Source organism: Megachile rotundata, chromosome 6 (genome assembly GCF_050947335.1).
Source record: "Megachile rotundata isolate GNS110a chromosome 6, iyMegRotu1, whole genome shotgun sequence".
Lineage (NCBI taxonomy): Eukaryota > Metazoa > Arthropoda > Insecta > Hymenoptera > Megachilidae > Megachile > Megachile rotundata.
In genome coordinates, this window is record NC_134988.1 from 18,253,354 (window position 1) to 18,388,923 (window position 135,570).

The 135,570-nt window shown below is 46.1% G+C and overlaps 1 protein-coding gene across 6 annotated transcripts; it reads left to right on the top strand.

The window, feature by feature from the left end:
• Nucleotides 1-31,691: 31,691 nt before the first annotated feature.
• Nucleotides 31,692-118,184, top strand: SoxN (SRY-box transcription factor soxNeuro). 6 transcript variants are annotated; one of them, XR_001096252.2, is made up of 4 exons: nt 31,692-33,903; nt 78,281-78,346; nt 100,892-101,018; nt 106,517-106,674. XR_001096252.2 is itself a non-coding variant. In XM_003704129.3 (3 exons), exons 1-3 carry the CDS (start codon nt 32,528-32,530, stop codon nt 116,800-116,802), a joined length of 1,512 nt encoding a protein of 503 aa, XP_003704177.3. In that variant the 5' UTR covers nt 31,692-32,527; the 3' UTR covers nt 116,803-118,184. The 6 variants fall into 6 exon arrangements, 4 of the variants coding, with proteins under 4 accessions (XP_003704177.3, XP_012142761.2, XP_012142760.2 ...); XR_013038576.1 differs by lacking the exon at nt 78,281-78,346; XM_003704129.3 differs by lacking the exons at nt 100,892-101,018; nt 106,517-106,674 and adding an exon at nt 116,733-118,184.
• The last annotated feature ends 17,386 nt before the right edge of the window (nt 118,185-135,570 follow it).

The window sequence follows — 135,570 nt, forward strand, 5'->3', positions numbered from 1 at the left end:
AGCTCGCCACCGTGAATGTAGGGCTCAAGATAGCTGCGGACTCGAGGATATTTTTTTTCTCCGCGACTAAATGGGTCGGCTGTCTTGAGTTCGCGGATTCATCTTGCGGATTCCTTTCAGGATGCAAGCGCGGCCTATTCAGTGGGACGGGTCGAGATGAGGGGATATGTTGGTTGCGGCATTTAAAATCTCCGAGCGCGACCGAGGAGAGGGATCTTTCGGATCAATTGGTTGAAAAGCGTTGCTTGATCTTTTTCTTGTCGATTCTGAATTCTGCATTATCATATTCATCGGTTCGTTCCTTGGCTTCCTCGTTGCACCGCGAATCGCGGTTAACGCCAGTCGAAATTTTCATCTTCTCCTCGAAGCACCGGGTCTTTCTTTCCGTTGTTTCGAAGTCGCTTTTCTTACGACGATCTTTAACTTCGTTCATAGCCGTTCGTGGCTCAAGGAAGAAGACGGATCGTGAATGGAGACGAAGTTAATTAATCGTAGTCGCATCACGGAAGGTGAGCATACATCTTCGTTCTTATAATTACAGAACAGACGACAGTCGGGGTATTTTATGGCCTGTTTTCTTGATACCGGAGCGCGGCCACGCTCGAGCGAGTTTTCTTGATAGTACGATGAAAAGGGCACGGAATCGCGGGATTCGAAACGTACGATCTTTCCCATTGAAATCGTAGCGCCCCTTTCCACCGCAAGCTTCCGGCAAATTATTATTTTAATTCCACGAAATGTTCACCGCCGTCCCTTTCCCTGACGCGATGTAACTGCCAATCGCGATTCAGCGTCGGTGTTCGAGCCGAATCAGAGGAGCGGTGCTTTCTTCATTCAGCCACGATCTTCTGTTGGTTGCCCGGGTCGGTATCAGCGTCTGGAAAGAGGCAAAGATCGAGACCCGACGGTGGTACGAGCGAGACGCGACGAATCGAGGGTGACCAACAGGCGGAAAGGGGGCAGGGAAATGAAAGGGAAAGAATCGAAAAGACAAGAGAGAAACCGAGCGGGGTCAGTCGGAGAAAGAAGAACGAAGAGGTAAAGAGGGAAAAAGAGGGACGACGGCCGAGAGCGAACCATTCAAAGTTCCCAGGAGGCAACAAAGGGCCAGCAACGAGCTGATCAAATTATCCAATTCATTTGGATTGGCGAGCGAGCGAGCGAATAAGTGCTCGCCGTTACCAAGAGCTCCACTTCACCGCTCTCGAGCATCGTCCGCCTAGCTATGAGACGATACCGTCCAAATTTATGCACGTTCCATACACCACCCTCTTCGCGAGCTATCCCCGGATACCTCCAAGACCGGCAACCGGTGAAAAAACATCTCGGTACACGCCAGCCTTTTCTTGCCTTTGTTTGGAAAAATGAGCTTCTTCCTGGTGAATGGTATTGAACGTTCGTTTGCGCCGCAAGATAAGCGGAACTGCTTTTCTATGGTACACGAGGAAAGTTGTTTGGCGCGGTTCTTCGATGAATCGACCAACTTTTATTTGGTCTGCTGCTTTTTTTTTAACGGCAAAGAAAAGGTGTATGTACATCGTCAAGATACGGTGATAAATATGTTTAATGCAGTCCGGATTCGCTTCGAGTCGGTTGTCAGTGTTTTCTCCGCTGCACGCAAGAGGTAGACGGTTTTATTTTATGGTCATAAATGTGGGAGTTTTTGAATCCGCGAGGAAGTACACGCTGGTGTTCCGGATTATCTTTACCGGTAAAGAAAAGATTCACATGCAGCTGCAAGATAGGCCGATAAATATATTCAGTGCAGCTCAGACTTATTTCGAGTCAGACGACGATATTTTCCACGATATACGCAAGATTTGGACAGTTTCATTCATATTTTTGACGAAGTCGAATCCAATGCTCGCTAGCGAAACGCTTCTGTTATTAAGATCGCGTGTATACGTTTCATATTGCCATGAAAACCAGCTAAGCTTAGGTAATGAATACGTTTGAGAATCTTGGCCAGAATATTAACATCTCGTTCGAAGCAATTTGTCCGTGTAATTGATCAAAGGTATAATTAAAATTATATCTTGATCAATGTCTCTGCTCGAAGATGACTAATCATCCTCCTCATAATACCTGACGCAGGTTTAAGCCGTCTCGATTAAAACAAAACGAAGGAGTATAAACGATCGCGGAGATGCACGAATTCGAAGGTCTACCGAGAGAACGTTAAACGACAATCTCGACGTCAAACGTCGACGATCAGGAAGCCGGGAGAAGACCGCCCCCGACTCCCGTCCCAGGCTCTCCTTCTCGTCATATTTAATAACCCACGCGCACACACGTTCACGAAGGTCCACGTACGGGCATTAAACTCGGCCGAGTGCGGAGGTTCGTTACGTACAATGCACCGCTGATTGACCAACCAGATCCGCCCTGAAGTGGCGCACGGTTGCCGTCGCAATATCGGATCACACCGTTGCCCCAATTGTCACCGCCGCTATCTTTCCTCCCCTTTTCGTATTTTCGCCACCCGATTCCTTCGCAGCCGTCGATTTGTCGATTCGTCGATTCGTTCGTGGTATCGTCGCGACGACGAGGAACTCTTCCTTCCCTACGAGTACTTATGGCAGGTAAACTCGAAATTTCTCATTGAAAATAATTAATGCGATGCAATTAACGAACGTGCTCCTTTCGTTGGAGTATTATGCCGACTTTCGAGGTGTTTCGCAGGTAAATAGAGGTACCCCCTAAAAATGATGGTGCTACCAAAATGTAACCCCTTCGTGCAAGATTCAATTCACCGAAATACTAATGATTTATTGTATCTGGTGGACATCGATGCTGTGTTGGGGTATCTCTAGCTGTCTCGCGAATCGACCAACGAAAAGAAGGGAGAGAAAGAACGATAAAGGGTGGGATGGGTCGGGGGATCATAAATAAACGTATACGTCACGCGGCGATAATTCGTCTTCGGTGGGTCGACACCTCGAGGGCCTCCGGGTATCCCCCTTTTAAAATTATTATCGATGCAGAGGGCGAGACCAAAATCTCGAATTCGGCGTAACGCGGAAACAAAAAGAAGCAATAAAAGGAGAGGAAGACGAGACCACTGAATCGCAAAACGCTTAATACGAACCCAACAAATCTTTACAGAAGATAATTAACATCGTAACCAGACACTGAACGAGTCGCTGAAACAAGCAACGCACTGTTAAAGCGTTTGATTCGCGCGAGACGAATCAAAAGCCGGAAAAGCAAGAGCCATTCTTGCGGGCAATCGTGGTGGTGTCGTAATCAATGTTGTGATACGACGTTAAGCAGGCATCATTTCGGTTGGCAGACCCCTGTCGTACAGGAGGAACCAGCATCGGCATGATCCAACGACGTCTCGTTCTCTCTTCCCTGATGGTGAACCGGCACGAGACGCCTAGTCCTGGGATGGGGCTAGGATCCCAGGGGTTTGGGTAACCAACTCGTGAAATTCAATTACCGAGTCCGCGGGGGTGGCCCTTGCCGAGGAACGTGCGAGAAAGGGTGGTCGCGGAGGGGTGGTGACGTCGCTCGGAGAACGGAGGGTTCCAGGAGAAAAGGGAGGAAGGATTTTGAGTGACAGTCGAGGAGAAGCTAGGCCTAACTCTCGCTTATCTAACGTCGAATCTTACAGTCTGCCTCACAACACTGTATTCTCGATATTTGGCCAAATCGTAACCGAAAATCGCAATCGGCAACGCGAGCAACTGGACCAATTATCAAATAAACGCGTAATCGTATTCAGAGAATGAAAGATCACACCAAACTCTTATTTACCGGCTTATCAAAAGATCGTTCCAACATGCGTTTTCTTTCGTCGTTCAAAATATGAATTAAGAGTTATTTAGAATACCCTGTATAATATTTTGTTGAGAAGATACATTTTTCACGAAGATGTCTTGGGTTCGTTCTTGTGAGACAGGCTGTACACTCTCCTCTGGTTGCTTCGCTGTCGCGTTTTGCCCTCCTCTTGCTTTCTAACTGAAGGAACTAACTCGAGGGGGAAGATAGCGAAATTGAAATTGTACCTACCGTCGATATACACGTCCCATTCTGCCCGACGAAATGATTTCTCCATCGAGAGGATTCGAGAAGCATTCTCGATTTCTCGTGTTTCGTCGGCTGACGGAAAATCACCAAAGCTGTCTGTCGAGGAGATCGATGATTCTTCTGGGAATATATTCGAAGAGAATAAACGATCCTGCTACTTTATCGAGCCACAATTATCAAAATGTAAAGACTGATCGAGACTATCGAATAGCGAGCTCGCGAAGAACGGGTCGCGAGGTGAGTCAGTCCGTGACTGGTCGCTAGGAATCCGTGATGCTCGTCGTCGAATCGGTTTCATCCTTGGCCGAGCAACGATCATTCCCCATGGTGGACGCACGGGACTGACAGACCGGAGGCTTCGCGTTCATTAGCCGGCTATTCAGTTCAACGGGCCAACTGGCGAGGGTGGATTCTGACTCCGGTGGCTGCTGGAATGTCCGACATGTTACTCTATCCTCGCACATAATTACACGCGCCTTCGCAGACGCGGATGCACCTCCCCTGCCGCACCACCGTTCATCTTCTGCATCGCTACCAATAAAATCATGACCTATCACGAGGAATCATCCGATTCGTTATTCGCGATCCTTCGCCCTCTTGGTAGATAAATCCTATCGAGAGTTTTCTTAAGGATTCAGTTTCCGTTTAAACGAACCTTCGTGACAATTATTACGGGTTATGCCATGATTCAAGCATTACGAACGCGTCAAAGGAACAAGACATCCAAAAGAACATCTGTATTCTAGGACCCATGGACTTTATAGCGTCGCGGCTCGACTCTCATAAACGGGCTCCCGTCGAGAGATTCTCACGTGATTTCAACGTTCCTCTTCTCGACCTTTTGCCACGGAATCGCGATTATTTCCGGGTTCCATCCGACAAAGACAAAGGGGGTTGCCCCGCGTTTTACGATCTCTTCCAACTGACGCGGTCCGTCTTTTTTACTGCGACACGCTGCATCAGAGATCCTGGGACCGCATTCTCGTCGAATTTCCTGAAGCCCGTAGCTCGTACAGAATTTACGAAATTCGCTTAGCATCGAATAGTGCGTAGACAATAGCGACGCGAGTAAGACACTCGAAAAATATTCGATTTGAAAAACTTCTAACGGCTGGGATAATCGATAAGTAGCTGCAAGACTCGGCTTAAGTTTCTCCGCGACTGGACACAATGCAGAACCTTTAAGTCTTTGGGCAAACGCACGTCCAAAGTTTTTCCATCTTCTTTTTCTTCTTGTTTTCTTTTTTATTTTGCCGGTTCGAACAGGAGGAAGAAAGATAAAGAGGGCGCGCTACTTACGAGGGTCCGATGACGAGGAAGAGGGCTGCCGCCACATTGTCTGCCGATTCCTCGAGGATGACTGGTCGTATTGAAAACCGGAATCCCGAGGAACACTAATGTGGCATAACGCGGTGGCTGTGTCTAAATTTCCGATTTTGGAACTCGTCGAACCTCCAGCTCCTGCTGTTGTTAATTAAAAATTACCGCCTCGCATTCAGCCACGAAAAAAATTCAATGTTCTTTAAGGGAGAAATTGTTTTCGCTCGTTGCACTGTCGTTGTGTGCCGTGAATCTTCTTAATTATCCAAACTACGCCGACTGAAAATACAATTTTCTCATAGTAAAGTGTACGTGACACGCTTTAGATATTGTTTATGGAACGTCGTGGTTCTTCTTACGCCAGATTTTCTAGTAGATTTTCCTCGAAACTCGTGACGAGGAAAATCGATCGGGACACTCGAGCGACCGTGATCCCGGGATGGATCCCAGGGCTGCGAATTCGAAGGACCCTCATACGTCAGCCGCAATCATTCCAATAAAAATATTTCCTCCCCCTGCTCGATCCCGAGCAAACGCGGTGGATTTCCTTCGCGAGTCTGGAGAAAAGGCAGAAAAGAAATGAGTTTCTCGATAGCGAGGAAAATATTTTTGTTGCGTTGAAGGGCGATACTTGAAATTTTTTCCGAATTCTGTGATCGTACATGCCGTCGGTGTTCTCTAGGAACGTCGTCCCCTCTTTCAACTCGACGATTAGAAAACTTGCGACAGAAGAAAGTTGCAAAAAGTATTGACTAACGTAGACCTAGACGAAAAGCGATCCAGAAGAGGCAACTTGGAGGTGTCGGTACATAAACGGGCTGCGGGAGAAGGTAGCCGTGGCATCGGGAACGCGAGCATAAAGTCTTGTTTCACGGTCCTCTAATAGAGGCACGTGACGATGCAGTATCCACGACCTCTGCGTTCACCTTCTTCGGCTTCGTTCTTCGGTCTGTTCTCGCGAGAGGAGGTTAGCTCTGGCCGTTTATCCGCGTTAGACGGACGCGTCGCGACGAATAAAAGAAAGACACGGGGCGGAGTAGCGTGCCTCTTCCTCGATAGATAATTACGATCGTGCTGTACGTCTGTTTCCAGAGGAGCCTTCTGACCGGGGCGAGGCCGCTTACACGCCCATTTGCCGAAGGGCGTGCCGGTAATTTATTTCGACGAGCAGCGGAACGACGTTTTTGCGCTGCGGAACACGACCGTTTGTCGGATAACCGTAGCGACGCGAATTGTTTTAACGAGCGCGATTACGAGATGCTCCTTTCGACAGGTTGTTGCGTAATTGGTCGACCGAGACGAATTTATTTGCATCTTTACGCGCAGCAGGATCCATAGAACAGAGTGGAAGACGAGCGAGAGATCGCGAGTCGTCGAAGATCGGAGTTACGATATAGCTCGTACGTTATCAAATTCCAGAAGGGTTATCGTCCACGAGTCGAGCACGACTTCTTCCTGTTTCCCGCTAAACATTTCTTCGGTGGACCAGTCGATGGACAACGCGCTCGAAAAAGACCCCGGGGCGAGCGAATTGGCGCGAAAACGGGAGCGCGGGAAGCGGCGCCGCGGGGTTACCGCAAAGAATTGCCGTGAGAAAGCGAATCACCTCGATACCTGCACGTGCGGCCGTATTCAAGGGCAAGGGCTTCAGGTAGCCACGCAGGAGGGTGTGTGGGTGCACCGTTCGCGGCGTCCAGGAAGGTCGGTTGTCGTAGCTGGCGGCGTGGCAGGACGTTATTGCAGCGGACGGACCCGACAGAAGGAATCCGGCCCACAAAAGATTCCGCCGTGGACCGTCCGTCGTTCCTCTCTCATTCATTCGGCCTCGACTCAATGTAGATTTTTCCCATAGGTAAGACCGATCGACGGGGGCGAGAGGATCGCGAGCAGGAAGAGCCGGAGGGGGTGGGTCCGGGTACCAGGTAAGAGGACACCCCGTGACCGGGGTGAGAGGCGAGCTGCGCGCAGCCTCCGGAAATCTCTACTTACTCCAGAACAGTGAATGGTACGCCTTCTTCTTCTCGTTCGTCCTTTCTTGAAACGGGCGACGCTCCTTCTTTCGTGCTCGTTGTTTCTCTCGCTCGTTTCTGCTCACGAAGGTGCCCTTTTGTGCGGTTATTACAGGAGGATCGAGGCAAATCGGGCTAGATCCGATCTACGCGACCTCTCTTCTCTACCCTCTACTTATCCCACCCAATCGGCCATTGCGAGCGAGTGCTCGAGGGGGCCACCGACGCTTTTTCGAGACCCCTTTCTGATCGATCGATTTCCACGGGGTCCCAGCTAGCGCCCTTTTTTGTTTCTTCGATTCTAAAGGAATTTCTCTTTGTTAACCGGGGACCAACTCGAGAGATCCTTCGAGAGATCGATCGTCTCGATAGCGCTTTCATTCCAGCTTTGTTTCGCGGTTTCAGGGAAGCCTTTGCGATACGAGCTGCTTAACATCCCCCTTTTTTTTTTAATACAGAGCAACCTCGAGCAACTGTCCGATCGAATTAAGAGAGATCGAAAATTTTCAAAAGTAATGAAATTGAATTCGTGGCGAAGTTTCCTTGTTCGACTCGAAAAGAAACACGATTACGATGTGCGGGATACGTAGAGATTTGAAAGGATCCTCTTCTCCTGTTTCCCCGATGTATATTTCGATAGAGGGTCCACCTTGATTCGTGACCGATTACGTACAGCAGAAAGGGTGAGGAAACTCCGATGGACGGATAATGACAGGGTACGCGAAGAGGGTTGCTGGAATTCTCAGTCGATGGAACTGTTTAATTTGTCCTTCGTGTCCCTTCATCGTGCTATATCAATGCCTACAACGGTGATCCTGCTACCGATAGGGGGTTCTGATTTTTCCGTGATAAGCAACCTGCTCCAGGGGATATGATTATGAAAGGAGTGGTTAAATTAGGTATAATTTCGGGCGTTGATAAGGTGTATAGAATAGGGAAGGTCGAAAATAGAGAGGTGCTTCTACGTCGGTATTTCCAAGCGAATGCTTTAGGAATCAAGAAATTTCTACGGTCCTTAAGTAATCGATTACGTATTTCGTTACATTTGGACGTATTCTTCGTAAATTTTCATGGCTGTTTGTCTCTGTCACGAAGACGAGACGAAAATCGGTTTTGAATTCGACCGTGACTTCGTCCCCGAACAACCATTCGTCATAAATTATCATACTTAAAAACCGAGCTCGTGGAAAAGGGAGACGCGAGATGTTCAACTTCTTCCGTGAAATTTGGACTCCGTATTTTCAAAGGACAGGTTGTTTTCGTCGATTTGTATCTTGATGAACATTTAATCATCGCCGACTTGGCTCGTGCTCCAACATTGCGCTTTTTGTTCTTTAGAGAAGTTCCCTAGCTTCTTGATAGTATACGACACTAACAGAAACGAGACTGCCCTCCTAATTGCTCTATTTCGAATAATTAATGGCACGTTAATTAACGCCGACAGACGCATCAACATCCTCGCGCAGGTGCGCTTTCGTTTCGAATGCTCTTTGATCCCAATTATCCACCTTCCTTCCTCTCTGTTTCTTCAGGTGTGTTTTTCTTCCGCGCAACGAGCACGATCGATCAAAAGCGGAATTTTGGAAAGTTGGTCGTTCGGTAAACGCTGAAACATCGAGGATCGAAAATAATTTTTAGATTCTAAAACTAAGAGGAGAGACGTAGATATTTCCAACGTGCGTATAGCGAGGAAAAGATAATTAGATGAGGAGAAATTAGGATAAAAATGAGCGAAGGGAAGGGGTCGAAGTAATCAAGGGGTCGAATTGGGTGGAAGTGTTTCCGGACGGAATTCCTTAGGCAATCGGATCGGGCGAGTGGCACAATCTCGAGTACTTATTCGTTTCGAAAGGAAACTTCACCTGCCATTGAACGCGTACCGATCTCCTCCTCACCTGTTGCGTATTGTTGCACTCTCGAGGCAACCCGATTTGCACGGTGAATGCACTTACGGCCGTCTCTATCGAGGGCCGTATGAAAAACGTGACACAGCCCTGTTTTTCAGAAAAAAAAGGAAGAGAACGCTCGCTCGCTTGTTCGCTCGCGCACGCGTGCGTCCTTTTCATCGCGAATTTCTATTCACTGGTCGAACTTCATAGAAACGCGCCACGATTGTTCGCCCCCTCTTGATCTTGATTCCCTGCCAGTCGAAGTCAACCTGACCGGCCGATCTTTTTATTGAAAATTCGTTCAAATAGAGGCCTCCGCCTTTCTTTTCGTACGCCAGCTTCTTTTCGAAAGGATCGTCACCCGAGGTGAATAAACGGGGGACCACTTAACAGGGTGTTTAGTCGATTAACAACACGCATTGTGCGATTAAATGGTGTTTTGATAGATCGAGGTAATTCAATCGTTCATTCATGTTTACGTGTCCATTGATAGTTTTCATTGATCTTCAGGATTCTTACAACTTCGTAACTGTACGAGTCGAGCAAACTGATTACGCCGTTTTTTTTTCGTAAAATCGCAAATTCCGCATTTTTGAAGTTTTGCACCTAGCAATGAAATATTTATCGTGTTTTCGATAAATGCAATCATTCGTTTTGCGCATATTATTGAAACGCACTTCGCGCAAACATAATGGTAATCAAAATACTCGAATAAAACAATCGAAATTACGGTATTCGTGTATTAATACGTATTGAATACCGATTAATCGAATAAAATATCTTTCTATTTAATATTCAATTGCGCGTTAAATAAGTTGGAGCTAATGATTAATCAGCGTAGGGTTGTCGTTTCGTTCGACACTTTGATTTTCGTAACAACAGAAAAACGTTTGGTGGAATCGAATGAGCAAAAGTGTCGAATGAATGTCGTTTGAAAAATTGCCGTATCGATTCCACTCGAACGAACGTAAATCGAGTTCCTCGGAGTTCACTGGTAACCGTGAAAATCGGATGACGACGAGTTTATAAACATTCGACGTCCCGTATTCTACCCTCTAATCTCGCCTAACCACCCTTCTGGGCGAACAGAACGAACCCTCTCGCGTGACAATTACCTCGCGTTTTACACTTGATTTGGCAAACAGCGAGGCAACGTGCCCTTCGATGAGTTATTGCGAAGAAACTTTTCCTTCGAAAGACTTTCTTCGCGAGGGGCGGTGTTTCTTCACCGTTGCAACCCCTGACTCGCGAACTTCAAATCCGGTGGATGCGGAATTCAGGTGGAAAGGTGCGTTACGGACCATTCGTTTCGTGGCCATCGATTTCGTAAGAACTGTTTGAACGTCTTCGGAAATATTCCGTGAGAGTAAGTTGTTCTTGAACGTCATTGGGAAAAAGCTTAACAGCGTTACGAGCTTAGAGCGCGTTTGTTCGTTAGTTCGATACCCTTATTTGACAGTCGACCTTTTCTGTAAGAACGGTCTGAATTACCGGCAAAATGTTGCCAATAGCAGAGCGAAAAAAGGAAAGGATCGACAAGAAAAGATGGCGCGACGCTGTCTGGTCCGCTCGTTCAGGTAAACGCCTGCTGAGAGTGCCAGGTGTGGACCAGGTCGGACCGAAAAATATATAAATTATCCTTCGTGAGTTCTAGGAACTCCCTGGGGTGAAAATTTACGAGCAAATTAATCGTAATATCGACGAGCCGGCGACGCGTTCTCGACTACCGCTGCTCGTGTTTCTCTATTTCGAAGTTAAGATCCAAGATAACGTCCCGATGTTGTCTCAATTAGGCTGAACGAAAGCGTAGATCGTTAACAACGCTGCCGACATGGAGGTCCTGCGCATAAATTTGCCGCCAAAAACACGTGTAAACGATCGACACGGGATCGCTCCGACAACGGCGAAACATCGATTTCAATAGCGAACTTCCGTGTAATTTGACCGCTAGAAACTCGAACAGGTAATCCAGCATCGTGTCACGCATGATCGCTCGTACAAGGGCCAATTTCTCCAGGACATTCTGACAAAGAAAATCCTTAAAAACATCGCCGAAACTCTTATTGTTGGCACAGTGGCTCGTCGCAAACTGAAATTATAGTAATTTAAAAGGAAAATCAGCAATTGCCGTCGAAATTCTCGCTGTCAAATTCGATATCTCGTAGAAAACTTGTTCAACTCTTCGACGAACACAGATCGCAATCACGATTCTTATCGAGTTTCAAACACCAACAAATAAATCGATGTTTCTACTCGACTCGTAGGGCTTTAAAATTACGAGATGTTCGGTATCCGAACGAAATCTCTTGTCTACGAAAGGGGAGGTAAGAAAAATCGAAAATCTAGACAAGGATACCGTGAAATCGGTAGCACGGCGAAGGCGTAAGAAGAGAGGCCGAGCCTTAGAAGGCATGAAATTTGGCGGTCGAGACACCTGCAAACCGATCTCTTCTCGGTTCGAACAACCCTGCGGGCCATGATTTATGCCTTCAGCAGGTGGAGAGATGGCAGGAAAGAGGAGGAGGCGATGCTGGTTGAGCAAGAGTAGGTGGAAGCGAAGGAGGAGGATCGTAACGAGAACGAACGAGAGAACGAAAGCACGCGGGTTTTTCGAAAGTACACGGCAAGCGGCCTTTGTTAACCAGGATTTTGCGATTCGCTAGGCCGACCGGCTCAATATTCCCCGGCAAGAGTCCAAGGATCCTCGAAGGATCCTCGCGACTAATAGGCTTTTCCCTCGGCCGAGTTCGTCCTTCGAGAAAATCTCCAAAGGTGTATCGAGAGAATTTCGCTCGCGGTTAGGCTAGCTTTGCGTTGATCTTTTTCGATTCTATACCGTACAGAACGAGATCCTGTAGGATAATACGGTTTACAGGGATCGTGGATCTTGTTCGCGCTGGATCCTTCCGCCTGAGGAGGGTCGCTGAAAAAATATCCCTTGCGAACATTCTTTTCGTCTCGTTGTCCTTTGTATTTGTTTGCTTCTTCCGAGGATCTCCTATCCGATTGTTTTTACACGAAAAAAATTAAACATTCTCGGTTCCTGCAACTCGGCGTTCGCTATCGATCACGATCGCATCAGTCGCCGAAACAGTATGGTTTGTCGACGATGTAATTAGCCCATTTGTTTCGTTGTTATCTGGATTACCATTTGATATTATAAAATAAACTGTCAAAAAACGGTGTATCGAACGCGTCCATGGGAATGAAATCGGATATCACGAAATCATTGCTGATCATGGAATAATCCCATCCGCGCTCTCCTATAGTTTGATAACCATTGGTTTTCCGTGGTCGCTGCGTCACCAGTTTCATTCGCGAAACTATAGAAAAACAGTGGCAAAAGAGTGATCACCTGTTGCTAGGGAATAAAATAATCGGTGGACAGTGCGTCACATGGGGAATTATTTTCGTTATATTCACGGAGAATTCCCGGTGCCCCCGAAATTTTTCGATGGACGAACGCTGCTGTTCGCTGGCGTGTACCGACGATTACATTATTATACCATGTATACGTGTATATGTATGGACGCGCGATTTTCCGAGCGCGATAAATCACCGGACAGGGTGAAAGGGTGAAGGCGCGAGAGAGGGTTGGAGGGAGAGAAGCGATGGAAAAAACGAGAGCCGTCGAAACATGGGATAAACGATCCGTTGAAAATTATACCGGCATATTCGACGGGTATCAACGCACGCTTTATTGTCCCAAAATGTCTGTGCATCGATCAAATTTCTCTGCAAACAGCCCGGTACTTCACACGAATTATATAACTTTATTCGACATTGGGTGACACCTTGATTTTCCTGACACATCGAACTTCTTCATTGTTTCGTGGCTTCATTCACGAGCCTGCGAAACCGAGGTTCCTTCTCGATCTTCCAGTTGCGTAAACAATTGTATTTCTTTTATTTCAATTTAAAAAAGAGATCGCAAAGAGGAATTGACTCTTAAATAAATGTTGAACGTTCCCTAAAATCTCGGTCAGCAAAATCTTGTTTAAATGTACGGGAAACGAAACGAAAACACCGATTAACAAGAGGGTATCCGTGCAAACGATCGAGTTCGCATCGGGAGAAGAAAGAGATTGCAGCGCGTGGGAAAAGAGGGTGTCCTGCAAGAGTTAATGAGCCTAATCCTGTCGTCCTGACGAGCCGAGATTAGAAGAGATCCTGTCCTGTAGACGAGCGGAGCATCACCGGTGTCACCTGTGTCCTGGCCGGCTGTTGGCGATGTCCTGCGGTGTGGCACACCTATTCAGGACAACCCGGGAGAGGCTGCACGGGGCTGTTTGCTACTGAACCAGAGAAACAGAGAAAGAGAGTTGCGCGAGTAAGAATAACCGCTTGGCAAACAAAGGGTCCGTCGCGATAACGAACCTGTCGACGCGGGCCTCGAACTCGTTTCGAACTCGTTTCGAACTCGTTTCCGTTCTGCATGGTGGGGGAAAAATCGTTAACTCGTTGCACTAGGGTTGCAACGTTTGCAGACGCATGCTTCGCAGATTTTCGGTCGTCGCCACGCACGCGGTACCTCTAACCGCGAAGCGTGTCTTTTCGAACGGTTTTCTCAATTATTCGCAGTACCCTCTTTTTAAAAAAGACATTTTTTTCGCTATTGCTTCATTTAGGACCAGAGAAACAATCGAGATCACGGGGTAGAAAATCGATTACTTTTTCGTTTAGAAACGAGCGAATCGCTCTTCCGCTGGATCACCCTCGAATGCGACTCGCGATCCGTAAAATCAGATTCGCTGACACGATTCGTTCGTTAGGTTATTATACTTTATCGCGTGAGATCATGGACGAAAAGATTCGCGTAGATCCTTGGATAGGCGTTAATTTTCGGCTCGAATGTCCGGTCGATTGAAAAGCTGGTCGAGATGCGAAGACTGCAGGAACTGTTTTTCTTTCACAATTATGTTCTCGTGGGGCATCTCGGATGGCACGGTCCAGAGATGTCCTTTCGAGATCACCGCTACAGGATTATGAATGAAATTCCTGCCTGCAACCGCGCCATTCATTCCGACCTCGTCCTGCGACCAGATCATCGATAACCTGCTGTATTTATCTTCTCGCATCCCGCTTCCTTCTACTGATCTGATTCTCAAACTTCGAGAGTTACCCATACCGCGTAACTCGGGTTATTCGAAGCGTCGAACAACTCGAAGAAACTTGCGTTTATTATGTTTTCCAAACTATTTTTCGTCGACAACCAGCGAACTACGAGTATCTCTTGTAAATCTTGTTTACCACCACGATAAGAAGTTTCCGATTAATCTATTCTCGATTAATCGTGATCATCGAATTCCTATCGTTTAAAATCTCGCTGAAACGCGAAAGAAACAATGACGAGTTCTAAATTTCATCGTTGCGGACACGAATAAAATTCTGGTTCATTTTATCGCGCAGCATCGCAAAATGCTATATACCAACGGTTCAAAAAGGGGAAAAATGTGAAACCAATGGGAAAATTCGAAAATATCTGAACCATAAATTCCATCGACATTCGGAGACCGCGTTTCCTGGTATCTCGATGATCAGGTACGAGTGCGGCTCCATTCATAGCATCCCACAGGCTCGTAGTTTCCACGAAAGGTCTTCCGTGGATTTCCACGCGGCGTGGAAAAGAAATCGCCGCTCTGTGAAACCGGTGAAAATATCGAATCGCCTTCGTTTCCGCGAGGCTTTGTCTCACGATCGTGGGCTGTTGCTTTTTTGCCGAAATAACGAGCGAAAGAACGGGCAATCCAAGGGTCGTCGAACCGAGCACGTAGGGTGAATCCCTCGAATTAAGAACGAAAGAATAAGAAGAACGACGCGGTGAAAGGAGGGAGGAGAAGAACAAACAAAAAAGAGTAAAAAAATGAAACGTTTTCGATGCCGGTCTCGGTGTCGAGTTACTTTATCCGTCTCCCTTTTGGTACCTAAAATTACCTGGAGTCGCAGACGATTTCTACGCTCCTGTTTCTTGACAGAGGGTAAAAAGGGGGCGAGATGGCGGATCGTGAGACAAGGGAGGACATGCGATCGGTCGACAGCGAGAAGGATGTCGCTGGAAGGGTTTCACCGTGTTCAATCGTAACTCGTTAACGCGACCATTGAACGAATGCCGCACGAAACGAAGTAGAATTCCAGCAGAAAAAAGGAAATAAACAATTTTCCGTTTCTTTGAAATCAACGATTTCCATTGTGAACCAGTTTGGGAATAAAGAAACGATGAATCTTTTCTTTTAAATCGTCCTTTCTGGTTATTCCCGCGAAGAAGAAGAAGAGGGGAAGAAAAGTAAAGAAACAGGGAGACGAGAAATCGATAAGACGAACGGAGGGTCAGGATAGATCGGGGGTCGAACGAAGACACGATCAATTGGCAATTTGTCTTTCACTTTTGACGCGACGGAATTCCTGTCCGGATTATCGAGAGTGTCGAATGAAAGGGCCCCGGCCACAGAGGCATTACCGAGACTCGAGAGGAGTCTATTGAAGGACACCGCTGTCTCGATTGCAAGTTCAACGATTCCGGTGTATCGACCGGTCCTTAATGGCAGCCCGAATGCTAAATGGATCCAAACAGCAGTTAATCGTGTGCCGGGCCTCTTATGAATCACCGTGCACCCCTCGATGTCATTGAATTCCAACTAAATGCGACGCGCGAATCAGAGAATGGCTGGTACACCGGTGCACGACCCCTTCGTCGTCTTAAAACGATCACGCGTACAAACAACGGAGAAGAATGTTTATCGTAATCGAGGTGCGAAAATTAAAGTTGAATCGTCTTGATTCATAAAAGAGAAAGCAATAAGGTTTCAAATTCAAAGTTACAGTTCGATAGGAAAGAATAATAGATTATGAAATCTATAATTCATCGAACTTGGTATATCAAAGTTAATCCTCCGTAATAGAAATTTTGTTCTCCCCTTGGATCAAGGTTCGCTTGCACTCCCATTAGACACCGTAAACGTGTCTGCAAACAGGAACGATTGAAACACTGTAGGAAACAGCGCGGGACTAAAATTATGCGATCGTGTCGGTTTCTTGTATGACTAAAATGTTCTTTCGTCGCTTTTCTGGTAACCGAAAGCCCGACAAGGGATAACGGTTTGGTATTACAGCATCCAACTAACGTGTACGCAACCTGGAAGAACGTAAGGACACCGCGTGTGCCAGGTAGTCTTGGCCACGGTTATTCAACTGTCAATCAGACCACGCAGAATCCCGATAGTCCTGGGGAACATCTGCCGTTGGAGAACGCGATACGTTGGCGGATGGGGGCGTTGCTTACCCCGTGTTATCCTCTCCTATTTTACCGTCTCTCTCTCCTTCTTTATTTCGTTCATTCTTCTGTCGCTTCCGTCTCTGTTCTCGAAGTACGTGTATCAACATGTTCACGAGTCGAGAGCTCGTACGTCGAAAAGAATTTATAAGACACAGATTGGAAGAATACATTATTTATCGGAACGCGTCGAGACGATCGCCTTTGTTCGTAGGATAAACTGACATAATCAAAGGGTCGATGTTCTGTCGGGTTACGATATGACTGAGAGCTCATTGGACTGCAGGGCGCTCGATACGCGATAACCGATAAGCCGCGAAGTGCAGCCGGTGTCAGTGGATATACGGACATCGCGATATCTCTATCTTTTCTCGCGATCAATTGCAACGTTGGTAAACGTCCTTATCGCGCTCTTGGATCCCTGCAATGTTATCGATCGTATTCAAATTTGTGCATCGTGCACCACAACGTTTCGACGTAAAATACATCTACACAGTTGTCATCTTCCCAAGGAATCTGTTACGACCCGAGACTGCTCGAAAAATTCTTGCGAACGAGAGAAGAAATAATAAAACGTCTTTCCAGCGGTACCATTAAAAAAAAAGAATATCTAGAATTCAGAGCGCGAGAACGTCGAAAGAAACTCGGACAAAACTTCGCGTCCGGCGATGCAAAATACGAATACGAGGGGGGTGGCCGGAAGGGTGGTACACGTGAGCCTTCGAGGAGGACGTTTAACGTGGATGGCCTCGGGGGTATAGTAGACGTTGCTGGGCGATAGCAATGTCACGGTGGCCACCGGAAATAGCCGGCACTATCAGCCACCCCGCCGGAAGAAGCGCCGTCACCGCAGAAAGAGTTCCAATCTTCTATTCAGCACGTTCTTCTTCGCCCGACCCCCCTCCGCCCACGACATTCTCACTCTCTCCCCCGTCCCTTCTTTCTCGCTCCTCGCTTCCCCTTCGTTCCTCGTAGGTCTCGGTGTGTCGGTCCGATACAACGTCTCGACGAAAATGGACCGGAGCCGTTTTCACCCCGAAAAGAAGAACGAAAGGGGTGGCAGAAGATGGCCGGAAGCACGAAAGAAAAGCAGATGCCCCAACAACCCCGACTTATCTACGCTACCCTCTATCCTGTCCTTTTCTCTCGCGTTTCTTCTCCTTCGTCGTCTCTTACTGTCCGCGTCTCTGCTGGTCCCACCCCTCGAATGTTTCCGTACGAGGTCATGATAGCCGAACGAGCATTATACGGGGAGTGTAACATGGCCGATCTTAAGTTATATTTAATGGTTTCTTCGAATATTCGAATTTTTTGCATTCTTAATTCGATCGATCGCGAGTAAAACCGATTCCCAACAGGATTAATTCGCCGCGCGAAGACGAGTTAAAAAGAGGGTCGTGGGCGAGGTAGCAGAAGGCACGACTTCTCTTTTTCGGTCCTTTTGGAAGAGCTACACCCCATTCCCGGTGGTAAGTAGCCGAGCTACTAGGTGGAGGCTGCGGGTGATACATCATGGGGTGTCAACGAGTGTCCCTGCCGCTGTAATCTCGCATCCATCAACCCCTCCGCAGGACGAAGGGACGTCCGTCCTTACGTCGGTTCCCTGATCGATGTCCACCGTCCTCGAAGCAACCTCGATGCCTCACCTACAACCTCTCCCATCGCCCTCACCTCTCCCCCGTGGAACTCTCTTCTGGGATCAATCGGTTTTTGTCGACCGACTCGATTTTCATTTATCTTTTCCTATCTGAAGGTTCGCATCGTCATCGTGACGCTCCGCTCTCGGGCATGTCTTCTGACCCCTTTTCCGTCTTCGTCTTTTCGTTTTCGAAATTCTTCATTCCCGGTAATTTTCGAGAAAAATTCTACCCTACGAAATTGTTTTTCGTTCGCGTAAAATTATGGGAAATTCCGAACGTAGCGAAGACTGCGAATATGGTAGCAAGTGTGATTGCCTTTCGGGCTCGACGGCAATAATAGGTGGATTCAGGGTATAGCAGGTAACTCGGTTTGACTCATAGCGCAGCAATAGGTAATTATGTCGATCGTTACGATGATTTATTGTGTAGCAAGAATCCTTTGTGAGCTCGCCAGTTAATCCTTCCCCATATTCGAGAGGTGACCATTCAATTATCCCGCTCGACCGGAATTATATTGTAGATCGGTACCGCCCTGACCGAATCCCCTTTCGATCCTCAAAGGATTTAGAGCTGACTTCGTATAATTAGATGTGAATGTTCGTATCTATTTTGACATAAACTACACCGTCGTAAAATTTGGTCAGCTAGTTTTCCAGTGAGTTGGTAAATGAGTTTATGACTGCGAACCTAGGCATTTCCTTTTGTCGACGTCAACATGTTTTCACGTGTTCACGTGGCCTGGCGAACGGTGCCAGGATTTAAAAGTACAAAATTAAACTGTTGTTGTGACGACATAACAGATTTATCGAGGCAAGCGACGTGATCCTTCTGAGACTACGGTATGATAATCGGGATTTTCTCGCAGACAGAAAGGGAAACGAGGCAAGGATAGAGAGGTTAAAGGGTCTCGCAGACGTTTTCGTCGCGTGTTCTGCTAATTACTCGTTAATCCTCGTGCGCTCGAACGTTTCTGGTCGAGCTCGTAAAGCCAGGATTATGATCGTTCCAAGAGGATTATAACAGTGTCCTTGATCCGTAAGTGCCGAGCAGCAATCGCAGGTGTCGCGTTCTTCGTCCTGTTGGATATCGTCTGTCCACGGGCGAGACACTCGCAATTTGTCGTATTTCCCTCTTTTCGCGGTATCGAATTAAAAGTTCGCTTCGTGAATTTTTACTTGTTCCTGTAACGTCGTCTATTCTTACAAGAATTGTCGCGACAGGAAAGCGAATTACGCGGTGACGATCGGCGTCCAAATGATCCGATACGGTTGAAAATCGTTTCATCGCGAACTGGTTTCGCAAACAGTGTCGAAGCGAACCAGTTCGTAACGCGATTAACGAGCGTAAGGGGTGCACTCTCGACGTTAAGTCGAGAAAAATCCGTTTTCACGATCGACCGTGGCCTGCACCCTCGAGCCCGCTTATTTAAACAATTACGCGGCAGTTAATTCGTGCACCCGTACGAAACAATGATTAAAACAGTCGACGAAGCCGAGGATTCTTCAGAGATAATTATTTTTCAACGAGCGTTAGAACGAGAATGTTCGTTTTATAATTCCGCTTCGAACGGCTCAACGGTGCTTTCTGATTCGTTGGAAAATATTAGCGAACAAGGTATTCTTTGACGGGAACGAGGTGGAAGGAGCGAAAGGGAGAGGAACAGGGTGGAACAGAGAGACGGAGGAAAAAACGAGAGAGGGGAAACACAAATTTTTCGGCGCAGCAACGGCCTCTGGCCTGGCATGGCTCACTCGGTTTCCCTATTTTATTTCCACCTCGCAACCTACTCGACGTACCACGAAATTATTAAAGTGGTGGACCGTTCAAGCATCGTACAAGTGGCGTGCACGGGCGGGCCGAGTTTTTTTCAACGTGCTCGACCAAAAAATTCGGCGCGTATTACCTAGCAAGAAGCCAGGCGCAGGCGCCATTTTCGCCCACGCCGCTTGACCCTGAATTATTCAAGAACTCGAAGACCCGACGAGGACTTCATAAAAATTGCAGACACCGTGATTGCCGTGGGTTTCACGGGCTGAAAGACAGACGGAAAGAGAGGGACGAAGAGAGAACGAAGAAGGCGAATACGAAGCGGAAGCGTGGAGAGGAAAGAGAAGGAGGGAGTTTTTCAAATTTACCCCTGGCCTCTGATGATCAACGCCATCTTCCTCTTTCAGACGTTTCCTTTTCAAGCCCATCTACTCCTTGTACGGTATGCGTGCGCGAAATAGGGCGATTAAGTATGTCGCGCGAGGGATGGCGACGCGAAACGAGCCTCTTTGTCTATAATTCAACGATAAACAGGGGCCGAGCAAACGTTCCGGAGAGGGTTCAGACGTGTTTGTTTGCGAAATTGAACGACAGAAAGCCCGATAAACACGCCATATCAATATTATAGCAATCTTTTTCTCTTTCTTCCGTTAGCGTTAACTCCATGATACACGTACGCCGGACTTCCACTGCTGGCGAAACGTATCATTTCTTTCCGACACTTCGATAACGTTCAGTATTTTCCTTTTCAAATTTCTAACGCCAAAACTTAAGCTGAATTCCCGGATGATTCTGAGCTTCGCTTCGACGCGTGTCTTTAGATGATTAGCAAGAGGAGAAAGAAAAATGTCGTTAAGTCGGAATTAAATTTCACGGCTCGATCGCTCGCGCGTAAAACTTCGAACCTTGGAAGAACGTAGCGAGTGACGTACAATCAATCAGTAGAAATCCCCTCGTGTCACGTACCCCTGAAACCCCTTTAAAATCCACCTACGGGTCGGTGGACGGTATGTAAAGGGTATGTTTAGAATCCGACAGGGGGTTTTAGAGTGGCGTTCGTCGAGCGATTCGTAACAGTCGTCGCTGTGTACTTGGCATAATGCGGAAATCGTGTTGCGTTTCCGGAAGCCACCGATCCGGGGATAAATGTTCGTTCGACGTCGACGTTACGTTTTCTTTTCCCTATGGCTCTCCTTCGAGAAGAATCCTGGATTATCGTTCGAATTTCGTATTTAAATGCTGTTAGATGTAGGAACAGTCGTTGATTTGTTTGCACAGGACACGTTTATGGGTGAAAGTTCAACGTCGAAAGGGGAACACGGAGGAGGGGGTGGTAGCCCTCGGCCGGCTCCCCCATGGGTAATAAAACAGCAATTTAATTCGTACACTTGATAAAGCTGACTGGCTGCCTAACTTTGCGAAGCTGGCGAAAGTCAAACGAACAAAAGAGCTTATTTTGCAAATCATCGCCTCGGCGTGATAAAGATTCTCGCGAAGGAGACGGGACAAAGCATACGCGATTGCTTTTCTTCTTTCAGGTAATGGTGTTATTAAATTTTATAAGCTTAATTGTCGACTCGATCAATTTCGGATTTAAACAGCAGTCGATCTATCGAAAGGCCCCTATCTTTTGTAATTATCATGTTTTTATTAACATTTTTCTCGATCCTCGATATAAGCTATTAAATCGAAATAAAATTATTCGTTGATATTCATCGTCTGCTCCCCGATCGCGGATGGTAGAAACGATTCGATGATTACCGATGATCCGGGTAGTAAATCAGCGAGCGCGTATTTCGCAAATTGAGAACCCGTGGCGACGGGTCCGGCTGGGCCGCTTTGCACAGGGGTTGGAACGAAGATGAAGGGGGTTTTTCAGGGGTGCTCGCAGGGTGGTTAGCGGTATTCATCGCGATGCAGATGGCTTCCACCCCTCACACCGGTGCGACGAAGAGAGAAACAAGCAAGAGAGAAACGAGATGGAAATAGGGGTTGAATGCTGCGTATACGTACACGCACTTTTTCCCCGCGTCTCTATAACCCCTCTCTCTCTTCCTCCCTTCTTTCTCGTCTTCTCTCTGTTTCTACCTTTCGTTCACTCTATCGACCCTCTTTCACCCCTTTTTCGCTCTCTTCTTCCCGATTTCCGTCCTTTTTCTCGCTTCCACCTCTTCGTTCCACCTTGATCTCTGTTTTTACAAAACGCGTACATACACTTATACATACAGTTAGGTCAATCGTCGGAGAGTATTCACTCTTTTACCGTTTACTCTTCACGCAGCAGCGTAAGCGTCCAACGAGCGTAATGACGCGTGCAAGCCACAGGCGGATTAGTATTTTCGCGAGAAGCAAGAACGAAGCGTGATCGAGCACGCTCTCAGAGAATCGCTGGCGGTTCTTGCTGGCGGTTTCCAACGGCTGCGAACTAATGACCACGCGTCATTTGCTGGATGAACGATCGATTCGAGTAAATTGCATATTCGGGATCATCGTGTCCGTAGAGCCATAAGTTGTTACCCGTAATCGTCGTAATCATCGGTAATTAGAAATTCGAGTGTCATCGAATGGATCGTTTCGTACCTAATTCTTTATTTTGTTCTCGGTACTAAACGTTACATGGTACTATTTGCCCTTATCGCTTTTGTTTAATAGAGAATGCAGGAGAATACAAGGTATATCATAGGATAATAACCGTGGCGGGTTTACAGGAGGGTTTCAACTTAATTTCATGCTCGCCACGAACGAATGGTCAATAAAATTGCAAAGGCCAGTATTATTCTCTGTTCATCAACAGGTCAATCCTCGATACCTGCACCCCATACGGTTCTCCGTCTCTCTCGGTTCGTTTCTATTTTCATACGGCAGCAAGTCGAACAATAATCACGAACGTGTTCGCCTTACACGCATGATTTCTCTTAGGTCACAACAGCAGCCGATCTCGAACAAACGAGACGCTCGTCTCGGATTTAATCCTCGTTTACTTGCAAGGACTTCAGCCTGCCTTCTACCTCCCCTCGATCGTCTTCGGTCTCCTGAGTATATATATTATATACATGTGTACATATCCTTCGCAAGGCTAGATAGAGCTCCCCTGTATTTACCTGTCACCTCGATGACGATTCTGACGAGGGTATCTACCCTTTGCCGTGTACCCTTCGTTCTTGACGCGATTCGAGCTGCGAGTCGTACGCCAGGAGGTCCACGGATCTTATAGGATGCTCGGTGAATCGTGGCAAACCCGTCCAAGGAACCGCGCAAGTTGCTCATTGTTGCTCGAGAGCAGCAATTTATCGCGTATTCGAAATTACGCGGTCGAGTGGCTCGATCGATATGTTCGGTAGTTATGTTACAGGTTAATTTTCATCTTCTTTTACCTCCGATGCAAACGTTGCCGATGGTTACGCGGTAAAAGCCAAACATTTTTAAGGATTTAAAGTCCACAGAGAAACAATTACGCAACCCGATACGCTGTCGACGCATAAAAGTTGGCGATGTATTAGCAAAATACCGGCACGGTACAGAAACGTTTCTACGGGTTTCCGGTTGTGACGAAAATCGTCAAACCGACGAGAGCCGGTTGATGAAAAGAAGCAAATCCGGGAGTAATTATTTATCATCGATCTCGGTCGGTGCGCTCATTAGCGGGGTTGCCGTGGCCGCGGCTCGCAAAATTATTTCCTGTCTCTTTCTCTCTTTCTCTCGCGGTCGGTGCGGCGGTGGCTCAGGAATCGTCACATTTTTCACGAAGATTAATCGAGTCGACAAACGGGTTCGAACGTTGAATAATCAATCGAGGCGAGGCGGTAGCGGCGCGCGAAATAAATCGGCCCCGGCGGCGGCACCGCGATTTGCATATCCAGGAACGTGTCGCGACGCCGTGCTGATCCCTTTGCCCCTCCTTTTAGCTGCCAGCGAACACCGTGGCACGTTCGATTGTCATGAAAATTCTCGGCTGGAAAACGTGTCTGACGCGCCAATGACGTGCCCGAACGAGGGCACGAGGCCTAGAAATGGGTTAGGCGGAGGGCTCGAGCAGACGCGAAATTGGCATAAATGAGATTGATACGACTTTAAGTTACTCGACGCTACGACAAAGAGGCGGAGAGAAACATCGAAAGAACGACCGAGGGAGAAGGAGAGGTCCTGAACACTCGAGTCACTCGTCACGCCACTTTGCACCTCGTGAAGAGACAGCAGCGAGCTGAGAAAGAGAGTTTTGGCAAGGTACGCCCATGCCGTTGACCGACGCGATGCTCACCTTCCATTGTGACACCCCGTGGAACGTGTTTTGCGGATAATGACGTTGGAACGAGAGCTCGGTTCGTTTCGCGATCGAATTTTCAATGGGGTTGGCTGCAAGTGCCTACCAACAGCCCATGCATCGACGAATCCGACGCTCGTTCTTTGCTATTTAGTCGTGAACGCCGAGATGCTGGTAGAATTCAACCCTTTGCGCTTCAAGATATTTTTTGCTGCCGATAAGTGGCAACTCGAGCCTTCTTGCTTAAAACTTGATGACGTAAAGTACATCGGTAGGGGATTAAGCTCTCGAGTTTCGCATTTGGCTGTCGCATTCTCGTTGAATCCGATGGAAACACGCGTTTCTCATCCGACGCGTTTTCCATCGGAACCCGTCGTAGAAAGTGAAAACTACGCTAAGTAGGCACGAAAGCCCCGAAGATGGCCGACAACGCGGAATCTGGTTAGGAACGGCGAGTGTAGAACAAGTAATAAAATAATTTTAACGAGCTGGCTGAATTATGTCCGTGGTACAAATAATAATATCTGGCCGGCACGCATCCCCGCAATAAATATCGAACCCGGGGGACCGCCCCCTTCGCCCTTCGTGGCCGGTTTCCATCCACCGTGCACGGAACCCTCGTCTTCACGGTCTACCTCGAAGGCTCACCTCAACTATGTGGAGCAAAACTATGGGGCCTCGGTTGTAGCGAGGGGGAGCTTGCGAAAAACGGGGCCTGACCCCAGTCAGGGACTCTCAACTTCCTGCTGGAAACGCGACAAGAACGTGGGAATCGCGTTTGAAACGTGTCGCTAACAGGAAATCGCTTCCGCTCGATGAAATCTGACAAACCTCCGGTGTCGTTGATTCAAAAATTTCACTCCTCTACGAATACACGAATCGGCTGAAGTATTGTCGAGCGTTTAAAAATTCTATCGTGCAACTTCTATTTTATTTCGGGATCTGTGTTGGGTAACGTTTCAGAAGCAGAACGAATCTTTACGAGCGATGTGCCTTCGAGAATAAATTTCAGTCCGAAGGATCGATAAGATGCGTTGAATTCATTCTTTGACCGATTAATTGATAACGCATTGTTTGCTTTATAGAAAGTTAGATAAGCACACGATACGAGAAGACGAACTATGGAATCGAGCACGTTTACGTAATCGAATCGATCGAGTAAAGATCCGTAAACACGTCTTGAACAGCCCTCAAATACAAATAGCCATTTTATTAATTTATTCTCGAAGGTTATAATCCTTCGTGAAAAAAAAAGATGAGTTACAAATTTCGATGAAATTTCGTACGTTTAAAAAATGATATAAAGACGGAAAGGATGAGAAGCAACGAAGGAGGAAATGGGAAAAAATACGTAGCCGTCCGAGAAAGATTACATCGTCAAAAGCGGAGCCGAGCGGTGCGTAGCGTCCACCGATGACAGCGCAATGAGATTCTGATTCGCGCGGACGACGCATAATCGGTCGCTCGCTGTTCGTGGTAACAGTTGCACGCGCGTCGCTTAGCAATCAGGGAGCATGATGCAGCCAGAACCAGAGGCTAACCAATCGGATTCCCGTGCAATTTATTTGTACACCTGTGCATGCGATTCTGGTTCCTGGATACCTTGCGTGTCGAGACCACCTCTCGTCGCGAGAGTTTATGCGCGACAAGCCGACGCGATGCGAGAAATCCTCGATGGCTATAATTACCCATGGACGCGGACGGTCGCGTTTAATTAGCCCGAAATCCGATACTTCTTGATTTCACAACGCGTACGAATAATAAAAATAAATTACGGGAATATCGTTGTTGCTCTAGAATTGAGTATTATTAGAGGGTTATCTTTGTTCTTCGTACCTGTTATAAATAACTTCTGCTAATGATCGGCAATAACATACTATCGTACCAACTATATTAGCTCGGAAAGTAATATTCTAAAGATTGCCGTGATCGAGGATCTCGTTCGTTCGCCGCTTCCTGTCCCCGACATATATAATAAATCATTGCTTTCTCCTCTGAACGCGATCAGTATCCAGAGTTTGGTCGAACGTGTCCTAATTATCCTGTTGGTCGATGTTTCACCGCGGTCGCGGATTAGGACGGATCGACGAAAGCGGTAAAGCACGTTCTTGATTGCACCGACCCAAAGAAAAGAAAACCTATCCACCGAACCCTGAATCGTATTCACCGAAGTTTTACGGCCCCGGTTGAATTTTTATGACGATACACAAGTTCATTTTCTAGATCAGGTAGCGTAGCTGCGAGTCAGGTAAAACTGACCCGAATTTACAACGTTTTTGCCGGAAATCGTGAGGTTGCTCGCAACCCTTGCGTCGAATTTAATCACAGTTGCTGCCGATTATGGCCCGGTATTCCCTGTAATTTCCAACGAGTCAGGTGGCGGAGTTTCGTTCGCGATACTTGGGAAAAAACGGTCGTAAAATGTTGGCCCTCGTTTCGGATCGAAATTAACGACTTTCGGAAGGGTTCGCGCGATCAACTGTGTCCGTTTGCTTTCTCTAATTTCTGCATTTCATAAACACGAAAAGAATCGAAAGATTTCGAGAGCAACGAGTATGAATTTCAACCCGAATAGCTGCTCTACCGTGGTCGAAGCGTCGAGATTATTTGGATCTCGAAGAATGGTAACAATCGAGCTTTGTAATCGGTCCTCGAAACGATAAAGACTTTGTTGGCCGCTCTTCCGGCACCGTTGCCGCCACCACCCCCTTGATTTCCACCCCATTTCTCCTCTCCCTCTACCATTCTCTTCCAGCCAGCACACAAGTCTACCATTCTTTTATTATTCCAACTCTAAGAGAAGGTTCCAATGGTATCACCTGTTGGCAATTGCACGCCCACGAATTCCTTCGCCGTTTGTTTTTCCGTTCTCTCCTCGTTCCTCTTCCAGGTGCTTCTTCTCGTTGTCGAGTTCTTTCTTTTTCCTTGCTACGATAGAAGTTCGACCGTGGTCGGCGGGGGAGGTCGACCACCTTCGCATAAACGCGGTTAATGGGACGAAGATAATGGTGAACGACAATGGCGTACACAACGCTATTGTGATGTTGTTCACCTCGCGGTTTCTCCTTCGATACGCGAAAACGATATCTTAGAATCTCGAAACTTTCGTTTCACACTATTTCCGCCTTTTACTTTTTCATCTTTCGCGCATAGTTTACCGAATATTCGTACGAAAACGTTAACGAAAGTGTTAATAAAATCGATCAACTTTCTGTCCTCGCGGAGAAACGCGGAGGACGTTAAGTTTCCATTTATTAACCGGATAAAAGTAAGCAACAATAAAAGAACATGTATGAAAACGTCGTAATCGTGAGCGCGAAATTTCCTAAGTAGTAACCGATGAAATAGAGTAAGGTGCGCGCTCGTGGCCGGTTCGATACCGAGCTACCTGCAAATCCAATTATGTACGCGTAATAACGGTACAATGACGGGCTCGTGCAAACGTAACTATTAAAAGAAGGAGAGAACTGGACAATATAAGCGAGAAAGAAAGAAAGAAAGGAGCATTCGAGTCGCGCGTATTCGATAGATACATACGTACGCGCAGGTACGTATCCGCTTAAATGTAAGCTCGGCTGGCACGGCAGCGGCACACTGTGCCATCGAGTATCACAAACATTGATTTGAATCACAAAGACCGGCCGCGGTATTCCATTGTCGGGTCTCGACTTATTGTACAGTTTCTCCTGTCTACTCTCCGCTGTCTCTCGATCCTCTTCTCCTGTCTTTTCACGTTTTTTTTTTCCTTTTTTCTATAACGACCTATCAATACACTTATTCCGCGGGATGGTTGCACGCGCCTCGCGACAGAGTGGAAACGGAAATACGCTTTAATTATATCGCAGTGACCGATCGTTGAACCACGATACTGTGAACGCGCAAAATCGTATTGTACACCGATCAACGACGACCTGACACGATATAATTTTCGTGAAATTTGCGGAGAAGCTCGATGATTGTGAACAGCTTTATTGCCGTTGATCGACAATTGTCCGCCGATCGAAATGAGATTGCCAGTGGTGGCTTTTGGGGGTGGTCGAAATGACGGATTTCGACAGCTATTGTGTCCGCCGACTTTTCTTTCGGCGACAACAGAAATTTTACGAAACGCGTGATCGTTATCGTAAAAACGGTAGACACTTTCCGCGCGAATCTTTTTCTTGTTTCAAAGGAGCGTGATACGTGAAATATCGTGAAATGACTTTTAAAGTTTCGTATAAGGAACTTTATTATAACTATTATTTCCATATATTACGCGATGAAAAAACTACGAAAGCAAAAGTGACGTCCGACGATTGTTCGAAAGGTGACAAACATTCGTTGAACCGCTAATTAGTCGTAGCTGCAAATGTCGCAGGTTCTGTGGCCCAAAGCAGCCAGGTACTTGGCACAGCTTTATTATTAGCTGGTTGTTCGAGAGCAGGTACCTTCGCACGGTACACCGAATGACAATCGATCGGCAAACAATGGCCGTAGCTTACGGTAAACGGCGGGGCCAAACGCTTAGCAATAAATGTTTGTATGTTCGTTAAGCAGGTGTCGATACTCGAGCAATTCGACACGAATCATCGTGGTTTTTTCGCGAGCGTAACTAGCCTCCATCCCGCGGTTTCCATTACGCGGACTGTCGCGACCCGTTACAATGCTTCTCTGATTACCCTTTCCTGGTTTGATTTATCGTCCTCTCAATGGGATTCACCGTCGCGAAATAGAAGTGGAAGCGTGACGAAAGCGCGAGAGATAACGAGCACGTCAGCCACGATGATTAGAAAGATCGATCGATCGATAGGCGAATTGAGTCATCCTTAAGAGGACCTTGCACTTCTCTCTTATCGATCCGATAATTTTATCGAGACGACCTTGCCCGGCTTATCGAACAACTTGTCTCCTCGAGCGTGCATAATTGCAGCTGCTTCTGAAATCGAATTTCTCGTCGCTCGACGTCGAACGCGTCGACAGAAATTCTCTCTCGATGTCTTTTGCGCATTAAAAAAATTGCAGACAAAAAGAACGGAGTAGTCGCATCGGTTTGGAGGTGTTTTCGCGAGAACGCGAAAGGCACGCAAATGATAAAGAAGAGTTTTCAGAAGAAAGGAAAATTTATGTATAGCGCGCTACTCGTTGCCGGGAGAAGAAAGGTTACCGCAATTCCGCGAAATAATTCCGTACGGAAGAGAGTCGTAGCCGAAGAAGGGTGGTTCACGAAGGGGAAGAGGAAAAAAGGAGCGACCAGCGTTCGTCGAAATTGAACGACGGCGAACGTTTCGAATGGAACTCGATACGAAAGGACGCCGTTACTTTCATTGTCGTTGACGCACGAGGCACGCCGGGGTTGCGCTACGATTATCTATGACGCATTCTTCCATTATGCGTTTCGCTCTTTCTCTGCCATTCTCCCGCGCCGATTCTCTCCCTCTCTTTCTGTCTGCACGGCGAGCCGCGGCAACAGGTCCTACGCAGGAACCCGCTTAAACGGAGTCGCATCGGCCGATGGAGGTTCTTTCAGGAATGGCTCGTGAGCCTCTTTGTGGATTTCACGAACGGGAGACCGACAGGAGAGGCCGAGAGGGAACGAGAGAACGAAGGGAGAGGTGAAAAAAAAGGAACGACAAAGAGGACGAGACAGGGAGAAAATGGGTCAAGTCGTGCGGACGTAATTGGAGATTTGAATACGACCAACAACGATACCGGCTAATGTCCTCGTATTGCCTGCAAATTAACTCGTGACTTAGCGTTCCTTTATCGAGAAACATCGCCGCTTTTCGGGGACGAAGCAGAGAGTCGTTCTCGACATTGGCCGTTCAACGACGAGCAAGGTGAAAAAAACGGCAACGTATCGATAAACGACCGCTTGCAGCAATCTTTCGATCGGTAAAAATGAAAGGTCGTGTGAAGTAACGTCGGCGACGAGGCCGCGTGGCGCGTTTCCGTGATTGCGCAAAAAGAATCGTCGATTGGAAAGAAGCCGCGATAGGAGAAAAACTCGCGATAAGATAGAAATCGTATACGCAGTTAGATCGCGCTTGCAAGAACATAGCTACCGTCGATCGAACGAACGTTTGTCCGTTGGCATTTGACCGTAAACGTTATTTAGCTCGTTTCGACGGGCCAACCGGTGGTCGGAGGAACGGAATTCAACCCCTGCGAAACGGAGTATAAAGCTCTCGATCAGGCTCGCTCGGTCGTTCCAGAACTAGGCGATTCCTGTCGCCCACGAGGATCATTCAGGCTGGAAACGTCTTACGAATCGGAACCAGTGACCCAACGAAAAGCTTGGACCGATCGTTTCAACCCCCCGATTCGCGTCGATCCAGGAAATTCGAAGGTCAGTGGACCCGCGCGCGAAAGGAGGAATCGCGCGACAGGATTCGCGCGCGTCGTCCACGGAGAAAGGCGGCGAGTGAGGGGAATCGGTCGGGGGTGGTTTAAAGGGGTGGGAAAGAAGAGACACGCGCTGTTCTCGCGCGTGGAGCACAGGAAAACGACACGAGGCGACTACGAAGGAGGGAATTCGCGGAGAAAGCTGGGTCCAGCGTTAGCGAACGCGTAAAGGGGTGGCAGAGGGTGAAAGAGCGGCGAACAGAGGAACGCGTGGACGAAATACTGGCGACCCCGAGGAACGGGCAGAGAGGCAAAGATCGCGAGAGAAGAACTCGTGGACGAGGCAGAGAGCGTAGCGGGCGTCGGTGCAAGAGCGAGATAGTCACAGTGGGAGAGGGGTGAAAGCGTCGCCGCGAGAGGTCGTCGGGGTTGTTGCGCTGACGTCACGGAGTAATGGCGCCGCCTTCGGCGTCGCGGAGAGCCGCGCTATTGGTCGAGAGAAATGATGGCAGGCTTGCGTGCCAATCGATTGCCGTTGGTAGGCTTGGGTCTGGTCGGTCGGTCCGTTGGGTATGGTTGCTGGTCGAGGGAATGGTAGGGTGGCGAACGCGTGGAGGAGGGGCGGCGAGCGTAGAGAGAGCGAAACAGAGAGAGGGGGGCAGCCGCCTCGGCAGGAAGTGAGCCCCGAGAGTGGGACCCCAAGGCGAAATCCACAAATGCTCAGACGGTTCCGTTCTTCCGTGGAGAGTGGAGGTCGCTGCTACTCGTTCTTATTCTTATTCTTCGTTGTCGTCGTCGTTGTCGCCGCTGTCCGCATCGACGACCACGAGAGAAATCACGGCGATCAAAAGTAGACACCGCGTGTTCACGCGCAACGGTACACGCGACACGCGTGCAGACCATCGGTTGGAACGAGGAGTCATCGTCGTCGTTGTTATCGTCGAGACAGTGATCGAAGACATCGTCGCCGACGTGCCGGTGTCGAAGAGCTACGCGCGTTCGCGGATCGCTCGCTCGATCGGTTAGTGTTGCCGTTTGAAGCTACGAACAGCCGGACGGTTCTGTTTTTTCCGTGTCGGAGTTTTCTCGAGCTCGAGGGAATCTTTGCATCGTCGCGATCCGATTCGTCGAGCGTATCGCGAGCCTGCAGCCAGTCACGAGCGAGCTGTCGGGCTACCAAGAGAGACGGAGCAAACAGGAGAAACAAGGAGAAACCGGGAGGACGCGCAGCGTGCCAGGGGAAGAAAGTGACAGTGCGTCAGTACTCCGGTCGGGCTCTGGCGTGAATCACGGATCGTTGTCGAAGCTGTCGCAACAGGAGAGGAGAAGAGAGAAGAAGTAGCGTGCACGAGGAGAGTACGCGGGGGGATGAAAACTGTGTTGATATGAGTAGCGTCGAGTGTACGGTGATCAGACGGAGCCACGGTGACTTTTCGTGATTATCAAACATCGAACGACGACGTTAGTGTTAACCAGAGGCTCGTCTACGAGAGACTGAATAGCGGCAGTTGGATAGTAATGCTGGAACGCGAATTCTATCGTAGACGAACGGTGCGCGGTGATCCCGTGCTCGATTGAGGAGTCTTTTATCGCGTCGGTACGCGTTCGAGTGTATCGAGTTGGTGGTAGAAAGGATTTACAACCCGGTGACTTTTCTCGTGTTCTCGACGAAAAGATAACGAACGAGAAACCGAGGAGAGAACGAACATTGGCCAGGAGTGACTGTTACGGGAATAGTGAGACAGTGACGGTGGTGTTGACGATCCGTACATGATCGAGAAAGGATCGAAAAGCGACTTCCATGTCAGACTCTTGGAGAGAAACGAGGAGACTCGTCGTCGAGTAGCGTTCACCGGTTCGTCGTGAACACGGTGTAACATCGGTGACGTCGTCACCAACGAGGCTCGACGAGGCAAGCGGTACACAGGGTGCGCGAGTTCTCGGCGATTCGTCGAATTTCTTGACGTCGAGAAGTACCAGGAAAGGGCGGCAAACTGTACGGGCACCGGGAAGAAGAGATGCTCACGATGGAGTCGGACCTGAAGGGCGGCAGCCTGCACGGTCAAATGCCACCGCACCCTCACCAGGGTGTATCGCCGATGGGCCACCATACGGGTGTCTCCCCGTACGGTAGCCTCGGCTCGATAGTGCACAGTCCGGCCTTGTCCGGAAGTCCTCCGAGTACCGGAGGTCTCGGTCTCGGTCTCCAGCATCATCATCAAACGCCTCAGCATCATTACGCCTCGATGCAGGCAGCGCAACAGCAGCAACAGCAGCAGCAACAACAACAAAGCATGCACTCGCTGGCGCAACAAGCTGGTAGCCAACAGCAACAACAACATCACCCCCATCAGCAACAACAGCAACAGGCTCAGCCGCAACAACATCATCAGGCACCCAACAACAACAACAATACCAGCAAGAACAATAACATCGACCGCGTGAAGAGGCCGATGAACGCGTTCATGGTATGGTCCCGCGGACAACGGCGCAAGATGGCGCAGGAGAACCCGAAGATGCACAATTCGGAGATCTCGAAACGGTTGGGAGCCGAGTGGAAATTGCTCAGCGAAACCGAGAAACGTCCGTTCATCGACGAGGCGAAACGACTGCGCGCCGTGCACATGAAAGAGCATCCCGATTACAAGTACAGGCCACGACGCAAGACCAAAACGTTGTTGAAGAAGGACAAGTTCCCTCTGGGTGGCGGAGTAGCAGGTGTCGGTGGAATGCTGGGCGTCGATCAACGGCAAGTCGGTGGTACCGGTGGACCGCAGCAGGCTCAATTGTCGCGCGACGTTTATCAGATGCCGAACGGTTATATGCCCAACGGCTACATGATGCACGATCCGACGGCCGCGTATCAACAACACGTCGCGTACGGCGGACACATGGGTGGCGCGGCAGCCGCGGCCGCGGCCTCAGCGGCCGCTTACCCCAGGTACGACATGGGACACCACATGGGCGGCGGTAGTCCAAGCCCCATCAACAGTTACATGAACGGTTACGGTGGTTACGGTAGCACCACCGTGCCCGGTGGTTCGCCGTCGCCTTATCACCAAGCTCAACCCGGCTCTCAGATGTCGAGTCACAGTCCCAGCGGTAGCAGCATAAAATCGGAGCCGACGAGTCCGGCGAGCGGCGGTATTCACACGCCGACGCCAACGGGAGCGTCGTCGACGGGCGGGGCCGGTAGCCAGGTGGTGAAACGAGAATATATGGGCCAACAGCAGACGCAGCAAACGCAGGGTGACCTCAGGCAGATGATCTCGATGTATCTACCACAAGGAGTCGACCAGGGAGTCGTGCAACACGGAGCCGGCGTCTACTCGCCTGGACCGTCGCCGGATCCGCTCGCGCAGCATCACTCTGCCATTCCGCCGCTCACTCATATGTAAGCCGAATTACATTTAATACCTTATTGCCTGCCTTTCGGGCGTAGAATCTTTTAAAACCTCTGCTTTGTTTTTTGCCGTTCTGCTCGATGGATAAATTCTTGCTTTTCGATCGCTCCGTATCAAACGGTTTTTGGATGTTCCGTACTCTGCATCGAGCAGGACTTCTTCCCCCCTTCGTATTCGAGAGTAGGATAAACGTTGTTTACCCGAACATTCGTTTTTTACTCGCAACGTTTATCCTTCTCCGCTTGGTGGCACGCTCGAGTTCGAGAAACTTGTCAGATGAATGTTTTTTCCAATTCACCGGCGAAGAATAATTTATTCGTACAACGATTTCGTATTCGATGCCGACTCGAGCGTGAAGCAAGCGATCGCCAGCTATTCGGTTTCGTACGACTGGCATCGCGCGACACCCGACAAAAAATAATTCATCACGCTTATCATTCGCAATTTCGTATGCCGTACACTTGCATACTAACACCATCGCGACGACATTTCCACTTCTGGACCCTAATGATCAATCCTGAATACGTAACAATTAGCACCGCTATCCGACATCCTTAGCCCCCTTTATGCCGTAGTTATGAGCTAGTGGCGAGTAACGTTGAGCAGATTGTAACCTAACGAGATAATACGAGCCACCCTTGCTCGAGCAGCCAATCGAGCGATACGCATGAGCCCCAGTTAGTAGCCGAGGAACACAGCATCCACCATCGATGCGTTCTTAGCTTGCTGAACGTCGCATTAAAGATCCTCTTTCCTTCGACCTAGCTAGAATCGTACGTAATTAACATTCGTGATTGCTGACAATAGTATACTCGAGTCTGTTTAACGAAGCAATCTTTCTAACGATAAAAGGATACATGGATTGTTCTTCTTCGTTCGCGCGTATCTCTGTCACGAATCGGTTGGAAGATCGAACGTGTCTGTTCGATACGATTAATTCGTCGAGCGTCGCGAAACGATATTTGGAAAGATTTACGGCGAAAGTCTTGCGAGGATGGTCGACCTTACAACGTGGTAGGTAAACAGAGAAACTCGTTCGACGTGGTAGGAGCTCGATACGAACCGACTGCTTGGCTTTCGTTTGTTCCTTGTACCTTTCTCTCTCTCTCTCTCTCCCTTTTTTCTCTCTCTCCCTCGCTCTCTCTCTTTTTCTCTGTGCGTTTCTCTGTCCTTTGTTCGGAACGGTTCGAAAATTTCTTCAACGGTCGTTTCTTCTTTCTCTTTTATTTTTCCTGTCTCTTCAGTTCCTCGTTTCTTTTCGATTCATCTTTTTCTTTCTCAGACTTATATACGTTTTCGATCAGCGTTTGGTCATTGCGCGATCATCTGCTTTAGGGTCCAGAATGTAGGGAATTTCGTGCGATTCGGATTTTGTGGAAAAATCATTGATTTCTCGTTTCTCGCTGGTAGGCGAATGTTGAGTTGTTATCGTGTGTCGAGTTGTTCATAGGTTGAGTCAAAAGAAAAGTCTCGTCGGCCAGATTCTTCTTTTTTTAACGCGCGTTTATCGTAAAAACGTCGCGTCGTTTTTTCGGGAACGAACCACTGGTCGATCAGCATCGAGATTCGAGTTCAGTTAGATTCGAGGATTCGAGATCTTCGTTCGAGAAATGACGATGCATCGCGCGTGCACGAACGCATTTTCGAGGAACTAGGAAAATTCGGCCATCGCGAGAAACTTTCACTTCTGACTCATCCTGTCCGATGAAAAACAAATGTCCCCTTTTTAAATGAATTTTAAACAAACGCAACGTAACCCCGATACCTAACGCAAAACCAATAACCTCGTAGGATAGCTTAGAGTGACAGAGAAGCTTGGATGGACGGCTGTACGCGTGGGACTTCCTTCAGAAAAATGACGGAGAACGAGCGAAATAATAAAAAATAGAGAATAAAGAGAGACGTGGGGTCCGAGGCGGGATCGCGAAAGGTTTCTCGCAACCTTCGGGAAGAAATTTTCGTGCAAGAAAGAGAGACGAAAAAAGAGAACCATATAAGATGAAAAATTAATCGAGAGAGAAAAGGTATAATTTCATCTTGGACGGAATCGTGAAGCAGTCGACGCCATTTTGCATGTAACGCAGCGAAGAATCCACGGAGCTCGAATCGAACTCTCAAGTATTTACGCATACGAAAAGGGAGGAAGAAGAAGAAGGCAACGAAGATGCGAAGATATACGCAGTAAATGCGTGTTTGCTTCGAGAACGATTATCGCGAAGTAATCGGCGAAGAAACACGCGTCCTCCGCGAGCGACGCGCAACAACTTCCGGCTGTTCCCCAAGCTTGCGACGAATCTCCCGCTCCCGCGGTCCCCACGTTCTTTCGCGGCCGTCGTTTCGTCGAAGAGCGTTCCTTTTTTCTTTCCTTCGACGTGATCGCGTACGATCAAATAGATGCTTGTCCGCGAGACGATCGAACGAGTACGCTGTTTTTCTCCGAACGATTAGAACATAAGAATTTTATTCGAACACGGAATAAATTCGGTTAAAGAAAAAAAAAGAAGGAGTCAGCGATTCGTCGATAAGCGTGCTCGTTTTCTCTTCGTTCGGAGAAAAAGAGTGGAGAGAGAAAAGGAGACGAAAACGCGAAACGATCAAACCTCTTACTGTGATAATAAACAAAAAAAAAAACAAACGAACGAACGATGCGCGAACGTGGCGTGTGCGAGGGAAATAAAATATTATATCCAGGGTATAGTCGAGTATAGTCGAAGGATGCGTGTGAAAGATGTTGAGCGAGAAAAGGGAGAGAAGGACGAACGGTGATCGGCGCAAAAATCGTTGACACTCGTTGCGAAGAAAGGAGAAGACGAAAAGCGACAAGCAGACTTCCCAGTTTGCGTCGTCATTTCGCGTCACTGTATATATATATATATATATACATATTTATATACCATACAATATACTCATATACAAAATATATATATGTATATATATATGTGGAATCGTTATAGAGAGGAGACAGAATGTATTATATTTTCCGTGTTTAGCAATATTTTCCTTTTTTCTCTCTCCCGTTCAGCGACGTCTCGTTCGACGTCGATCATCGATGCGTCCGACAGTTTCCTATCGCGATTTTCGTCCTTCCTAATCGAGATCGTTGCAATTAACAGAGGAATTAACGAACGAACGAATTGTACGTGTAAAGTAAACGTTGCGTGAAACGAATGCGATTTGGTTGTACGACGATCGTGAGAAAAGACGGATAAAACGGCGAAGAAAACGACGTTTCTTCTAACGCATCGTTCCCTGAGAGCAGATCCCCGTCGTAATTTGCGTAGATAAAAGAAACCCTCCCAGTATTGACCCGGGAAACTGTGTTCGTATACGAGAGTGGGAAAGGTTAAAGCGCCCAGTTCCTTCTCCTTTTGTACATATATCTATTATAACAAAAAAAATCCCAAAAACTTTGGTTCCCTCCTAGATCGCGCGAAAGATTCGCACCGCGAATTAAAATCGAACCGATGAATCGACCGATCTTTTTACGACTCTCGAGGAACTTTACGATACACGGTATATTTTTATTATTGCGTTATTACTTTTATCATTACTGCATTGACCCTGAAAATACGATTGAATATTATTATTAATATCATTAATATTATAATTATTATTATTATCATTAGTATCGAGTTCTTTTTATTATTATCTTTATCATTAATTATTATTATTCTAGTTATTACGATTATAACGTCCACCTTTCCGTTTTCACGTTCTTGTTTCCATCTTCCTTTTCAGAAATCATTCCCACAGCATTTCCCGCGTATCATCTTCGAATTTCCATCGTCGAACAATCTGTAAAGCGTGCTCGCCGTTGCGCGCGCGCGTTCGCGCTGCCATTTAAATCGAATCAAGAAATCGATCGATCGCGAGCAATTTGCGGCGACGAAAAGAACGGAGAACGATCGCTGCACGCTTCGAAACGTTAAAAAAGATTTCGTCGAATTCGAGAATTCTGAATCGAAATGTTTGGCTTGCTGTAACCGCGACAATGTCTGTGATAAGAGGTTTCGAAAATCCTCGAAAGATCGACGAAACTTATTCGAGGTTTTTTCGAAAAGCCAACGCGATTCGTTTCGAGTCAGCCTTTAAATACTCGTAACTAAGTAGTCTCGCGCTTGTGTTTCGTTGTACGGCTACGTGATTTATGAAAATTTCTCGATGACTCGCGACCAACTGCAAAATGCACGAAAGGAAAAAACGGAACAAGATAAGCGTTGTTCTCCGTTCGTTCTTTTTTCTTCGTTCCTTTTAAATATCGCTGACGAGTACAGGACGTCGTCGTCGTTCCACCAGCTATATACGAGCACGAAAAAGGGAGCGTAACGATTATACAGGCTTTGTACAAATTATCGCGATGACCCGTAATCGCGGAGTTTTCAACTCGCGAACTCTGTATGTAAATACGTTCAACCACGACGTCACATTCGTCCGTGGCACGTTCGAATACACATATACATACGCATATTAAGATCAACACTTCTCTGTGTTTTTTAATCACAACACCTTCTCTTACTCGATTTCGTCCCGAATTTTGAACACGTTCGAAGAGCCACCACGAAACGAGTCTCAGATGATCCTCGATCAGGTAATTGTGTCTTCCACGAAAGACAAAACGGTTTCACTCTTGTTTGCACCTTGCATGCACCATCTACGCGTGACTGGTTTATGAGTTTTTTTCTTTCGTTTCTACTCTATCCACTCTTGTCACCTTTCAATCATCCGTTCGACGTCGATAGGCAACGAGAGAAATCTTCCAACCGAACACGGACAGAAAATAACCGGTGAATAGTGTATCGTGTTCGTCATTAATATATTAGCAAGTTTCTCGCGCTATCCGCAGTTACGACGATCGGTTCAGGTATGCGGTGCGTTCATTACGTTTAACTTTTTTAGCGTACCGGTGACTCGCACTTTTTTTCGCTTGCTTTTCAATTTTAACACCGTCGACACAGTTTCGTTTAAATACGTAGAACAAAACTTAATACGTAATGCGTGACATCAGGCTTCGAAGCGTTAATACGATTACTTTTATAGGAGTAAAGTCAGTTTAGCCCGAAGATGCTGGCAAGTTCGTTTGAACCAGTAGTTATCGCGTATCTTAACTTGTTGCATTCAAAGTATAATTTTTTAAATAACAAAGCTCTAGGATAGTTAATGATGTAGGAACTATCGTACAAATTTTTACGTAAACGAAATTCGGTCTTTTACGCGTCGCGTTCCGTTCGCTGATCACTGCTGTAAAAACATCACAACGCGCATGATCTCGCGACGATTCTGAGCCATAATGGATATTAGTATTCACGGTCGGTAGCTAAAGGGTTAGATGAACGTGCTTGGAAGCGTCGTCGATTGGCCGTCACGAAGAAGGCGTCGATTCGCGATGAAACGGAGAACGGTAACGGGTTACTGCTTGACTTTTTTGGTATCCCTTTCCCGAGGAAACAACGAGCCGTGTTTTTATTTGGCCAACACGGCTCGTAGCTGCGCCGCGAAATGTCCCAATAAATATACACGCTCGGGCACGGACGAGTGGAGACATTAATTCGTGCCAATAAATATTCCCATCGTTCCGGCACATAAACCTGGCGTTTGTCATATACACGCAGTCATTTCGGTTAAAAGGCATTCCCTCTGCCACTGAATGCAAATGCGAGTGCTCGTTGTGCGTGCCGTAGGGTCTCTAAAGTGCTTTCAATTACGTGTTCCACCTAACGTGTCCTGGCCGTGGAGGGCCGTTTTCCTATGTTTTGCATAACCGGGATTTTCAAGTGTTTCACGCCCCACAAGGACACGACACGATTCAACCATTTTAGGATAACTTATTCTCGAACAGAGTCCTGTGTAAGTACGCGAATCAGGAGGCACCCACTGGTTAAGATTCGAGCGATACAGATAACGACGTCGAAAGTCATGACTCTCTTTACCAATGGTACAGTATCCAAAATAAGTAACGTTTAACGTACAAGGTGTTCCTAACGAGAGTTTAATCTAGACACTCGTTCTCCAACGTTTCTTTTGAATTTCGAGAAGCCTACGTTGTACCAGAGTATACCTACATTTCCACATCCTAATTTTTCGCCCAACTTTCCTGCTCCCGTAACGAGCTTTGTAGTTTTCTCTTTCCCTCTTCGACTAGTTCTCGTTTCCCTCCATTGTTTTCTCTATTCTTTTACGTGTTTAGTTTAGCGGTTTACCACGAAGTGCGTTGCTGGCAATTTCAGCACTTTCAAAACGAGGGGAAAATCCGATTACAGAGGAACACTCTTTGCACGCACTTTGGTGTTAAGTACTTAGCTTTCTTTCATCGTGTTTGCACTCTCTTGCATTATATTTTCCTTAAACGCGTGCCTTTTTTCTTTTCGTTTGCACGTTATTTTGTATGCAATTTCGTGAATGGTTAATTAACGAAACAGCTAGCGTTTTATCGAACGCCAACGGTGCATTTTCGAGCTATTAATTGGCAGCACATTGGTAACGAATGCTCGATAAGGAGAAGTTGTTTGTTACGGTAATAGGAACGAGAATCGAACAGCTGCGAGTTACGCGAGAAAATGTATCAGCTTCTCTGTTCTACGAAAATTTACCCTTCGTCTAGTGATCATCGATAAGTCGTTCAATTTAAACGAGAAAAATTCTGGGTCCTGTATCGAACATGTTACATGACTTGCGGGAGTATTTGATCGAGATCGAACGTCTTGCGAGTCGAACTCGTTGAATAAATCGTTAATGGTCCAATAGATTTTTTGTTCTTTCAATTAACAGTCTGGAATATTAATAATCAAGTTTCTCGTGAGAATATTATCCTCTCGATCTACGTGGGGCCATTTTTTAGGTCGAACGATTTCGACCAACAAAAAAGCCGTGCAAAATCGTCGATGATTGAACGAATTTCTTTCTTCTGCCTCTTACCTTCGATCGTTACGTGCGATGTTTCTCGATCGACAACCATGCGATTCGAACAAATAAATTACGAAACGAGAAACGATTTTTCGGTAACCGGTCGTTATACATTTCGCTGCGAGCAACGTAATATACAGACTGTTCGACGATGATACGAACGTCATGGTCTGATGCGCGCAGCAGCAAATTGGAAACGTAAAATTGAAAATTAATATTCTTATCCGGGACGATTAGAATGTCAATCGATGCTATTAATATATCGGAAAATCTGCATACGTAAACGATGAGGTACGAATCCAAGCTCGTGTCACTTCGATAATTGTTGTAATTATATAGCGTTTAATGAAATCTGTCAGGCTGGAATTCATTTCCCGCGACACGTAAGTTTTTTCCGCTCGAAAAAATGTTGCTTATCTCGCTCTGGTCTAAGCTCGTGCTCGCCCACGCTCGGTGTCTCGCACCTGACTCTATATTCCACGGCTGATTTACGACAGTCTCTCAGGTTCAGTCGGGGGATGTTTGGACGCATACATTAGCGAGGAATTTTCTCGGTTCGCGGCAAACGAAACGCCTCGTTGCGGCAAAGGGAATGGGGCATTGATAAAGCTGTCTCGTGAATAGAGCCGCTCTTGCTCAACCATGACCGTTTAATTAATTGCCGGCAAAGAACAGTCGGTCGCGTGATTAATCGCGACGCTTGAGAGCCCAAGGTCGTAACTCCGGCCACGTAATCTGGAAAAACTGTCTAATTGAAACATACGAACTTTGCTATCGGAATTTTAACCGACCACGATACTCTCACGTCGCGACGTTACTCTTGGTTGATTACCGAACGTCGTTGCGTTTTCTTCGACGAGAACATTTCGATCGTACCGATTTGTTACGTCGTGAATTCGAGGCGCGATCGTATCCGATTACGGAGAAGCAGTTTTCGATTAATTTAAACAAATATTGACATCGAACGAGGACCATCAATCTCGTGCCGCTTCCCTGGCACGTGGGTGATCGACGAAAAAAATTCCCTCGTGGGTTCACCGAAGGTATCGACGGTCCCGCTCTCCCTTTCTCTGTATTCTTGGCCCCGGTTAACCCCCCGAGTAAGATAATATTCACGGCCAATTACCTAAAACGTACTCCTTATGGAGCCGCGCAGGGTTATTGGCAGGCTGCCACCGTGCAATCGAGTATCCGGTGTGAAACGACCTTGTTATTAACGTTCAAGTAAGCTTCACCAACCAGGAACCCTGGCTGCCTTCGTGGAAACGATTCGTCGATGTTCGTGCAACGAGATTCGTGGGTCCAATTTCTGCGCAGGTGTCGTTGCTCGATTGCTCGAAAACATCTTCTTTCGTAAGGGAATTTTTGCATAAATATTATCACGAAGATTTTCTGCAATTTCCTTGTCAACGAATTCAAAATTTCACAAATGATTACCCCCTTTCTAAGAATTTAAAGATCCGCTGTTCACTTTTTAGTTTCGTACGATTCTGACCCCCCAAAAATCCAAGAATCTCGCGTCCTTTTCTCTTGTACCTGTTAGAACCAGCTACCTTACCGTTTACTCGTTTTTTTTCTTCGAAGCTGCTCGTGTTTATGGCACGAGCGGGACAGTTATGGCAATGGACGTCATCGAGAATTCAGAGGGACCTTCTCAACTTGTTAATTGGCACGATAACAACCTTTTCTTTCTCGTTTACAGCCGGTTTTTTAATTCGCGGAATGCTTACCGCAACGATGGTTTAACGAATTGCGGGAAATGTTCGAAAATTTTCAAGCGAATTATTCTCGTACCGAAAGAAGATCTAATCCTACTCGATCGACGTAGCCCGACGTCGTGCAAAGGGTTGAAGGACGAGAGGTGCGGAGGGTAAAAGGACGCGGGAGACGATCGTTGCAGACTGGTTCGACTAGCTGCGAGGTCAGTTTATCGCAAACAAATGGGTTACGCTTGTTCGACGCCGTATTTCACCGAAATTTATTGTTTATTATTCCGCAGGCCCAGGATGATATAGGGCCGTGTTTGCCCGGAGTAGCGTTAATGTCGTTAATAGCACCACCGGTTCGACTGCCAACCACCGGCATCGCGGCACCCGATACAGGGACAAAACCTCGGGGACGGGTTTCTCTGCCTCTCCTTCGTTTCTATGGACGATCCTTTTTTGCCTTTTTCCTCGTTCTCCGGTTTTATTTTCGGATCGTCGCGCGTTCCTGCCGAAATTAAGCGAGATCCTCCCGGTAGAAACGTAGGTGTTGCGACTGTCTCTAGAAATTACGGTGGTCTTCTGCTCATTTACGACACGAAGAGTAGTTTAGAGGGAGGTCTCAACTATATAGTTTCCCGTAGTTAATCTACTCAGGAAGGTTTCCTTTCTTCGAACAAAATCTTCTTACTCGTTTATCAAGATTCAGTCAACATCGATTAGAGGAGGAGGATAAGGGCAGTGTTTTCTCGAGTCGAAGTGTTATTCCATTATCCGTGTAATCGTTAGGGAGTGGACTTAACGAGAACGCGACAAACCGCCGCCTTCAAGGGTCAATCTAAGAAACTACCAAGGGAAAAGGGTTCGATCCGACTGTTTAGCCACAGCGAACAAGTTTGTCGCATTAAGAACGCATTAGCGTCAAGTCCATGCCGAGTTAACCGATTGGCGTGATATAGGCTGCAATGCGGGCTGACACGGGTCGTATAGCGTGCTCGAGAACGAGGAAAAGAAAGCAAAGAGGGCGTGAAAATCGGCTCCGGTCTCGAACGTCATTCCAAGTATCGTAATAATTGGATTAACGTCTAATTAGAACTCCTGCTGATCACAGTTTGCCTGTTCTTCCTTTACGATGTTACCGAAGCTTCCTCTCCTTACTTCACGAATTTCAACGAACAGTGATATTAAACAGTATTTCAAACGGAACTCGTTAGCAAGATTATTCAATTAATGTATACCTCATATGTAAGGCACACTAATCAAAATGATAAATAGATCCACCCCATTAATTTTTATCGTTCATCAAGATAAAGTATTATTTATTTCTCATTTACTCGTATCTCGAACCTTTTCGACGTATAAACGTAACTACCATAAAAGTCTTCCCAAGTGTTCACTCGGTGATGTTTGTTTTAATTACCGATCGGAGAAAATGAAAGAAAGTATAATCGGAAACCATTGTTAGAAATGTGAAATATAATTCGCGCAAAGAAATCGAACGGGAAACGAAAATACCTCGTTTGGAAAGAGTCGTGTAAATCTGACGGAAAGATCGCGGAATGGTTCGCTATCTCCCCTTTGATTCCACCGTTTCCACACCCCCGTCACAGGCCCCAGACGTGCGTTATTGCGCTAATAAAGCACTTAACAATTATTTTCCGGCCGGTGATTTTTCAGGCGACCACGGGCAGCCAGTGATAAACAGGTGTCCCGGCCGATAACCCTGTGCATCGGCCCCGAACCTGCGCGCATATATACGTAGCGACGAGTTATCGTCCCGAAACGAAAACAGTCGGCTAGCCACCCCCTGTCGGGCCACCCCCTAATGCACGATTCGCATGTGAACGCCGCGAACCGGCGACGAATCGCTGGCCAGAGATCCGTCCGGCTTAATTGAACGCGATGGCAATCGTCTGGTGGCGATTTGTCTTAATTTCGGTGGCTAGCTGGAGGACCCAACCCCCTGGGTCCTTCCTCGTGTCCTTATCGCCGTTGCTTTCTCGTCTAGGAAGCGTTCTAACGACGTCACGCGTCCCCCTTTATCGAAACTGGCCATCGTCGTCGGGGTGATCGCCGTCGAGATTGGGATTTCGGTGCCGTTGGACGCTAATTTCGACGCTGAATTACTCCGTAAGCGATATAATGACCGACTTGGCTAGCGTCTTAATTATTCTTCGCCAACTGCGAGCAACCTGCACAGCTCGCAACCGTTGTTTCGATTCGTTGGACATAGTCTTTCGGTCAGGCTATTTTTATGTAAGCATATAAATTATCATAGGAGAATCGAAATCAATTTCGCGAAATAACAACTTGAAACGTGGTTCGCGCAGGTTACACGATATTGTATGTTAATACCACTGTGGTAATAAAAATTAATCGTTCGTGTCTTTAATAATTGGAGTTTCGATACGTGTGTTATTACTCGTGCCCATTTTCACTGCGGTCGAGAATGCGTTAACGGGTGGAATTCCATAGTGAAAATGAACGTACGTTGTTAGGAGTGTCAGTGGTATCAAAGTGCAAACTTTCTGAAATCCGTACATAGCTTATTAATTCGTGCACAGTTTATCGAGTATAGTGGTTGTTCAAGATAAAAAAAGGACAACTCGTAAAGTGTAATCAACGTTTATTTTGATATAGCGAGTGTTGAAGGAAATGAAATCAGTGTTACGTTTGCACAGGTGCAAGGATTTTTCCTGGCACGGTTTTTGCGTGCGTAATTGCCATTAATCAGACACTCGGGAATCGGTACTAAGCTGATGCTTACTAATTTCCATCGAGTTGGCCGATGTAATTTAACGAGTTCCTAGCGTGTCTTAATTACGAGACCGTCTAATCATCGCGGCGGTACGCGCCGCCGCTTGGAAATTCTTGCTCGTGAAAATCGCTTGCCTCTGAATCTCATTCAACGAGATTCCACTAAATCGATGATAATTACGTCCTCCCACTTTATTCAATTTTTTTTAATATATATTTTCCGAGATCTTTTAACGTTTCTTAATCTTTCTACGTCAATCTTTTCGTAGCTCGCGATTGTTATGCTAATCAGGAGTTGACACATAATTTCAATAACAGCGTTTCTTACAACGTTGTAGCATTCCCAAATAACAACATTGGACGATAAATAAAGAAATGTTCATTTCGGAGAATCGTTAAAGACCGAAGTGGTTTCTAAAAACCTGAAAAATTTAGTAGCTCGGCTTGTCCGCGATCTGTCAGGTTCGCGAACGCTTACCAAACGCGTTCCCAGACGAGTTTGGCCAGGAAGAGCCGAGCGTTGGTACATTTGGTGGTTGCGTACGTCCATGGGTTGAACCGTGAGTGTCATCGTATTTAATTAAAATGTCACACGCGTGATAAATGTCGCGTGTGTCGCGTGAAAGAAATCGTCGTAGCCAGCCTCCTCTGTCCGTCCTTTCCAGTGTCGGTGGAGGGAGACAAAAGGTACGGGGACCTGGTGCGAGAATAATAAATGAAATTTGCTATCGTCCTGACATCTATACCGTGGCACGAAGGCGTGCGTTGAAAAAGACGCGGCCCGGAGATGGCCGAGGGGGCGGAAATTAGCGAGACGCGCATTTATCTCCGCGACTTTTCGACCGCAATTACGTAAGACCGTAATTTTTCAGTATCCTCGCTTCTACGTCGCGTACACGGACGTGTCTCGTCTTTTTACGAGGTCGATTTTTTGTTTAAATAAAAAGGAAGTGGACATTCGCGAACCTCGTCGCGGACTATCGCGTTGTCATTCTTCAAACGAGTCGGGACTTTTTCGCGAAAACCAAAATCATCTACGGAATTTCGGAGCACAGACGTATCGGAAATTTAAATATAGTGCGATGACGCGGTCCTAAGCGTGCGTCATAAACAAGCGATTATAACGTGTCGCGAGACAAGGTCGTATTTTGTTTGTACATCGCCGTGGATCGATAGATTTCGAATATCACCGCCAGTTAGTCTCCTTGCAAGAAATCTAAAGAAACGCTTTTATAACCCGACCTTTCGAATCCTCAAATTTACTTTAATTTTGAGTAAAAGCGATATTCTAATGTGAACCTCGATACCTGACATTTCACCTCGCCATCCTTTCTAACCGGTTTTCGCGGTGTACCAATTACCAACTGCAATTGCGTATATTAACGAAATCGTATCAGCAGACGCTACTCGGCTAGTAAACAGTGCATTAAATTATAGAATATAGTAAAGTTGACGAAGCTCGCGATCGTCAAAGTGTTTAATGAAGAATTTTACGAGAACCGTAGACCGTGAAAACGAGAATCGTTCGAATCGTGACCGTTACGAACGACCGTTTAACACTTCGTCATCTTTATATACAGGTAGCTATATCGTTCGGTAACACCGTTGATGTCGATGTTTTTTCGATTAAACTCCGATTCATTAATTTATAATAGCAAGATTCAACTGCGACGAAGAGGATATATTCTTTAGAAAGATAACGTCTAAACAATGAGCTTAAGAAAAATCGGTGATTCGTTATCTGTGAATGTCAGTTTATCGGTCTCGATAAGAGAAATTCTGCTGTATATTGCCCCTAAAGAGAAGTTGGTTCGCCGATTTCTCGTTCGAAGGAAAAAAAAAGAGTCGGCTCGCTAGGAAAAACATCCTCGGGAGAGGACGCATCGACGCATATTCCGAGCGTAAATGCATCGGTGCGCCTGATGCATATTTATCGTTCGCTCGAGGGATTGTTGCGCAATTTTCCATTCCCTCCTGCTAAGCGTTAGCAGGTTCACGTTGCTCGAACAGTGACTTGGCGTACGCACTCGACGAAACCGCCACATAATATAATAACGATCGCGTTTCCCTGCTATCCGTCCGAGCAAACAGAAATCGTGTCCATCGGAACCCGTGGAAATTGTACGGTTTAACGATTCGCTGACTGGGTTTACACCATCCTGTAATCGACGAACGGCCGGCGAGGTGATTATCAGGCTACGAGAGCCGCTGGAGCGACCATATAACTCGTTAGGGTTCAAGATTTATGAATATTTGTCGAGTCAGTAGAGCAACGATAATTGGCAGCTTCAGTTTCATCGCGAATCTATCGGTATCGTACGCGGCTGATTTATGACCGACTCGTTGGAATTTCTATCGATGAGCAACCACCGATACCGATCAACTATCCTCGGAGAAAGCGTAAACATCGTCGCTTAAACGATCGGGAATGCCTTTAAATTCTGTTGTGCTCGTCCGATCGTACGGAAGTCTTTAATTTCGTCTTTCATCGCTTATCTTTCATGAAAATTTATACCCCTCTCGAAAGAAGTTTCGATTATTGTTCCAACGGTTCTAGTCCATTCCGGGGTCGCTTCGCTTAACATTTTTTAATACGTGTCCATAAATTAGCGTAACAGCCTGTACGTAAAATCTTCCGATAATTCAATAATAACCTACTTTCCCAACATCGTCATTTTTTCCAAGGAATATTATCTCGGCTCTGTCTTCGTATCACGGCAGATTAAAATAAAGATGGTATATGTGTCCTTCAAAGTTGATCGAGCGTTTCGAAAATTTCTCACGTGAGTTCGTGGATAAGGAGTGCTCGAAGAAGGTGGGGAAGTAATTAAAATTCGATGATCGATAGGTGAGTCGAAAACACGAGACGATAAAAATCGGCGCGATTAAGCGAGCTCGATAACGCGATTAATTCGTGCCAGATCGAAAGAGTCTGAACCGATAACGGGATATTTTTCCCGGCTGGAATCTTCGCGTTATTTAAACGGTGTTCGAGTCGATCGCGCGAAGAGGAATGAAAGAGGAAGCTGTTACGGGCCGAGACGCGACGTTTTACAATTAGTAGAAAGTCGTAGCGGTAATTAATGAGTCGACCGGGCCAACTCGAATCTTAATTATTTATCGCTGCATCGTTGATTAATTACAGTCGGCTCGCGTTCCACGCGCGACGTGATGTATCGCCCGTGCGACGACGTCTACCGGTGACAAATTATTGCCGTTTCTTTTCTTCTGTTCAACTTGAACAGACCGGACCCGCTCGCCGGATTCGTGGACGTCCATGGAAACGTTTCAAAAGGATGACGAGACCGTGTGTGCCTTGACAGTCGGAAAGGACTCGATCATCTTAGAAGATCCTTAATCGTCCTGAACCGTTTTGGAACAGCTTTGAGGCACGAGAAATTTTGCAATTGACCTCCGTTGAATTTGGACGGGTGAATTTTTTGCCGGTTTAATGGACAAGGCTCGTTAACGCGTAATAATGCCGAGATGAAATTGGCCATCGCGCGATAGGTGTATATCTCCGATCGCGAAGGCGGTGAAAGATGTCCACGCGTCCGTCACCGGTAATTTTGATGTCGATCCAAAGCCGTACATCTTAATGGCGTATAATTCAAATAGGAAATTTTATCTTTAAATAGCACTTCGGATCGTATCGAGAAAACCTGTCACCGTTCCCTTATCGCGGTCCAAGTGTTCGCCATTTACACGCGATAACGCAACGTTGGCACAGATGTCGCATATAATTAAGACATTTTACCGGCTACGAATTATTTTAGTCGATGTCGTGACACGGAGCTAATTATTTATTCCGAACGTGGCGAAGTAATCGCGTTAACCCTTTTCGATACTCGATCCGTAAAGCGATTCATCGAGCACCGAACGAGTCAGTGAAGAAATTGTTCGACGCGTTTCATTCCATCGATTAAAAAAAATTGGGAAATCGCCCCGTTTCGAAACAACGCGAATCTCGTTTCACGCCCATCATTCTCGTTAATTATTCCATGGTTCCGATCTCCCCCTACGTTGCCTACGAACGAATCACCCTTCTCGTTTTTATGATTTTTCGGTCGATGCCAAAAAAAAAAGAAAATACTTTTCATACATTCGACACAATCGGGGTTCAGAGTGTTTGGCTGGCAGTCTAGAGGAAAAAAGAGAGGGCAGAGCCCTTCTCCGGAGAGATTTGATAAACTCGAATGACGCTCAGGCTCACCTAATTACTCGATAAATGCGTGACTGCTCGCTCCGGGTGCACAGGGTGTCACTGCTCATTACTAATTACTCATTAGAGCACGTGGTTACGAGATCCTGCTTTGCTTTTCCTTTCTTCTCTCTCTCTCTCTCTCTCTGTACCTCTTTCTCTCCCTCTCTCTCTTTTACATTGCTCTCTTTCTCCCACGAAGGTAAATTGCGAAAAGTACGCATTATCTTGCGTCGAGAGAGGGGTGACTCGCAGCTCGCGATAAATAGAAAGAAACGAAGCTACGGTTTTTCACGTGGCGCACCCAGTCGGTGACGTATAAACTCGTCGACGTGTGACGTCGACGCTCTGACTCGTTCACCGTCGCGGGGCTGTGCACGCCACTGTAATTTTTTTTTTGTAATTATTTTATGGTAATGAGGCTAATTAAAAGGTAAAATGCCTCGAGGGGCTTGCACGCTCGTAGAAAGGAGCGTGAATTGCGCGCGAATATACCATTTGTGTATTGTGAACGAATACGGCTCGCGGTTCACCTTTTGTCACCTTTCGCGAGAGACACGGGACAGGTTCGAGAAAGGGGTGCGTGAATTCAAGGCTGCTCGATTCTTCGCCCCTCCCCTTTCTCCTTCTTTCCTTTTCTTTTTTGTTCGTCGTGGATCGATCTCGATGATTTTTGTCCCCTCGAAGCTCGAAGAACGCGCGAATGGATTCATTGTCATCCTTGAACGTTTCGCGATCATCCGATCGCTTACTCCCGTATGGTCCTCCCGCTTAATTCTTTCTATGCAATCCTGTGAACACGATACGGATTAATTTTAAAAGAAACTTCTATTATTCTTGGTCTGTGACACCGTTTCTACGATCGTTGTTCCAGCGGCAATTGCACGATGGAAACGTTATCGCTCGTAACTAGTCAGTGGCATTATCAGAAGTTTCACGATAAGTTTCTTTATCGGATCCCCGTCTTTTCTGTTCCGCGTTATGTCCCGCGAATAGCGACGAGAGTATTGTACGCGTCGAACCGACGAGCTCGACCCGCGCGCGACTTGCTCATTACACGTCCCGATACTCGACGTAACGGGCACTCCTGTTCCTCTCCAACGTCACCTCACGATGGTCCTTCTTCGCATGAAAAAGTGGTAAGGACGTCCGAAATATACCATTTTATAATTGCAATCCGTCGTCGCAATTATTCCGCGTAAGAGAAGCAACCCTGTTACCGTTGCAGCGTCGCGGACGTTGAAGAATCCTCTAGAAAATGAAAGAGAAAGCGCGAGAAAAAGAGAGGGAGAGAGAGAGGGGGGGGGGAAAGAAAGAAGAAAAATACACATAAAGGGCTTGCTCGTGCTCGCAGGCGAGCGGGCGAGCGAGGACGAGCGACGAGCTACCAGCTCGCGTACTAATTACTTAAACTCGCAATTAAGTGCACCCTCGCGGCGTTGGAGAAAGGATTCGCGGGAGCGTGATTCGCACCTTCCCCCTTTTTTGCACTTCTCCGCTTCTGTCTCTCTCTATCTCTCTCGCTCTATTCTCCCTTCCGTCTCTCTCTCTCTCTCTCCCTCTCTCTCTGTCACTGTTTCTCCTATGTTATTCGCCTTTACACGTTCGCTCATACGTGCACAGGTGCGCACCAAGATTTTCTCCCCTTTTTTCCGACTTTCTTTCCGCGCTCCTCTGTGCTCGCTTCTTTTGAACGTTTACACACCAGCCAGGGTGTTAGAGTTTCATTTTTTAGGAAGCTGTTGCCGCTGCAGCTTTTGGAGCGCACCAGCCTTTGATCAATTTTATGCCAGTTGCGTTCCTTTATTACTTCGATCACGCAGTCGCGTGTCGAATTTATTAACCCTTTTCGTTTGCACTATAGTAGACGCGACTCGGTTGCCGAAGAATTCGATACTCCTGGAAAGGATAGTATTGATTGTTAGCGATATTCGTACTATACATTCTCGTCTTAAAGTTTATTGTAATCAGAGAAATTTGAACACAAGTAGATTATAGATTGTCACGATCATTCTTCGAGGATTAAATAGTAGGAACGGTGCAAGACAGAAGATACTTGACAAATCGATTCTCGAAACTGGAATTGCGAAAAGTCAGCTCGTAGGTTTCGCAATTCCGTCGAACGCGAAGCCCGTATCGCGCGATACGACAAACGAAAGCCATTTTTCTTTCGTTCCTAGCTCGCCAGCTACGAATCCGGATTCGAGTGACTCTCTGAAAGCGCATGCGTGACCACACGAAGCATTTCTTGCTTCGCGAATGTGTGCACGCGATTGTTAATGCAAATACGCAGACGCCGCTATGCATCGGATGCACATGCACACCGACCAACGATCGGTTGAGATAACGGTGTTGTTTCGCAAAGGTTCAAGTGTCGATGAATCGATACCTTGGATTACTCTTTGCTTCTCACTTTTGCGAAACACCGTTACTTTTAATATCTTCTTCTTGCAGGAAGAATGTCATGTTTCGAGTCATCGATTCTCGATCGAACGTTGAAAGAACAACTTTATTTGGTAAAACTTATTTCTTCGTCAGCCAATTTTACAATGGTCTTTTTGTGCTTTTGTTATATTACTTTATCGTGTCGGAAGAGAATTGCTTACAAAAAAGTTTAATTCTATAGGTTTTCATCATTTAGCTTATTATTTAAATCCCTAAACGAAGCTCGTGCTAAAAACCGAGTTTCAAGAACAAATCAATTGTCCCCGACAAATGCATCATGCTGTGTAATGTTCCGCCTATGAAGCGTACAGTCGACAAAGCAGAAAGGGATGAAGCGTATGTTCGCTGCTCATTATCCGGAAACAAATCACGTCGATTACTCTCTATACTAATCAGTGACATCTGAAAAAAGGGAACGCCGTCATCGCGCGATAAATATAATACATTCTACGGCGCAATCTCCCTCGAAACGATTTAATCCCGGATTCTCTTTTGCCAGCAAATGATCCGTACACGTCGCTTGTAATTGTCCCCATGAAGACATCTTGTTACCAGATTCGACCAGCGCGAGCATGGGGTTGAAACGTCGACGTTATATTAACTTCGCGTTCGGTCGTCGCTTCGTTTCGCGACTGTAGATGAAAATAAAAGGAAAGAAAAAGAAGCAAAAAGGAAAGGGAAGGAAAATCGAATGCCACGTCTGGGCCAAGCTGGCGTAAAGGCGAGTTTTCAGCGATCTCATTGTCCGCGGTGGCGGCACAAAGGGGTGCGCGACATCAAAGACGAGTCAAAGTTATCGCTGCAGGCTGTACATCCCCGATATTAGCCCTCAGCGCGGCTAATAAACCTTTCCGCTTGTTCGACACACGCGATTCTCGCGATTCTGCTAGTGTAATCGACGCCAGCTTCCAGTTGGAAAAAAGGAACTCCGCAGAATTACCGACTGGCTGATATTAACGCCGCCTTTTTCATACGAGAACTTGCCGCAGAGACGTCTGGCGGAGTTCAAAGAATTTTTATGCTCATTGCGGTTTTACGAAACGATCGATTAATTATTTCAATCGAAGCTCCGCGTTAGAAAGATCGTCGAGAGGCGAAGCTTTTTAAATACCAGTCTCTGGGTTGGTAATATTCGTGTGTGATCTTTGGTCCATGAAACATCTCGATCGTCTATTTATCGATTTAAATTACTTTCCAGTTAGAACGAGATTCCGAACTGAAGAATTCTATCGAGGGGGCTTTAACTCGTTTTTAATCGATTTCGTTAACTCTTTCGCTGTGGCAATATTTAGTCGGAAAGTACTCGCTCTGTACGGATTTGTACGGGAAATAAAATTCTTTCAATTTGTCACATGGAGTTAATAACCGCTGCTAGTATTTATCGACGACGTTCGTTCGTTTTGCTACCAAACCAGTGAATGGAAATCATCGAAACGTTAGGTACTTGGCACGAAGTTCTAATATTCGTACTCGTTTAATCCTTTACGAACTTATTAATGAGCGTTCGATATCATTTCGAAATTGGTAACGATACTTTCGTAGACATATTAAATAAGTATCGATTTTATTTGACTCTACTACACGGTATCATTATTTACGGATCGACAGTACCGACTTGTTACTCTTCCAGTCATTACGTAAAGCGACCTCTTCTTGTAAATGCAACTTTATTCAATTTGTAGATCGTACATTCTATTGTGATACTTTTTATATACGTACAGAATACGTATGGACACAGACATAGTTACCCTTAATAGCAAAAGGGGTAAAAAATAACTGATAGATCAAGATCGATCGAAGCGTGATATTCGATTTCACGGTTATCCGAAGTATCTGTCGTTTTCGTAGAACGTTTGAGCTCCGTACATCGTTACATCATCGTCTACGAATAATAATGATGATAATACGGAATCTAACGGCGCGTGGACGAGCGTACAACGAAAGAAAAGCTGCACGATCAAACGTTAATTGCTCCTCCGACCTCTCCGTGGATAATAATTCCAGGCACGAGTCGAAAAATGCCGATGACTCGACGCTTGTGGTTCGCAGACGGTCTCTCAAACTTCACGCCTCGAGCCGACGCTAATTAATCTCATTATCGGCTTAATCGTCCCGGGGATGCGTACGAATTAATAACACCAACGCCGATGAGTTGCAGTTGCGTCGATCGAACCTCGCACAATCCATGGCAAAAATTCGGCCTCGCGAAAAAATCTTCGAGATATTTCGCTCGATAGACCTGGCTCCGTTTCTTTTTTCGCGTTCGAACTACCGGTGGAACTACTATCTGGTTGATCTCATAATTTTTCGGATTACGTCCGAATGATTTATGCGAAAATTAAATAAATTCTGACCTGAGCGCCTCGAAATTCCGGAATATCGATTTTGGCCGATTGCATGGCTTGCAAAATTCCACTCCAAATTGAAGTCGAAAGAAAATTATAGATATTCGAAGGTTTTAAATAACAATGCCTGAATTAATATATGTTAGAATTATCGCAATTGTTATAACTGAAGCGTGTGATCAGTTTATCAGTTTCGTAAGGGTAATAGTTATCGACATTTCTCGGTGAAATTATTCGCAAACCTCAAAGCAATTCGACTAGATTTCTACATCCAGTTAGCTCGAAGACAGAAAAAGACATAAAGAGCGAGAGAGAGAGAAAGGAGCCACACGCCACAAATCATCCTCGAAGAAATCTAATTTACGGTCGCACACGGCTTAGGACTGGTCTAGAGGTCCGAAACGTGGGAAGTTGAAAAATGCGAATGCCCATTAAAGATACGGTGACGTCCTTCGTTGGCCGCCGATTTACAGGTTACCGGTTCCACGACCAGCCTCTGATCGCGGTAATTTACTGGTCAGCTTACCGCGATTAGCCGACTCCTTTGTCACTATTAACCCGGGGCCAGCCACCAAGTCGAACGCCTATCGACCCCCATCGACCGAGAAATCTTAAATCGGGATCCTTCGACCGCTTCTTTCTCCTGGACGAACATATTCTTGCATCGTTCTGTTTAATGATCCTCGATACACTTGCTATCGTGAACACCGGCAATATTTTCGAATAATTAAAAAAGGAAAAGAGTTTTGAGCGGCATTAACACACTATGGCCTTATCACAAGATCACATGTAAATTACCTCCAAGGTCTTGATTAATAGTCATCACGGTTGATGAAGTAAAATATTATTTCCTCCTGTCAGGCTTACGATTCAGAATTCGAAATTGGGTTCAGTAGGTTACATCTACTTAAGTATCGTAAAGAACGCTATGTCATTTGCACAGTGAAAACATTAATCATAAAGTGTTAGGCGTAGAAGCGTTGAAAATTGGCGAATACGCTCGTGGCTCTCGTATAGTTACGTCGGTGAGCGTTCGACGATGACGAAGAACGGATCGGAACCTTGGTGTCCAGATTACCCTAACGCGATGCGCCTAAACGCGAGCAATACAGGAAAGCAAAGTTACAAAAAACGCTGTTTCCTGGTTCGTGACTCGACAATTAGTAAGTAGTCCAGAAACGAGTGGAAATCTGGTTTGTCGGCTTTGGTTAGAGCGAATTAAGAGATATCGTGATCGTAGATCACGATAACGATACGACACGATAGGTGTGAGCCTGTTTCCCGTCGGATCGAAAGAAAAACGTGGGTTGTGCCTAGCGTGGATTCGCACACGCGTGGCGAGGTGACAGGTGAAAAGCAACAAGAACGAAGAAATAGTGACCATTAAATGTACGTACAAGGTATTACCGCTTTCCGCTAACGCCTATTTATCAATTTATACCGAACATTCTAAACGATCATCGTCGATGAATGGTGGCGGTAATACGTGGGTCAAGAATTCGGACTCCAATTTCTTTTCTCTATTCATTCATTATCTTTCGCTCGTTGCCGTTTCTAGGCAACAACGATCACCGCTGAATTCCGTGTCAATCAACTTGGTAAATCATTACTCGTTAAACCTCCGGTGAAAGATACCTTTTAGCGAGCAAACCTAAAAGAGGAATTTTTTAAGGAGAATGGTTTACGTTAAATCAGTGTTTTATTGTCTTGAAATATTCGCGACGATCAACCTCTTTCTAGATGCGCAGGTCATCTTCGTTAAACGAAATCTTGTTTTTCAAAAAGGCAGCACATCACCGCGAATTATTCCCGAAAAATAATTAATCCGTGTTAATTCAGAGAGCGCGACGCAGTCTGGACGGCGTAAATCTATCAGAAGTTTCAACGTGCGCGGGTCTCGCAGTGAAATACTAGGAAACATTCCAGCATAATTCCCGGCGCTCTTCCTACGAGGAGAGGAGCGCGCTCGGGTGGGCCGATATTATTTTTGAAAATCTCGCGCAAACGACGGCATTCCAGGGTGGGGCAGCCCCGGCATTAAATCATCCGGCTTGCGCGCCAGCAACGCCAGCAACGGTGGCTGTTGCTCGACCCGAGTGGACCGAGAGAGCTCCGGTTGTCTGGCTGCTAGTTGCCAGCATCGCCCATAACCAACCTCTCACACCGTAGCCTACCATGACATACGGTTTATCGCGAATGTACTCCAGCAGTCGCTAATAAATTCCTTTTTGGCGAGCCACTGCCGACCTATTTGAACAGTCGCTCGTTGTTGTGCCGGGAGCTTCCATCTACCCCCGTTTTTTTATTTTCATTTCCAACGATTTACTGTCGCTTCCCTACACGTCGTTTTCTCACTTCATTTTCTCTTCTACCGTTAGCGCGAATGTTCGTCGTCAACCGGCAGGGGTGAAAGATCGAGGCGGCATTGTTTGATTCTGCATCGATGCATCGAAATGCATCAATTTCGATCTAGTTATACTTTTAACAATCTTTCTAATTTATCGTGAAATAATGTTCGAACGAAAGTGCACCATTGGAAGCTCGAACGTTCTGCGATGATCGAATGAAAACGGTCTTTGATAGTGTACAGACGACAAATTATGGCGCGTACTCCGGTAGCGTTAATAAATTCCCCTTTGAACAGTCATTCGTTGCGTCACAAGACCCCCTACCAGCCGATGCTTTTTTATTTTCCCGGGATTTACCTGCCGGTCGCGCTTTCCAACTTAATTTCCTCCTGTCATGGCTGTCTATCGATAAGGTGAAAAATCTCGCGGCGGCTCGTTAGCGGAGTGCCGCGTTTTTCGTCGATTTCGACCGTGTCCCTGATCATTTTCATCGATCCTTTGTACGGGTATCGACGGTGAATGCCACTCGGACCGCTGTCTATTTCGTTCGTTAGAGAGCATTTTGTCCGGTTTCAATGGTAATTCGAACCTGTCCGTTCTCGCTGATGGTTTATCGGATGTGTCCTTTTTAGGTGACGATTCGTTTGAATATCGATGCGTTTTCGGTGACCCTTCATTCGGCTTTTACCGACTCCTGCCCATTGACGCATCGAACTCTCTGATATCTTTTTTCTTTTTATTTCGTTCGTTTATTACTCGTTTTCAGGCAACTGTTCTTTCGCTGGCGTGCCTCGTTGTCCACGAGGAAAACAGGTGACCCGTTATCGACAAATCTCTCGCAGCATTTAATAAATTAGTTTTCGTTTCAACCGATCCATCGATAATTATTCCATCGTCGACCGATTCAACGTTATCGTTCCGCGAAACTCGCTTTTCAAATAGCCTCTGGTCCCATTCACGGTTACAATTCGATATAAAAAACCTGTGTATCGATAACTTGGAATATCAGCGTTGAAAAAGTCGACCAGATAGGAAGTGTTCGAAAATGTGTGTTCAAATCATGTTTCGTCCATTGCGAGTACGATACGATTTTTCTTCCACTCTTCTTTTTCTTATTCTTTCAATCGCACTTATTACGATTTTTCAGTTTCGGACAATTTTGGCGCGACCGAACACGTATAACGTGAAAAATGTTCTTCCTTCGTTGTCCATTCTTTGCTGACCGAACGAAAGGTTCGCCCCGGAACGAGAGCAAACACTCGGCCCGCGGAGCCAGGGTGATCAAACACGCGCGAATCGAGTCGCAAAGGAGCTGAGGAATCGTGTGTGCAACACGAAACGCACGGCAAACACTCTCGTGGACGATGTTCGACGACCAGGTCGGATGTAGTGCGAGAAAAAGCACGTGGCAGGACCGTGGTGCATCGACCATCGTTGGCACACCCCTAATTAAGCTCGGTACACGCTTTAAGTATTCTCGAGTGGCGCGCGTATGCGTGGTTCGCGCGTGTTTACGAACGCTCGCAAGTTTCGCGTATCGTCCGGTGCATTCGTGGCCGGGGGTCGTTCGAGTAGCTTTCGAGGATCCTCGAAACGCAGTAGTCGGACGCGAATCAGCTTGGGAAACGCTTAAACGGAGCCTTGCTTCTTCGCTGCGCGTTTTATTTTTACGTTCTCGCTTCGATCCTTCGACCAACCGCGATTTAATGTATTTTTCACAGATGCCGATATTCGTTGCTTAAACGAAGATGATCGACAGTTGAACATGTTAGCTGTCATAATGAATACAGCGATACCTGGGTAATCATACGATCATTGGAAAAGTTAGGATTCTGTTTAAGACGAAGTAAATGATTATAGTTGGAGGTGAGCGTTATTTGACTCAGTTTCGAGAGGCAACCGTGTGTCCGCGGATTTCCAACGAGCTAAATTATGTGTTCCGGAACGCGGTCCGTTTCTGAATGCGCGTGTAGGCTGTAAATTTCGTAGCGTTCGCCGTTACGTGGGTGGAGTTCGCTCGAGTAGCCCTCGAGGATGCTCGACACGCAGTAGTCGGACGTGAATTTACATAGGGAACGCTCGAACGGCCCAAGATGGACGGGAGTTCCTTTAATTATTCATAGAACCGAGTAAATTCTCGAGGAAAATGCTCCAACAGGATTTCCTTCTCCTTTTAATTGCACTTCCATCGAGGGCTTCTCGATCTCGGTCCTTTCGCGTCAGCTTTACCGTTTGCAAATTTTTCGAAAACGTACACTGTTCGTCTTAAAAGTTTGCCCGTCGAATCGCTTAGCGTTCACAATGTCGGAAAGTAGTTCATCGTGTATCGATATAACTGTTCTCGATTAAACAAGTATTCGTACAACGATCACGGGGCCATTGATCTCGACGAGACAAAAAAGCAGGAACCAGATTCTACGACACATTGTTTCCCAGGCATTCATCGTTACTTTTCCCTCCGCGAATCTGCTATTTTCTTTTCTTTTTTTATTCGTCGGCCAAGAATCGAGCCTCGGGCGTTTTACAGGTGGTTGTGAAAAGAATTTCGGCTTACACGACACGCGTGCCGCTCGGATTTGAATTTGTAATTCATGGTCTTTGTCGATCCCGTGGAAATTGAATGCGTCCCCGTTAATGGGACCTTCGGATACGCGTTCGCACCTACGAGGACAATCGAGGACCCCTTGAATCGGTCTCCCGTGAAGGAAATGGCAACGATTTACGCGTCGTTCACGGCTCCGTAGCATGGAGTGGTCCGAGTCTGGACTAGATTGCAACATGGTAGTTGAATCGAGTTAGCTACCGCGTGAGTCCGATATTTTCTGTCACACTGTTTTAACGCGTTCCCGATAACAAGAAGATAATGAATGGTTACGCAGAGTGTCTCGAAGTATCGCATTGGAAGTTTAAATTGAAAGGTCAATAGTAATCGTAGCTATAAAGTGATCGTATGGTCGACGTTAGTATTACTTGTCTGATCGATCGTATGAGACGACAAACGGTAATTGAAAGAAACGCGACAAGCATGAAAGGGACAAAACGCGAGACTTTTGTAACGGCCTTAATTTCTCGATTGCTCTCGAAGCGAGGACATCGATACAGAAGCATCCGCGTTAATTTCCGCAAGAATCGTCGAAAAGTTGATCCGGGACGCGCGTCACTACACTCTTTTCCCGTGAATTAAACAAACTCCGATGAAACAGCTCTCGAAGCCCTCTCTCCGTAGAGGCTCTTCCTCGCTTTCGCATCGAGCGAGAGAAACAAGCATGCACGCGTACATCGCGAGTGAAATCACCGGGTAACAAGTGTCACCGTCGCTTCTAATTAATTAACGGAGCATCTGCCGTTCCCGTTTCGAGGGAGCGATATCCTGGCTCGTCTTTGCAACCGCGTTCGCTTTCCGCCTCTTCTATCCCCGCGTTGCTTCCTCGAACCACGTATTCAGCGGTGAAGTAGTGCCACGAGGGAGGAGAAGTTACTGGAACGAATTAACGTTGCTTAATGCTTGAATGGCGGCTGAGAATTAATCCGACACAGTGTTAAATCGCGCGCACGATCGTCGCGAGCAGCGAGCACTCGATGCCGGAGAGCTTCGACGAGCCGAGGGAAGAAAAAACGAATCGTTTTGTACCTGTTCGACTGGCAAATCGAACTAAAGAGTTTTCACCACTTTTAACGCGTCGATGATGGCGACAGACAACCGTAGATACCCCGTTTAAAGCCTGCTACAAATAAGTGATTTATACCCTCGCGATTACGCACTTTTCCATGTTTTTTTTTCTTTTCCTTAGATAAAACGAATTCTTTTAGACAGGAAAAAGAAGTACTTGGCACCGTATTGGTTTCAGATCTAGTTGGTTCATACGATGCGTCGTTGAGATACACGATAAACTCGATTTGAAATTAATCTGGTTATCCCTGGAATAGAAGTAGCACGGAATAGTGGCATAGATTCGAGATATTTCTCTGTTAGAACAAATTAATGTTGAGCATCTTCCATTTGCTATACCGGAGTGATACTAACATTAAATGGGATGCGACGAGTCACGTAATGTTCCTGCAACTCGATATCGTACGGTCTGGGACGATATGGGAGCTAATGGTTCGTCCATTACTTAACGTGTAAGATTTCCAGATCCTGTAGGACGGATGAATTTTTGGATTACTCTCTCCTGACTAAAATCGAATCGCGTGAACAAAAATGATTCATCGACCTGTCTTATTTTAATTCTTGCTTCTGTAATTTTTCTTTACTCCGATCGAGTTATCGGGCGACGAGACGATTCCGTAGATCAGTAATCTTGCCATATAAATCTCGTAACGAAGTATTCGATGTTCGTGAACCGAGAACGATGAGGTATATTCGCGTAAAGTGGCCAGCCTGTTAGGAAAGAGAAGCAGCGACACGAGAGACGTTGCGGGGAGTTTCGAGTTTCACTGGACAAGCTTCTCGCTTCTGCTCCTCGTTTACCAGCTCGCAGCGAGACACTAGTTTTGTGACCCTTTTCTCTAACCGACCGGCAAATTCGCCGGACTACGAGAGATGCTTCAGGAAATCATGGCAAAACTTAGTTCGCATTCGTCGATGAATTCGTTCCAACTCGAATTTAAAGAAAGCAGCGAAAAAGTTACGCGTCCGAATTGTGGAGTGCACTCGAAATCGAAGAGCGCGTCTCGCAATTAAAAAATTCCCTCTTGACGAAACGAACGCGGGGGACAAAGCTCGCTTAAATTCGAAACGAAGGGCATTAAACCCCGAAAGAAGAATATTTCGAGCGGCACTTTTCTTCGTGGAAGGATCGATTCCACGGTTCATCGATGACTCAGGTCGCTCCTCGCCGTTGAGGTGTTAACTGCCCAGTCACGATGCACATGTTCGGTCAACAAAACCTGGCGTGTTCTTCGGCGCGCGCGTGAACACGCGCGAAGGGACGCCAAGTGTCGAGTGTCGTGCGCGAGGTTATTGACATTATTGACCAAATATTGGCCTCGCTGAGGGATCCTTCTTCCTAACTCTCCTAATTGCCGGCGTTCGAGCCACACTCTCTCTTTCAAATTTTCGCTACCTTCGTCGAGTCGAAATCTCGAGTAAAGTGTCGATTACTTCGTTATATTTCCTCGATGTTCGTCTACGGAATCGTCGATGCTTCGAGAAAGAGACCGGAAACTCGTAAAGGGCCAGAATCATCGACAACGAGGGAATGATAAAACGAGGGTACGAGTCGCGTGGGAACACGTGGAGCAGGCTAAAATTACAAGTAATTCGCGGCGAAGGGGTATCAATTGCTCGCAGCAGGTCATCGTGTAGCCGCGATTTTGCGGAAACCGGAGCGAAAGGAAGCGAGAACGTATCGGTAACGACGACGGCGATCCTAGGAAAGCCGACACACCCACGCACGTATAAATTCACGCGTGTGTCGGGACAGGAGACACGGTGGGTGCCCCGTAGTGTCGCGCGAGCACCGTGACCGAATCCGAATCTCTGAAACACCGACACCACCGGCTTCATGCGTTGCTGGCCCTCGATTCTCGTATCGCTGCCAGTTCTGCGAAAACTTCAGAAAGAAATCAAACCTACCTAATCTTACGTACCTTTAACAGTCGTACCGAGCAAATTCATATCTACTGTTTTTGTCGAGTTCAAATTTCTAACTTGTACCGATGGACGTCTTCGGTATCTTATCGTATACCTGTTATGCACTTAAACACGAATATTTTGACTTTTCGAAAAGGTCACAATTCGACAGAAGGATAAATTTGACGCGGTGGGAAGAAAGTTGGAGTCACCTGTTTGCACCTGCATAAGCGCCACTTCGCATCGTGGTTTCGCACGAAGACTCGCATACGTACGCGCGTGTACGTCGTGCGAGCGTAGCGTAATCGTGCGGTGTCCGTGTACTCGGCGTGTCCCATTGTGTAACTGGAACTCGTCGTGTTTTCGCAGGAAACGGAACAGGTGTACACAGGTATACGAGACTGCATATGCAGTTACATCGGTTTCCGTGCCCAGCCTAGGCCCCGTGGAACGCTTTCGAACGATGCAATTACGGAGCTGCACCGGGGAAGGACGCGGTTTAGGGTTTCGTGGTCACGTGTATCGTGTTTAATCGTTGCACTTTCCGACGTAACTTTACTCGCAAGCATTTGTCCACTCTGATCGATCATTCAGGATTATGTCACCCTTTTCTCTCTTTAGACTGACCAAGTAAATGATTCGATATGATACTTGACAAGGAACTTTTGCTATCGGATAACGTTTCTTTCTTCGATAAGTGCACAGAATCGATACAGACTTTTCGACAAAAGTTGCTTACATCTTTCTTTCTCGCGAACCGACGTTCGTCTCGTCTCTACCTGGTCACCTCCGTTCTTTCCACTCGCGTCGAGATAACTCTCTGACCGACGTTAGCCCTCGGGACAAAACAATCTCTCTGTTCGAGAGAGGATGGGAAGCCGAAGTGTGCGCGAAAGTTCCATTAACGACTCCGCGATCCGCGAAAGTTATCGGCGCGGTTCGTCCGCAACATTCTCGCAATTGCAGTTAGGCTGGGCCGGTCTCGTTAATGGCTCGCGACTATTTCCCGGCTGGCAAGAAGTCGGGACAGAAGTTGTACGAGGCAGGGGCAGAGAGGGTGGTACCGAAGAAGGGTGGCGACAGCCGGAATTTCAATGGGAGGAAAATCTTGGAGGTGAGACGGAATAAACTGGAGCGCGCGTAACTCGCTCGCCTTTGCCGTTTTCCGCCGCTATAAATTCATAAACTACAAGTTCGTCCCTCGGCCGAGAGCCACCCTGCGCTTCCAGCTCCTCTCCCCCGCCGCCGCCACCTTGGTCGTCGTCACCGCGGGAGAAACTGTTGGAAAGTTTCCTACGGTTACCTTGCCGCCTACGCGTAGAAGGGGAGCTCGCAGTCGGCAGGCGAGAAACTCGAGTCGGTGCCTCGATAAATTCACGAGTAGTTAGTTACGGCAAGAAACTCCGCCGGTTTTGACGTATACAGGGGGTGGCTCGGGGAGAGGGTGCACGAACGTGGGCGTCTTCCCCGTTGTACGCGCGACGGCGACTCCAGACACGGTAAATTCGGGGAACCGCGGAGACTTCAACTCGCGCCACTTCTCTTCGAGCCGGTTGCGCATTTGGTAATTGATTCGCTCTTTAAACACTCCATTTCCTCCTCTCTTTTTTTTTCGTTTTATCCCTGCTCTTTAGAAGGGAGCCTGCACTCGTTACGCCGTACGGGTAACTCGGTTTAATGGAAAGTCTTGTCCGTGTTTGCGAAACATATCCATTGCCACTATTTCGTTTTACAATTTTGTCTATTTACGATTGTATTCCGATTACCTGAAACGAGAAGGGTATTATTGAATTTTCCAAAAGAGAGCAATCAATGTTTGCTTTCCCTTAAACTTTTCTCGCTCAGTTTTATCGGGTCATAAACCCAAACACGCGATCGCTAAATTGCCTTTTGAAGCAAATTACGGTATTATTCGGCATTCGAGTATTCGAAACTTCGTTCATCGAGAGATTATAATCTTCTTTCTTGGGGAAAAATTACTCGTATGATCGCTAATAAAAAGGTTCGAAACTTTTGAAGGATGTTCCATAGGTGGCTCCTTGAAATTCAAGCAAGCAGCGGCGCGGCAACTTTGTCGGCAGCTTCGATATTCGAGGTTTATTTAGCGGTGCTCGATCCCGGCTGGATCACGCACGATTATTCCACGCGCATAGCAAAGGAGCCGTGTTCTCCCTCGAGAGTAGTCGTATGAGTAAGTGCGCGTGGTCGAGCATTTTCTCCCTCATTTCGAATTATCGAGAAGGAGAGGAAAAGGTATTGATGCGCGTGAGACGAAAGCCAAAGCGTGCCACGTGGCGCGGCGCATTAATTAAACGATCGTAAGTGATCGTTGGCCATCGAGCACGTAGGTGAGCGGCTGGCTGGCCACGAAGAAGAAGAGGAAGAGGGGAAATTACATGAAAACGGCCACGTGCCATCGTACAGGAAACGGGAGTCGATGATTACAGGGAAATCGGCTCCCTTCGTAGACCCGTCACGTAATTTTCACGTGGGAGGCTTTCCGTGATTCGACGTTCCAAGAACACGGGCCTTTTCGTTCCATTACACCTCTTTCATTAAGATTTTTCGTGCGACATCGAACGGTACATGCTTTGGACGTTTGCGCGGATCTTTTAATCTACCTTTATTATTTGTTATCTATTTGTATTTAGAAGAAGATTAGATCCATGAAACAGATTCACAACGGAAATTCGATTTTTTTCCCTGAATGTACTGATTAAAACATGAAAATGTAAGATTTTCAAGTAATCGAGAAAATCCAACGAGGACATTTTTAGTAGGAGCTGGCATCGGAATCCGCGCGTCGCGGTGGCGACTCGACCGTTTTGCGCCCCGTCGAACACAAACGTGGGTCGACGTGGTCGTGGCTACCGGATTTCACCCCTGGCTACACACTCTCTTTCCAGTTCACGATATTTCTTCCCGCCTCGACCCGTCTGCTCCTTAGACCGCCATTTGATCTGGCCCACGATAGCCGAGAGTAGGAGGCGCAACTCAGCCGGAATATCTTCGTCTCTGGATGTTGGCTGGAACCGCACAAGAACCGAGGAAAAAAATATACGTAGGTGGACGGTGTACACGGCTGGATAGAAGAAGCGAAGAATCCGTCCTGTTTCTACTATGTCCTGAAAAGAGAGCACCTCTCGCTCATGGTTTTCCTGCTTTATCCGTTTCGACAGGTTTCACGCTCTTTTTTCGTCGCTTTCCTCCTCTTTTCTTCTCACCTTTCCGGAGAAATTGAGAATTACGTCGCTTCGTTTCTGCCACGGTGGAAAGGGGATATTTTTTTACTCTACTCAATTGGATTATTCAAAATTTCACGGAAACTACGAGGCCTATGTATACCGAGTATCATTGCGTGCACTTTGACAAATCTCGAAAACCTTCTTTCCTAGAAATTAATAAACCCACGATTACCAATCCCAATTACAAAAAGGAAATTTCAACAAACTTCGAAATAATTTGATCGATCAATTATCGAGGATTTGTACGTATGCCACAAGGATTCGAGTATCTTCTAAGGCTAAGTCAGTCGTCGTCGAAGTCCCCATAGATCGTTCCTCGTGGATCTATAGCAGGAAATGTGTATCGCGAAAGGCGCATGCGTTGACTGCGTGATTCTGGGCGAGGCCAGGTCCGCGAACGAGGTTCGCGACGCTTAATTCAGTAGGCGGAAGACTGTCACGGAGGTTGGAGCTTTCCGATCTCTTCTAATCGAAAAAACGACAGGACCCGGCTGATAGAACGAGAGAAAAGGTGAGGTAGAAGAAGGTTGAAGAGGGGGCAGATGGGTTCGCGCGCTTGCGTGCCTCCGCTTTTGATTATGCGGCTCCGCGATAGGATCTGACACCGGGCCATTTGCATGGCTATCAAGATACCGGCCGTTCATGGGACACGCATACCACCGTGTGCCACCGTGTGTACGCAATATGCTTGCTTTTTCATTCCGAGCTAAGCTAGTTACACGAATGATCGGTCCTTTTTTCCCTAACGCTACCATCGGAGGAGGCAAATTATTAGTTGAGATTTTTCCTACGTTCAAAGCTTCTTTCACACGGATCGTATACGTAAAGTGTATCATAAAGTATTGGCACACTTTCATTTTCTTGTAATCGCTTTATTAAGAGAATCGAAATGTCTCGATATATGTTACTTTATAGTATTAATTTAACGAGTGAAGATAAATTTTACAACTTCAAGGTACAATTTAATAACAGGACGCATTTAGCTTTTTCAAACGATCGAAGTAAAAAATACTGCTCAAGGATCGATAAAATCGGGGCAATCTCGGTTGAATTCGGTTTCGAGTAATCGTTGCTGGTTGATCAGCAAGGTTTAATTGATTGTCCCGCTAGTCGGTGCTCGCTCTAGAATCGAATTAATTGATGAACCGTTTTCGCTGGTGGCGTGAGCACGAAATCGGTGCCGAGCATGTGCTCGCGTCTGCTGAAAAGGAAACTGTTTCGATTCACGAGCCACGGGGGTCCGGTGGGTCGAGCTGGAACTCGTCTACAGGTCGTCTACGGCGAACAATTACTTTCCACTTGTCATGCTAATCGCACGTACGTGAGCACCCAGGGAATTCCACTTTGTGCGTGACGGGCCTTTTTTCACCCTGCGCGACTGTGCGCCCGCGTATCGCGCAGGTACACGAATGAAAGTCGCCTTTAACATTCAAATGGTAGCCGCCATTATGCGAATAGCTTTCCTTAGCCAAATCAGCTGTTCGGCTCGATGCCTGGTTCACTTTTATCAAACGACTTTTCCGTACAAGCGAAAACCTTGCACGCGAGTGTAATTTCACGACGAATGCTTCGAGTATTTTAATAGCGATTTTTGTTATTTTATCATTTGTAGCGGCCCCTGAACGCTTAGATACGGTCGACAGTTTTCCAAACAGATAATAAAATTTATTCCAAAGAAATTGGTTCGATTCGAATATTCATTGATCGATCGTGCGGAGCAACAAGTCTCTTAAATTTTTCCTACGCATCCAGAGACCGGCTCGAAAATCGATTACCAGGTTTATCGATCTGGAGGTTCGTTCCGGAAGAGAGAAGGCTAGCTGAACGGGAAGGGAGAGAGACGGTTATGTAGCCTAGATTTGATTCGAATCTGAGATCATTGTGCCAGCCACGGTGTCCCGTGCCAGTTGGAGAGAGGCAGTCTTAGCATTCTATGATTTCCATACAGGAAGCTCTGTAACGAGAAACCAACCATCCCATTCCCCTTACTCGCTGCTGCCTCCCCTGTATCGTCTCTTGTATACGCCACCCGCTCGAGAACGAGGCTGCCTGTTCTCGGTTTGTCCCGGTGTATGATTACGAATTTCAGGTTACCTGGTACAGGCAACGTGCCGACGAGGCGTCAATCTCCTCGGCCTTTTACTTCGGTTAAACCCGACACAGGAATAGTTTCTTCCTGTATCTACCGTTTAATTAATTTTAAATTTCATCACGAAAATTGGAAGTTTCGGAAATTATCGTTGAACAAATCTGGACATGGTCCATGAAACTATTGCAGAAAAGAAAGTGCAACGAAATTGCTATTCCAACCAGTTGCAAGAACGCAAAAGTATCACTTCCGTTACTGGGACAACTTTTTAACTACAGCTATTTGTCTCTTTAATCGCTCAACGATTCTAGTAAACACGCTTATTAAGCGGCAACGATCGCGCGATGTTGTGCAAAATTCGAGATGAAGCACAAAGGCGTAGTAGACGAAAATTGAAGGCAGAAGAGGAAGAAGCGAGTCCTGACCAGGGCTCGGGATCAAGCTGCGACCAGGTGCGTTCGTTGTCGAGAAGAGCAGAGGGGAGGAAGAGATGACGGGGTGTTCAGAGACTCTCCCTCGTCCCCTCGTCGTTTCTAACTGCGAAGGACTACGCAGGAGGGGAGGAAGGTAAGGACACGGCTACCTGAGGTCCCTGCGCCAGGAGCATCCCCGACTACAACCTTTGGGCGCCCAACTGTCTACCGATCCTTCCTCGGTACGCGTCGGTGGAGCGATGATTTTTTCCAGGATTCGAACGGGTACCTGACTGGCCTCGATGGCTCTCGTTCCTTGAATCGTCGACGGTTTCGAACCGTGTCCTGGATTTCGATGGTTCGATGTATCGCGCGATGTTTCATACACTTTTAATTGGAAAAAATATTGACAGAATTAATCGGATGTTTCGATGGGTAAAAAAGCATAGTACCGGAGTATGGAAAGAATGGAAAGAATAAAATCGAGAAAGGCAAGATTTTTAAAGCGACGATAAAATATAGCGCAATCATTAAGTTAGAGGCTTCAAAGGTTTCTTTCGCGACACGACACAAAAAACGTAGAACGGTCGAGTGGATGTAACCGATCCTAATATAACACACGGTGGATCGTGAACGCGTGGGTGCGGGTCGTAAGTTACATGTAGACACCGAGGTGTCGGCAGACACGGGTACAGATAACCTCCGAGTAAACGTGTAAACTCGGCTACCGGTGTTACGAAACCAAGCAAGGTCTGGGAATCTCCTCTGTTTTCCGTGTTAATATTTGAACAGAGCTGTTTCGTACGTGGACGAAAGCGAAGCACTCTCCAACTTTGCGATCATAACCACTATCGCCGAAGAAAGAAAGGTACCTCGTTTCCCTTCTATTTTCCGATGCAATTACGAATCTCCTCGTTCAAGTTACATTTACGCGTCGTGCCAAGCTGCCTGCATCTTTGCGAGCGATTCAACACGAGTTTCGACGAGTTTCCGAACTAAACAGCACGAGAGTAAGAACGCTTTCTTCGAATTTCCCTTGCATCCCGACTGGTCAGAGAAACTCTTTCGCGGTGGATTTTCGAGAGGCCGGTAATTGTTCCCGGTCCAAAGTCCCGTGGGAAAATAATCCTGCCGGTGGCAGAAAGGGAGAAGAAAGAAAAAAAAAGGAAAGTTGCTACTCTGGCTGAAATTCTCGGAAGTAGGATTTCTTCTGGCGATGGTTGTATGTAGTTGCGAGGAGGTGTAGCTGGCTCAGCGATTTCGCCGTTCATGCTTCCAGGATTTACCAGTTCCTTTCATTCATCGGCTCCGTTGTGGCATCGTCTTTCCTGTGGACGACCCAATTTTTTTTTTATTCAAATTTCTTCATACTCCGTTAGCCAACGGATAATTCTCGTACTCTCCGTTCGGGAAAGCAATAAGTGGCTGGGATTTGATTTAGACCGAACAGATTACTTTTTAACTCGCGATATTTACGGTATACGTAAGTCTGCGTCATCTTTTCGATAACGATTGCAAATCTTTCTTCGGTACTCGAGTCCGAGTCGGTTTTGTTTCGAAATTTTACCGTTACGAAATCGATAACGTATTTCCGTTTTTCTTCGAGAACACGAGTATTTCTATAGGAAAAGGACCCAATAAAAATTCAGTTCCTCGTCCATGAATATTTATTTCGGGGGCCAGAAATCGTCAGAAATTTCCACGTGACTCGAGACGACGTTATATCTGGTTCTTCTCCGGTCTTCCTATGGGGTCCTTTACGTTACGTTTCGTGGCCACCCGCAACCTCCCCTTCCGGGGATTACTTCCTATTAATATGCATTACTCTTGACGGTCGACAAAAGGAGCGAAAGACCGGCCGTGGCACTGTAATGTAAATAAACTTAGTCTTCCGGATCTTCTTCCTCGAGGCGGACACGCTTCTTCTTTTGTAATTGCTGCTCCTTTGTCTCCGAACTAATGCCGGGACCCCCTCGTGGACGCGGCAAACGGCCGGCTAACATTTTTCATCCTCCCGCGTTTCGCGACGCTCCCTTTCTTGGATAATTAGGTGAATGGGATCGTGATAACCGCAGAAATTTATCTCGTACGTTCGATGGCGAGAATAGCTCCGTGTAAAATCTCGCGAAACTGGAGAATAATTGAAAGTATATGATTGTTCAGAGTGTTGGAAATTACAAAAAAGATTCAAATTAGTAATTGTGAAACTTGCGAAAAAAAGTAAATTTCACGCATACTGGTTGATGGAAATTTCCATAAGTAAATATTATTTTGATAGGTAAGGTGTTAACAGCTTTGCTCAGGGCCACTCGACAACCATCATACTCGATAATACGAATCAACCTGTCCTCATGATCCTCTTCGGGAAATCCTCTGGTTTATGGACGGGTTTCAACGATGGACATCCTCGAAAGACGACGCTCCGTCATTTATAAACAAATTCTCGAATCGTAAATCGGGGTCATTGTTCCGGGCCACCCCTTCTGAGGCGGCTATACAAAAGGATCGCAACGCGGATGACAAAGGAGGGAAAAAAGAGAGGCAGAAGTGTTGGAACCGCCGTGTCGATGAGTACCGTGCTTCTGAATTGATCGGCATTTGAATAAATTCACCTGCACGATAGACGAGATAGGCGAGACACGCGAGAGAATCCTGCTCGAATCGATGCAGAGAAACGTGATTAGGTATAATGAACTCTAATAACACCATTCAACTTTATTCTTTACGACATTCGTGCTCTATTTCTTTCCTTTCGTTTGCTCAGCTTCTCTTTTGGGGTACTAAATTTCACCGTGTATATTTTAATAAAATTTAATATGTTTCATCATCGACAGTTTGACGCATATCGAGCTAATAACAAAAAACTATCGCGCACATTTAAAAAAATTCGCATTCGAAAGCGTTTCCATAGCGAAAAGATTTTGCATCTCGATTTCAACAACGTTTCATTCGCGTGCGTGTTTTAACGCACTAGCGCGTTAAAAAAATAGTAGAAACAAAAAAAGGGACAGTGTGATCATCGCGTTCTATCCCCCAAGCGCTAGAGGAACGTCGACCGGTCGAAAACAATGTTCGCTGTTTCATTTTTTGAGCCGGTTCGCTGGAGTTTGGAAAATCGTTGGCCAGCAAATGCGTAACCGAAATCTCAGTATCCCAGAGCAGCTCTCTCCCCTCGTCTACGGGCCACTGGAACCCGTGATGCCCCGCAACGACCCTCCGGTGCGCTCGTTTTTCCCTCCCCTTTTCATCCCCTGTCGGTGAGACGGGGAGGGTTGGAGTTGCAGCTGCACGGCTCTGGCCAGGTGTGCTCTCTCGCAATGTTGCCGCAAGGGTGAATTTCGTCTCTTTCCTACTCGCCTCTCCACCCCACTCACCCCCTCCGTCGGTGTTTCTCCATTGAAGCGGGTCTGGTCGCGCAGAAGCTCGATCAAAAGGACGATTTTGCATCGAAGCGTTTCCTCTGCGAGTTCTCCGCATCACGCCGGGAATTTCCGATCGACATTTCGAGGACGATCGCGTACGCCGGAAGAAGCGAACTTTCTTCCTGTTAGCCGTGTTTCGAAACACTTTCAGAAATCTCGTTAGGCTACCGAATTAAGTGCTCTTTTGCTTCCTTCTAAAACTCACCCTTTTTATACCTAATTTCGAAAAATTTGGAACTTCTCATAAGATCGTTGTTCGCGTACTATCACTTTCCATCGTGTTTCCCGATCGCGTTGGAAATCGTGGCTTCCAGCTATCTTGATCTTAGAGAACACGAAGCCGCGGTTCAACCCGTTTCCCACCACTGTTACGCGAAATTACTATGATTCCGATCGGATTAATAACAGTTCATTCGATGCAAGCTGTCAGTGACCGTGAAGAAATACAGTTGAGAATCTCCGCAACATTGCCTTTTTAAATATTTATGAAAAACTGGTAGAGTCGGTCCGAAATACGATTGGTCTCTGTATAAAATGTTCATGGGGAATGAGATACGAGTATAGGAATTGTGGTCGATAGGCGAATAGAGTTCGCGAGAACTCGTCGAAATGTATTTTTATTGGCGGTCGTGCAGGGACCATGGCAGATAGGAAATTGCGGAAACGAGAAACCGACGATATCTCGATAAGAGCCGCGCCGGGCAACGCTCTCATTGCCTCAATTTCCACTTCCACTTCCACTTCCGGCCACGATCGCTTTTTCCCATCGGCCGAGCCTAAAAAACATGTACCCCATTGTCGCTTGAAATCGTGAAGCAGTAAAAATGATCGTATCTTGGAAAAGTCTGCTACATGTTCCTTTCGCGATATTTTCCTCAATTTCGAAACACTTTTTTGACGACGCTTTCAAATTTCTAGTCAATGTGAATCCGAAACGATCGTTTGATTTTGTAGGAAGCTGAGTAAAATTGAAATGTCAGAAATCGATCGATTTCCTTCCGATTATCCACAGCGATCGCGTAAACTACGATCGATTTTTAAATTTAGCGTATTTGGGCGAAACTTTTCAGTGTTTTTGTCGACACTAGGGGCCTCTAGTAACGACCCTGGCCGAAGTCAACGAGCCGGTACGTTCATCAGCGGGTAATCAGTGCGAGCCTGTACTGTCCGGCACGTCGTCGGTCGCCTAGGTTCCGCACCCTTCCGGTTCCGGTGTTCCGGTAGGCTTGCCTTCTCTCACTCCGCAGGGGAACCCCGGTTTCCGGTTTTCAGGTGGGATACACGCTCAGCCGAGCGCTGTCACGTTTCGGATCCATGGATCCATGGATCCTCCTTCCTCTATCCTCTTCCCTTCTCTCTTCGCCGGGATCGATCGGCCCTCAGACTCGTTTTCGTCCGAATTTCCGGCGACGGCGCGTCACGATTTGCGATTAAGCACGTTTGCGTCGTTGCATATCAAATATTTTGAACGATACATATTGTTGCTTAATAGATATGTTATGTCAGATTAACGTCATAAAATTAACGATTAACGTCCTGTTTTGTACTGTCATCAAAGTGTTAACTGTAAAAAATCAAAGAAACGGGAGACTGCCGATGCGAAACAGACATTAAATCACTGTGCTTAAACACGAAACTGGTAAATCGAGGCGTATGGGAGTTTCCTGTGTAGATTACGTGGAATTTCATGGAGGAGGGGATGTATCATTTCATGGGGGTTGGGGGCGCAATTAAATCGTCGAGTCCGGTTCGCGGTTTTATGGGAAATCCGTGAACGTAGCACCTGCCAAAATGGTCGATCGCATGGGACAGCAGAACGGGATTCGCCTGGTCGTTTAATGACGGCGAGGTTGTGGGAACCCGGTCACGGGTGGAGCGAACACTCCCCTTAAGTACAGTGATTATGTGACTGGGGACACGGTACTTGCGTACCACTCGACGATTATTAACGTGGATCGATTCGACTTCTTTCCTTTCGAAAAAAAGTTCCTGTGGAAATCCCCGCGGAAAGCGGGACTAGCTTGAAATTCTACCCCGCGAAAGTTCCTTCCGACAAATTGATTTTTCGAACTCGCCAAATGGCAATTTTGAATCGATCATTGTGCAATTTTCAACGGAGTTCTCGAGCATTGAACCTTCATTTTGCAATACGAAAAATTAATACCGACCGCGAAAAACCGGAAGAAGAGTGTATCTGTAAAAAGAAAAGAAGGAGCCATCATTTCAGAGAGATTGTAGAAACGAGAAAGGTTCGGACCAATCTACCGGCAATCCGGCTAAATGTCGTCGACTTCAAGTATCGTATCCCTCGCGACGTAATCGTTACACTCAAGAAGAGTGGTTGCCTCATCCACCTAAACGGCAAACGCCTCTGCTTCCATTAACCCACGAGAAAAGAACCAAAAAGGAAAATCTGACAACCTCAAAAGTCGACAAAAAATTTCTACACCGCTATAGACTGTGATAATTTCGAGTATCGCGAGTAAATGTTCGAGGTACGAACGACTCTTTTCGCGAGAAATTGCATATTTCCGTGCCGAGGTTGTTAGAAAAGGAAGCAGGACATTTTTTAAATAGAAATACCGTATAACTTTGATCGATGACACTGGAGCAAGCGGCGAGCGAAATCGCGGCGTTTGGAGGGGGTGATAGCATGTAGGGGTGAGATTGCCTTGTCACCTTGACAAATGATTGGAGAACGAAAGGTACCGGGCAACGTAGAAACTTACCGCGTCCGCCCAGTCCCTTAAATTCGTGCTTCTTCTTCCTTCTGCTCGTGAGTCTCCCTTTCTGCCTGTACCTTCACCTGCTCGTCTCTCACGAGTCCCTCGAAGACAGAACAGACCCCCCTGCTGACGATTAGTCATTAAGCATCGACAGGTTTGACAAATAGCCGTGGTGTTTATTAAATGCCGCCAAAATGCTTCTAAAACGAAGCCTACGAAATCAGGTTGCTTCGTGGCGAATCAAAATTTTGTGGATCTCTATATCTTTATGCGGATCCAAGTTTCTTTGAAAATTCCGGTCGCAATCGTTGAAATTTCTCCGCGATACGTGACGTTTAATAAAATTTTAATGGATCAACATACGTCTTTGCAATTCGCAGCGAAATTGAACGTTCCAGTTTCCAATGGTCGAACCGTGCTCTTTAATCATGCATCGCCTAATTACTTTTCCGGCGTTGAAAGCTACTCGATTGATTTTTGATTAAACCCGCCACCACCGTCGCCGCGATTTCATTTCGTCGAGGCGTACAATCGGTCGCATTTCGACGCTACGCGAAATTTTATTCGAGCCCCGCTGCCGCCGGCTGGTTTGCATAATTGATTCGCCCGTGGCGAACGTTTCGCGTGCGCGACTCGGTCGCTAGCATTTATCGCAACCTGTCGACAAATTGAAACGCGATCCGTTTCGCCCGTGTAAACTCGATGTTCCTATCAAAGAGAAGCGATCGTTCTCCGGTTACGCGAATTAAGAGTCCGACTCCTCGCGTTCCCTCGCTTTCCGCGAACATCGTTTCTACACCGTATCAGCGATTTTTTTTACGTCTCCGATGTCCTAGACGAAATTTGACAATTGTATGGTATGCGGTAGCGCTCGACGGACATTGTACGTCGCAAGGTGTCGTCGTTCGTTTTCTATAGCGAAAGGAATTCGGTATCGTCAGGAAAATTTTTTATCCTACGAGTTGTTTCGAAAAGCGATTGCGAAACGATTCTGTGTTCGCTTGGATTTCATCCTAAGGCTCTGTCGTGCAATCCTGAAAATATTATAATTGTTTACGATATTGAAATATTTCAGAAATATTCGTGGCGAAAAAGACTCGAACGAGAAGATCGTTCCATTCACGATTACGGTATCTCATTACGGTCTGGTTGAAACGCCTTCGATTTTGATTTGTCATGCGTTCGTCGTAACGTAGAATGATTACGCAATATTTTTTCGGTTTCATTATTACGGCCCACGATTTTCACGGTGAATGCTTCCATGGGGACAAAGTGTTTCGGTGACGCGGTCTGAAAATAAAAAAACCGCAAGAAATCGGTTCGTTCGGTCGAGCGACGGTCACGCACAAACCGCATTGAAGGGGGTGGTTCACCCTAGTAACCAAAAATCACATTCCTACCGACCCTTCGAATTATTACGCGGTACCGTGTCGAATTCGCATTCCCATACGCGCGCTCGTGAATCCGCTAGGTACAGTCCACTGCAGTAGTCATACGTGTTTCCTTATTTCCTTAAACCAACATTATTTAAAAAAAAAATTAACGCAAACAGTTCGTCAAATATGCTTTTCTATTCATCGAATACAATACTCGTATCCGGTTTCAAAATTGAAAACCTTATATTTTCTAATAAAATGAAATATAATATTAATCGAAACTAGAAAAAGTCGACGTTTAAAGTTGACGATAATTCGAACGTTCAGAAGCTTTACAACGATAATTATAAAAATGATAGCTCATTGGAGAAAATGGTGTTATTTTATGGGGCGTATTGTTATTGCAGAAGACTGTACGTGAAGACACGAGTTGCGTAAACTACACGAATAGTCACGCAACCTGCGTGCATGAATGCGTAATGCGAGCGAATAGTGATTTCCACCCTCGATGACCGCCCCCTCTTTCCACGGCCAGATGGGGTTCTCACGGGTCACCCTTAATACCGCTCATAATCGTGCCCGATAATGCTCGTTGTCACAACACGCAAACAATCGCCCGCGGCCGATTGAAAAATCAAAGGATTACTCTTGATCTTCTTGGCCCGAGAGGGTGGTTTCGCGCCTAACAGACAAAGATCTGAACGACGAAGACAAGAGAGGGTACAGAAGAGAGCAAACAGAAAATCTGCTCCCCCGAGATCCAATTTAATCGAATGAAATATTTATACCGATCAATTAGTTGCTCGGAAATACGTAGCGGTGCTTTTTGATGCGTAATCGAGTTCTGTTAGAATTAGGGTGCTTATGGAACGATGTTTGTGGAGCAACAAGTGAAATGTTTCAGTTGTCTATAAAATATTTATAAGCAGTGTTTTATCCAGGTACATCAGACATAAAATGTTAGCAAACATTTTCGTTAATCGTACAAGTAGTGATAATTGTACAGAATATAATTAAATTCTCCTGTCGCGAGAATATCATAATAAAACACGATTAATACGGGAAAATACGTAAATTTTGCGAGCGATTAAGCTTCCCTCTGTTACCCTTTTAATCGAATGAAACTTTTTCGCCAAGTCGTGACAGCCAGGGTTGACAACCGAGCAGAGGGAAGCATCGGTCCGAACGTCAAAAAATTACCCCTGGAATCGCACGACGTGTCTTTCAACTCGCAAGCAGCAAGGACAGCCGTCACATTTTTATCTCTGGTCGGTGCAACACGGAAACGTTCTACCCCGATGAAAGAGAGTGTCGGTTGACACGCGCGTTTAATCGTCGATACACAAGCTGACAATAACGCGAAACGGTGAATCGAGTTTGCTAAATAAAAAAAAAAGAAAAAAAACAAGAGAAAATACACGAACAGAGAGGAAAAGAGAAGAGGAGAAAGAAAGCGGTAAAGAATCGAAGAGAGTGAGAAACAGAGGTAGGGGTTGGTGCGTCGAATAAATTTTCCGCGTACCGCGGATAATGTATCGTCCAGCGTGAATGGACGACGAAAGCAGAGGCACGTTTTATTATAAAACGACCGCGATTCGAATAAATTTATCGACACACGTCCCGTTCCGCGACGAACGCCCCCGTTACACCTTGTCATCGTTCCGTTTGCGCGTCTTTGTCTTCGTTTCGACGTTCGCTCGACTTTGTCGACTCGATAACGTCGCGGTGCTTACCTTCGCGAGCGAGTATATTTTTTACAGGAGCCTCTAGGGACCATAAATCTCCGACACGTTGAAAACGGAGAATCGTGGTGTACGATAACGCTTAATTCAATTTCAGATGACATAATATCGTCGACGAAGAGCCATGTATTTATGCATAATATCGGTAACGCTTAACTACTAGATTGCCAATAAGAGAGAAGTAATTGTAACAGGCTTACGTTGCAACAATTATCGATTGGAAACGTGGCATTTAATGCGTTTTAACGAGCTAATGATACAGTATTTTCTCGTATCTACAAAAGTTCATTCTTGTATCATTTTTTCTGTAATGCGTGATATTAATTAACAGTTAAAAGCTGGTTATGACTAGTCGATTACAGTAACTATTCTATGTCAGCAAAAGTCTCAATTACGATGTAAGCAAAAATGTTATCTCCAGCATTGCGCAGGAGGCCCCTCGGGCACACGATACTCAAAGATTTGAGTATATCGAATGATTACTGTACTTGTCAACGATAATCAATTGGCCCGATGCACGGAACGCGTTATTCCTTTGGTATAAAATCACCATGTACACCTCGTTGATCGTCATTTTCTCGTTTGCTGCGAAATAAGCGGTACGAGAGTCGTCTTTTGTATCGTTCAGAAAGCTTGGGATGACTATCGTAAAATCCTGCTTATAACGCTAATACGCGTTACTCGTATTTTTCTCATTCCAGGGATAAAATAAACGTGTGCCTTTAATAACTTGGACGTTAAAAATTTCCTTTAACGTTCCTTTCTAATTAATCTTCAATCAGTTTTAGGTACGAGTGCTTCGTACAGTTACGACGAAGTTTCTTGCAGTAATTTATTCAAAGTGATATCGTGATTTTCGCGTTACGCTCCTTTTACGCGTGTAACTAGATTACACTTACATATTAAATTGTCGTTTTTTGCGCGAGATTGCAAAAAGTGGTCGTAGAAATCTGTCATTAATGTCTTTCATATTAATCGATTGGTTATCAGGAGGCAGTTGTTGTATATTAAAAATGATAATTTGAAGACTTAATTTAAACGAAGCGTAAGCTTTAAATCGATATAATTTTCTGTTTATAGGTCGGAGAGCGATCGCAAAATGTTGAATCCAGACACAGGCTGTTACTCGGAATCGGTCCGGGCATGGTGAGTAAAGTAATCAGATAAAAAAATAAATTGGAATACGAACCGAGCCCAAGTCGTGTCGTAAGAATGTCTACGTTTCGAATCGACCGGGTCGAGCGTGTAATCTCCCTGGAATATCTTGGCTCGCGTGCCGCGCGTGTTCTCATCAACGCGTAATCTTAATTAAGTACAAATCGCTTCGTGTACGACGACGTGTTACGCGTCCAGGTACGAGCATTCCTTTAGATAATCGACCGTTTAGTTTCCACCCGTTTTCGCGTTCCCTCGTTCACCAGGTTTTAGCGAAATAATCTTCCGACATTGCTTCGTTAACGTTAACGAACCCCACAGACCGTACCGACACATTTTTTTTTTTTTATCTCGAATCGTGTATTTCAGCCGGTGAATTTACCAAATTCGAAAGATACGACCTAAGCAATTAGCGTCGACGCGCAAGTCACCCATTTTGTTTCCGAGCGAAAAATAACTTCTCGAAGATTTCTCGTTCGTTCGTCACGAAAAGTCATCGATCTTGTTAAATATCTTGTTCTCGTCTATTCTCGGTACGAGACTCACGCAACTAAAAACACCGCTTTCTGTTTGCACTCGTTATAATCGGTGTCGCGTGTGTCTTGACCGGGAGTACAGCTTCTTGCACGCGTCACCGACAATATAATTGAAACCGAGCGGTTTTTAAATTCTATCGTCGGAAAGCAGTTACCCTAGAATTCCCGAGAATCCTAACAGTCGAACGCGTTACGTGATCGATAGCAATCAATAAAGCTGAGCAGGATATGCGTGTTCTAGTGCGTGTTTCTCGTTCATTAAGGGGAAAGGATACGAGCGACGATAACTGCAGATGAGATTTCCTCGGAGGCAAGGTGCATTTAGGTCACGGTCTTTTCTTTCTAACATTCGTGCCGTTGAAAATTAAATCCTTCTCGATTTCGAGCACCGCGTACGAGTTCACGTGCGATTGGTTCTAGTTTTTCGGCTCGATCATTCGCAAAATAGCGCGTTTCGAAGGGCACGATTTTGCGCAGTGAACGGAAACCAGTCGGCTCAGCCGTAAATATGCTGACAAGAAAACAAACATGAGCGGCGATTCGGTCCAAATTGCGCGCATGAATTTTAACGAACGATGATTTGGGCCGATTTTACACGGCCGACTCAAAATATCGAGCCGATTTTTCATAATTCAAACGGTGGCTCGGGGCAAAATTCAATCGGCCTCGACCACACCCCTTTCACGGTAACCCCCGTTATCGTTATTTCCACGTTGGTTTTCGTGTTTTTCCCATTATATTGGCCAAAGGTAATTTCCCGGGTCCGACCACTGCTGATGTATTTATAACGAAACGAATTACACACGCCGGTTAGCGAATAGGTAACAAAACGCGCCGACAAACTTTACCTCTCTCTTCGCCGGAAATAAAATATCCAAATATTTGCCCGTTTAATTTGAATCACGCTTTACCTTCGAGCCGACCGAGCGCACCGGATTAATAAATTATAGCGTCCAATTGTTCCCGAAAGGGTTACCATTCTGTCCCTGTTACACCGTCGATCTCTATTTCGCTTTCCGCCTTCCTTCGGAAATAATTTCGTCGCTGCGACACGAAATAGATGACCAGCTCGTCTACTAGATACGGTGGAGACGAAGTTGAAACCAAGTTGCAATATTTAACGTGGCGATAATGAACCTGACCGAAAATATTCGCTCTGGGACAAAACGAAATGTGATTAATGCAAAAAGCGTAAAAATGGGAAGATTCGTGGAAATTCGTTAACGGACCACTGGGGTGTTTATTCGCATTAGCGAGACAGCGGACGAACGAAAGGCAAAGAAGTATATATCAAGAGAGTTTGCGAAGAAGGGGGGACCGATTTATCCGCAATCGCGGCGTTGCTTTTCTCGGGACATTAGGGACACGATCACCGGTCGGAGAAGGATCGTTGGCCGGGGGTGGTCCGGGGGTTGGGTCTTAATGCGATTAAGGTCGTTATCAGATGTCGTCGACGTTTCTTGCGCGATGACGTCGACGCGGCTCGTTTGTCATCGCGCGACGTCGTCACGGGGGTTGCATGATTTACTTCCGCCACCCCACCACCTCCCTTCTCACCTTTCGCACCCACCGTTTTCTGCCACGACGGTTTGCTTGACTCGTCTTTCAATTTTAACGCGAGCTTTTCTCGCGTCACCTGTTCGACCTACTACTGTTCGGAAAAATGAAAAACGATATATTCAAAATCGTGTGAAAAGAAACGGTAGAGGAAGTGTTGGTCAAGTGACAAAAAAATCGATTTAAAGGAGCTCGCGTGCAACACGCGGCCGGACATACGTGTCAGGAGGTATTTTCGAGATTCGTTAAGCTTCGTCGTCGACACCCACCCTCGTGACCGTCGGTGTAACGTCGACTGAACGTCGTATTAGTCCGAAGAAAATGGGGCGAAAGCCGTCGCGAAGACGAAAAAGCCGGCATAGAATGGCATTTATTTTCTAGCGAGAAACATAGATACACGAAAGGAAGAAAGGAAAAGGAGAGACAGTCGGTTCTTCGTGGTCAGGTTGCGAGACGAGGGTGTGGCCAGGAGATAGGGATGATTAGAAGCTACACCCCCGAGGCACGAGCCGAGGGTGCTGGCGGAAAATTCATGGAGTTACTTAGCAGTCTTCCAAGCTTACTCGTTTATCTTGCCACGAGGGAAGAAGGAAGTCGTTACGTCGTCGAGAGGCCGCCGGGGTCGTGGCTGTAATCCTAATTAATAATTAATTACCACGGTGGGGGAATAAATGGCCGATTGAATTCTTCCTGCGTTAAGGGAGCAGCTTGATTTATCGAGACGATTCTGTTCTTCGCTCAATGACCTGGAAATTATACCGCGATTTCCGATCTTCAAATAATACGCTTAAACTCTCCGGCTATTATTCGATATCGATCGTATCGATCTTCGTTGTACATTCAAATATAAACATTATCGGCAATGAATTCGATGTAAAAGCGATAATAAATAACTACATTTATCCATTTCTATTTTCCAATAGAATAGGAGAAAAAGGTTGACCATATTTTACGAGTTCCCGACGAGCAAGAAAAAACAGACGGCGACGAGAGAAAGGTCTTCGTGTTGGTCTTTTAGGAACATGTCGGTCCGAGATCGTTCGGTAACGCGGTCGAAAGTTGTCCGCGTGTGTCCTTTACGACTCCACTCGGGAGCACCCCAGTTTGTCAAGACGACCCTTCGGTGTCGTTTACAAGACAGCAAATTTGTCCGAGATAAGCAAAACAAACGGTGCCCGGGGTGGACCAGCCGTCTATTTTTCTCTTTTTTTCTCTTCTGGCCGATGACTTTGGTGCCTTTTATCCTTTGAGCAGAAGGATACGACTGGAAGGGTTTAATTGGTAATTCGTTTGACAGATCTCTTTTATCGATTCGTCGATATTACGATTTCAGTCCTTTGATGTTTATTCGTTAGCGATTCTCGAGAACGATATGCAACGCTGGAATTGATCCAAACCTTACAACTTTTAAAGTCTTTTATCGAAATTGCACACTTCGAATCTTGAACAAAGTTTAAACACGATAGTTAGTAAAATAGAAAGGTTAAGATGATTCGTCGCGACTAGTAATTTTTAAACGCGAAGTGACCACAGCGCGGCGGATGACACGCAGCAAGGACGTTAAATTATGGATCGATTCCGCGAAACCTCTGTTTCAGCCGCTTTCACGAACGTCGTTCGCTGTGCGAGGATTTGCATACATTAGATTTTATCCTTCCAGGAACGTTCGTCTTCGAGATGCACGTATTTATGAGAATCCCGTGTATAATGGTCCCGAATTTAGGATGGAATCCCGTTGGTAACTTCATTATGGTCCCTGATTTAGAGGGTTCTACTCTAAACGACCATCCTCGATCACGGGAAATATTCCATCGTTCTCGAATCTCTTTTAATCGCGTTTCTCCGCGAAACAGTTCTTGTTCTCGAAACGTAATTAATCCTTAATCGACGAAACGTAACCAACGTTTATTACACGATCTCTTTTTCTCCTCTCCTTCTATCGGTACCGTATTATGAACGGAGTTCCACCCTTTCGTTTTTTAACGACATTTTAATACACCCCCGACCAAGTGCAGAGCGAATTCGATCGAGAAGGATCACGAGACCGGGCACGATAAAAATCGAGAGGTCTGCGTGTCACGATTAGCTTCGGGTGAAGGGATGCTAAGAGCACAGCTGCGCGAAAAAAGGGGGCTTACTGGTCCCACAGCTGCGAACAGGGTCATCGATGTCGTCCAGGACTCAGAAACGATCGTGCGCGTGTCGAACCTTCGATTCGTCTCGGACTTGATCCTCGATATAATTTGCCTGCGGTACGAGGATACGATCGGCCAAACAGGTGAAGAAGCAATTATTTCGAATCAATTACTGCTAATATCGGTAAACGCTTTTATCTGCGCGTCGCATGTATCAACGATTACTCTTTATTTTTATTCGAAACATGCTTGACAGAGTCGTAACAAGTATCATAATAAATTACAGTATTCTCAAGCTGCAAGATTTCTGTGTAAACATAAAGATATCTTATTTGTTATACAGGTTTTGAAGCTTTTTCTCGTACCGCACTGTATAGTAATACGAAACATCCGCATAAATAGTTTGATCGTACTTAATATTAATAAATTGTCGAAGCAAGTTTTCCATCGTCGACCTTTTTGCCGAAGTAGGAAGGTGGTCGTGGATGAAAGGCACGCAAGGGGTAATTCAACACCTTCGTTTCACGGCCGACGCAATCACGCAAGTCGGACGGACGACGAAAGAGAGAAAAAGAGAGAACCCGTCCTAATCGTGATCACTGAATAGGATATTCTTCAACGCCTGCACCGCCAGGATTATTAATTCGCCCTTCGCGTTCGGCCAGCACGCGCCTGGCGTGCTTTGACACTTTGTACCGTGCGAGAAAAAGATTGACGAACAAACCTGAAGACTACATTTCACGTCGAGATTTTCACGCGTAAACCGTGCCCTAGATCTAAGTCGTCGGTTACAATGTCTGTAACTCGTAGGTTCCACGGTACTTTCGTTTTCAATTTCGAGTATTATTAATTTTCTCTTTCATGAACAAATTACTGAATATTTATCGAAAATTATCGCAACTTCGCTACGAGTTCAAATTCCACAGTGTATAGAACCGTAAAGAATTAAAAGAAGTTAATAGAAACGAAAACAAAGAGGCAAAAAGATCAAACCAGAAGTATGAGAAGGAAGAGTGGAGCGAAGGAGAGAGTAAGAAAGGCGTTAATAGGACCACCAGGTTGAAGATTTGATCGTGAAGCATTCTCCGCGTTCCTCGTACTGCAATATAACGTATGTGTAGTCGCGTTACGTGTATTGCAAGAACGCAGAAGCAGCCCTCGGGGGGTTGCCGAGGGGTAAACATCGTGTAACCATCGGGGGTAACAGCGCGAGGGGTTTGAGGTCGATTGTGTGGCCCGGGGCTTGCATATACGATTCCATAAATATTTTATTGGCTCGTCATTCGATTTTATTACGACCGGCCAATCGAATGACACGCAGGATTACGCCGTGGATGTTTCCTATCCAACGCGAGGATCGTTTAAGCGATATCGCTTTTCATTATCCATAATCAGGCGTTATGCCATCGTTATTAAATTATTTGGAGAAAAAAAAAGAAAATAAACAGAACAATTTTCCCGATTCGTCGTCGAGACAAAAGGAAACGAAGCGGCGAATAATTTCCTTTGACGCAGGACCTCGTTTCGAAAAGGATCCTTCGACTGAGGATATTCGGGGGGATGTTTGAAAAGAAAAGGTTGCCGCTGTCTAGGCGATTTTCCGCGAGATCGCGTCGAACGACGAACGGTACGCAGCGCCGAGGAAAACATATTTTTCAGGATGCAACGAGCCGTCGTTCGTCGGAACGTCCTGCAATTTCCTTGCCATCTCCCTCTTCCAAGCGTCTAGTCCGTGCGCGCTTAATTAAGCCGAGCCACTTAGTACCGTTGAATGCTTCTTGATTGGCAGACGAGGTAGCCGACGAAGCTCAGGTACGTAGCTATCCGCGCCTCTGGCAGCCGCGAGTCGGCCACTCAGTCAACATCAGACGAATGCTGAGTTATGTCGAGGGTCCGAGCTCTTTTAAACTCGCCAATAAATCGGCTGCTTCTCCTCTACGAACCCTCTTCTTCTTCTTCTTCTTCTTCTTCCGCTGCTTCTGCTTCTTCTTCTTCTTCTTCTTTGGCTGCTGTGGCCGCTGCCTCTTCGCGTGTACCACGGTACGCACCTTTCTTCCAAATGCTTTTGTTCGTCGTTTTTCTTCGAACCCCGTGTCGTTGCACCTTAAACGACGCGTTTTTTCGTGATTACTTGTCGATTACCTGTCGTACCTCTATACACCTTCATGTTCGAGGTAAGAGTCGACGTTTGCATTCGTCTGTAGTTACCGAACGTGTTTGCCATCGATTCGAAATATTCTTCTCTTGCCCCGAACAATCAAAATTTCGTTGCGACTAATCCATTAGATGTCGAAGGAGAAGGTAAGTTATCGTTTGAAAATTTCTGACAAAGATCCGAAGCTTAGAGGAGTTTGCGAGCGGGCAGGTAGCGCGAAATTCGTTTGCAGACACCTACCTGAAGGTGCGAAAATATCGGCTGGTTTGCCCGATGACTCGACAGCTTCCCTCTTCCTTTTTTCTTTTCATCTATTTTTCCCTTCGCGTTATTATCTCGCCCGCCGCGGCTACAGGCTCGATTGTACTTCTGTTAGAGATTAGAAACGGACTCGGATACCTTGTATTAATTACTCCAGCCGCCACTTTAATTAATTTCTCAACACTGGATCTAATCGAAGTATTCTTTGTTTGAATTTTGTATCTCTTTTACGGCGCTTTTACGCGTGTATTACGTTCAAGAACAGTAATTCATTTCTATTCCTAACGCGATCCACAACCTCGACAAAGGTAATTAACGAAACGCTTCGGAATTGATTTATTTTTGCTCGATATATTCAGCCAGAACGATCGAATAATCGAAAGCACGATCGAACCGAAAGGCATTCGCTGATTGGTTGGAATAATTGATCGCAACGTTCATCGTGATCGAGAATCTTGGCGCGGCATCGTCACCAATTAATAATTACGACATTGTCGCCGTCGCTAAACGCTTTAATCAATGTCATCGGGCCAATTTCCGATCGCCGTTGGCTTCCAGCCTGTCCCTCTCTTCCTCCATCATAGCCGGCTGGCTACTCGGCAGGAAATTACGCGGCACGATCGAAACGCAGGCGGAAGTTGCAATTTATCAGTTTCGAGGCTGAACGCCACTCCGGAGATCGCGATTCCGATTCTATGCGATCGGCACGGGTGTGGACATGCCTTAACGCGACTCGAAAATCGATCCATTCGTTACTATCTGCTTTGCTTATCGTTGTCGTCGTCGACGATGACTGTGGTGGCCATCGATGCTTTATTTCGAGCATCTACGTTCTCAAAATTCATATTTTACCTCTATTTCTGTAATACAGAGGACTGTTGAACGTTATCGAATTAAAAATATTGGCATAAATATACGAGACCAAAAAGAGGCCAGTAACGTTACTCGATCAATTAAATCGGTTAAAAGCGCGAGGTAGAAATTTCTAAATTTTCTACATCTCGAGTCAGGTGATTGCCATTTTTCCAGGCTAACGGGGAGTAACAAACTGACGGTTGCTAGTTACTCGAGAGATCTCGAGAGTTTTGCTCGGCTCTTTCGCATCCGGATAACGAGGTTTACTCTTAACGGTTGCGTGGGTGGCTGATAATTATCGCGTACGCCGTCGTATCTTCGTTCACATTTTACACCTATATCCCGTTTATCTAATTTCGGCCGTTTCCTCGGAAAATATTCCTGATCGCAAAGAAGATATAACAAGGCAATCACCGTTCAAGCTTGATCCTTTTGAAATATTGTTGCCCGAGTATTTCTTGATTGTAGGTCATCGATGGTCCACGAAGCGTCGAAGGTGTTAATCGGCCGTTCGATGGTTAAAAACGTCTTTTAAGCGTGCAAAAGCATGATTGGCCTCGCTTTACGCGATTCATGGGACGGAAGTATCGGCTCGATCGAGCGGCGATATTTTCGCTGCGGGTCGATAAAGTATAAAGAAAGAAAGAAAGAAGGAAAAAGGCGCGTACTCGACCTTCCATGCATGCGCATACGTTGGAATATCGCCAGTTCCGCAGGTTTCGAGTGGTCGACGGGTTATTCGAGTGGCCGGTCGCTTGTGCTCGTGAATATTGCCGGCTCTCTTATACGAAACTCTCGCGAGTGTCTACGATTCAGTGCATCGTACGTGCAGCTTTTGCACACTGCTCACGTTTCCTGAAACGATAAATGGCCGACAGCGATGCGTTGCTTCGGCATCTTGATCCAATCTCGAGTTTCTCGAGAACGCTTTAAAATGATTACCGATCGACGAGAATAACTCGAGACGTTTCTATCCCGTGCCCGCTAATTAACACGTATTCGACGAGCAGAATTCGTAAAGAAAAGGATTCAACCGGAAAATCGTAAATTTTTGCCCGTGACTTTCGTGACCCGCTAGTCTCGCTATGCATTGTTTCGAAGAGGAAGAAAAACGGGTATACATGCGCTTGTTCCTCAGGAACGCCCCGTTTGTATAGCAAAACGAGTCGATGCAGCCGGTGCAACGAGCCTCCCTCGAAGCTGCAACGTCATCCCGTCGAAGGTGCGAAGATTTTTCACGGAATTGCACGCCGCCTTAAAAGCTCGTTACAATCGGCGATTTCTCAAAGCCCTGAAAGTTGACTTGCGAAATCGACGATTTTCGACGGGACTTGGAAGGACAAAGGGGCGGAACCTAGGCCGTTCTCGGACGGACCGGTTGTAGAGGGTGAGGCAAATTAATTAAGGTTCTGCAACTAAGACGATCATTCGATTTAAGATAGTTTAACACCAGCTTTCGTCGTATTGCGTTCGTAAACGTTTACAAATCTGCTTCATTACGAGACAAAAATTTACTTGTTCGCTTCGGGCGATGTTCTAAACACGACTAATAACTTGCGAATTTGATTCGAGAAAGATTTCAAGATTCGGAACGTTCGAGGGTTGAACGCACGAGATTCACGATCAGATATTTCAATCTTAATTAAGTAACGAAAATTGAAAGTTACAGAAGGCGGCAAGCATTCGATAGGGTTTAGAGGGCGATTGTTCGTAACCTGCAGCTGTCGTCGACGGCTTATCACTCGACAAAATCGGTATTGAGACATCCTCGAGTACGAGAGAATCGAAATAGGGAGGAGGTCGGCGTGAAACAAGGGTTAAGTTTCGTCAACAACAAATTGTTCCCTGGCGCTGTGTCTAATCGGCTTAGTAGCCACCTGTAGCCCGGAAAGAGCTTACGGGATAAGGTGCTTCCGTCCTTGAAGAGGGTAACACTCGCGGAAGAAATCCGTGTACAAGATTTTGGCACCTGCGACAGGTAGTCTCGAGTATTTGCGCTGAAATACGACCCTTCGCCCCGAAACGAACGGAGGTTTCCTTCGATTTTGGATATTGCCTGTCTTTCTATTCTCGTCCGTTTCTCGTACTCGGTACAGTTACCATTCGAAAAACTCGATATTTTGCCAAATCCACAACGATCACGACGGGATGCAGGTCCGAAATCTCGTATTCTGTCCGACTGTAACTGCGACAAGACACCTGCAAATAGGTTAACAATTAAACGGTTTACGAGCAACCGTTGGAAGGATTGCGCGTTGGCAAGAGCCGGTCAACAGGTTGTTCCTCGGCCGACCGACTTCCGGCGAGTCTTCTGGAGAGAAAGAGGAAACGGTGGGGAGAAACGACGCCTCTCAATTGCGAACGATTTAAAGCCGCCATTGGCCCCGACCTCCAAGTCCGTCTGCAGATGAAAACTTTTCCCATCTCCTCCTCTTCTTCTTCTTCTTCTTCTTCTTCTCGTGCCTCCGCTTCTTCTCGCGCGGTGAACACTCGCGGTGAAACTTCCTCGTCTACCTCTTCAACTTCTGCTCATTTTCCTTATTTCCGCGTGCGAGCTGCGGTTCGACGAGCAATTACGTTCTAGGAAGTCTTCGGCTCGGAAACTCTCGCGAGAGGGAACTAGCCGAAGTCGTTGCGATGCGGTTGGAAACGGTTCGAGAAAATTGGACAGCGAGTTTAAAAGCGATGCTATTTTAGCTCTTGATGGTTCAAGGAATTTTGTTCCATGAATCGATGCACAATTTGCAGCGAACGGATAATTGCGCATTAAAGACGAGTCGTTTCGATGACGAGCAATAAACAAATGAAAAGTAGAAGAGGTACGCACTCGGAGAGTCGAGCAACGGTGTTGCGACACCGACGAGGAGCTGTCGAAGATCGATGTATCTATAATCACGCCGACGAAGGTCGCGGGTGGAACGGATGGAAAAAAAAGAGAATTGGAAGAGGAAGGACGGTAGAGGCGTCTAATCTGTCGGCAGTGATCAGGACCAAGTATCGATGATGAAGTCTCCGGCTTCTTTGAAGTCTGCGGTGCTTCGCAACGGGGGAGCGAGCCGTTCGAATCCCTCGATTCCTCCTGATCCTGATCCTGATCCTGAGCTGGCAGAACCGACCGGGCCCCAGTCAGACCCCCGTCTGTCTTAATGCCCGTCAGAAATTAAGGCGAGAGAACGGATCGATCGGAATGCTAATGACATCGATACTTGTCAATATATCTGGCCGAAAAATAAAACGAGTCCTGAAATCTAGGGAATATGACCACCGCTAACGTCCCGATTCCCATGCGTCGGAGATATTTAAACGGTTCGGCACGTTTCGTAAAATCTATCGATTAACTAAAATCCTGCTGCAATTGTCAAAGTATTAAACGTTCTATACAAAAGGAATCCAAACATTCTTTACATCTTGTCCTTCGGATCGGTCAATTTTACAAAATTCCTTCCACGAATTTTATTTCCAAGCTGAATACCGACTCCACCTTCGTTTCCTTCGACCATCCAGCGTGATCCCTTCGATCGACAACTTTTTCCTGTTACATTCTTCGAGCCGGACTCGCGACGCGAACCGAGTGAACTTACAAATCGGTCAGGATATCTTTTACGAGCTCGAGGTGGGGTGTGGTTGTACCATCCGTCCTGTTCATGGAAGGTCCAAAAAAAAAAGGAACCAGTGGGTGATCGATTGGGGCAATCCAGTCGGTTAGTGGAAACGTTATGAGTTCCTTCTTTCGTTCCGTTCACCCCCCTGGTGCCCAGCAGTATCCTGGCAATGTCCTGGTAGTCCTGTGGTGCTCGTTGCCCCTTCCTCCAAGTACCGCTTCGTCTCTCGTCCCGCGAAGGGCTATATTGTCAGGATGCTACGACCATAACGTGGCCAGGCCGTAGCTAGACAAAGCTGCCGACCATAAAAGTGTCCACCCTGATGCTCGATGCTTGGTTTATGACCACCGTGGCAGGAACACCCGGGGGAACGAGCAGGTAATCGGCAAGGACTCGTCGCGTCGTTTCTTCCACTTCTACCCGATCGTCTTCCTTCCTCGTTCGACCTTCTTGACTGCTCGTTTTCTTCCTCCTCGTCTCGCAGTCTGTTCTGCGCCGGTTTTTTCATGCCCACGGTTGTTCGTCGTCTTCGTCGCCTCGAGCGTGACGACAGGACACGCCACGCCTTACAGCTCTTGGGCCCTGACTAATTGCCGTTAATCCTGCGCGATGGATTGTCCTTCCGTCGTCACTTTCGTGCAGAATTGTACCGCGCGATTCCACCAGCCGATACGTAGATCCTCGTAATCGTTCACCAACGCGATACCGATCTCTCGGTGTCGAACTTGCTCGCTTCTTACCTCGCGGCTAAACTTTGATTGTTCCTCGTTTTAATTCGATATTCCAAAGTATTTTCAAACGATTTCGTAAAATTATCGTTCTCGAGATCATTTTCCAATTGGATGAATCGTAAAATATCGTTGACTTTCCAATACCGGAAACCTGTCTTTACAATAGCAGGGAAATTAGCTTAAACGAATAATTAGTAAGGCCAAAAACCACGAAGACGAATGGGCCTGGGTCTCGTTGTCCAGGACATCGGACACTCTTTGTCGTTTCGGCAGGTTGAAAGTCGATTGGAAGTGGATGGGCGTTCTGTCTGCGTAACCGCAGCGATATTTAGCCGGCCATGAAAGCCTCCTAAAACAATGGACAGGGTTAACGAGAGGATGAGAATGTTTTGAGCAAAGTGGTAGAAACAGAGATCCCTCGAAGGACAGGGATGTTGAACCGCGCGTGTCCCGGGTCGACATAAATTTTCGGACTTTCCTTTGCGCTTTCCCTGTCCGATTTCTCGCATGGTCCAACTGCGAGAACGACGACTCTGCGTGTTGGCGATGCTACGAAATTTACGACTCTACATTTGCATTTCCGGCCTCGAACGAATCTGCTGTATACCACAAAGACCTACTCCGGTTCTAACATTTACTTTTATAAAACATTCTTTTCTTATTAACTTGTACGTGGAACGTTCGATTTCATAAGATAGAAAGTTTCATATAATTTTATCGATTTACAGTACATGACACACGTATACTTCAAACATAATAAATGTTTAAAAAATGAGACGAGATATTTGCGTATCAAAGAGTTATTGTTTCCTCTCGCGGAGATTCGCAAGGATCCGCGTCGACGTTGATACGGTATTCGGACAAAATCACAAGCGGCCTCCGATAACGAGTCAGTTCAATTCCAATCGCACGTAGCAGAAAATCATCGACCAGTCCTCGTATCTCGTCCTGAAACTGACGTAAACTGTTCCTATTCCCTGCGAGCATGCATCGTATCTCTGTGAACCGATACGCCGCAATTTCGACGATGTTTCGTATCGTCGATTCGCGACCCTGTTATTTCTGAGTTCCGACAACTCGAACGGACCCCTACGAAAACACGCGATAACATGCATATTCGAACCATTATCATCGTATTTTTGTTCGATCCGAAAAGTATTAATTTTATTCGACGATCAAAGTAGCGATTCGATTCGACAGCGTGTTAATTCCTCGAACGCGAATTAAAGTTCTGTGAAAAGATTCGTCGTACCGCAAGTTCCAAGTAATCCATTTCGAGCGAGCAACTTGCGAAACTCTGAAAACCAGAACGTTCCTCCGTTGGAAATCGCAAAGTCGTTCGAGTATCGGTCCAGCGAGTGTCCGGAGGCTGGTCGCGGGCAACTTCCGGCGATCGATACCCAGAGTGGTGGCGTACGCGAGGACAGAGGGAACCGCGAACCAACATTGAAACGAAACACGAGAGAGACGCAGAGACCAGATAGAATAGGCGGTCTACGTAATTTTACGCGGTCCATTGTATCGCGACGAATCAGATAGAGGCTACGCTGGACGTGGACAATTCACCGGCATGGAAAGTGTCCTCATCTGGCTCCTCTGGTTTGTTCCGAAACCTGGGCTAGTTCTCCATCCGGTATCGTTTTCCCAGACGTCGCGCACACATTATCTGTCGGTGAAATCGGACAGATTCGGCCTGACTGGATGGACATCGGAAAGTTTACGTCGGCTCGTATCTGACCATTTCTGGTTTACGAACCTCGTGCACCAGTTATCGCGTCGATGACTCGTTATAGAGTACGTTTTCGACCGTTCGATTCTTTCCACGCTCGTAACTTGGACCGTTCTCGTAAAACTGACGCGTACTCGAACCATCAAAATAGTTTTGTTTCGTTCGTTTGCTTTTTCATCCGGCAACCTTTGTTTCGGATCGTTGATTCGTTTCTTGATAAATTACACTCGGTTTTATCTCGCGACCGTTCAAAATTACGACGATATGCAAGAGTTAATTCTACTCGAATCTCGTTTCGTATCGGCGATGATTTTTCGTAATAAAAATTCGCAATTGTTCGACCGAATTCGAAACATTGGCTCGTTCAGAAAGACGAGAAATTTTCCGGAATGCAAAGCGTCGTGCATTGCGGCGTCCAGTGACGGCGTGCAACACGAGCAAGGATGCAAAATGCAACGATGGTGCACGTGCGCTCGCACGTAGGATCGAGTGATTGCGCACGTGCAACGCGAACGGTGACGTTTTCGCGAAATGGCAGCTTCCTGGAACCGATCTGTAAGGGGATATTCGCAACACCAACCAACGACAAATTCGCTCTACGTGTCGACTTTCCGTCGCTTTTACTTTGCGAGGCCTGACGTTCCGCTCATTCGTTGCCGCTACCTTTGAAAAATAGAAAAACATTTCCGGCACCTCATAAACGCATCGATCATCGACCATTGCGATTGCATCGATACAACGTAAAAGTTAACGCACGTGCGTTTTTTCATTGTCTCGAAGGGTGTAGAAAGCGTACGTCTGTTAACCATTCGAGTGTTCGTAACGTTTGGCGAGGATCGTTTGAAATTTCGGTGCGTTCTGGCGACGGTATGCGTGACAGATGTGAAGACGTTTCGATGTATCCGGGTTGCGTGAAATCTACGTTCAACCCTGAAAACTTTCTAACGTTCATCGAAGACAAAAGTATGTCGAGGAATCGACGCGTTTGACGCACGGCAAACGAAAAAGAACGCAGAATTTTGTGGACCAGAAACTGGATCAGCTTCGAATCGAAATTCGTCGCTTTCTCTGGACGTGGCACGCGATATTCCACGGGCGCGAAACACGCACGGGAACACAGACTGGTTCGTGGCTCCGAGAAATCGTAACTTGCGGTGTTTATCACCGACAGACCGTGCACGACCGGCGGCGTTAGTACGAGGAACGACTTCTTGCGTGGGGCGTTAAAATCATATGAGAGTTTTTTAAAAGGCCGCGGTCACAGGGACCTCCCGTCCTGTTCGCTCCCTTCGTTCGCCGTTCTTTTCAACCCACCACCCACGTCATCGAGAGGTTCGCAGAAAATCGTGTCGCGGCACCTTTTCCTTCTCTACCGTGGGTAATTAAAGTACAATTCTCTACCGTACGAGTACAGAAACTTCTAAGCTAAACAACGTGACATCACAGGAGGTACTAAGAATATCAAGTTAATGAATATCAATCTCTGTTACGAAACTTAATTGCCGCGATATAATTGAAATTTTATAGAATGACAAAGGAAGAAAACGGAGTATCGCGAACTATCTATCGTTGCCAAATTGGAGAAAGCGTGGCGAAGAGGAGCAAAGGATTAGAGTCGCGGGAAAGTTTCACGAAATTTCGAGGAAAGACCAAGGACGAAAAGAGAGAAGCAAAGACTCGTCCTTGTTCAACTTGTACGCTCGTATCCTCAAGGAGGGCCAAGAGTTCGCGGTGGGGCCGTTCATCAGCGGCAACTTGTCACGCCGCTGGGCATCGGACATAAATTCAACTCCGTAATGTGACAGGTCCTCGCTCCTACCCCCGAGAAAACCGTCCTACGGCACTGTGCTACTATCCACCGGGTGTCCCGGAATCTTTTCCCTACGCTCTCTACACGAAATAGTACAAAATAGAGAATCTTTTCTTCCCCGTTTCTGCAGTAAAGCTCGCCCCTTCGTCCTCGAATTATTTTTACTTAAAACGTTGCAAAATGTGTTTGATTCTACTTCTACGTTCCAACATCCGAGTGTCGAATCACACTGAAATTTGGGATAACTGTGCGCATGAAACGAATTAAAAAATTTGATATAATGGGGTTGAAGGACGAAGAGGACATCGTGAGAACTCCCGAAGGAGTATGGGTTAGTTTCCTCGAGGGTAACCACAATACAGACTTTGGAATCGATGACGATACCTTGTAGACGGATAATGTCGTCGCTGGAGTTTCCAGCAGGAAAGATAGATCAGAGAGACGACTGGGTGGCTCGTTGTGGCGCTTCCTCCTTTCCGCCGGAACTCGATAGCAATCGGATAGCCAGTGTAGTGTCCGGTCTGCGCACAGACACACGTGTCTTCCACTTCGATATAAATCAGACGCGAATGAAAAACGTACGCAACGTTGGTTCGAATGACAATACAACCGTACAAATTGTAGAAAAATTATAAATAATCATAAATAAAATAATCAACTGCAGCTATAAAACAATGATTTACAAAGATCGCGTCGAACATTATAGAATGGTTGGAAAGGTGGTAAAGATATTGGAGAAAAAAACGAATGTCTCTCGATCGAGAATTTCCATCGAAATTCTCAAAAGAAACAGGGGCACAGCAACGATTTCCACGTACGAGCAAAAGGTATCCAGGACTCGTGGACACGTGGATGCGAAGGAAGAGATTGGGGGTAGAAGGAGAGAAAGGGGGGAAGGGGTATAGAACTCCGGTAGCACTGGTACCAGGTCGCAAAAGCGACTTAATGTCCCCATTTGTCCTGCGGCTCTCCGGAGGCGATTCATCCTCACCCTTTGTGCGTCCGCAGGACATGGCGTCCCATATAAGCGACACACCGTATCACCTCCGCCCATTCCAGCGTCGCCCTTTCATCCTGGAAACTGTAACTCGGAAGAAATTAACCGACTGGACGCGCCGAGCTTTTTCGCGGTCGTCTGATTTATTCGTCACCGTTGCTAGAACAAACAACTCGCCCGAATAAGCGTTTCGAACATTTTTTTAAACATTCTTCTAACTTTTTTACCTACGGCTTATAGCCGTAGTTTGGGATTAAAATCGTAAGAAAAATAACGTTACGAAAACGATGAAAAGATTAAAATTCTTTGTTCGTCCGAAACATTTCACACGGCGACTCGGTATTCTTTCGAAGGAGCAAGACATCAATGGGAACCTTCCAACGATTTTTGTCCGCGAGAGCTACTTCGCGAAAGACAAAAGTGTCACCGTACATTCAACGCTCCTATCCGATTGAAAACGCGAACGAAGCAAAACGGTCAAATAGATTCAGCGACACACGGAGATATAATTCGAACGGCGTCATAATTACATTATTTGTTTACCGTTGAACGGCACCTGTCGCCGTAATGGTCACGTTGGACGTGTCTATTATTCCGGCTAGATACGCGTATATACTATTAAGTCGTACCGCGTGGCGAACACGCGAATCGCTCATCAGAAGGATTAGGTCACTAATCTGGCGTTAAGACCCAACGCTCATTAGCTCGGGAGACAAATCATTAAGTGTGTTGGTCGTGGATCGAGGAGCCCGTTAGGCGCTAGGCCAGACCTGTCGACAGTTGGTAATCGCCTTTAAGGCTAATTCCCTTAATAACTTTATCGTCCTGTTGGTCCCTTGACACCGAGATTACTCTTCCTGCGGGCGGACAGCTTACCGGTCGAGGTGTAAGAATAACTGGAGGTCCTTTAAAGCGGAGTTCTTCCTCCTTTTCTTCTCCTATCGAAATCTACCGGGCCAAACATCGATAGGCCTAGCTCGCTAAAAGAATTATGACGACGCGAAATAGTTGAATCGAATCGAAACGAATCCAGCCTCGCAGAGGTGGAGGATCCGTGTGGGTGTTCTTCGAGAAGAAAGTCGAAGAATTTCAGGACGGTCAAAGTAGCGGCGTGGTCGCAACGAGGTCGAAACGAAAGCGAACGGTACGTATTAATCTTCGGGGTTACAATGTAGCGAGGCCCGATCCAGGCGTTGTCTCATTCTTCAGCTAGCACTCCTCATCGCTCTCCGGACCGAGCCGTGACCAATCCGGGATAAATATTGGCGATTATTAACGCGGCACGCCGCGCTACGAACAGCCCCGAGATGGACCACGAGATGCTGCGCGTCTTCGTGAGATGCTTGAGACGTTAAGTGGGCCCATTAGCCACGTTCCTAGGTGGACCGATGATGGCATTCCTTCGTGCTCCACGATCCCTTCTGCCTCCACCTTACAATGGGTTTCTCTCACGCCGCCACGTGTACCTGCCTAGAGGAATCCGCGTCGACGACGTCCGCTCGTTCGACGCCGTTCGACGAATTTATCTGGCCGCCGGTATAGGGTTACGATCTCGCCTACAGTCGTTTCTCGAGTCAACAGAGACTCGATCAAAGATTCGTTCGGAACTCGGTTACCCCAATCTTCTTTCGTTTATCGGTCAGGTTGCAGACCGATTCTTGCAACCGTCTCGCAGATATTACATCTGCGTCAACGATCCCAATTACCTTCCCATACTTGTCGCGCAACGAATCGAATTCGAAGAATTTTCCCAACCTCCGCTGTCGATTTCACGATTAATTACCCCTTTGGTGGCCACTAATCACGACGTCATCGTGAACTGCAATGGACGACGCGTTCGCATAGACAAACACTATTCAAGCGTACGATCGATCATTCATAAACCCCGCCAGCCTGGAGGGTGTCAAAGGGATAAAGTCGTCATCGTGGATCAACCGCAGAGGAATTCGCTGACTCGTCTCTGAGGTCACCATCGCGGCTCGCCAAGATGACATCTTCATCTCTTGCCCCCTCTTCTCGGGGTGAAGTCGAAAAGGTATCCACGATTCCTCTCTCCCTCTTCTTTCTCGTCTCTTCGTGCCAACGATGACTCTGCCGACGAGTCTGTCTTCCTCCTCGGCCAGTTTCGATGCGTGGCTCTGTTCGATCCTGGCCCTTCTTGCCAGCCCTTTGTCGGCCGATCACGAGACACCTGGACACTGGCTCGGTTATCTTCTTCGGCCGGTTCGGGGTCATCGAAAGGGTATCCACGATCTCGACTCGAGAAAGATAGACGAGCGTGGAGAAACCACGAGACCAGTTAACACCGTGGTGTCGCCCTTTGCTGGACGTGTTTGGCCGATGCTTTAGGGCCAGTTAACACCGCGAGCGGCGCTTCTGATGTCGATCGTCGGTAATATCTCGCCAGGGCTCTTATCGATTTTCCACCGCTTCTCGACTTCTATTTGGAAAACGGGAATCGAGAGCAAAACGCTACGTTAATCGGGGAAGCTTATGATTTCGCTTCGATTCAATGACGATACGTTGTCGTTTCGTGTTCTTGTACCAATCGAGATTCGACGACGTCGAACTGGAGAAACCGCAACTATGTTAGGGTCCTATTAATATCCTCGTTTCCTACCTATGCATTTGACAAGTTTACCATAGCGCTCTCGAAGCGTTACACCATGTATATTTGTAACGAGAATAAGCTCGTAAATCGGTTCGAAATGATCGAGGGAAACGAGTCGAACACGCCACCCTCGTGCACGTGCAGGCCCGCGCGTCGTTGCTTATTTTCAGGGTTCTTCGGAAGATTAAATTTACACATAATAGCGCCGTGAAACAATGCTCGGAACCGTTTGCACGCTCCTGCAAATATTTGAGTGCCGGTGTTTGCCTTCTATTCGCGGTGGCCAAGGACCTCCAGCCTCCGATGTGTACACCGATTCCCCTCGTGCACTCTTCCTGATCGATGTTTGCCCCGGCCACTTCGCTTTAATTGCTCGCGAATCGCGTCGTAATGACTGTCGAAAGAGGCGGTCTGCGACGATGCGTCCTAGACCGGCGTCGAAACGTCTGTCGTCTCTCGTAACCTTCCTGGAAAGACCGAGTAATTCGTAACGGCTGATAGAGAGAGAAAAAATCTATTCGCGTTTCGCGTTCTATTTTTTTTATAGCGCTCCGGTTGAAGTACAGTGTACGCGGATTAAGGGAATCGCTGATGAGGTAGATATTCACCTGTCCGTCCAAGTCACGAGCGTGTCGAGCGGTCGACCGTACAAATTAGAGGGTAATAAAATGAATCGAGAAGAGGGAGTAAGGGAAAGGAGAAGGAGAAAACACGGGGGACGAATGTAACGAGGCGATCGCCGCTTGCAAAGGGTAAAAAATATCGGTAGAGAGAACGGGATTAGCGAGAAATAGAGGAGAAATGATGGATCGATGGCGACAAAAACACGGCGACGAGTAACGTGGTCAGTTATTAATGTAGCTCGACGATGTCACGGTCGATCGAGAATCGACGGAGGTCGTGCCAGGGAAAACGAAGTAAAAACGTGAACGGGAGGAATGGTTTGGAGATGAGGTCGCTCGCCGGAACTTCCGTCGCACCGGAATTCATAAAAACTAACCGCGTAGACCCGTTGTTTCTTTCTCGCTTTCTCTCTTATTCTGACCGAAACCTGCCCCGTTCGACCTCGCCTGGGGATGTCGAAGGGACGAATACCAGTTGCGAAAGGGGTAAACCGAACGGTTTGACAATAATCTTATCGGAGAACCATCAAACCTTTAAATAAATTTAACGAACGCGGAAACAGTAGGTGCACATTCAACAGAGTCAAATGTCTAATCTTGAAGTGTGTAGCAATTGGAGGTATCATATGTTTCTAGAAAAATTACAGAAATATTTCTAGAAAAATGTATATTTCGTTCGTGACGTTTCGCGTTTTCGCACGCGTTAAAAAGAAGAATAATATCGTTGTATCTTCCGCGATGGAATCTCTATTCGATGACGAACTGCCTTTCATTTAGTTCGCGAGGGGAGATGTAAATTTCGCGATCGATCGGTCGTCGTCTCGTCAGGGTCAGAGGCGCGAGCTCGGCCGGCGACCAACAGGGTAGTAAATAAAAGTCCAGAGTTAATTTTTTTCGAACAATGGTCCGCCCTGTTGTGATCGTCAGAGAAGGGTAGACACCCCTGACTTTTTTTTTACATCGGTCAATTCCATTCAACTGGACGGATTTTTCGTGTTGCCGTGTAAATCGAAAGCTAATAGGATAGGCAGTCCAGTCGATCAACCAAGAGGAAATCCATTTTTCCATTAGATTTCAAGGATATCGACCATGATTTCAAGGATATAGCGGAGTCGTTTTCGCGAAGGTATAAGCTTCGAACAATTATTGTTTCGAGATACTTTTGTGTCGTCGAATCGTCTCAGTATCGTTGTTGGCTGCAATTGGCAGTCAGCCATTTTACATAAAGAATGTCGGCGAGGCATTTGTTACATCTGTTTCTATCAAAGTACGAGGTTTAAATCGATGCACCGTAAGTACTATTTCGTTGTACTTTTATGCGATAAAATTATATCGATTTGAGCATCTTCGATGATACGGTTTGTTCGCGCATATTGTGCGAGTCGTGTCGCTAAAACCTTGAGCAGAAAGGCGGAGCAGCGTCTCGACGCGAATCCCCGGTTACGGAGCTCTAATTAACGCGGCTGCGAATCAAAGACGAGGAAAAACGAATAAGATCGCGGGTTAAGCCGAAAACGGTAACAGGGCAGACGTCATCAAGATGCAGCGTTGCCAAGGATCCCGTAATTAGGGGAAGCTGATTTTTCATTTGTCGGGTATCATTGAGGTTCTGCTCATTAGCCGTCGGCGTCGACGGCGTCGGCGTCTACGGTACGCGGCGCTCCGCTCCGCTCCGTACTAGCTCGCTGGCATCCGCTGGCTGAAGGATGCCTCTGGTTGGTTAGCCTGGCCCCAGTCTGGTTGGTCTTTGGGCTGGCTGATAAAGGCGCATCCTCCTCTCCTCTGCTCTCCTTTTCTCTCTTTCTTCTTGCCTTCTCACACACCGCTCCACCGCCTCGTCTCTGCCGTTTATTTGCTTCTTTTCCCTTTCCGCTTGTCCCTCTTCTCTCTCTCTCTCTTTCTCTCTCTCTCGCCCCGTTTCTCTGCTCCACTTTTTCTCGTCTCGCGAGTTCCTCTGGATCGTGTACTTCGTAATTGATCGAAGGATCTTGGGATTCGTTTAACGTTCCTCCGCCGGTTTCAGGAATTTTCTGCTTTCGCAACGTTTATACATTTTCGAGCGATTCGAGAGTAGACTTTGTTCCGATACGGGAGTCTCGAGATGCTTTCGGAGGTGAAAGATGATGCATGGCAGACGTTTAACGAAGCGAGATCGTTATTCGACGACGAGCTAAGTACGGCGGGACCGCCGTCGATTACCGAGATGAAATCGACTCGAACAGTTTCCAAAATTATGTTCGTCTCGAACGTAGATTACCTTGAAAGCCTTATTGGAGCGTGGACGAAACATCTAAGAATTTTTCCTGTGTGCCGCGAAATGGTTTCGGACTAATAAACCCAGAGACGAGGTAACTGTCATCCTCGAATCAATCCAGCCCCCGCGAAGCTGTTTCGCGCGTGGGCGTGAAACGACTTGCGTATGGTGTTAAGTAACGAAGCCGGCTCATTACTTCTTCTCGCGTGATGTTCGTGAGCGAGGAGTAAAATGAAAGGAGACGAGGAGAAAAGGAGTTTCTGCCTTGGCTCTCTCGTCTCGTTACGGCCATCCGTCATTTTCACACCTCGACGATGATCTATAACGAGGCTCTCGAACGCGTGTCCGACCTTAGCGCGTAAGGAATTTTTTTTGCTTTAAATTCGACAATTCTTTATCGCTAATGCTCGACTCGTACAAGAGTTTCGATTACGCGTTGCGACATTGACGATGGTGACAGTGAAAATAAAAGAAATCGTTAAGAGATTAATAAAATTGTCGTAACTGCGAAACGGATCGTTTGTTCGATGCTCGATATATCGTGGTAATTTCTCAAGATTAATTAACAAGTTTATGTATTGATACCACTAATTCGTCACCAGATAACAGTCTCTCGATCACGCTGGTCATTCGAAAGGATTCGACTGATCGCTCAGACGTGTTCGTGGTGTCTGTTGCAGGGATTGGAACGCGACGAGCAACGTACGCGTACAAGAATCCTGGCCAACGTGAGCGTCCTTCGGCACGGCGAACTCGAACCTCTTCAGCACCGAAGGATCAGGATCCTTGATTGTCTCGCGTCTGACGGTGAGTCCTCCTTTTTATTCTAACGTTAAACGCCTTCACACTTTTCGTCCTTAGAAACGTTCGTTTGGGTTTTAGCCTTTTTACTCTAATTTCGTCGAATTATTTATTTCTTAACATTTAGTAAAAGATTTTAATTAAGTAAGCATTCGTTGACGTGTTCTTGTTTCGAAACGAGGAATAATCGACGACCTCGTCGACAGAAAATTCTCGCGCGACATAATCAGTCCTCGAATCGAATCGAAGTAGGCAATTTTGTTCCAGTTTCAGTCAACAGATCGATCGGCACGGTTTCGTTCCGCTCGAATAAACAACACGATCCTCGATCGATCGATCGATCGATTGGCCAATTTGAAATTGCGAACGTTCTTCGACGATTATCTCCATTCAAAACTAAATCCTCGGGAGAGAAACCAAGATTTTCGATTATAAATCAGATTCTACCGATTTCGTTTATTTATTCAGATTGTTTCGCGTTTCGAGAGGAATTTTGTCTTGAATCGACAAGAAGACTTAATTAAAAGTTAAGACGTCGGGTGGCAGAATACCTCGCGAGGCTCGTTCGCAGGGGAAGATGTCATTCGGAATTTTTTCGAAAGGGAAAGCCCGAAGGGTGAGGAGGGGAATGCGCTTCGTCATTCCACGGATCCTCGGTTCGATACCACAGGAACCTTGAAACGAGCCTTCGATGCCTCCAGTATAGACGACAGCTATGAAATCGCCGGTGATTGCTCCTCTCGTTTCATCCCTTCAGCGGCGAACAGTTTCCCCGGATGCTCGAAAACATTCTTGAAAATTACACGCTCGAAGTTCTGCGACGATCTCGAGAAACGTTCTCGCGAGAAATAGATCAACATTTTTTACGCTCGCTTCCCACGAATTCTAGGGTACTTCAAAATTTTTACGCGTTCGAGTCTGAAACTTTCTCATAGTTACTTGCTATAAAATCCTTAAATTTAAAAATTCGTCAAATTCTATCCGTCACTGTCTGAACCTAGAATGTGAAAACTCTCCGAATTCGCGCAACTCGTTTTCGAGACAACCCGAGGAGACCAATTATCTTCAAAATACACGAATTACCGGCCGTATCGACACGATACTTGTTCATAATCGATTTGCACGTAAGGCTGATCGAGGTCTCGAGTCGCGACGTCGATTTTCCTCGGTAGCGAGTTTTCGCTGATTCATGGAAACAACAAGGTTTCAAGCGGAGGAACGAAAAGAGGTCTTCCTCGAGTCCGGAGATTGACTCGTCAGGGATGATGCGTCTATCCCCTCCCCTCTCTTGCGCTCTTTCCCGTAATTTCTCGTGTATACAGGGCTAATGGGTTATTTCAGGTAATTAGTTGCAGACTCCGTTTCTTCTTAACGCGACAAAAAGCTGCGAATCCAGGTGTACAGGGATTTCGCGCGGCCGAATACCGCACCGTCTCTATTTGCGTATCGCCACGATTTCTTCACGCACGCCCCTTACACGCTAATTTCTTTCTTATCCGGATTCTTAATTGCTTCTCCTTTGCTTAAAAAGGATATTAAAGTTCAAATTGTTCCGTGACGATGGCATCTCTTTCAAACTGATAGAATTTTTCAGTCGGAAATATGACTCAGGTCGTCGAAGATATTTCTGAAACATTGTAGCAGAGTCACCTAAGAAATAATCTGTTCTTGATAACGACGACAATGTTAGGCACAAGTTAAGCAAATTTATTCTTCCCACATACTACAATTACATTTTTAGTATTTTTTAATGACCTAGCAAAAGTATTATCCGTCACTCTTTCCTATAGCGTTTTCAAAGTCCTTGAAAAGAAGGTGGTGCAGTTTGAACCTGTAAGGTCTTTATAATGTAGCAAAAGTTCATTGACATTTTGTTCGTTCCAAACTAGAAACTGCAAAATGATAAACTACAAGTGCCATTTTCAGATGCTTTTATGTTATCGAATCGTGTCAACTTTCTAGGTTTCGAAATGGGTCATTCGATACGCAACATCCTGATCATAGAGTAAGAACATTTCCTGCGAAGTAGCCGACATGTTACTAGAGAAATACGTGGATTAAACAATCATGAACGATACGATCTGTAATAAAATTTGTCATTGATATACAGAAGCTTGTTAGTAAGCTCGTTAAATAGCCAGCGTTCGAAGAATCTTAAGTGACACCGCTTTCCAAGTGTTCCCATCAAAACACGATTCGTACTCGATCAAGAAAGGTATCAATACGATTCGAAGCGACAGCCAATTAATTATCGCGACGCGATCGCGTCTAATCTAACAAACAATCCTCGCTAGTGACGGTATCGTCCACGATCTACGGACACCACGAACAATAACAGCGTTTATCGAAAGAAACGATCGCTATCTCGACACGCTAGGGGACTGTGTAATCGGCCGATTAAGCGCGACCGTAGGTCCAGGGGCCCGTGAATTTGGCAATTACCGGCCAGTGCTAATGACGAGCGACCTGACGCGAGGTAAAAAGGTGTCGAAGGTGGCGGAGAAGTTGGCACCTTCGAGAAGACCGTCTCTGCCGAGTCATGCTGTGTAACGAACTTCACCTGGTCTCGCCTCCTGTTCAGGCTTCTTCCTTTTATCGACATACGATGCCAAATCCTCGCTGACCGTTTCCCTGTCACAGGAGGAGACGTCATTAACGACCGATACAGGACTCTGTTACGCTTCGATCCTTCGCGATGGTTCTTCAAACCTATCCCGTTCGTCACCAAATTGAAATATATTTCAAAACAAAAAACCTTACGCAATAACAGATTATTTTGCGTGACAATTTCGTAATATGACTACAAGAGGGATAATCGCGTTGGGAACAAATTTATTTACATAGGTGCGAGGGTGTTCGAGCAAGCGTGTCTTACGCGTCAGAGTGTTACGGGTGTAGGTACTTATGCGGAACGTTAGTACCGTGAACATTTTAGACGCGTTCTTTGCTTGTTTAAATTAAAAAGCGAATAAATTAACTACGCTATCTTAATTAAGTTCAAAGTACATTCTACGAGCAGTATTAAGAAAGGAAGTTTAAGGTAGGACTCTAAGAAGTTGTAAAGTTCTTGGGTAAAATTCTATCCGGCGAGTTGTTCGAGAAGAAATTTAAAAAAGATTCCAATTGGCGGGGAGGAGGGGTGGGAAGCGAGGTGGCCGAGAATTTATCGACGAGCGATTAAAGACGAGTGGTGAAAACGGTGGTAGCAAAATCGTGGAAGAAGCCAGAGCCAGGGAAGGGCGGAGAGCTCGAAGGTGGCTGGTTCGTTAATTACTGATTTTCCTCGGTCCGCGTCACTTTTTAATTGACGCCAGAAATTGAACCCGAGAACGGGCGCATCGCGCTCGATGCCTGAGCGACCGTTCGTTCTCGCCGACTCATCCTTCGTTCCTCCTCTTCTCCTTCTTCTTGTTCGAATCATCCTGCCAGGATCGGATTAATGCTTCTTCGACGGGAATTCTAACGAGTTTAAGATTCTACGTCTACGCTAAACATTTACAACCGCGTCGAAACATTCTGTACACAAATTTAACATTCAAAATTAACGATATAACACTATCGATATTGTCCATCGAATAGTATCGCTAACTTCGAGTTACCAAGTAAATTTCCTATCCAAGGATCCGAGACACGCTTACAAAATTGACAATTTAAAACAGTGAAAATGAACAAGTGCTTTCTTCGTCGACAAGTCGTCGGAAGAAGGTACACGACTCGTCTACGAAACGATCGAGCATGTTTTCCAATCCCTGAATAGGTGTTCCAGCCACGTGTTCTGGCTGTCAGTTCCCGACCAACAGACACTGCCAATGACACGAATCTTTGTTTCTGCGGTTCTCTCGTCCGCCTTTTCGCTCCCTTTGAAGGAGCGGAGCGTAAAAAGCATAGAAAGGGGTGGAATCGTTCTTTACCTGTTTCACCAGGACGATTCTCGTTTCTGTTTGACGGAACGGTTCGTTGGTTCCGGCCTCGTCGTGTCTCCGTCAGCTAGTTCTCAGCCTCCAGTTCGCGAACCTGTCAGCGACAGCGTGCTTCTCACCCTCGTAAAAATAATTACAGAGGCTGGCTGAGGTTTGAGACAGGTGGAGGAGGTTCCTCGATATTGTCGGTCCCGTTCATTCGGCAGTATTGTGCCAATCGGATCGGTCGATAAGCTGCATGGAACGGGGCTTAATAAAAATTCATTTGTCACGGCCGTTTGGAGATGATGCGTCTCCTCGTTGTCCGCTCTAGTCTTTTCATCTTCTTCCTCGTACTCCTCGTTTTTTTATTACTCCATCCACCAGTCACTTCCGCGATCGATCCAATTCTCTTTGTTCTTTTTTTACTGAAAACTGGTCAACTTTGAAGTGGATCTTCCAAGTATTTTATTAGCATCAACGTTCTGAATAATTAGAATTATACGCTGTCGTCGCATACGCGATCGTTTTCACCGTGGACGATAAATCCCCTCTTTTCTTTTATCGAAATTATTCGATTGTACAAACTCGAGGTCATAAAAGATCGATATTTCGCTAGAAGCAAAAACAGGGTAGATTCGTAAAATTTCCTTGTCGAGGGAAATCGAATAGCGGAGTCAATAACCCCCCGAAATCGCGACGTACCCCCGGGGGAACGAGATAGGGGTAATTACTCGCAATTATTAATTACGAGATACACGTGCTGCGCGTGCAGAAACGGGACGCGAAAGAGGAAGAAGCATCCCGCGGGACAGCCGGGTTAATAATGGTCCCGAGATCGTTCTGGCCTGACGCCCCGGAACAATCGATGATCGTCGATCCGCAGAATCGCGAAGACAGCCGCGTTTTTTTCCTCCTTCCGTCCCCGAGTCCCGGTGGATCAGCAGACATTACGAGGAATAAATTAATATTGCCACTTCGACGGTGCCACTGAAGGCTGATCACCGATCGAGCGATTGCCTCTCGTTTGTCCGCTTCACAAAAGTGGAACCCCCGTCCCTCTTCTTTTCGTTTCTTCCTCTTTCCATCCCCTTCCGTCGTGCCACGATTCACTTCATTGTTCGCTTCGAGTCTCGTCTCGAGTTAAGTCTTCTGGGTAATTTAAAAAGTTACACGCCTCTTAGCTTTGAAATTAGTTTGAAATATTCTTTCATTCTTTCTAACAATTGCTGAATGATCTAACTTCGATGTCTTTTATTTTCATGCTAATTCTTTGTTAACCCTTTCAATGTCGCTGGTATTTACAGAAAAATTAATTCGCCGTTGTGTTATAGTCTAATGATTAACTTTCTACGTTCGGCAACAAAAGGTCTAATCGAACATAGCTCTGAAACGAATTAGCCCTAAACCCACTATCTAATCTTTGTCGAACAAAAAGAAAAACCTGCATGGATCTATTTATCATTGCTGCTCGAATAACGTATAAATCACCGATTTTTATTGGTTCCAAATTGTTACCGTCGCCTATTGATTAAATCTTTTTTACTACCCACGTTCCATTATCGATCCGAATATTAATATCGATATCGTTTTTTTCTGTTTTAGAACGGGAACACCGTGCACCGAAGCGCTACGCGAAGCTGCCCCAGCCCAGAACCAGTTATGAACATATGATTAAGCTCGTTTTAATAAGTTTTTATGTAGATCTTACGCGTAAGGATGTATAATAAAAGTAAGTGTTGAATAAACGAGATACGTTGAGACGGGAGGCAGACAATTCTTTCGACGTCACGATTCATCTCGCTGATCGAAACGTACACCTTTTTCCTTTTCACGTAACTCGATGAAATTTTCGTCGGTCATTGTACGCGATAAAAGAGAAAACGAGGACATTTAGACTCGTCGAAACAAATAGAAATGCGAACGTGGACGTAGGTCATAGGCATAGATGACGAAGGAAGAACGGTCGGAGAAGGAACCGCTTTCGCCATCGAATCGTAACCCTGGCGACGAGACACCCTGGCCATCCTCGTTCACGGAGTTCCTCTTCTACAGGGATGAGCAAACTCTCTCCGTAGTGTAACCCACCCTCGACGGATAGCAAGTTGCAAGGACGAGGGTTGCCGGCGAGGTCTCGCCTGATTGGCGGCCGTGGACTATCGACCAACCCGCGACCGGCCCTTTGTTTTAGCCACCACCCTTCGTTATATCGAAGATACCTAACCCGAAGCCGAGGAAGATGAGCACGCTCTCGAGAGGAGATTTCTTTTTCCTGTGGCCGTGCTTAGAGAAAATCGTGATGGCTCGTCCGGAAACCCGACTGAAGCGACGCGACGCTTTTCGAGTTGCCAGTTCTTTTAATTCGTTTCAACGATAATTATGGAGGATCGAAGGAATAGTACTAGATTTTAATGCTAGTGAGCCATCGATGTAAAATACACATAGTGAATAATTGTTAGAGTTTGTAGTAAAGCCTGACAGTTGGGCACTTTTGTTTAAAGTAACTTTAGAACACACCGCGAACATTGCACGCGAAAGTAGCACAAAATAGCACTTGTGTCATCAATTTAAAACACAAGAATCGATGTAAGTGGTCATGAATTAAGTCGTTGTTCGTTTCAATAAAGCCTCGACACTTTCTTGAAGTCTTAAACATGACATTAATAATTCACGAGTGCAGGTTTCGATACTTATATGTATAGCATCAAGTCGTATCGTAGTTCTTATAGTCTGAAGTTGACCATTTGATAGACAATCGTTCCGATATGAAGATGGTTGTACCGAACACGGAAGGGATAGTGAACGAGTGTATTAGATAACGATGCCGTGGAAAAACGATTCAAAGAGCATGAATAAAAAAGGGAAAAGTGTAAAGTAGGATGTACGCGCGTGCTTTACGATAAGATAATAAAGAGAACGACACGGGAAAGGCATAAGGAGAAAAGCAGAGGGTATAAATATCCAGGCGACATTAAGGAATGATTAAAGAATCATTAAAAGCGTAGTTAGAGCAACGAAATCTTCATTCTGTTCCCTCCGTCCCTCTCCAATTACGGAGGCGTCGATACGCTCTCACCCCCTGTCGCTGACCAGCATTCCCTGGAGTCCCCATTTTTTTAATTAATAGAGCGTGCTACAACGAGCCAGGGATGCCTACCGGGTATACCGTCGTATACACGAACACACAAGGAACGCGCGCAAACAGAGACCGGGTGCAGAGCAGTTTGCAGCGTCGGTGTTTGTCTTCGTGTTACCAACACGAGGACACCGGGAGTCTCCGTCTGTTGGCGCGAGCAAAGCGGGCTGCGATTCGAAGGAAGAGAAGAGAAGCCGAAGAGGAAGAGGAACGAGCTGCCGGCAGGAAGAAGGGGGTGGGCCGCGAAGGGTTTTAATGAGGATGAGCGAGATAAACCCACCTCCGGGCTCCGTTTCGCTTCATCCACCCACGCTCTCGCTCTGCAGCACGCTACTTTCTCCTTCTTCGTCGTGTTCCTCCGGTTTTCTCTTCATTCTTCCCTGGTTTTCACGATGCACCCTCTGTCCTCTTCATTCTTCTCCGCGCAGCGTTTCCTCCTACCTCTTCTCCGGATTTTCTCTTTATCGTCGTTGTAGCTCGTCCGACTCACCCCAAACTACCCCCTCTCTGTCGTATTCCTTCGCTTTCCAAACGTCATCGTCTTTTTCCTACGTGCGAACAGAGTTGTTTCTCTTTCTGCTTCTTCTCGCGCACCCTGCCATCTTTCTTCGGCTACGCTATTCCTCGTTCATCAGAGCGCGCGTTATGCCAACATGTAAAAGAGAATGTAGTCTCTTTTCCGGCAATCTTCTAGCCCGTGGAATTCGCGAACCAAGGGGAACTGTAGGCCAATTCTTGAGCGGCATCGACAACGTTTACCAAACGCGCCATCGCGTATAGTAAAGATCACTGCTTAATTAATTATCTAATTTACCCATTAGTCGAGCGACGAAACGAGATTAGTGAAATTTTACGTATGTTGGCGAATAATATTTAAAGGAACAAAAGTTTAATCGGTCGTCCGAAAATCGATTATTTGGTATCGGCCATCGGTGATTCCTAATGTAATTTTCGCATTTACAATATTAAAAAATTAAATCCTTTATTTAGCGCTACTGCGTTGCTAATGTAGGATTAAAGATTAATAAGTATCGACGATATTAAAAAGTAATTCTCTGATTTAATAGGAATCAGGATTTTCTGCCATTCATCAATCTCAAATTATTTGATTAAATTAAATTCGTAACGCTGGTCGCTGATCACCACCAACGAACAGTCAACGTATTAACGAACAATCGAGCATATTCGAGCGGAAACTTGAAGCATTTACGATCACGCGATGCATGCAACGTTCTATCTGCACTCTGCCGAACATAATTAGCCATCAACAATTAACGAACCATCGTCGGATGTATCGAGCCACGGATTAATTAATTTCGCTTCGATCCGATCAGTTTGGCCACCGTGCCTCGAGCCGATGATTTGTACGAACGCATATTTAAGCCGTAATATCTCCTATTCACGCGATATTCGTCGACGTTGTTACGACATTTTTGCCAAACTTATTTTCCGGCTATTAAACAGTGCCAAAAAACGTGGACCGTACAAATCTTTGTTGTCGACGTCAACAAAATTTGTTGATTCGTCTGAACAACTTATATGTTTACTTAGAATTTTAACTAGGATTGCCAATGATTCGAAGCCGGACGATTGCAATTCGTGAAACATTAATTAATGGTACAATCAATAATTTACGAAGCCATTCTTCGCGATACTTCGTCGACAGAGAAACAAGACGAGCCGGCATCGCGTGAACTTTAATTAGCGTTTGTGACCAGAACAACCGTGGTCCGTCGTCATCTTCGTCACGGTTTCCTCTGACATGGCGTCGAAACGATCAAAGAATTGTCCAGATTGCAAAAGGGCTAAGACGATCTCGCGTCACGTTCTCGATGCGTATCTAATGAAACGAAGCGAACGTGTGGCATTACACGCGCAATGTTCTGTCCCATCGAAATCACTTTCTGCATTCGCTTCGACAGCCAGCCTGTACCTTATTCCGGTGAAACGATAAATCCGTTAATCGTCTCGAAGAAACAAAATTAATGGAAATGTTTATTCATTTATATCGAGAATTGAAATTCTACTCTAATACTCTATTCATTGAACTTTTGTACGCGACGATATAAGGTAGACGAAGTTTACCGAAATCTGACACCGCTTCGAGAACAAATTTTATGGAAGATCAGTGTTCGGAGAGTATCAAAATGCAAAAATAGAACGGAAGTTTAAGAACCTACGCGAAATATCGATTAGTCTTAATTAACGTCGGTGAAATTGGAAACTTAGCAGGATTATCTCATTCGAGAAACAAGATACATGTTCGGTGCGCGTCGTACAAGTATTGTTGCCGTACGAAAAGATGGAAGATGAATGGAGAAAGCTCGAGAGGAACGGTTCGCAACGTGGCTGACCGTCAATCAACTCTCTCTCCCTTACCAAATTACTGTCAAATGCAATTAGAATTGACGTAGCAGACTGTAGGGGCTAAATCAGAATCGCGAAACAATCCCCTGCTAATGATTTCAACCCTGAGGCCTACCCATATTCGCTATTTTCTCTCCCGCTGCTAATTAATACACCTCTTTACCGTGCGTCAATTCGACTGTTCCACTTTATCCTTACAAGTCCCCTTTCCGTGCACCTGTGCCCTCCTCCTTCGCCGATCTTTAACTTTAATCCCCTCAAATTTTCGTTCCAGTCTGTTATCTTCCAGAAAGCTTTCAATTTGCTGTCTCTCCGATTTAAACTTTCCGCTTGCCATCGTTCCAAACCGAAATTTTCGATTAAAATTTGAAAGCTCGGAGGTAGAGCGAAAATATCGCAACGAAAGGTCCTGCAGAAACTCTAGGATGAAATATATGAATTATGATTATAATGAAAAACGAGCTTCACCTGCAAAATCGTGTATAAATTCCAGCATGGTGGTTCGCAGAGGAGTTAAGAGGAGAAAGGGGCAGGGTAGAGAAATAGAGAAACCAGTCTGAATGTCGAGTGTTATTAATGCACGTGTCTAACGGCACTCCTATCCGCGTGATCGTTTTGCAATTGCTGTTGATACTCGACGGTCTGTCGCACCGACATCGAAAGGGAACAAAAATAAATATAAAAAAAACTGTACCCTTCTCTCCATCAAACGCGTTCCACGATCGTGTACCTAGTCGAAATATGATCGACATTCATTAATCTCGAACCTGTTTTTGTTTTTTTTTTTGTTTTATATTTTTACCATTCATCCTCCTCGTAACGAGTTCACCTCTTCGACACAAAAGCAACTTGCAACCCTTAACGTCGTTGATACGAGAACTTTGCGACGCGATTAAGCGGATTTCCATCGAATCCGCGAGCCAGAAGAAAGTTCGAAAGGCATTCGTTTGCGATACATACTCGACATCGCGCGACGTTTGTTTACGCGACAGAAGTTCGAGAGGTTCACCTAAAAAAGGAAAAAGAAAAATTTCGATCCATTCGTTTCGTTCTCGCGGCAACTCGAGCCTTTTTTGCGCGATCCTCGGCGCAGAGGCGATGATATATATTAAAGAGATGCTTTTTGGCAATAAACAATCGCACGCTACGGCCACAGGCAGTTAGCAGGAGCATTAGGGTGAATTATTCCGGCCACCCAGCGTAAAAACTGCCATGAATCACGGGAATCATGGGCTTTTTGCCCTCGGCCTCGTAGGATCTTGTTCCCTGCCGCGTTCGAGGCAGCCGAAACTACATCTTCATTTTGTAGACACGACAATTTCCAGAGGGCAAACGATTCGACCGACGATAAACGCGGTGAACGACTTAAAACAATCGGGGAATATTCTGTAATAGATTCGAGACTTACGGGCTAAATAGTACTCGCTGAACGGAGTAAAAAAACGATGCTCGCAGACGTCCATTCCTCGACCCTTACGCTTGACGTTGAAATATCGCGAGTGGCCAGATACTTTTTAACCTCTGACAAGAATTCCTTTTTAAAATAAATTGTTTCTGCAAGAGACAGCCTTTCTTCGAACGCCACCATCCAAGTTCATTCTGTAAAACTTACAATGCCGAGTCTGCATTAAGATAGCCGTGTCTATTGCACGTAATATCCGCGGTGCTATCAAGCAATCGTACATCTCATCGAATGACATCGTAAAACGCTTGGCACGAGCGTTAAATTTGTCGTTGAACGGGTAGACGAAGTAACCGGTCGAAGGTTGACAGCGATTACGGGGCCCATTCGATTTCCGTATCCATCGTCAAAGTCGGCGATATCCTCAAACGCGACAGCTGCAATCGCGAGGACGACGAGGGGGCAGTGTACTCACCCTCGACGCGTTTACATATATATAACGTACATTCGTCGTACAAAACAGAAAAGACACACATGGACGAAGGGCATCGTGCTCGTTCGAATTACCCGGGGTCGGTTCTTTTTCATTACGCTAAGAGCCGATTGCATTTTTTTACGTCCCTGAGTGAGTGAAGAGGGGGTGTCCAATCCGGCGAATCGGATGGAAGGAGGGCCATCTAATCACGTGTTCCTGGCAATCGTGTCCTGCGTCCACACCCCTCAACACCGTGTAACCTCTCCATCTTGGACCCAATCCTGATAGAGACAGAGAAGAACGACGAAGGGGTATCCCTTTTATTCGAGGACCATAGGGACATTCTCCTCTTTTTTCTCTTTACACTTCCTCGTTCTTCTTCTCTTTTTCTCACTCTCCCTTTTTCCCTTCTTTTCCTTCGACACAGACCGCCCTTTCACCATTCCCGGGGACGCCTCTTCAATCGGGCTTAGCCGGCTGGCGTAATTAAGCCGCGATTGAAAATTAATCATCGCGGATCGATTTCGTACACCGAGAAGAGGCGGTGAAAAAAGGAGGTTTGTCTGTTGGGCACGGGGTTTGAAGGTCTCCTTTGATGTAACTGCCACCACTCCCGAGTTCTCTCTGTACGTGGCAAGCTCCTTACGCCAATTATCTCACGATTATGGAATCATTATTTTCCCTGCTCGAGATCTTCTCCGGGGCCCTTCTTCCTCGATTTCGTCGTGAAACGTAAGTGGATCGTCTCCGCGGATTTGCAATATTACGAAGTACGAGTTCCTTCTCAAAACTATTCAATTAGAATATTACTCCGATTCGAGTACGTGAAGTTTTCCGAATATTTCCTGCATAAAAGTATAAAAGACGAAGCGAACAAAATAAGATCGACCAGATTCTTCGCCATGCTTCGAATCTCCTTCGATACCGTGCGAAGTAAAAACGTGCAAGGCTCCTTGCAAGGTTCGTCCATTTCCAAGAAGTCCTCGCAATTACCGGTCCAGACCAAGCAAGGAACAAGACGAAATTAAAAAACCCGCAGTTCCGAGCTTCCGTGTCCCGGAGGTAAAAGAAAGGGGTTAGAAGTCTGGCGCGGAAGAAGAAAAGACTTAAAAATCCAGGTTCACGATAGTGGACGGCGTAAATTGTCAGTGAGGACAATTCGACGAAATCACCGATCAGCGGAGCTCCTTATTTCGGCTGGAAACGAACGACTGGTCGAATGGTTCACGAGGAAAAGAATTAAAGGCACTCGCTGGTCAACGAATCTACTCTCTTCTAACCGATTCCCTTGGCGCAGACGGTCGAGGCAACCAGCCAGCCAAGACAGCCAGCCAGCCAACTTCCTCTTCCTCCTCGACGAAATCCCAATAATCCACGATGAGACACAGATTGAGTCTCCCGGAGACGGTGAAGAAAGAGAAAAAAGAAAAAAAAGAGCGCGCAGAAGAAACGGTCGCCGACAGCGAGGTTGGATAAGAGGCCAGGGGGTGACGTAACGGGAGAAGAAAATTGGAATCTTTCCGGAACGAGGGATGATAAAATTGCGGATGGCCAGGTGTTACCGTAATCCGGATTGAGACGAGCAACGGACCCGACCGATCAACAGCTACCACCACATACGCCTGCGAGAACCTATACGTTTTCTTGTTCCTGCGCGGTACGCGGTTCCTTTCTGGCTGACAAGATTAGAATCGTTCCGGATTTCTCGGAGAAACGACGTTTCGAAAGTTTCTATACCGATATAGCGAGGTTGCGATACCGATGACGTGGAAAATTTGTAAAATAGTTCTCTTCGAGAACGAGAAATCGACTTGTCAGTCGACAGGTTCGATTGTCCAAACAGTGATGGAATAACGTTTCCTGCATCCCGTCGAACCCGTATCTTGCCTTAAGCCTGAAGAGCAAACGCAGGACAGAATACTCTTCGTTGACTTACTCTGACCCAGATTTCGAACACGGTCCAACGATCGGGTCGAGATTCGACGCGCATCGATAACGGCCAGAGGGAAAAAACGAAGAGAAGAAAGTAGTACCTCGTGACGATCCTCGGCTCCGGACTTCGATCGTTATCAGAGCGAACTGGTACAAGGCGTGGAACTTTAATTCCGAGGGAACTTATTACTCTGTCGGTCCATAAATCCTTCGGGCCTGCGAGAGGTGGAGGGACAACGATACGCGCGTCGATTTAAAAAAGACGCGATCTCACTCTGCTCGCTAACGGGTCGCGATTATTCCGATCCAGCTGCGAAGGACGAGCGCAAACGGCAGGACAGCGCGAGCAACGTTCGTAATTTGTTTCGAGATTGTATCTTCAAAGTGGCCCCACGTCGTAGCGGGAAGGGGAAGAGGAAATATTCTCGGTTCCGTGGAACGAGCAATGGGACATCGTGGGCGTGGGTTTGCGGAGAAGCCGAGAAGGATCAGGAAGGACGAAAAGGAGGAGCTCTGGCCTCGTCTCAATCACGATTTTTTACCCTTTTTCATCTCCTACGTATTTCTCGTACGCGTTAATTCTTACAAGATGTATTATGGGAACTATATTAGACAGATCGGCAAAAATAATTAAGAATCCGTGGTACCGATAGCGAAAATGTTAAGTATCGTACACCACGAAGACGTCGAAGCTAGTCTGAAATGTTAAATACCATGTATCGACTAATCGAGCAAAGCAAAGCAATAGGAGAAGTCTAAATAAATATCCAAGAAAATTGTCCACGTGTTGGTGGCGCAACGAAGAAGATCAAGCATGCGTGGCTCTTTCGCGAGCGAACCAGCAGGATCAGGTCCACACGGTCCTGTATCGTATATCGTACATATCGCATCGAAGGATCGGTGTAAGCCGGTAGCAGTCAGATTTCTCTCTCCGGTACCAAAGTGGAGGCAACAGCAGCAGCACCGCCACACTCGATGCGCACAATTAATATTGAGCCGTATCTCTGATCTCTCATTATTACCTGGTGGCTGGCAGTGTGTGAGGGTGTAACCGTTCCCGCAGGAACGAGTCTGTCGTACGAGGACCCGGTACGCTTGTGTTGGTATCGGCTACCGTACACCCCGGGACACCAGAGTCGGCCATGCATCACCCTAACGAGCCGAGCATCGCGTGCCGATCTGTATTAAGGATTTATAATCCTCCGGACGCCGGAGAACTCCTAATGTCCTGGCTGAGCGGGAGATATTTGCCTATAGGCTCGCAGGATCGCGTCAGATGCTTCGTTCGGCTCCGTGGAATCAGACTTCGACCTGTCTCTCTTCCTCTCCGAACAAATAGGCACACCCACGACGATTTTTTTCTTCCCTTTCCGCGATTTTTCGCGTTATTCCGTTGACGCGACATCTACGCAGGATCTCTGTACAGTTTTTCCTTCGAAACGCCTCGTAATCGTCGATCTTAAATTGCGATCTGATTATGCCGACATGTATCCAACACGAGCTTGCACCTCGGACGAATCCTACCTATTACACCCTGCGCAACAGAATCAATTTACGAGAGCAAGGAACGAAGAATCCGGTTGAAACACATCTTGGAGAATCCTCGAGAATGCAGAAAGTCGAGGTGGTAGTCGGTGTCGAGCAGGTACGGTGTCTCCGCTTAAACACATATTAATTAGACCCTCAAGCAGCAGGAAGACATAACTCGCCAAGACGGGATGGGTCGAGGCCGACGTGGTCGCGGCGCAGTTTCCGAGTGTCGTGTTACGTCTTCTCGAGTGCTGCGTTTCCCTGTATACCTCGCGAAGGTTACCCCACCTCGGCCCCGTGGGCCTCTTACTCCGCGATCAAGGGGCCCGTTGGAGCAGGGAGGACCCGCGGGTGGCCCCAACCCAGCCACGAGGATCGTAGGCACCGTACGTGGGCTCGGAAGAAACCGAGCACGACGCTACCAGCGCATTAATAACACTGGTAGCCGGTCATATGTTAAACGTCCACCCTGTTATGCGCGCCGCTACTGCCACCGTCGGTGGGTCAGATCCTCGGGAGGGGCAGGAAAAAGGAGGAGGAAGGGGCAGGATGCAGTAGGTACGTTTTACCTACAGCGACGTGCTCCTACGTGCAACGTGGTCGTGGTGCAGATCACCTTCTGTCTACCTGGATCCCTCTTCCGCTTCGACTGTGACTCCCTTCTTTCCCAATTTTCTCCACGAGTGGAAATAATTAAAATATACTTGCGTTTCCTATCGATTTGTATCCGGCGTTATATTTAAAATCGTCGATTAACCATAATCGACAAGGAACATAAATTAACATTCATGAATTATAAATAAGCGTACGGTAGCAAAAGCTCGGCACGCGAAATGTTTCCTTTTTTTATCGTACGAACGACTTAAAGAAAGCTTGAAACCTGCAAAACGATCGTAGAATTCCTTGAAATGTCGTGTACAAACGAACGAGGCACGATTAATAAACGACAAATATAATAAAAACATGTTCTCTGCTTCAGGTACCGATATCCGGAAGAGGTAAGGAGATTAGCATCCAGCCAGTGCTCTCTGGGATCTCCATTATATTGAAAAGCAGAATCGAACCGAGGAGACCGGTCTGAATGGACGCCTTTTCCCTTGGAGTACGCGGGAATACCAATCATCGCAGCACGGTGGACACAGGATAAATTAACTTAACGCGACAAATTGCACCGAGTGCTCAATCGTGTAACACCGAAAGTGTCCTGGCACATCGTGCTTATTGGTCCACGAACGTTCGCGTCCGTCGTTTGTGTAACATCGAGATGCGATTATTGTCATTATTATCGTGATCCGTCCAACGAGATCGACGAACAGTTATCATTACCGACCAGATCCATGATTATCATTATCAACGACTCGGCGAACGCGAGAGAGATCCGCCAGTTTGAATAATTCATGCTCCACTCACGAGTTGCCTGTCCGTGTGCGTCTTCTTTCTCCTCTCTTCCTCTTCTTCTTCATCTCCTTCTTATTTTCGGTGGGTTCCGCGAGCGTAAATGAGAGAAAGTGCGTACAAATGAGAGGGCCGGAGACGTCGTGCAGTAGCGACTGTACGCATCGTTATAAATCACGCGTGCGCGAGGATAAATCGTGATGTTACCACGCCGTTTTGTCGTTCTTTCCCGTTGTTCCTACCTATTATACCCAACCACTTTGTTTTCCCTCTTTTCATCCGAATCTCGCCGACTTTTACCGCGTAAATGCCACTGTAATTATAATGCTATTCGCGGACTCGAGTCTTCGAGAATTCGAGGCTTTCAGAGTTAACTGTGGGTCAAGAGCCTCGCGTGGCGCAGACTTTGGACCAAATCGACTTGTAAAATAAAAGCGATGACTCCCATTTTGGATCCGAGCAAACTTATCGCGTGGAGTCTCTAGACTCGATTCGAAAGCGATATCTACGAGAAAAAGGTAAACGACCCTCGAATCGTAGGCCGTTAAGATACGAGAGTTTGTAACGCGACCTATTGTCCTTTCCTCTCTGCTACCACCCTTCGATTATTATCGAGTGTACTCGCAAAACTCTAGTAGATCAAACGAATTCGAGAGTTATATTCTCGAGAGAAAATTGCAGACTGCGAGGAGAAGAAAGCTTGTTTGTAACGAAGTGGTTGGTTGGTAACGGGGTGGAAGGGAATTTAAAATTCAGGAAGACGCAAGAGATACATCGAGGGGACATTCGAAGGCACCTGACAATTCACGAGAGCCTTCTACCTGCTGTTTTCTTGCCCTTTCTGGCGTCTTCTCGTTAATTATTCCAGGCGTGCGCGTATGCCAGCAGCATGTACGCGATCGTAGATACACGCTCGCGTCTAAGGCACAGCGTGACGCTCCTTCGTAAAAACAGTGGCGCCACGAAACCCGCGGAAAAATCGCGGTTTTCTGCGTGGATTAAGACGGTTGAATAAATAAAGTATCGGTGGAACGAGCATATTCTTGATTTATTGATCCTGTCTTCTCCCGCATCCTCTCCGTTTCGCCAAATACTGACAATCTTCTATTACGTTGAAATTGGAAGCTGAATAAATGATCTTTAACCCTTTGCTTCATTCTCGGAGTTTTGGATTCATTCGTTATCGCATGGCTGGAACAGGCAAAGAAAATTTTTACGTTTTCTGTAGCTTGCAAATTATAACTTAACTGTAGGATATTATTCGATTTTGGCAAAGGGTTAAAGCTAAAGGCAGATGAAAAGAAAGAAGGTAAGACAACGCAGGCAAAACTGTGTTAGGCGTGAACGGATCAGAGGAATAATTAATAGTCACAGTCGAGCCGCGTTTTGGTGGAACGGCGGACATTCTTGGACCCCCCGAGCTCCTCGGATCCAGGAACATAAATAACGGAAGACGGAACCCGCGGTGGGTCCTCACGCACCAGGAGGAGTCCTTAAAATCCGACGTGCTCCTCCCTCGATTAATTGCACGAGATCCAACCCCGCCACGATTAAGCCCTCGCCATATTTCCTGGCATTCCTGATACTCTGCGTTCTTCCCTTTCGACCGTCCCTCTTTTTCTCTTCTTTCGTGCCTAACAATTACAACCTATGCAATTACGCGCTCCCTGATGAATCATCAATTTTTTGGTCGTAAAAATTTCATCGACATCAAACCGAATAAATACATTCGAATCGAACGCGAGAGTGATCCGGCAATAGCAACGAACGAAGGAGACACGTCGAACCGAGGCGTTATTTTTCATCTGACGTCGATAGCGTTATCATACGTCGAAACGCGAGAAGAACCACAAGAATTGCCGGAAGTATCGTCGAATATATCTTTGAATAGAGAGCGGAAGTCGATAAATTTATGTATGGAATTCGTTTACATACACGAATATCCGTTTGATCGTCCCAACCGAATAAAGTAACAAGTCGAAAGGTAAAGCAAATAATTTCTTTCCATTTTCTCTGGACGCGAAGGAAATACAAGTTTGTCGAGAGGAACAATAACTAGAAATTCAGAGTTCATTTAGACGGTTTCCGTTGCGACGAAATTTTTCAATTTTGTCGCAACAGTTCGACGCGAAACGAATGGATGGGCGCGCGGAAAGTCCGTGTACCAACAAGCGGAAATAAATCGCCGGTGGTTAATAAGCAGACGCGTTGTCTTTCTGATTTATGTAGCCCGACGCCTCCTCTTCGGCCAGTAAATTGCTACACGCATATATACGCGTGTACCGGACGGCGTAAACGCGTCCTGTAAGGACAACACGACGGGGAACACGCGGAACGTGATCGGAACACCGGTATCCTGGAATCTGTTACGTTGACACGGCCTGGTTCGCCTCGTAAATAACGGTAGATCGATAACCGATATCGCAGTAGAGTATCATGATAGCTCTCTGATTTAAGGAAAATTGACGCATCGATTAATCGAATTATTTCTCCGCTGTCCTTGGCGATTTATTAATCTTTCGAACACGCGTTTTTTTATTGAAAAATCTGCAAATGCAATATTTACTGTTCTATATCGACAGCATGAAAATCGTAGTAAAGTCTCCACCGATGTTCATCCACGAACGCAGAGATACGGAAACGTTTCTATGGACTTAATTGACCGTGGCTGCGAAGCGTCGTCGTGCGAGCCATTAGCGAAGTTATCGAAGTCCACGGGCTGGTCCATCAACGAACTCGTTAAGTTGATTAACCTCCGATGCGTCCCGCGACTTCTTGCGCCGCTAATAAATGAGGGATGTGTAGATAAAACTGTGAAATATGTACGGTTATTAATTTCACGGTAACGATTGTCTGCGAAGGGTTGATGTAGATTACCCTGCGCCCGAGTAACATTCTTTCGAGTTTACTCTTTTTTCTTTTCGGCACTGGTATCGTCGCGTATTAAATATAATAGAAGCAACTTCAACGAAATACGGCGAGCAATCAATTTCGAGATCTTCGAAAGTAATCAAAAGTTTACGTTTTAACGAAAGAAAGAAAAGTAAATGATCGACAGAAAATTGAAGAAGAGAAGTCTCGTAAGTTAGTCCATCGAGTCGTGAAAATTTCTAGCGAACAACAAACAGTGCAACAACAGGACCAATACGAAGATCTTCGACCGATATTCGAGGCCATGAGCCAGCAGACGAGTTGATCTGGGTCCTTGCTGGCACCGCGGTCGAAGGTGTCGATAATTGCTTAATTGACGGCGGTCGTCGATAAGCATCGGCTCGGTCCGCGGCCGATAAGTATAATAAAGTAAGACTGGCAGGGAAAGAGAAGCAGTCGAAGTCGTAAGAACGAAAGAACAGATCCACGTCGTCGTATCGATGGCCCCGAAGAGACGAGGTGCGTACACGGCTGACGTGTCTTTTCTCCCGCTGAACAAGGCCTCGTTGTGGAAAGGTGTCTCGGTGCAAAGAATCACCAACATCTCTCTCCTTTTCTTCTCTCTTATTTCGAGTTCCTCCCGCTATGTTCGACGCCGACGTCCTTCTTCATCCTCCTCGGTTCTCCCTCGCTTACCGTGCCTCTTACTCCTCCCGATGCTCCAAGAGAGGAACGAGAAGAGATATTAGAGATGCCAGATAGCTTTATTAAAGGTGAGACGATGCCAGTACGAGACACCAACGAGTCGGTCGCCTTTGATCACACGAATTATCCTGACTGCTCGACTCCGTTCTTTGCCTCGCGACGCATTCGTTTTCCAGTTTGTTACCGACCTGGAAACTCGCGAAGTGGGCCTGATTATTTCGCCCCATCTTTTCACCGACTCCTTCCTTCCTCCATAATTAATTTCGTCGTTGCTCGAATCTTCGCGTATCATCGAAACCATACCTTCTTCCTACGAAGGTATATTCTTATTCGAAAACGCGACAAATTCGTCCGATTATAATAGAGTCGTGCAGCATTTAAGGATGGTGATCAACGTCGAGAATTATAGAGGATGTACCATAGTATGTTATCATAACATTTCTTCGTAATAAGTCCCTACATGTCAATGCTACAAGGTACTATTCTTATTAGCTCCATATTATGGTATATCCTCTAGAGCAAGGTAAGTGGAACACTCGTTTAAAAATGATCGTCGATGATTTTCGATACACACTGAAGCCTCCTTACGAGCCACTCGAGTCTCTAAACACTTAAATCGTTTTTTTTTGCCACTGCTGAGCGTTCCTAATTTAATCAGAGGCGTGTCCGTGGAGATCCGATCGTGGTATTTATGTCCACGCACCATTGTCCGCGCGTCATCGCCATTATGGACATCGTCTATAACGTTCGCCTCGCGTTCATGTCCGTCTGGGTGTCAGGAACCTCCAATGAAATTAGATCCTTACCGTCTCGCGCGTTTTCCTCCTCGGCCATGGTTAATTATTCCAAAATTTTTCGACACCGAGAATCTACTTGGAACGTTAAGAGGGATCTAGAAAATGAACGGAGTCGATCGTGCGAAAGCGATCGGTATGGGATCGCTTCGATTCAATTATTGTTCGAGAGACTCTCTTGGCTTCGGTTAATGAAACGTGACCAAAGCTATTAAACGGACTGATTGTGTCCAGATTTTTTGTTGTACCTTTCTAGCTCTGAGAAAGAAGTTGCACGTTTGCTAATAAAGCGTTTTTATAAAGCCAGTCAGTCTTACACATTCGTTACCGAAGCGTTCTTTTGAAAGTGGCCAAATTCTCATCCGACCGTCGAAATTCTCGTATTCGCTTCTTCGCCATATCTTGAATGAAGTCGCGATATCTTCGCTCGCTACCGAGGACTACGCATCGAATTATCATTTTGTTCCTCGTTTAATCAATGTTTTATAACATTTTATTCCTCCCTTTCTCGCATGGTTTTCGAGTTTCTTTTTCTCGCGGTGGTTATTTCGCTTCTATCTCTGTTCTTCGCGTCTTGTCGACGATGCCGTACACCGATCGTTTCGTGGCTCGAATTGTGCTGCCTCGCCTTGCCTCGCTTCTCCTCACGGTCTGACAGCCGGCACGTCATTACACGATGACTGGACGATCGTGAGGTACGATGAGAAAGAGAGAAAGAAGAGAAAAGGATCGTTTCCGAGGAGAGGGAGGTGAACGGATGATAGGTATGGCATGCACGAAGTTCGGTTCCTTCTTTGCAGCGAAGAAGGGAAGACTCGAAGAACTCACCTCGTAAGCCCGATACCTGACCAGTGTCCAGGAAGGATATTTTTTTTTAAATAAGTTGTCGATAAGATTATCGCGCAATTAATGTACAAAGTCGTTGAATGTAAGAGCACTATTAATGTCTTTCGAGATAATCTTCAACGTCTTTCTGCTTTCTTCTTTTTCCTATCGTTCGATGATATCGATGTTTTGATATCTCCTTAAGCAGCCTCTTTCAAACGTTCTTAATCATCGATATATGACGGCGAAACATAAGGTTAAAAATCCATACAATTTATCATTTTTTCTGGTTGACGATTTGACTCTGTCCGAAGGAGTAATCGATGCCTGAAGCAAGGTTGAAATCGGAACGGATCTAAATGGCACGATAGCTGTTAAGGAACCAGCAATTTCCGAATTAAAATTAGTCACGGAATACGGGTACAGGTGCGGAGTCCTCGTGATTCGATCTGCGTACAGTCAACAGCAATACTTTGAATATCCTTCGGTAATTCGAAGCTGGTACTTTATGCCTCATCGTTCTCTGTCATTTAACAATTCCTGCCTGAAATTTTCACGTAGCATGTTAACAATAATTTAGTCAAATTCTATACCTCGACAAAAATTCGTAAACATAAAATACAGCATTCGAACAGTTTAATTAATTAAATCGATCGTGGCGTAGATCGCATAGGAACGTGTATTAATAATTAATAAACGTTGCCTATGAAATGACCTGATATACACGGTATATCGATGGTGTGCCAGAAGGCAGAGATAGAAAGGGTTGCCAACCGAGTAATTCGAAACGTCCGTGGAATCTTGTTTCGTTTACGAAAGATACTGTACACCTGATCCTGCGGAGTCACTGGCTACCTGGTTGGAACTTTGCAGGAACCGGCCACGAGGTGCGAAGCCCAGCGGGTGAGCCAATCAAAACATCTTATTAGGAAGACGAAATAGGAAGAGGGGAAGGATATCTAACGATGCAATCTCATGCTATTTTAAGGGATTTTCTAGAAATAAAACGTCGGATTAACCGCGCGAGTTCTAGATTCGTGTATATCATTCGACGACGAAAGAAATATCGAGGTTCCCGAACGATCGAAATTTATTTTTTATTAAAGAGATAATAAATGTCCGTCGTTTTCCAAGTTTGCGAAGCAAACCACGCTTGCCGTCGAACAAACTCGACGATAACGGAAACTGCTGAGACCTGTTAATTGACGAAAGTTCGAAGAACCGCGGAAGCGGTTGCGAAGAACTTCGAAAGATAAGACGGCTGGACATTTTCGTGAATTAATTACTCCGCTAATGGAAACTCTCAGCCACCCGATATTAATCATTGACGCTTCTCCTTATCGTCTGTTTCTTCTTCGACTTCTCATGTAAAAAAAAAAAGAAACGATAAATGCTGGCGACCTGAAATTTCGTTGGAAAGTTTCACCGAAACGAGCTTGCGTTTCGCTCGATCAGCGTTATCGATAAGGTTCATTAACAGCGTGACTCGTACGTTAAATATCTTGAAAAATTAAACGTGTTAATTTTCGTGTCAGAAATCAGGAAATGTACAATGAAGTATATGCGTTTCACTGGGCGAAGAAAGAGCCAAGCTGGAAACGATTTCTTAAGGGGCGAGTTAAGATCGAAACGAGAGAAATCGTAGAAAGAATCGAGAAGTTGAAATCTTGAAAAATAATGAAAATGGAGTATCGAAGTAAGGTAGAAACGCGGAACGAACTGAAGAGACTCCGGAACGATTCGAGAAAATCCGGAAAGAAGCCAGCGAGGAAGAAGGGGTTGGAGAAGGCGCGTTACTCGATGAAACTGGAAGCAGTTTGCTGCATCCAGCTGGTTCGTATTTTCCCTCCTCTCGCTAACGTTACTAATTAATTACTGTGATTAATCAGAAAAGTTCGTAATTAGAAAGTTTCTTGGCGAAATTAAAATGGCGAGGAGTGACGGAGCGAGTAGTCTCGAGCCGGTACTAGCTGGTCTGCCCTTCGGGTCTGCCGTGTTCCAAGACCAACAACGCCAGAGTTTCCAATAAACTCATTAATTAAGGTGGATCGCCTCGTAGCGTTCGCAGGAAAGAGGGCGAGGATGTGGAACGTGGCAGAAAGGATCTTGAAGAGGGCGGAAATGGATGTCCTGACTGCTGCGCCCCGTTTATTTTTTAAGAACCTTCCCTTGATTTTCGGGGGACCAACAAACTTTCTTGCTCGTTATCTTGTACAGAAGTCAATTGTAATCACCGCCGACGTCACTTTGCAACCTTATACCGACCTAATCGATTCGCGTATCCGTTTAGCTGTATTTTCTTTGAATATCCTATTAAATGTATCTTGGTAGTCTCCACCGTGAAATATCCTGATCGAGATACGCGGAGGAATAATTATTACACGAATTTCACTCGGATCCTTTGTTCGCTGTAACTGACAGACACTATTTTGTGCTAAGAACATGAATGAAACGCGTACGTAGTTGTTCCGGTGAAATTTTAAGCATTAAACTGATGCAGTGTAAGAGATCGTAAACACAACATTAGCTATTTCCCATTGAAAATATTAACGAACGATTTATGCGGTTGCTTCCGTTCAATCTTAAGCTACATATTTTTTTCTACGATTTCGTAATTTCATGTAACCCGTTTCGTTTCCTTTCTCTGCACTTTCTTTGGCAAAATCGATTCGTAGAAACGAAACGGTGACAAAATAAGATGCTAGGAAACCGACTAACGATCGTTCTAGCGAAATTCGCATTCAAAATGCAAGGGATTTCGGTCGAAATCGATGCCGGAGGCTGGCGGCACGCGGATGCATCGTCGCAGCGACCACACGCTCTTTATTCGTCTATTTGTTTACTCACGTGTGAAAGGATGTCGTGGTTAAACAGGAGCGTTTTCATGACACGCGAACGTCTCCACTCCGGTCATTGCTTTTGCACCGGCCGGGAATTTGGCGTTGAACCTGGTCACGCGATTTCCAGCCCTCGGCTACCGTGGTTCGAAATCCTTAGGTGAACCGTATGTTCGTCCGAATATTCCTGCAATGGGCGGTAAACGAACAATTCCTTTGTTAACTAAATTAGAAACTTATGTCGAACAATTGGACAACGATACGTTCACAGCGGCAATCGGCGTATTAATAATTAATATCGTAGCGCGTCGCATTAGATATCGTTATTTTCACTTTGACAGCGGATGCATATTTCATATCGTAACGTTTGGAGACTCGCCATGAATTTTTTCGACGATCCACGTTGAATGGACGAATTTGGATGTGTACACGAAAGGTCGCAAAGAGCGGAAATGCAAATGCAAGTTGTCAGCGTGCAACAGGCCAGTTGGTCGCCTCTGATAGCTCGTATCACTCTGACCAGCCAAGTCGGCTCCATTCTTTTCCTTCCGTCGCTCCATTTTCACGGGGTTTCAACTGTCATGCGTTCTAACGCGTTTGCTAAATAATATCAAAAACGACACGCCGTGAAAATTGCTTCGTTTTTTTCGAAATTAAAGCGATTTTTTTCATTTATATAATTATATTGAAATATCGCTCAGCCGAAGGATTAAACGTCGGCAAAAGTATAGAACAAACGAAATTCGCTTTATCCATATATCACGAATCGACGATCGATGGACCACGCGACATTGATCTTTCGATTAGCTTCTCGCGTTGACGAATCGGTTTGGTGACGGTGGTTGGATCATTTTTTAAGTTGATCCCGTACATCGAGGGGGAGGGTACAATGAAATCACGTCGCACCCCAGAGGGACACACGAAGGGAGTTGTCTTCTCCACCCTTCACTGGTGCCACCCTTCTGACCGCAGATTGAAATTCTTAAGCTCTCCAGCGACCACGTCGAGGGTCGAAACGAACTCGTTTACCCTTCGAGATTTCGTTATTTAGCATCGTGAAACTACCAGCCGTGGATGGACGCTAATGGCGTTTGACTCGGTTTGCCTTCACCCTGTTACGAGGGTAATTCAATTTTTCGCGCGCCGTTACGGTCGGATATAAAGTATACAAACATCTGACGTATCCGAGTTAATATCGAAAGAGGTATCAATATGACAAGCATAATTATTAATTTTTTATCGACCAGTGCAGTATGTAAATTTATTTCATTTTACCAAATTTACAACGTAATAACGCTGACATTCGACTTAAAATAAGGGCAATCGTGAACAGGTGTCACGGAGTGGACCATAGCGTCCTGGCGCACAATAATGTCGAGATCGAGCTACTTTCCTTCCATTTTACGTCTCCCAATCGCGTTGTCACTTTTGTCTAGGGTACACGTTGTTGCGAGCGATGATTTGCGAGGCCGCCGGCGCGTTTTAATTTTGGGATATTGGTAGCATTAAGCCCGTGAATATGCCCGATAGTCGGTCTGCAGTACGCATGACTCCAATCTACAGGGTGTACACGGAATATTCTTTCACAAGAACCAGTGAACTTTCATCGAAAGCATTCTTAATAAAGTGAAATTAAAATCATGTCTCTGGTTCAGAAAGCTTTGTTCCTTTTTTATTTAAGAAAACATTTGTGTCCTCTATGCACCTGCAAATTCAACCATTCCATTTCCTGTAAACGTAATTTTCACCGAGAAATTGAATTAAAACGATTTTTGCCGAGAAAGAAAATGAAAATACTTAAATAATCGTACAAAAGAAGAAGCATTTTATAAAGAACGATTGTTTATTCTCTGGTAAAATCTATCGTCGCGATTGCAAAACTCGGTTCTTTTGTATTGATCTAGTCGAGAGAACGACTTCGTTTCTGACTTATGTTTGCAAAGTATCTTTACGACTCGCAAAGTTTCGCCAGACGTTTGTCGCAGAATTTCCAGACACCCCGTGTACAGATTATAGTGGATCGTAGTTCGGGAACGTATCTACCCCTCGTGCGACGAGATTTCATTCGGGGCTCGGGCTGAGATCTTTTAATTTGAGGCCAAATTCCTCTCGAGGATGAAATGCGGGGAGCCACCGAAGTGGTCGTATTGCAAGAAGGGTGGCACGTCTGATGGTTGTTTGCTACCCATCCCCTTCGTCCATCGTTCGAATTCTAAAACACCCCCGTTTATGGGAGCTTTCTTCGTCGATACACCGCTGCTTTTGATCCTGCATCGGCGAGGTGAACCTCTCGAAACCGACAACGTATTTTCCAGCAACGATTTCAAAGTTTCGCTCCATTATGAACAGAAAATAATCGAAAACACTTGAATACTTTCGTTATATCGTAAAACTTAAATCGATATGCCACAAGTATTAGTTCGCAATAATCTTCTAATAATCGTACATACAATTTGGGTCAATTCGATCCAATTATCGAACGAGTTTAAACAGTATTCTATAAAATAGTATAACGTTCCGGCGATAGTTTAACGCGAGTTAAAATACGGAAATTATAAATATATCGAGCAAAGGAGCCCAGAGAGGACGGAGAGGATGCCGGTGTCCTTAAAATAAGTATCGATAAACGTCGCGGTAAAATAGAAAGTAAAATCCTTTCGACCGCATTCCTGGAGGCCTGGTGCGAGCCCAACAGAAGAAAAATATGAGAAGAGGCCCTCATAGGTGGCCCCGTGGCCTCACACTTTGCCAGGATCACCTACGACTTCTCGTGCTCCTGCAGGTGCGTTAAGACTCGTAATATATTGCACCAAACCAGCCGGTTTTATGTATAATGGAATAATGAACACTTTACATTTTCTCCGTTTCGCCTGTCGTTTCGATCTTAAAACGACACGAATGTTAATAAGGCTTGCCAACTTTCGAGGGTGGAGGTGGCTCGAATAAAGTTTGCAAATTCTAACGAAAAATATATTTATAAGGTCGTTTCGAGAGTTCGCGCAGTTTTTCATACCGATGCTCGGAGTAAAGTACCCACTTTTTGAAATTAACACTAAAAATCCCACCGCATCTCGATGATGGCATACTTCTCGTAAAAAAAAAATTACATTTATGCTCCGAACGAAAATTAAACTGAAAGCGATTGAATTATTCGCGAGACGTGAAAGCAAAAAGAATAAAATTATTGAACTTTCAAAAGTGTTTGGAACGATGCGTTTATTATCGGCAATTCGAGAATTTTAACGAAGGTAAAAAGGAAAACGAAAAGTGTTATCGAGTTTCAACGCTAATATTAATTTCAAATAAAGATCCCAAATTTACAGACTTGAAACGAATGCATATTATTCCTGTTATTTATTTATTTTTTATTCGTGCTACCGCAAGGCGAGCTCGTCGGAACTGTGCTCTCGGTGTAATCAACGAGGTGAAATTTATCGAGCAACATCGCAGGATAATTCACGCCCCACATTCCGGCCCCGCGGGATAAAAACGACGAGGATGGGAGGTCCTCTTAATTATGTTCTTGGTTAAACGACCGACTGGTCACGCCCCGTTCGAGATACACGAACGAACGAATCGACTTGCTGCCGATTTATCTGAAGCGTTTCGCAAGTCGGTCTCTCCTTTTAAAAAGTCCGGGCCTATGGTTAACCGAAAGTTCATCGAATTCACGTGGCGTTTCGCTGTTATACAGCCACCGTTCTACAATGATGACAGCGAGAACCGTCAAATGACGCTGCAAATCCTTATTGCAAAAGCGAACGATTAACCAGCGCCACGAACGCCAATTAAAAATGATACTCGACTTTTAATTATTCCTTCGAAAACGTTCGGTTCGTTCGTTCGATAACTGTTATTAAAGTATTCTGCAATTATTATTCGAATCAGTTACACGGGCCAGACTTTTCTAAAATGTCATTAGTACTTTCGTGGTTGAAGTTGATAGGATTTTCGAACGTTTCAAAATCGTTTTTAATCACTAGGTATATGGCAGACAAGTTTTCGAGATCTAATATAACATCTATGCATTAATTTCCTCACCGTGTTATGCATAAACGAGAAGCTTATGGGACTCGCCCACACACACCGCCCACCGAAATCCATAGCCAAACACGCTGTTAAGTGGTCCGTCAAATGGTACCGGATAAGGCTTGACCATCGCTAACTTTATTTTCCCGAGGTGATCGAAATAAAAAACTTCGTAATTGTAAGATTTTATTATAAGCAATTATTTGTTCGGGCCTCGATTAATTTCTATGGAATAATTTGACGATCGCTGTAACTCGATGTAACTTCTATGTCTTTTTTATTTCCATAATGTACGATCTTATCGAAGTACACGAAATGGAATGAAATCGAATCGGAAGCAACGTATCAACACGCGGCACGCTTTATCTCCCTGTCGCTGAAGAATCTATTTAGCGGACAGTTGAAGCAATAACGTAAATCCTAATGGAAATGCAAAGATTAATTAAGAATCCCATTCTGGCGTGTCCCCATGTGGGCGTCCCTAGGGAAGATCATCGGTTCGTCATTTTCTCCGTCTCCCTTCCCTCTGTCACCGTTTAGGGTGAATTCACACACTCTTTCTGGTCGATCGTCGACAATGAAACCAGCGGGAACAATGAAAATCAGAATTTCTCAATTTTCCTCCATTCGAACAATACAGAAAATTTTTCGACGGGGGATTCTCGTGTTACGAGACAAAAGATCAGATTTTAAGAAAGTTCTTATCATAGCCACGTTAATTACGCCGTTAATTAAGCGAACGTGACAATAGAAGGTGGGTAACGAGTTGACGTATCGTCGTAAATTACGATGTAACCGGTTGCATCGCAATAATAAACGCGAGCAACGAGCGTCAAAGTGCAAGGATCCTCGCAACCCCGAAAATCTCGAGAGGACGAAGGGTGTCGTAACGTCGAGATATCGCGATTCACCGCGTAATGAACGAGGGGAGCCAAAGCGTGTGAGCTCGCGTAAACGCGTGTGCGTGTGTACACGAAGAGAGAACATCCTGTGCGACACGCGGTCCGCGTCGAAGGAAGCCCCGGAGGACAGCCGGCCACCGACACAATGCGTGTCTCCTGGGACACGCTTATCTGAAATTACAACGTTACATACCTGACCCGGGATCTGGACCAAGCGTTGGAAACCTACCAGCTCCTATAACGATCATTCGAGACGCGTGAATCCGTCAACCGACAACAACCTTCGTAACCTACGTGCCTACGTGTGCCGCGCAATTCCAGCGATGTTCATAATCGTTGGAAAAATTGACAGAAACCTTTTGTTACGTTACGACGGATCTTGCATATCTTAATAGTAAACAATTTGAAAATTCATCGAAGTACTTAGCGAAAGCGTAAGTAAGACGAATGGCGTAAACTTTAATAACATACATCGAAAACCTATCAATTAATTTCCTACCAGTCATCGTTAGTATCAATATAGTCGGCGACGAGAATGGAGCAGATGAGACGAAGTTTTTCGAAAAAAATGAAGCAAAACGATTCAATTTCCCTCGACAGTGGCTCCGGTTCGTGTGAATCGGGTTCGCTTCGCTTTCGTTCGTGTTTCACACCGTGAAACTCATTAAACGATCTCTCCGCCGGCCATGTTTGCATATTCAAGCAGTCTCTCAATGAACGACGTCGTCGCGCCTCCTTTTTACACGTATTTCCGCATAATTTGTCAGCGGATGTACATTGCGCCGGCAGCTGCAAACCGTCGAATCGTCCGGAAAAAAAATGTTGCGATAAATCAAAAGGCCCGCCCTTTTCAAAGATACGCTGGTAGTTTCCTCGACGTTTCCTATTCGCGATTTCCTTATCCCCTTTTCCAATTCCGCCTTGAACGTTTTCTTTAAGACGCTGCCCTCCTCATTACTTTCCTTGACACTCGAATTCAAATGCCTCGACACTCGTCGACCACGAAGAGCAGAACGTCATTTCTGTCGGTGGACTGTTGCTGGTGTTGGCAACGCGATAAGAGGAAGTCCCTTTAACCAGCCGGGATCCTTCAAAGATTTCTTCGCGTTAACGAAGAGACGAAGAGTAGTCGACCTGGTACCGCGCTCAGAAAAACTTCATCTCATCATCTTTGGGGTGAAACGCGCGTTAATATCGAGCCTTGTTAACGCGATAATTAACCCGTGGCCGGTGACGCGGCACCGAGTGTCACCGAGTAATTAAATCGCAGCAATTTACACGATGTAGCGTGGAATTGCTATCTCTCTCTTTTTCCATCTTTCGCTTTTCGCTCGTTCCTCGAGCCACGCGTGATGTAATGAAAGTGGCCACGGGAAGAAAACGAAAACAACGGTAATAACCGGTGGATCGATAAAAAAAAAGAGCCAACGTTTCTCGCAAAAGGAACATCAGAAATTCTGTTCTCAATTTTAATTGCGAAACGTTTGACAGGGAAATTCTGCTGGGTGACGTTCGCTTGCCGCCGCATCGTAAACGTTTAAGCTTTTTACGAAAATTACGCGTACCATCGTTCGCAAATATTTAGATGCTTCGCTATCGCGAAAAACTTACGCAACGAATTTTGAACAAACGTCCAAATATTTTTCTCTGGTATATCGTAATCGTATTCGTAAGACAAATGGTTAAATTTAGACGGTTAAGAATGAAATTGTCGGATAAACGAAGAGGAAATCCCGAAATAACTTTGTAGACAGTTGACCTTTTCCCCCCGGTGGACCACATTCTGTTTCCTTTCCCCCAACGAGGAACCATTATGCAAATGAAGAAGCACCTCTCGAAGAAAAGGATATCCGCGATTGATGAAGAGAGAAAGAGAAGAGTAGAGAAGAGATCGTGGAGGTTTATTTATATTCAGGCTGATTTCCAATTATCGAAGACGCGAAAGAACGAGAGCACCGCCGGTAGAACCAAATGGGGGAACGTGCGTGATCAGGATTCATCTTCGTGCTCGCATGTCCTGTCGCAGTTTGCTCTCTCGCCTTCTGTTCCTTCTTTCGCACCTCGACCGGTAGCATCGGCTCCCTCTTCTGACTTTCCTCGTCTTCGATTTGCTTTCGATCTTCTCGTGTTAACGTCCGTCTCGGCTCCCCCACGAATATTTCGCAAAAAAATCGACGCTCCTTCGAACACGAGAGAAAGCGGCAACGAAACGGAACCGAACGATCTTAACTGAACTTCTCCCGGCGCGTCTCGCGCATACGAAAAATTATCCCTCATTGCCTCCGTGTGTCTGCTTTCAGAGGTTCGCCAGACCCGACGCGATCGTTGGTAAAACTGTTTCCTTTTTTTTCGGTAATTTCAAATCTTTCTTCAACGCCGTTCGATCTTCCTCTCTCTTCTCGTCTTCCGTTCTTAACCCTTCGCAGTCCTATGTCCAGTCACATTCCGAGTCCAACAAAATTATTTACGAGGCGAATATCTTGCACGGAACTAACGACGTAAATAATCTTGTCAACTGGATTCCCCGGGCGAAACGACGCGGAACGCGATACGTCCCTTAATTCCGCTTTAATCAATCGAGTTACGAAGAAGTTAGGAAAACTTACTCCCATATGATAAACGAGCCGCGTATCCCCGTAAAAGTAACACCCTTTTTGCTACGCATACACGCGTAGAAGCGTACAACAACAACGGTACCGGTCGTTCGAGTGAAAAGACCGCGTCGAGAGCCGCCGCGTTATTATCATACCTTCCCTTTTAATAGGAAACTTCGTGGACGGTTGGAAGACTCGCTGAAGGGTGAAAGGGGTAAGCGATGCTCCCGGTGAAAAAAAAGAGAGAACGGTACCGAGGAACGGAGCGAGACGAGATAATACAAGACAGAGCCGAGACAAGCACGATTCGAAGGAGCGAGACGGATTTTTCGGAGTAACGGCTGAAGCAAAAGGACAGAGAAAATGAAGGGAGACAGAGAGAACGAGGACTCTCTCGCGATTAATGAGCGGTGTTTGTTGTTAATTGCTGCCGCCATTAGGTTGGCTTCTCCTCGCGAGTTTTCACCACTCCTTCCTAGCTCTTCCTTTTTCTCTCTTCGTCCCTCCCCTCCGTCTCTTTCGGCCTTCTTCCTTTTTCCTATCTTCCCACCTTCTTTTCCAACCGTAGGGGTTAATACCTATACAGAGTGTCTCGGATAAGACATTAATACTTCAAGGTTTTCGCGAATCGCTGCCGCCAAAGTTAATTATTCGTTAAACGAAAATTTACGATACTCCTATATCGAGAATAACTAAAACTATGTTTGAAATTTTCTGGTAAATCTGAGCCAGGTTACGTTAAAAAAACAGAGTGTCGCTCTCCCCTGTACGTGGATCGTTACTACTGGCGCGAGTACTGGTATCCGTACCTGTACCAACGGATCGGTACATAATGCCACCTAACCATGTACATTTTTTCCATTCGTGTATGTAGAACGATACATAGGGGACGTGCACGTCTAAAACTCTCGCGAAACTAAAACCTACCACCGAGTCACCCTTCAGCGGCTTCTCGAAAGCCTCGAAAGCGGAGCGTGCATGTTAATGATCGCCCGCCACGGCCTTTATCTTTTCCACCTCATTTGCGCGCCACGAGTGGGACCAGGGAGCTGCAACTCGCCACCCCCGAGAGGGTGGAGGGTGGCGTGGAAGGAACGACTTCACCACCACCACCGCCACCAACAACCACACGGCTAAAATATTCGCGAGCGAGAAAAGGTGTACGTGTATCGCGCCGGAGAAGTTCAGCCGGAGATGAGACTCGTCCGTCCCCAGATTTTTTTTATTTCAATTTCAACCCCTTTTTTCCGTCCGACCACCAACCACCAGCGTTAGGCTGAAGAGGAGCTTGAACAAGGATCTTCTTACAGGCACACGCCTCCTGTGTGGGTGAGTAAGGGAGGATTGCGTGTATATGGTCAGGTATATATTCCTTTCTTCCTTCAACCCTTTCTTCTTTATCCTCTTATCTACTTCCTTCGCACTTTTCAACGGATATTCTGCAGCTCCTTGCTCGGACGACGACGCGATTTACGGAGGAATTAAGACGCGAGACCGAGTTACCGTCTCGTTCGTTGGGGTGGTTTTCACGGTTTTTATTTCGCCGTTTCCCCGCACCGCGTTCCACGGTTGTTTAATTATTCCTTTCATTCGGAATTGTATTAACTCGTGGAAACTGTAGCTTCTTTCTCGTAAAACCTGTCTACAAAATGAACCACTGAACTACTTTACGCGTAAAAAGTCGACTAAAATCTGTTTACGAATATGCCATTGGCCACTGAAAATTGATCGGTGACGAAATAATTAATAACGCCTTGATGAGTTGCGATTTCAAGGACATATCTAGGAAGGAAGAAAACCGAAGCGAAAAGAAGAGACTGGAAAAGAATGACGGCAACAGCCCGTTCGCCAGCAACTTTCTCCTCCGACAAGTAATGCGATAATTACTCGAGCGGAAGTAATAAAATTAATCTCTGTACCGCCTCGTCGCGTTTCCACCCCCTATCCACCCTTTTTCCCGTTCCAACAGCCATCGCGTTTCCTTTCAACACACCGTTGAATTTTGGTGGCACGGGATGGCTTTGCCCTCTTATAAATCAAAGCCAGTTTAGCTTTTAATAATTCGACGGAGAGGGGTGGTCGACTGGATAATATACGCCCCAACTTCCTCCTTTATTCTCGGTGGAGAAGAGTGCCCCGTTAATATCCACCACGACAGTAATTCGTAACGATTTTGCCGGCGAAAAATAAATTTCCACCGTTCAGCGTTTTTTCGAAACGCTTTCGCATTTAAAGAAACTCACGAATTCGAATGTTAATACCTCGTCCATGGTTTTCGGACGACAATTTATTCCTTCGATACGTTGTAAATCAGTTAGTTTTCAACTGATTTTCGTCTCGTTTGAAAAATTCAACGAAAATAGCCAAAATTTGTGGGTTCTTACGGTGCACAGTGGATAAAGTTTATCCCCCGTGGATCGCTGAAAAGTGTTCTGAGGGAACACTGGGTAGGTTGCTCTGGCGGGTTCCGAGCATCGAGTAAGTATCAGTAAATAATCGCGTCGGACGTTACATTACTCGGCGGAATTTATGATTCGGGCCCGTCCGGTCACGTTTGCCGGAGGGCTCCTCCTCGAAGACGCTCCGGAAGAGCAAAAAGAAATTCCACGAGTGAGGAAGGAGGAAGGTAAAGGAGAGAGGTAGCTCGAAACGGGACAAGCAGGAAGAAAGGTTGAGGTGATGATAAAATCCTGCGACGGGGGTTGCGACAAGCATCAGGCAGCCCCCTTAAACGCGAACCAATTTGCCATCGCGCGTATACGTGACAAGCTAAATATTAGACAAATTTATACGATCAGATTTGCGACATATCCGAAATCCTCTCGCAACGATAAATCGCTTTAACGAGTCTTGACAAAATGGCGA

What these genes read in the sequence shown, in the direction of transcription:
- SoxN (XM_003704129.3), top strand. Translation starts at nt 32,528, where the DNA reads ATGCTCACGATGGAGTCGGACCTGAAGGGCGGCAGCCTGCACGGTCAA. An exon ending in ATTCCGCCGCTCACTCATAT is followed by an intron (nt 33,904 to 78,280) that starts GTAAGCCGAATT and finishes TTCTGTTTATAG; the next exon opens with GTCGGAGAGCGATCGCAAAA. An exon ending in TCGGAATCGGTCCGGGCATG is followed by an intron (nt 78,347 to 116,732) that starts GTGAGTAAAGTA and finishes TCTCTGCTTCAG; the next exon opens with GTACCGATATCCGGAAGAGG.